At 42.0% G+C, this 144,179-nt stretch overlaps 1 protein-coding gene across 2 annotated transcripts; it reads right to left on the bottom strand.

Annotated features, from left to right (window-relative positions):
- Nucleotides 1-101,743: 101,743 nt before the first annotated feature.
- On the bottom strand, nt 101,744-141,177 carry LOC126092556 (odorant receptor 2a-like). Of its 2 annotated transcripts, none has more exons than XM_049908215.1 (5): nt 140,923-141,177; nt 129,894-129,993; nt 124,238-124,351; nt 115,495-115,650; nt 101,744-102,016 (listed from the first exon to the last, which is right to left on the bottom strand). In XM_049908215.1, exons 1-5 carry the CDS (start codon nt 141,159-141,161, stop codon nt 101,966-101,968), a joined length of 660 nt encoding a protein of 219 aa, XP_049764172.1. In that variant the 5' UTR covers nt 141,162-141,177; the 3' UTR covers nt 101,744-101,965. The 2 variants fall into 2 exon arrangements, with proteins under 2 accessions (XP_049764172.1, XP_049764173.1); XM_049908216.1 differs by having other exon boundaries at nt 124,238-124,342.
- Between the last annotated feature and the right edge of the window lie 3,002 nt (nt 141,178-144,179).

The following is a 144,179-nucleotide window of genomic DNA, read 5'->3' as shown; positions in this document are numbered from 1 at the left end:
AACTGGTAGCAGGTGACCGACCGCCACTCAGGTAAGTCATAATACAGTGAACTGATTTTATGTGACTGTCGGTTGCATGGGATCAGCTTGGTAAGAGGTCAACGAAGGGACGTGGCATGGACAAAGAAAGGAGCTATCGTATATGCACGTACCCATTAGCAGAGTGCGAATGAAGTTGCGTGATTTATTGATTCATCCATCATGACTACAGAGCATGGTGTGCTACTTGCAGCCATTTAATTAATTTAAAATTGCTACACCACGAAGATGACGTGCTACAGACGCGAAATTTAACCGACAGGAAGAAGATGCTGTGATATACAAATGATTAGCTTTTCAGAGCATTCATACAAGGTTGGCACCGGTGGTGACACCTACAATGTGCTGACATGAGGAAAGTTTCCAACCGATTTATCATACACAAACAGCAGTAGACTGGCGTTGCCTGGTGAATCGTTGTTGTGATGCCTCGTGTAAGGAGGAGAAATGCGTACCATCACGTTTCCGACTTTGATAAAGGTCGGATTGTGGCCTATCGCGATTGCAGTTCATCGTATCGCGAAATTCTGCTCGCGTCCGTCGACATCAAATGACCGTTAGCAGAATATGGAACCGGTGGGTTCAGGAGAGTAATACGGAGTGCCGTGTTGGATCCCAACGGCCAAGTATCACAAGGAGTCGAGATGACAGTCATCTTATCTGCATGGGCATCTTATCTGCATGGCTGTAACGGATCGTGCAGCCACGTCTCGATTCCTAGAGTCAACAGATTGGGACGTTTGCAAGACAACAACCATCAGCATGAACAGTTCGACGACGTTTGCAGCAGCGTGGACTATCAGCACGGAGACGATGGCTGCGGTTACCCTTGACGCTGCACCTCAGACAGGAGCGCCTGCGATGGTGTACTCAATGACGAACATGGGTGCACGAATGGCAAAACGTCATTTTTTTTTTGCATGAATCCAGGTTCTGCTTACAGCATCATGATGGTCGCATCCGTGTTTGGCGACATCGCGGTGAACGCACATTGGAAGCGTGTATTCGTCATCGCCATACTAGCGTATCACCCGGCGTGATGGTATGGGGTGCCATTGGTTACACCTCTCGGTCACCTCTTGTTCGCATTGACAGCACTTTGAACAGTGGACGCTACATTTCAGATGTGTTGCGACCCGTGGCTCTACCCTTCATTCGATCCCTGCGAAACCCTACATTTCACCAGGATAATACACGACCGATTGTTTCACGTCCTGTACGGGCCTTTCTGGATACAGAAAATGATCTACTGCTGCCCTGGCCAGAACATTCTCCAGATCTCTCATCAGCTAAACACGTCTGGTTAATGGTGGCCGAGCGACTGGCTCGTCACAATACGCCAGTCACTACTCTTGATGAACTGTGGTATCGTGTTGAAGCTGCATGGGCAGCTGTATCTGTACACGCCATCCAAGTTCTGTTTGATTCAATGCCCAGGCGTATCACGGCCGTTATTACGGTCACATGTGGTTGTTCTGGGTGCTGATTTCTCAGGATCTATGCACCTAAATTGCGTGAAAATGTAATCACATGTCAGTTGTAGTATTATATATCTGTCCAGTGAATACCCTTTTATCATCTGCATTTCTTCTTGGTGTAGAAATTCTAATGGCCAGTAGTGTAGCTGATGAGAACAGTGGCCGTAAGTAGAGGCACCAAAGTTGGGATTCACGCAGGTCAATGATATTCGGCTTAAAACATGCAGTTAATGTACGTAGTAACATCTAAGATATAATACTAACATCTACTGACATATACGTTACCTATACAGTTTTCTATTACACTCTATTGAAACATAAACTAATCCTACATTAACATAAATATAAGACATATGCTCTCGTAGCACAATATGTCGTGCCATACATTATAGGATAAACCACTACTGACATACACGTAAACAATATAATTTATAGTATAATGTTACAAAAAAAAAATACTACCATCGTTGCAGGATCACTTGAAAAAAGCAAAAATTGCGAAACGAGCTTATCGTTAAGAGTTAATAAAGTATCAAGTGCAGCAAAACTGGGTAGAATGCAGTCTGAAGAACTTATAAGAGTACTGCAGGGTAGGTTGTGCTGACCAATAATTATCACTAAAATCAATCGATACGTTGCACCGTTTCCAATTACATTAACATTGATGTTAGCCAATCAGGTCGCTGCGCACACAAATTCAAGCAACCTGCCAGATACAGTGTTGCTAAATGTGCTCTTTGCTTGTTTTCCTCAAAACAAGAGAACGAAACAAAAATGGGACACCGAGCGAGGTGACGCAGTGGTTAGCGCACTGGACTGGCATTCGGCAGGACGACGGTTCAAGACCGCGTCCGGCCATCCTGATTTATGTTTCCCGTGATTTCCCTGAATCTCTTCAGGCAAATAACGGGATGGTTCCATTGAAAGGACACGACCGACGTACTTCCCCATCCTTCTCTAAACCGACCGGACCGATGACCTCGCTGTTTGGTCCCCTGCCCCAAGTCAACCAACCAAAATGGGAACACTGAATGGGAGCAAGGATCTACTTCGCTACCGTCCAATAGTTTCCCTTGGATTTCAGTTAAACAAACGAAGAACACGTTTGGCAACACTAGCTAACTATAATGCTAAGTAAATGGAAAACTCCGCAATGTATCGAATTTTTCTTAACGAGTATTCCTCAGTAACACCCGTCCTGAAAGACCCTTACAAGCTTCCTAACCTTTTTCTGACCAACCTGTTTATAATATGTAGTTCTTCGACCTCATACGCACTGCAGGTCCAACCGAAAGAAACTAATATTTGTGTAGACGATAATCTGATTACGCAAGATGTAATAAGAATAGCTAGAACGTGAGCCTATTAGGTGGTTTAATTTGTGACCAAGGAACTAGGCCGTGTCTAATATCAACGACACTTACAGGACAAAGTACCTTGTTTACTTCTTAGAGACGTTTTTCCATCCTCCTGGATGATATGCCACTATAGGTTCGTAAGATAATGTGATTGCAAAAACAGAACTTCAGCTCTTTCCAGTGTTAGTTTATGGCTCTACCTAGATGCCAAATAGACAAATTAGTCAATTGGTGGTGGAGGTTCTCTTGCACAGATGCCGCGATCACTTGACCTTGACCTTACCCATACTGTTTATTTTGTGTAGTGTGCTATGAATACTATGGTATATACTGCTCCTCCTTTATCAGAGAACATACCGTACGAATCCAAACTACTGTTCAAGTATTGTACCCACAACACAACCTTTCCATCATGTGTACACGCTGAAGTCAAGTTGTCGGTCAAACTTTTGAACCAATTTTATATTATACTTCTGGGTGTGATGTTGGATTCCCTATCAAAATGTGCAACACTGATCTATCTCCATTTCCGAAATGCTCTCTTTGACGTGCCATGGCGCCATAGTGACAGGTGTTAGTTCACCTACTCAAATTAAAAAGTGTCCTGCAGCCGCATAACTATTTATTATACCAAACACCATCCGAAGAAGGTTTGACTCCACTGTTCTCAAATATCAAGTCCCATAGTGTGGAAACTATACGTTCCTTCACTGAAAAATGGCAAGTTTTGCATCCTGCACAACATAGTACTGGTTCAACAGCAAGCAGGATACACCAAGATGCCTTGCTATATGTCTGAATGGGACAGTAGAGAGTATCATCAGCAATGGAGTAGGAGATAGTGGCCTAGGAGGCAAAACCTAATAGCGGGGTAGAAGAACATTTGGTTGATCCGAATCATATTTTACTGCTTCCACTGCACATTATAACTGATGAAGTAGTATGTGGAAGCAGTGGACTAAACGGATAACTGTTTTCAATACCTGCGTAATCAATTCCCAAATCTGTCGGTGCAAAGTTTAAAGAAGGGATATTTGTTACATCAGATTAGGTAAGCTGATGTCTGGTGAGCGTTTTGAAGATGCAATGACGGAAATAAAACAGCAAGCTTGGAGAAGTTTAACAAATGTTGTATACCGTTTGCTTCTCCAGAACAAGCAGCTGATTACATGAAAATAGTGAAAGATATGGTATAGTCTTTTAACAGATAGGATGCAAGGTCTCTCTGAAATTACATTTTATGATATCCCAGACAGACAATTTTGAAGAAAATTTCGCTGACACATCGGAGGAACGTTGTGAACTGTTCCATCAGGAACTTAAAACTCTGGAATGTCGTTATCAAGGTAGGTAGAGAATACACATAATGCCTCACTACTGCTGGTGCATCATATGAAAAGGAAAAGTTATACACAAAGGGGAGGACATCAAGCTCTCATAAATGGGCAAACGTAAATATACGTGATACCTCTATCTGGTAAGTGTCGAGCAGTGTAGTTGATGTAGAGTAATGACATTTTAATGACTGGTGCAATCGCCTGAATGTTCAATGCAAACATGCATTGTGTTGTACATGAGCCGTATGTCAGTGTGTGGAATTGAGTTCCATGTCTGTCACACTTGGGCGGTCAATACAGAGAGGTTAATGCTGTTTGTGGATGACGCTGGAGTTATCGTTCGATGATGTCCCACATGTGATCGACTGGAGACAGATCTGGTGATCGATCGGGCCAAGGCAACTTGTCTGTAGACAGAGAATATTGGATTATAACAGTGGTATGCGGGAGAGCGTTAACGTGTTGGAAAACACCCCCTAGAATGCTGTTGATGAGTGGCAGCACAATAGGTCGAATCACCAGACTGACTTATAGTTTTGCAGTCATGGTGCGTGGGATAACCACGAGAGTGCTCCTGGTGTCATACGAAATCGCACCCCAGACCATAACTCCTGATGTAAGTCAGTTTGCCTAGCATGCAGACTGGTCGGATGCAGGACCTCCGGCCTCCTTCTAACCAAGTGACAACCATCACTGTCATCGAAACAAACCCAGCTTCCATCAAAGAATGTAACAGACCACCACCCTGCCCTCCAATGAGTTCTGCCTTGACACCACTGAAGTCGCAAATGATGATGAATTGAGGTCGGTGAGATGTACGCTTCAGAGCGTCTGCCTCGGAGCTGTCCTTGAAGTAAACGATTTGTAACAGTTCGTTCTGTCACTGTGGTGCCGACAGCTGGTGAAATTGCTGCTGCAGACGCAGTGCGGCCGAGCCATACGCCGAACACAATGGTCTCCCATCTCCGTAGTACCACGCAGCCGTCCGGAGCCTGCTCTTCTTGCAACCATACCTTCCCCTGACCACCGCTGCCAGCAATCATGCACAGTGGCTACACTCCTGAAAAGTCTTTCCGCATTATTACGGCAGAAACATCCAGCTTCTTGTAGCCCTATTACAAGACCTCGTTCAAACTCTGTGAGGTGTTCATAACGGCGTCTTTGTCTCCTTACAGGCATTCTTGACTAACCGTGCACCTACGCCTCCCTGGTGTTTGCCCCGTCCGTCCGTCCGTCTGGAATTGGCACAGGGACCCAAGGACTCGGTTCCGCCTGTGGCCCTCCGTCGCCGTTTTCTTGCGCTCCTCGCCTCATTTTCGGGCTGTGAGACTGTCTACACTGATGGTTCCCTCGTTGATGGTCGCACTGCCTACGCTTTTGCTCACGCTGCCCATGTTGAACAGCGCTCCTTGCCGGCTGGCTGCAGTATTTTTACTGCAGAGCTGGTGGCCATATTGCGCGCTCTTGAGCATATGCGTTCCTGCTCAGGTACGTCCATTGTCATCTGCAGTGACTCTCTGAGCAGCCTCCAGGCCATCGACCGCTGCTATCCCTCTTCTCCTCTGGTATCCTCTATTCAGGAGTCTGTTTCCACCATTACCCGCTCTGGTTGTTCGGTGGTCTCTGTTTGGACGCCAGGTCACGTTGGCATCCCGGGGAACGAACGTGTTGACAGGCTGGCCAAAGGGGCGATCGACGCCCCAGCTTTGGAGACCGGCCTCCCGGCTCGTGATCAGCAGTTAGTGTTGCGCCGTAAGGTGCTTGGGATGTGGGCTGATGAGTGGCGTGGCCTGACATCCCCGAATAAACTGCGGGCTGTTAAGGAGACGACCGATGTGTGGCGCTCCTCCCTGCGGGCTTCTTGCAGGGACATCCTGTGTCGGCTCCGCATCGGCCATACCTACCTGACGCACGGCCATCTTTTGCGTCAGGAGGATCCCCCCCTGTGTCGGTGTGGGTCCCGGCTGACGATCGCCCACATTTTGTTGGAGTGTCCCTGACTGCGCACCCTCCGGCAGTCTTTCAATCTCCCGGGCATTTTGCCTTTGGTTTTATGCGACGATGCCTCCATGGCTGACGACGTTTTAAATTTTATCCGTGGTGGTCCTTTTTATGGTTCCATTTAGGGAGGTCCTGCACCTTTCCCTTTCTGTGTCTCCTGTCCCCGAGTCTCTCATATTTGGTTGCAGATTTTAGTGTGTAGTCGGATGGTTGACTCTTTCCCTTTTTTTGTTCTCGTGGTCAGTCAACCAGTCTCCGGCCATCTTCTTTTCTTCTGTTTCTTTCTGTCTGGTGTTCATCTGTCCTCTTCGTGTCTGTAGTGTTCGTTGCCGCATTTGTGTTCTTTCAGTGCCTGGGGGGGAGTCTCCTTCCCCTTGGGGTTTTACCTGCTCCGCGCATTTATGTCTCGCCTGTTTTTGGAATGGGGGACTGATGACCTTAGCTGTTTAGTTCCCCTTAAACACCCCAACAACCACCCCTCCATCTTGACTAACATCAACTCACGATGTCCGACCCCAAAGGTAAGTAACGCTCACGACCGTTGCAGCGTTTATTTAAACCAAACCCGATTTACGTCCTCTTATGCTACTATCGCGAAATCGGAATGAACATCACCTTTCAGAGGTAGAAACGAGCCTACGAACTTTCATTTATATCGCACAACTCCATCTCGATTTTACGATTTTTTTTCCGTCAATGTATTCAGGACTCAAATAAGTTCCACATTTCACTGAAAAGTTGTTAATTAAACATGAGCTCACATCCGAAACGCAGAACAAACGACAATTTGTGATTAGCTGTAACCATATTTCAGCATAGAAACAGCTCTGGAGTTTAAGGGTAATGAATATGGTTACAAAGTGGATACTACAACTACGATGAGTGCAGCACACAGCAGCGTCCAACAACTGAGGACAGTCATTGCTCACGCCAGAAACCAACGGTTTCAGCTTGGAACGGAGGCTAAAATGTTTCGAATTACCGAATGAAAATATGCGTTTGGTTCAAGCTCACATGAAATTTCGAAACGTAGTTTCAGTGTAAAGAACTCTGTTCTGTGTAGCTGGGACAAACTTTCAAACCCACACAATTCGTCGTTGAAGATTTCCTGAGTTTTGGTTTTAGTGTGTTAAAGATATACGGCGAGGAACGCTGAATACATAGTTCTTGGTAACAGCAAAGTGTGAGGCGCAGGCCCGTGACTAGACAACTGGCATGACTGTCGTTAGAGTGCAGTCCTTGTGTCCCGCGTGGCACTACGAGGGGGCAGTGGGAGGGGTGAGGGGGTGACTGGTTCTTCGGGAAGGCCCTTATTTATTTCCAGGAAAGATAATCCGTACCTATTTCAACAGCAGGCAGTGTGGAACTGGGGGGTCATCCTAGAGACACAGGAAAGAGGAAAAATTCCCGCCCCTGCCGGGAGAGCAGAACCCGAATGGTCCACTCAGAAGGCCTCCCTGGCTCCTACAGGACACTTAAGAGTACGAATGAAGGATGTCACCTCACATATTGGCTTGGAAAACTTCGTGGCAATTTCCTCTAGAATTCTAAACTTGCACTTCCTTACTTAATATTGGAAATGTTCAGACTACTTACGTCTTAGTATAGCAATAGAATATTCACGTTAATGTAATGTTTTATGAGAAGCAATTCATTAAACTAGGTAGTGTATGTTATCTTTTTGATTTATTTCTGAATTTTTTTTCTTAATGGTGACCGATTTGTTCAGAAATTGTGTTAATAATATAAAGCACGCCAATAGGATGGAACAGCGTATTGGGGAAGAGACGGTGTCGGCTTGCAATGGGAAAGCAGCTGCCAGAAGTACTGGGAAGAAGCATAGCAAGCTTTACTTCGGTGACGAGACTGATGGCGACGAGACATGGTGTCCAGACTTGAAAAAGAGAATAGCTCTGTCATCATGTACCAGATTTTAAAATTTGTGTGTGATTGGATTAAAGGGCGATAAGTGGCCAGGTAGTGCAAATGTTGGGACGTTGATTATTTCTTGAGTCCAGTTCTCATCGCGGCTTACAAACATTCCACGAGTGAGAATATAGACGAACTTAAAAGTTTTTGTAGAGAAGCGTAATGATAAACATTGTAGAATCAACAGTCTGATCATTTATTCACGGATTGCGAAAAACACTTTAAGTCAGCTAATTTAGGTGTTTGCTCGAGCTGCTGAAATAACAAGTGCGGAGACAACAGATTAGTGTTCGAGAATAAAGTATTGAATTCAACGTAATTCCTTGTGCTGCCTAACTTATTTGATAAGATCAACACAAGCTACATTTACTTAACAATATAGCAGTGAAAAAGGCAGCAAATAAAATTAGACTCATCTGTTTTTTAAGACTAAGAACTGTTTGCACCGGTGTGCCAGTGGTCTCTGCACAAAACCTGATGCAAAAAGATGAATGCAGGTAAATCTGATCATGCATTTACGCCTCCCCCCTCCCATCGAAATGTTAACAAAAACAAGATGGTAACTAGCAAAGTTAAACTATTGGGGGATTCTTTGTGTTTTACAACTATGAAGAATTGAAGACTGAAAATGATAAACTACACTGTTATCATGACACGTGAGGAGAGGAATGCGTCTACATATCTGGTCAGTGATCGACTGTCCGAGGAAGCAGAAGAGAACATTGTGAGTCATGTAGGCTAGGAAAGACATCATTCTCTTCACAACCGTCGCTTGTGATACGACTCCCTGAAACATCTGTCAAACGAATAATAAGGCTTTGAGTAAATGCAGTAATTATAAACATGCGGAAACGAGTTTCAGATCACCTTACAAACCGTTAATGGGTCATCGAGATACGTCTTAGTTAATCTGAGAATTACATGTTCATTACTGCAACCGCTTCTACTTACAGTCAAAATAAGTAGAATATCAATACTGCCATGTTGCGAAGTACAAATTTAATCGTGAGGCAGGATCGTGACACATTTTTGAGCCTCTGGGAAAGGTACTAGAAGTTACAAATTAATGCTTTGTGTCTCTGGTTGCCTGCATTGTTGGTAGGATTTGTTTCTGAAAACTTCATGAAGAAATATGAAAGTTTCCGTTAAGCAAGGTTTAGTATCAGGTACTCAATATATTAAGATCTTTCCCACCATCTCAACACCCAAAGCATAAACTACTGACGTAACCTACACAGGGCAGGAGGTAGGGAGACATTTTAATGATTTCTGGTTGGTAGACCCCTGAAGTTGAACCATATAGCTTTTCCATGAAATTATTATCTGTCACCTGGCCAGAGTCACACTGGGCACTATAAAGATACATCACCTGCTGCTCTGTCTCTTGAAGAGACGACTTTTATTAATGGCAGCAACTCAGTTGGTTAAAAACGGTCACGACCGTGGATCCGTGGATATATGTAAGGATTAGCAATGAATCACGTAAAAGACACATAATTAAGTTACTTCTTGGTTGTGCAATTTCATTTAATTGTTCATTCTACCCTGTCTGTACCTTCTAGGGACGCAGTTTTACTCTATTTTGTGCCATTTCTTTCTAGTAACAAGTATTCAGCCAATTGTGGTAGGTAATAATGACTGTTTAAGGTTCTTACTTCTTGCAGTGTATTGCTTACCATCAGAGATGTTAATTGTTGGAGAAAAAAGGATCAAAAGTGACCTCAAATGTTTGCAGATCTATAAAAAAGTTCTAACTTCTGTGAAGAAATGGCACATGTATCCTGTCAGCTCTTGACGAGATTTCAGAGTGATGCAAAGACTGGCATCTTGTTTCAAATAGTAAGAAACTTGAAACTGTACTCGTCACAAATCTAAAAAATAATATTCTATGTTTACAACGTCAGTAAGTTATAAATGTATTCAATAAACTTCAAAATAACCGCGTGTAACAATTTGTCACATATGAAATGATCACATAGGCAAATTTACGAATAAAGAAAGCAACAGCTCTCTCTGTCGGCACACTGGGATAAGGTAGTCAGTCTACAACGGAGGCTGCTTACAAATCACTTGTGTGTTTCATCTTAGCATAATGTCAAAGAGTATGTGAAACAATCCATTGAGGAAAAACCGATGATGCTGAACGCATCAAAAGAAGAGCAGTACGAACGTCAAACGATATAACGTGAGTTACATGCCGTCTTTTGCGGCTGTATGTGGTCTCATTTCGACCAGACGCGTTTTGCGTTATTTAAAGCATACGTAACAATTGTGATTTTGTTTGCAATTCGGTTAAAGGAGATCATAAATACTTTGATCTTAAAAGTCTTCTATTGACTTTCTTGGCTGCTACATTCTTTGTATGCTTTACTTCTAGCCATGAGCGTTCGATTTTTAGCACACTACAGGGCGCTAACGAACAATAGAACAGGTAAATTTCTCCGATAATCAAGTCAGTTTCACCGAGGAGGAAGAGAATGCATATTACTTGTTAAGAAAGCTTAATGAAGTATATGAGTAGTGGAGTATGAAAGCAAATGGTTGATGGCGGTATAGGAATAGATCTTGACATGGGTTATGCATCGGTGGTAAAATGCAGTAGACCATATACATATTTTTAAAGGAAACCATATTCGCCGTTGACTGTAGAAATTATTTAGTTCACAATTCCAGTTTCGACTTTTGGGCCATTATCAAGTAGTACTGCAAAAGCTGGTGAAACTAATGCATCACTTATATTTTGTTTCAGTATATATCAGACTTTAAACTTCTCCGACCTGTATACATGCCATCTTCAAAACCAAGCCATCAACATCAAAGGAGTGCGAAACTCAGTCCTGCGTAGAATGATGTAGTTTACGTGAACTGTTATCAATATTAACATCCTCAACATAAATCGGTACAAATCGATGTCCTAACACACTGTCTACATGTGAACTGAGGTCGCTTGCTCGAAAATACAGTCACAAGTTAGACTGCATGTGCACTTATCGGAGATAGTTCATTACAGTGATACCAATATTGTAAGCTTCATATCATAACATTCTCTTACATCTGCTGCGACATGCAGCTTTCTTTATCATCGTGTAGTCCTGAGGTACAAGTAGATAAGACACGGATATTTATTTTATACAGAGTAACAAAAAGTACGTATGTTATCTATTGAAAAGGTCTTACACTGGCTTGGGTACTTACACAGAATATGGCAACAGTAAAATTACGTACTACCTTGTTTGCATATACATTTCACCTGAAAAAAAAACGGAAAGAAAAACTACAGAAGGCACAAAATGTTCGCCTTTGACACAGACAACAGTGCAGCACAACAAATTGAGACAGTACATCAAAAGAGCTCAGAAATACAGGGTATATATTTTTACCAAGCCATAATGTTGGTAATGCAATTATGTAAGATCTCTGTCTATATGTAATAACAAAATTCAAAGTACTCTACATGCTGTCGAGAAAAATGTAAAATTTAGTTACACTGTATTGTAATTCACTCCTAAACTGGATTAGATAAGGCAAGATATATTCTTAAGATAAAAAGAAATTAATTCACAAAAATAAAGTATATGAGAGAACACTTGATTCTCCGGCGTTACTCTGCATAAAAATTACAGTACAGTAGAAAACATAGGGAAGATTTATAAAACATATTACACAGCATTTATGAAGAGCTGGTAAAATAGATCACATCAGATAAGACATTTTAAATAAATTAAAAATGAAAATAAAAAGTGGTAGTTCATACTATTCTTCCACGTTATCTTATAAGATATAAATATTTGCGGACAGTCATTTCGGATGAAGGTGGCAGCAACGAAGCAGTAGAGCACAAAATGGGAAAGGGAAGGTGTCAGTTAAGCAGCTACACTCCGTTATTTGGTACTACAAGACATCAAAAAGAAGAAATTATAGGCAATGGGGCTTAAGAGACGAATTTGTGAAGTAACAAGAAAACACAAAATCGGAAATGAAGTTCTATGTGAACAGATGGGAGTTACCAAAGATGTTGTAGACACAACTAAAAACAAATATCTAACATGGTATGGACATCTTGGAAGAATGCCAGAGAAAAGATGGTCTTCTAAAGTTATTGGACAAATAAACTATTAAATAAATTTGTCAAGGGTTTTAAAAGGTTTAATTAGTTACATGCGACTAGGCCCATAGCTAGGTATTCCTCCCTAGGGAAACACATTATGAGATCAACATAAGCATCACACTCGATGATTCAAGTGATACCTATGTTTAATTAACCATGTTCCGATGTTTATTGTGTGTTTGAAATCCGTGACTTGACTAGGGATTCGTTTCAGCCCTGGATGTGGCGAGATATTCCTGTATTCAATCCTAATATAATTTATCATTATCGTATCATAAGGTCGCAAACTGACCATGAATGTTTACTGTAAGCTTAGTATGCATATACAGGAAATTTTGAATTAAAAATTAGAATACTGGTTGCATTGTAAACACCTGCTTTGAGCAGAGCAGTGGTCACGAGGCAGAGTGCAAACAGAGGCATGTAGACCCACGCCCACACTCTTTTTCCTAGTATTAGGGACAGTGGTAAGAGCGGTGAAGTTTGGGTGGCCAGAGTACCGCAGGTTCTAGGACAGAATTCGTGGGAATTTGAATATTTGATAATCGCGAGCTTGAATATTTAGAAATATTTCGTACTTTTAATAATGCTGCTGGATGTGAACTGTGGTCTTCGAATTCGTAGTGACTTAGAATTTCCATCTCGCTTTCAGTGACAGTATCATATGCAATTACGTGAGCTTTATCGTTATTGAATTGTATTTAGGCAGCTGCGAAATCTTATATCTATTCCAGTGGTATTGTATCGAGATGTGTGACGAATTTCTAAAGTGTTCGCTGCAATAGCATTTATGATTAATAAACTTTAGATTTTGCTGTAAATGGTTACTGAACTTTGCACTAATGCACTTTAAAATTTTCTACTGGTTTCGTGAAGTGATGCACGGTCTTATGCACTCATTTATTGTCTGTAAATGCTGTGCTTCCACTAATAAACACGTTATACGCTACCACTTTGCATATTGTTCAGTTGATTTATTAATTTTATGTGAGGCCGCTCTTCACAAAAGTATTTATGTTGCTAATGGAAATAGACATTCTGGCAACGGACTTGCCGCAGTGGCTACACCGGTTCCCATGAGATCACCAACGTTAATCGCTGTCGGGCGAGGTCGGCACTTGGATTGGTGACCATCCAGGCCTCCATGCGCTGTTGCCATTTTTCTGGGTGCACTCAGCCTCGTGATGCCAATTGAGGAGCTACTCGACCGAATAATAGCGGCTTCGGTCAAGATTACCATCATAACGGCCGGGAGAGCGATGTGCCGACCCCACGCCCCTCCTATTCGCACCCTCCACTGAGGATGACACGGCGGTCAAATGGTCCCGGTAAGCCACTCGTGGCCAGAAGACGGAGTTCTTGGAATAGACATTATGGTTGAATTCTAAGCAACCTGTTTCAGGCAACATTGTCATCCTATTGGATCGTATCTTAATATTCACTCTTGTCTCAATTATTTGTTTACTAAATGCTATAATTAATTTAGCTGATTTTATCTCTATGTTACTGAAAGGTGTAAGACATTTTAACTGTGATAGAATATGGGCTAAAAAGAAATGGAGCACTGTCCTCCTCTAATGACTGAAGTGAATCCACGAAAACGTTTTAGGCCGTGCAGTTACCATACTTATAATGTTGTAACTGTAGCTTCATAACTGAGTCTGCAACAGAAACAAAGGAGATCTGGAGTGGAACGGTCGAATGCAAATTTGAAAACATCTCCTCCAATCGACTGAAATGTTTTAATTTATGTACTACATTTGCTAAGTGGGCGACACAAAGCGACTGGTATATGAGTTAACAAAATCCTTAAAATATACCGATGAACTTTAATAATTGCAGGGACGGGTTCCTCAATGGAAATGGAGGATAAAAGGTCCTGTGAACATGTAGCCGGAAGTGGACGATGTGAGTGCAACGACAACAAATCGTCCCGGAACGCAGTACAGAGCTGCATCACAACCATGTCACAACGTATGTTCAAAGTGGCCTCAATGGAATTGCAGGCGATGGGGATAGCAGCGGTTTTCACGCAAGATACCCATAATCGTACTTTGGCTTACACCATGCTGGCGGGCCACTTGCCTGGGGCTTGTACTAGGGTCCGTCTCAAAATCCGGTCCTCCAGATCTGGTGTACCCACATTCTGCCGCCTCACTGTACGTTCGTCTGTCTTAAAGGACGCATGATCATACAATCGTCCAAAAAGGGCTAGAAATGTTGTGTAATGTAGTTGGTGTTTTTGAGGGTACCCGTTATGGTATAGCCGCACTGCCTCTCAACCGTTTCCGTCTGCTTGACTGTACACAAACACAATTTCACCTTCTTCCCGACACGAATACCGGACCAATCTTATGCTTACAGTACGCTGCGTCAATCACACAGCCCGCAATACACAAGAAACACACAGAAGGTGGTCAGACGAACTGTCATTCGTCAGTTCGATCTACCGTGGCAACGATCCTTTTCCGGACACATGTTCGTAGGACTTTTTCTTCCTCCATTCCCAGTCAGGAATCCGTTCCTGCAACTTGTCGGTTTTATTAATGTTCACTCTGTGTTTACCTTGCTTCTCTTATGACGTCGTCTTTGATGACACTAAACTGTAACTTTTAATCCTTCCTTCTATCTATTAATTTTCTGTGCCTATAAGCCTTGACATTTTCAAGTACGATTTATTTTCATACAGACGACTTACCTCCACAAATCCGAAAGCTTGCAAGCAAATGCTGAAAACGCTAACCGCCAACACAGTGGTAATGGATTTTGTCATCGCTGCCTCTAGTTCGTCGACGCATCTGTAACAATAATGTTTAATTACGTGACAGTCTTACGAAAAACTTACAGTTCCGCAGGGGAAAATAGGCAGCTTGTGAAAAAAATATATATATTAATGTATGTGACTTAGGAAAGTCTCAAGATTTTCATCTCAGCGTTGTTTGACGAGAAGTTTCCAGAAATTCAATAGAGACTGTACTGTCATTATATCTTAGCGTAAGACAACACACAAGCAGTATCTTATCACAATAACACCTTACGTAAGGTGCGGTCGACGTTTGACTATACGTGCCTCAACACATTGTGACATTTGTCAGTTCTCAGTTGTACATTTTCCTTGGGTTTAACTGGTGTTAACCCTAGGACGACAAAGGGGAGGGGGGTTCGTTGAACCCACAATTTTTTTATGTCCTCTGTTTTTGCCCAAGTAACTTTCATACTACATATTCCCTTTGAATTATTGTATGTTGGCTATTTTATGAAACGTCAGTGTCAATATATTTTATAGAAAATTACTGCTTTGAAAGAAAAATAAATAAACTTATTATGGGTCCAACAAACCACGCCCCCTCCCCCCCTTAGGCTTCCATGCTACAGAAAATTTCCCTTAGTAGGATTTCGTATTTCTCATCTCTACAACAATGCAAGTTAGTTTCTTGTTGGTTGGTATTCTTGATATTCACAACAATCGGTTTACTTTCAGAGGAAGTGATTGTTGATGTCAGTCAGCTGTTATTTATCTTGTAAACTTGCAGTGAGTTGGTGCAGTTCCCTACTGTTCACACCCAGACTCAGAAATGACTAAAAGAATACGTGACTCGTCTTTAGAAAGAGTTCTGAATGAAATTTTAGATGAAGATTCTGACCCAGGGAGTGAAAGTAAATATGAAGATGGTGTTATGGAGTGTGATTCAGATCGGGAAAGTGATATGGATGTTAGAGAAGATGAAGATAGCGCAGCTTCAGGCAGTGGCGATCAGGATGTTATTGTGGCCAAGTCTGGAAGAAAGTACGTAACCAAACAGTCTAGAATTCCTCAGAGGTCTGTTGTTAATGTAGTAAGAGAGCAGGCAGGAGTAACTTCAGCTGGTATTTGCCATTCACCTGAAGAAGGCTTGAAGTTACTTCTTACGCCTGACATCATGGATGTTATAGTAAAACATTCAAATGAAGAGGCAGTTAGGCGAAATGTTACTTTGACTAATGAGAAAGAATTGTATGCCTTTATAGGAATCCTGATACTTATGGGGGCAAATAAGGACAATTCTGTCAGTGTACACGATCTTTGGTCAGACCTAATGGGTCGGCCAGTTTACAAGAGTATTATGGCAAGAGAACATTTCAAGGAACTTATTGTAATCATAAGGTTTGATGACAAAAGTACCCACCAGCTAAGAAGGGAAGCAGACAAGTTCACAGCAATCTGTGATGTTTTCAACAAAGTGAATGATAGGTTTCCACTACTGTATAAACCAGGGGTCCACCTCACCATTGATGAGATGCTCAGCTTCTTTAGAGGGCGCTGCCCCTTCAAAGTATTTATGAAGGATAAACCGGGCAAGTATGGCATCCTTATATGCATGATGTCCGATGCAGTTGATAGAGACGTCTTGAATATAGAACCCTATGCAGGTAATGTTCAGAATTTGTCGAAAGAAGAATGGGGTTGAACAGCTGTCGTCAAACGTCTGGTAGCACCTGTGAAAAATACTGCTCGAAATATTACTACAGACATCGGTGGATTTGGCGGAAGAGCTATACCAAGACTACAAACTTACTACAGTAGGAACTCTCCAGTCAAACAGGAAGCATATTCCAGACGTAATGAAGAACACGTCAAATCGAGAACTATATTCATCAATGTTCTTGTTCACAGACCCATCAACAGGTAGGCCTCCAGTAACTTTGGTGTCCTACATAGCAAAAACGAAACGAAGTAAAAACTTACTGACGTTGTCAACAATGCACCAAGATAAAGGCACTGTTGGAGGAGAGATTGATCAAATGGCGAGTATGTACACCTGCAAGAGGGGAACAAAGAGATGGCCTCTATCCGTATTTTACTCTCTCATCAACATTTGTGCTATCGATGCAACCACAATATTCATCCAGCAACATCCAAGATGGAATGAAAAGAAACACAACAAACGGAAACTTTATCTCCTGCAAGCTGGGATGGAACTAGTGAAATTGCAGGTAGAAGAAAGAAGTGCCAATGCAAGAGGGTTATCTAAGTAAATTGATCAATCAATGGAGACTATTCTACAAAAGAACATCAAAGAAGTGACAACAGAAGCACATCAGCCTCCTGCAGGGAAAGGTCGGTGCCATATTTGTGTAAGATAAGCTAAAACAAAGAAACAGAAGCACAACAATCTAAGTAAACCAAAACAGTATTGGGGACAGTGTCACAAACATGTGTGTAACATACATTTAGAAAAATTTGTGAAGTGTGTCTCTTGCCTAGAAGTTGAGGACTCAGAGTAGTCTATTGTATATGAACACATCTGTATTTTGTATTGTAATATGTCAATGTTTTATTCACTCAATCCAATAATTATAACAATTAACAACATTTATAAACCGATGCCTTAGTTAAAATACATAAACCATTTTGAAAGTTGTAATTCTTCATCAGTAAACTTATTTAATACCTGCCCCTTAGGCATCCAAGTTAGAAAAAATGGCTTGAGCGTCCTAGGGTTAACTTCTAGATTCAGGGCCGCGACGTGAGGAAGGCGGGTAAATGACATTAGGGAACACGAAGCAACAGCATGGATGCGAACGCAGTGATTGATCTCTAGAGAAGGCTTCCATCCAACAGTAGCCGCTCCAGCTCCAAAGCTACCTATGACAGGTGGCCTGGCCTACGGGTGACATAAAGCCGACTACTGAGGAAATTCTTGGAAATTACGCACAGTTTCGTTTTTTTGTCTTATTCCTAGCCAAATAGTTTCCTTCCATGTACCCGCGTTTGTGATATATTTTTCTCTTCTCCAAGACATTTCAAACATTTCCAAGTACCATAGGGAAGGAAGAGTAATACACTTTGCACAATGATTGTGTTTTTAAAAATATGTTTCAAGTATGACATATCGTCTTAATGTACTACTCAGTGTGTGGGCGAGCTTGCCTTTACTCAGAAAAGTATTTAAACGCAGTTCGTTGCTGTGTTGTAATCGGTCAAGTGTAAGTGTATCATACAACGCGGAACTGACAGAGATAGTGAACATTACCGAAGTTAACGGAAATATATATTTGAAATGAAAATCAGTATTGAGAAAACAAATCTTATTCATCTAAGAGGAAATAAAACGTGAAGTTGATCCGGCAACGGAAATATTAAAACTTTGGCAGAAATAATAGAAATTAAAACCATGATGGAAATGGTATTTTCTAACAATAGAATAGATTTGTGCTGAAATATGAACAAATAAATGGACTGTAACGTGACAGTGAGGAAGAAAGAACAACGCTGCAAACATCTGAGATGTGGACTTGGCGGAGATTGAGAATATCAGGTGGGATGGGAAGGGCGAAAAATCAGGAGCTAGGTGTACCAAGATGAGTGGGTGAACGGACACAACTACCGACTGTAATAAAGAGAAGAAACGTGACTGGACATGTAAAGAAAGAAGGTGGAGCTTATAAACACGGCTTTAGAAATGTGGAAGAAGAAGAGGGAGGAAGCGACTTCAGACATTGTACGATATGCAGGAATGCATCGCATACATCTGCGTTAAGAAGAAAACGAAGGAATATCTTAAATGAAGATACAAATGAACTGCTAACACAGCAGAAAATGGAAGACGGGGATGTCTCTCGTCATCATAAACCGGAACGTCTCCTACAATTAACACAGTGACATGGAAGACAGAAGGGTTCGCCTGTGAATAGCGAAGTTTACGGGTTAGAGTCTCGGTAGGGGACACAACGTAACTTGCCAGGAGGTTTGAAATCAGTCGACTCCGTGCCACATGGAAACCCGAGGCACATCTATGTGTGACTAGAAATGGAAAAAAGTAATGCGGAACAAGCCGATCAAAAGAGAACTACATAATTTGTTTGAAATGAACATGTACAGTAAACAATCGGAATAAGGGACTGATCTATGAAATTGCCGGCCGGACTGGCCGTGCGGTTCTGGGCGCTACAGTCTGGAGCCGCGTGACCGCTACGGTCGCAGGTTCGAATCCTACCTCGGGCATGGATGTGTGTGATGTCCTTAGGTTAGTTAGGTTTAAGTAGTTCTAAGTTCTAGGGGACTGATGACCACAGCAGTTAAGTCCCATAGTGCTCAGAGCCATTTGAACCATTTTTTTGATCTATGAAAGGATACGGAATAAAAATGTCTAGTAAACTTATGTCCGGAAATGCATGGGTTCCATGCTAGAGACTGTTTATTCAGTCATACGTTGTTAGAGAGAATGCGGTCTAACATGCGTTGTATCATGCAGCCACAGTTAGAGTATGTGTTGAAAATGCTTTCCATGTGCCTCAACGTTCGATTCCCGGCGGGGTCAGGGATTTTCCCTGCCTCGTGATGACTGGCTGTTGTGTGATGTCCTTAGGTTAGATAGGTTTAAGTAGTTCTAAGTTCTAGGGAACTGATGACCTTAAAAGTTAAGTCCCATAGTGCTCAGAGCCATTTGAACCATTTTTTTGCGCCTCAACGCATACATGTACATGACGTAGCATGTTCTGCCTGACACGTTCACATCGGCCAGGCTGCAGTGTCAAAGGCAGAATGAATACGCTGCTCCAGTGTCTCCACATCTGGAATGGGCTATGCATACACGATACTTTCGAGATGGTCCCATAACCAGAAATTGCACGGGTCGAGATCCGGTGAACGAGCTGGCCATGCAATTGGACAACTGGACCCCTCGTCCGATCCATTGACAAGGGAAGACACTATTGAGATGCGTCCGGATGGTGAAGTGGGCTGGAGAACCATCATGTAGCAGCCACATGACCCTTCGAATCATCAATGGCATTTCTTCTAGCAGGGAAGGCAAAGTCACCCGCAAGAAAGGCCGATCGTTCCGGCCTGTTAGGCGATGTAAAAGGAAGACTGGCCCCAAAATTATACCAGCCCACACACTCCGACTGCACTGATGCGGATGACTCGCTGTCACCATGCCACAGGAGTTCTGCATACTATCCCACAGATGAAAGCTGAAGATACCACTCCGCAAATCCCGGCTGCCTGACGAAGAAACCAGTGAAAAACTGCTCCCCGTGTGTAAAGTCTGTCGCTAGTAAGCCTTGCACAAGCTGTGAGTGATAAGGGTAACAATTGTCATGGAGAATGTTCCACACGGTCGTCTGGCTTATCCTGTAGTGGCGGGCCAACTGCCTGGTACTGACACGGCGGTCGCCTTCCACAATGTTAATCATACTTTCCTCCAAGTCAGCTGTCGGAAGATTTCGTGTACGTCCTTCATGATTTCCTGCTTCCTGAAGCGAATCTCAGACAAACGGCGAAACACTGTTGCAAACAATGATGCTGTGATTGTTGCCGGCGAGAAAGGTTTCCTGATTCAACCTTGCTGCCCGCCGACCGTTGCCATTTGTCTTCCCGTAAGTAAACACCACGTCGGTAAACTCTTGATTCGAATACGGAACCACATCCACCACAAGGTGAGTCAGCAAGAGAAGTGAATCGGACTAGTGATGGGGAGCTCGTGAATGAGTCGTTCAAATGAACGCTTCACTCCTGTGAAGTGTGAACTAACCATTCAATTTCAATGAACTGGTACTTCAAACTCTTCACAGATAGCACACTCCACACTTTTTTCTAGTTCACTCACTCTCTTCTCCTCTCCCTCACCCACGTCACTCCTCCTCCCATCACTTCACTCCTCCCTGTCCTGCCTGTCGACGAATCACGCGGTGTTAGTGGGGAACGATAGGTTTAGGACGGGTGGGGGTGGTGAGGGGTGAGGAGAAGGCAGCGTCAGCTGCTACCTGCTGTGCTGACATCATTACCCGTGACTATTTGTGCAGTTAAACTTCGCGTCTACGCAACGAGTTCTCGTTGCGTCTACGGGTAGCCTACCGTTGGCAGCGCTTGAAGACAAATGAATATTAAAGATAGAAACGAAAAGGCTATCTGTGTGAGCACGCACAGCAAACATGAAAATAAAAGGTTTGTAATAACACTGAAAGAGGGATTTTACCTGAAATCGTACCAATGACTACAGGTGACAGTTTACGTTTTGAGTCTAGTGGGTTATTATTGTCAACAAAAATAATGTCTACAGGAAAACTTCTGAATAATTACTTAACGTAGGTATACAGACTTTGTGACAGTGTTAAACATACTCATTCTATTTTGGATTAAATTTTAAACGGAACATAAAATTGGACTGCATTTCGTTGGTAGCCCTATTTTTCAGTTCATGAATACAATAAATAATGTTTCATTTGGCAGATAAAGACTTTTTTGGGCGCTTCAAGAGAAAATGTCGAGCAAGATTAAATGTAGTACCTTCTTTATATGTGACAGCCTTCTCTGTTTATCTTTCCTTTGTCCCCCTTTATTTTCTTTATTGTCATTTTGAAACCTGTATACAGGCAGGCCTGCATCAGCATACTACGCTGCTCTTTGGCCGCAGAGAAACAGAAAAGATAGAAATGATGACAATTTGAGAAAAAGATGGTGGACATATAAACGGAGCCAAACACTTTTTAAAATACAAGGTGCCGTTCACGGGCGTAGAGTCCAAGATAAAATTGTTCAGACACTTGGACACAGACAGAAACGCCCTTTGTCCCCTTCGACCATGCTCTATTTAAGATAACTCAGACGCTGTAAGAGCGTAAAACGTTGCGTGCACATTACTCCATAGTTCCGCCATCTGTTGGTAAAATTGTGAAGTATTACGAAGCTTTATTGTACGAGCAAGGCGAAGCGAGCGTAGCAGCGGCTGAGCGGCGAACTGGGCAACTTCGCTAGGCTTCCGTACCTCACGAATGAACTGCTTCATTTGAACGCTTCACGGCAAAGAGTGAAATGAATGAAGTAGTTCACGGGAATGAACGAGTTCGACCCACCTCTAAATCGGACATAACATTACCAATTACTATGGGAGGGGAGAGTGCTACGACATGACGTATGAGGAATAGTACCACCCTCTAGGAGGAAACCATGCATACTGTAAGTGTGGCTGCATAGTACGGCGCGTATTAGATCGCAGTCTCTGTAACAAAGCATGATTGAAGAAATTGTCTCTGAGATGGACACTACGTATTTCTGGACAGAATTCATTAGGACATTTTTGTTCCTTATACTCTCATCGATCAATCCGTAGAGTTTGTAGACGGCGGAAAAAAATCACCCTGTATAATATTGTCATCGTGAGTACTGGCACATGTCTAGAAAAAATACATAAGCTGCTGGCAATAGTTAATTATCTCACATACGTCATATCATTTTTCCAAAGTGTATAAACTATAGCAAATGCAGCATATAGTTACACAATAATTCGCTGATGATGGCGAACGTTCTTCACTAAGCTCTTATAAAACTTAGAGAACTCTTCACTTGCACCATTTGCACTTTCGTAGATCGGTGCACTGTCATGCAGCTCTTCATCAGCTTGAGTTTTAGTCTTGTTGAGGAAATAAGTCGCTTTAGAGTGCCTTTCCGTGTATGAGAATATTCTGGAACGGTGATGTTTCCCACTGATTGGATTTTACCTTTGTGCTGGCGTACATAGTCGCATACGAGCAAAATTTACATTCAAGAGTTCCAGTCATAGTATTAACAAAGTATATGTCCATCAGGCCACTACCCTCGACTGCGACCAAAAGGGCAACGCACTGGACGACGTAGATTATTTCGTAATTGGGAGACGCCAGCCCGTTCCCGGGCGCCAGCATGTAAAACATGGGTCGCCGGTACACCTCAGTGATGTTCCCGTGCGTCACATAATGTCGTTCCAGCATCGGTATCATCATCCACGTCGGTAATGACAGAACCGGCGCCGCCTGAAACACCCAGCAGACACCAATGTTGTACTTTAACAAGCACTAGGACCACGGTTGCGTCACTTAATTCTTTCTTAATCGCTATTTTGTGTTATTGCCTAGACTTCTGAGTCTCTATGACTTTGTATAGGATAAGTTAGCAACCAGTTGCACAAAAGAAATATTTATTTCCTTAATCGGTATCGGAACTGGTCGCAAATAATGCGATAGTTGTAAGCTTCTGAAGAAGGGCACTAGGTGCCCGAAACCTGTTAAGCAAACACATACATTTTTGTGCAGATGGTTGCTGATTATTTCGCAAATACAGATACAGTTGCTGGATATGGATTAAATGATTAATGGTAAAATAACAAACGAGGTAATCGACAATTACACGTAAGTTTATTTTTTACTGGGAATCTTAAAAGAGAAAAGTCTAGATTCACTTAGAACTACGGGCGGGCCAGTTCTGACACCACTGCTACCGCCGTTATAGTAATCTCATATCTCGTATCGCTTCATGTTTACTTTTGTGTTTGTTCCACGATTCAGAACTCACTCTTATGAAGTAGCAGTTCTTCAGCAGTGGAGGTGAGGGAGACCCGGATGAAACACGTCTGGAAGTGTACACAAGAATCGCACAGCCAGTGTTTCTTCCATGAAATACGGTGTCAGTAGTGGATTATAGCTGCATAAACAGTGCTTGAAACATACAGATTTACTATGACCGAGCATCTAAGAATAAAAGAGGACATCGTAAATGCCATAAATGAGATATTTAGCTCATTATTCTGAGGACTAGCCGCTGCAGGTTTCATCTGAGGAACAATGTCACTTCCTGTAGTTTCAGATTCTTCATCGGAAGATGATGTTACACCACCATGATTTGCTAAATACTGATGAAGAAGGTATGCATGCTTATATGTTTGTTTCATTAGCTTTTAACTAAGTGATGCGTAGACACATTTTCAACTGCAACAGCTACGTTCATTCGTCGGTGCATTTTATAACTGTACTAAATATGGCGTGAACGTAGTCCACCAAATGACTCGCAAATACTGACAAAGCACCATCCAGACATTCGCCTTGTCACACGTGTTAAAACTCACTGGATTTGCCTGGGATAAATATCTGGGTATTACACAAAGCGCTAAACGAGAAAATGATGAAACGCAGGGACTTCATATTGCAGCTGGAACTTCCTGAGAAACACACTGCGCCCAGGAAGACTAGTAACTGCACCACTCCCGAAGATATAGCTGGGAACCAAGGAAAGCGAACGCGTCTCCTTGTAAAGTCTATCTGCACTGGATAATTTTTAAAGTGTCAAATGTGTAAGAAAACTGCGTGCAATAAATGAACACCAAAAGACTACGAGTCGTGTTTTTTAAGTAAGTACCGTTTAGAAATAAAAAAAAAAAACGTGCTAAGATATCTCAATAATTTTATTTTTACATGAAAACCTATACCTTAATCTACTTTTCTACATAATTTACGTCAATATTGAGGCACTTGTCATAACGTTGTACCAGTTTTTGAATACCCTCCTCATAGAAGTCTGCCGCCTGACTTGTTAACCACTGCATCACCACTGTTTTGACTGACCGCCCAGGCGTTTCTTCAAGTGCACGTTAAGATGGTAGTCACTGGGCGCTAGATCTGGGATGTACAGACGATGATCTAGAGTTTCCCACCGATAAGATGTGATGAGATCTTTGGTCTGATTCGCCACATGCGGACGGGCATGTATTGCAGCAAAACGGTTCCCTTGCTCAACTTCCATGGACTGTTGCTTTGATTCTGGTGTCACGTAGGCCACCCATGTTTCTTCGCCAGTAACAGTTTGGCTTAAGAAATCATCATCACCGTTGTTGTGGTACCGCTCAAGGACAGTCAATGCACTGTCTAAACGTTTGCTTTTGTGCACATCCGTCAACATTTTCGATACCCAACGCGCGCACAACTTTCGGTAATTCAAGTGCTCGGTCACAATGCCATACAAAAAAATACGAGAAACATTAGGAAAGACGTCCCGCAAGGAGGAAATCGTAAAGCGTCTGTTTTCTCTCACCTTATTGTCCACTTCCTGCACCAAACTTTCATTAACGACCGAAGGACGCCCACTCCGTTGTTCATCATGCACATTTGTGCGACCGTCTTTAAATGCTCTCACCCACTTTCTTACCATTCCATCACTCACAATGTTTTCTCCGTAAACTTCACAGATATCACGATGAATATCGATCGCTTTTAGGCCTTTAGCACTAAAAAATTTTATAACAGCCCGTACTTCACAGTCGGCGGGAGTCACGATTATCGGAGGCTTCTTAAACACTCAGTACACAACGTAAACAAGGGAGAATCAGACTGTAATGGCGTCAGTGCGTAGATTAAGGTACAGGCTTTCATGCAAAAATAAAACTCTTAAGATATCTTAACACGTCTTTTTTAAATTTCAAAACGGTACTTAATTTAAAAAAAAAAAAAACACGCCTCGTATTATCTGCATTTATTACGTGAAGCTAGCCAGTATAGGCAGCCAGAAAATGTGTATAAGTTTCGTTAATAATAATTCATAACTTGAAAAAAGCTACTTTATTTCTGTTGATTTTATAATAAAAGATCCACCATAGCAGAGAATAGATTCATTAGTGGCCATAATAACCCAAGGACACAGAATAATAAAAAGAAGATACATCTGGGTCGTAATTGACCCAGCTGTGGTTCCAGGTGTGACCAAATATCAACGGTTCTAGTATTAATACGTTGTGGCATTATGGGATTAAGGAAAAGCTAAACAGTGGTTAGCTTCATGTCTTGCAAGTAGGAAGCAGAAAGATGTCCTGTTTTGTCAACAGACAGGGTTCAAATGGTTCAAATGGCTCTGGGCACTATGGGACTTAAACTTAACATCTTAGGTCATCAGTCCCATAGAACTTAGAACTACTTAAACCTAACTAACCTAAGGACATCACACATATCCATGCCCGAGGCAGGATTCGAACCTGCGACCGTAGCAGTCCCGCTGTTCCGGACTGCAGCGCCTATAACCGCACGGCCACCGCGGCCGGCAACAGACAGGGAAGAGATTTGATTCTGACTAGGGCATGCAATGTGGTGCTTGCAACAGGCTCTGCATTGGAGCCGTTGCTTTTCTAATATGTATTAATCACCCTATCTGCCACTATAGACGACAGATTCTCTGGGAAACGACGCAAGCGTTGTAATGTAGCTAATGTATTTGAAGAGGTAGTTCGTAACATCAGCATGTGACATTCAGAGAACAGATTAATACTTAAGGTCAACAAAACGCAATGCGTACCGTTTCTGACACAGAACTCCAGTTAAAGTGAAATTTTACTTTCCCAGAGTGGTCAAACAGTCAGTGAACCCGACTACTTTAAATTCTTAGGATTGAGGGTAGACGAAGATTTCTTGGATGTACCACCTTCAAGAACTTCTGAAGTACCTGAAAGCCAGAGTCTTCACTATAATAATGATCTCTAGTGTCTCTGACGCTGAAATACGATTGTAGTTTATTTTATCTGCTTCCTATGGTATTATATTTTGGGGCACCTCTGTGCACATCTCAAAAATGTATTCCTAGTGCAAAAAGAGTCGTTCAGGCAGATCTGTCGCGTCAGTTACGAAACTTCACATAGGCCGTCGTACATGTGTCTCGAACTCTGAACCTGCCATCTTTACAAATACACTAAAGAGTCGAAGAAATTGGTCCACGTGCCTGATATCGTGTAGGGCCCCGGTGAGCCCGCAGAAGTGCCGCAATACGACGTGGCATGGACTCGACCAATGTCTCAAGTAGTGACACCATGAATCGTGCAGGGCTGTCCATAAATCCGTAAGAGTAAGAGGGGGTGGAGATCTCAGCTGAACAGGAAGTCGCAAGGCATCCCAGATATGCTCATAAATGTTCGTGTCTGGAGAGTTTGGTGGCCAGCGGAAGTGTTTAAACTCAGAAGAATGTTCCTGGAGCCACTCTCTAGCAATTCTAAACGTGTGGGGCGCCGCATTGTCTTGCTGGAATTGCTCAAGTCCGTCGGAATACACAATGGACGCAATGGACACAATGGACGCAGGTGATCAGACAGGACGCTTACGTACGTATCACCTGTCAGAGTCGTATCTAGGCATATCAGGGGTCCCATTCCACTCCAACTGAACACGCTCCACACCATTACAGAGCCTCCACCAGCCTGAACACTCCCCTGCTCATATACAGGGTCCATTGATTCATGAGATTGTCTCCTTACCTGTACACGTCCATCCGCTCGATACAATGTGAAACTAGACTCGTTCGACCAGGCTTGCAGTCATCAACAGTCCAATGTCAGTGCCGAAGGGCCCAGGCGAGGCGTGAAGTTTTGTCTCGTGCAGTCATCAAGGAAACACGAGTGGTTCTTCGGCACCAAAACCCACATTGATGATGTTTCGTTGAGTGGATCGCACGCTGAGACTTGTTGATGGCCCAGCATCGAAATCTGCAGCAATTTGCGGATGGGTTGCACTTCTGACACGTCGAACGATTCTCTTAGTCGTCGTTTGTCCCTTTCTTGCAAGATCTTTTTTCGGCCGTAGCGATGTCAGAGAGTTGATGTTTTATCGGATTCCTGATATTCATGATACACACGTGAAATGGTCGCACGGAAAAATCCCCACCATCACTACATCGGAGATGCTGTGTCCCATCGCTCGTGCGCCGACTGCAACACCACGTTCAAAATCACTTAGGTCTTGATAACCTACCATTGTAGCGACAGTAACCAATCCAACAACTGTGCCGTACACTTGTTGTCTTATATAGCCGTTGCAGACCGCAGCGCCGTATTCTGCCTGTTTACATGTCTCAGTATATGAATAAGCATGCCTATAACAATTTCTTTGGCGCTTCAGTGTACCATACGTGCAAGAACAAAGAGGTGAGACTAAGAGTGGAAGACCAGGAAGAAAGTGCTCGGATTAAAAAGAGTGAAGACAATCTTTCGCCCCTACTGTTCAATCTATACACCTAAGAAGCAATGACTTAAATGAATGAAAGCTTCAAGAGAAGGGTAAAATTCAGGATGAGAGAATATCAATGATAAGACTCACAGATGACTTTGCTATCACATTACTATCCTAATCGAAATTGAAGAAGAACTGCACGATCTGTTGAATGTAATAAACTGTCTATGGATTGAGAACCTGTGAGAAAAACACAAATGTAATGGGAAATAACAGAAAGGAGAATAGCAATATACGTGACGTCAGAATTGATGATTCCAAAGTGCGAAGTAGCCGAAGTCACCTTGGACGCAAAAAAGGCCATGACGAACGAAGCAACGTGGAGCTAGAAAGCAGACCAGCACAGAGCAAGCAGGCGTTTCTGGTCAAGAGAAGACTACCGGTGTCAAACTTAGTCCTTAATGCGAGAAGAAATTTCTGAAAATGTACGTTTGGAGCACAGCATTGTATGGTGGTGAATCATGGACAGTAGGAAACCCGAACGGAAGAGAATCAAAGCGTTTAAGATGTGGTCCTACAGAAGAATGTTTAATATCATGTGGCCTGATAAGATAAGGACTGAGGAGGTTCTCCGTAGACTCTGACAAGAAGAAGGGTAGGATGATGGAACAGTGTTAAGGTATCAGGCAATAACCTCTATGGTACAGAAGGAATGGGTAAAGAGGGGACCAACAGTAGGGAAATACAGAGTTTAGTAAACATCCAGCAAATAACGAAAGATGTAGTGTGCAGAGAAGAGGGACTCGTGGTGAGTCACTTCAAGCCAGTCAGGAGACAGATGACCCAAAAAATTTCATCTTTGAACTTTTTACAGAGGGGTGTGCACTAATCAGTATGTACCATTTTCAACAGCTATCCAGCAACGAACAGAAAAAAGTGTGATAAACCTTAAGTATTCAAATCTAATGTGAAAGATTTCCCTGTGGCTCGGTTTCTCCTCGCCAAAGTTGAGAACATTTGTCTGCAGTATGTTATTTATTCATATATTCTCTCACAATATTGTTGTGCCTTATCATTTCATTAATGTCTCTTCTTCATTTCTGAATATTCGGCAACTGTATTGCGTAAATAATAAGGGAAGAATATGCAGAGGTCGATAATTATTATTTTTCTTGATTCATGTACAGGAGTGTAATCCAAGATATAAACAAAAGAAGTAATTAATAGAAGGAATAAGACAGTAATTAGGCAGTAGTTAAGACAGTATGTGCATATTTAATCTGCTTTCTTAGTAATGCTATCTTAGCAATCAGAGATTTTCGTGGAAAATGGTTAGAAGTATAATTGTGCAACTGTATTTATTTAATGTAAATAAAAAGTTGTCATCTGCTTCAGTTTATGGATGTATGTGTAATAGCACTAAAAAGTAACTACCAAAGTAAAGACAACCAATAGCAATTATCGCAAAGTGTCAGATGAATTCTGCTTATTCTGAAGCCATAGTGGAACTATAATAGTAATGCGCATGTTACCTTCATATTTAGATTTAGATTCAAGAAATTACTCTGTTGAAATGGCTGAATACAATTTCAGCGAAGTCTGTAATAGTAAAAGGAAATACACCGCGATGTGAAACTTATAAAAGAAATAAAACATTTTTCCTGTATCCAGCCGTTAAATTTTTGAGTAAAAGATCGCCATTCGTTATATCCCAGGTAGCGACACAGCTTGGTCCAGAAAATAGTAGCTCTCAGAGTTACATCACATTAAAGCGCCAATTGGTTTTGGTAATTGCGGTTAAGAAAGAAATCTGACCTGCCAGGCGAGAGATAGCATTTCTGCCCTCCGGTGGTATTTGCTTCGGATGCCACTGCCGTCTTCTAGAAACCGTTTCGTCGAATCCACCAAGATGGAAATTAACTCCTCAAGCCTAGTACGCTCGAACATGGAGAACACGGCCTGCAAACGCAAGGAAAAAGAAAAACAGGTACTTGTATCTTTTGTGTGACTGGAATTCACTTGGAAGATATTGGCGTAATAGTGACTCATATTCTTTCATGTCCGCTTAAACCACTGGACACCATATAACCCGGTTTTAAAGTGATTTATTTGTCCGCATTTATCAATTATCTGATATCAGTAAGAAAGTGAATTTTGTATGAGAGTTCTTTAGAGACGGAAATGCAAATTTGATACAATTTATTTGGGGGAAAATTTGCGAACTGTATTTAACATTTAAAAGCGTATTTATTTTACAGAACGCCTTATGTGAGCGTAATTTTCCAGGAGAAATTGTAATTTATGAACCTTATCAGGAAACGCCAACATCAGTTGCTAAGTCTCATTTCAGAAAAAAGCACGCTAACCCAATGTATTAACCCGGCAGAACAAAAGAATTCCGACTGCCGATTACTCAAAAACTTCTAGTAATTTTATCAATACATATCCACAGTATCGGAGCAGAACCAGTACTAAAGAGTGCTGAATTGTTTCAGAATCTTCCCAACCCCTCCTTTTCATCCTCCCCCTCCTGTCTAGCACAGTTGTCTTACGTATAAAGTGGTGGGCCTTCTTCCATTGGCTTAGAGGAACCGGTGCAGCCTGCATGGTTGCCAGAAATCCAGCACCGGTTATCAGTATAATTTTTTACATTCTTTATGGAATTAGGATCACTTATATTCGCTACATATTTTCCAAGGCCTTTTTCCTTACCACTATAGTTTATTATCCTTATCACTGTACACACTGTACTCGCATTCGGGAGGACGAAGGTTCAATCCCGCGTCCAACGGGATGGTTCATTTGAAAGGGAGCGGCGGACTTTCTTCCCCGTCCTTCCCTAATCCGATGACACCGATGACCTCGCTGTCTGGTATTCTCCTCGAAACAACCCAATCCCTTATCACTATAATTTATTTCACAACTTGGGTGCCTTGAGTATTTAAGTAGGATCTAATTTATGACCCAAGATGGTTGCCAGGTATTTTCCCAAGATAGCTTTTTCTTAATTAGTATAACCCATGACACAAGATGGCATCCAAGACGGTGGAATTACGAAGTCATTATGAAACATGGCTACGTCCCTGAAATGTTTCATAAATCCATCCCTATTACGTTATGGACATATCCCAGTATAAGACAAATGGAACTTTGAAAAACTCCAAGTAAAATAGCTTATATGTTGCATGTTCTATTTATTTAGGGATGTTTCTGGACCCCACCAAACATGTAAGTAGCAATAAAACATTACATACATTAGTCGGCGACAGTGTCCAAGTGTATCATTACAAAAAATTCCTGTGAGCTGGCTTGTTTGACATTTGTATATTGCTTAGTCAATTTATTTAAAACATTTTGCAACATTTTGGTGAAATGTAACGTGTTGCACCTTCTAAGGGTAAGTGTGTAGTTTTTTTTTTAAGCAAAACACGCCGCCCGCTGTGGCAGAGTGGTTCTAGGCGCTTCAGTCCGGAACCGCGCTGCTGCTACCGTCGCAGGTTCGAATCCTGCCTCGGGCATGGTTGTGTGTGATGTCCTTGGGTGAGTTAGGTTCAAATGGTTCAAATGGCTCTGAGCACTATGGGATTTAACTTCTGAGGTCATCAGTCCCCTATAACTTAGCAATACTTAAACCTAACTAACCTACGGACATCACACACATCCATGCCCGAGGCAGGATTCGAACCTGAGACCGTAGCGGTCGCGCGGTTCCAGACTGTAGCGCCTAGAACCGCTCGGCCACCCCGGCCGGTGGTTTGTTAGGTTTAAGTAGTTCTAAGTCTAGGGGACTGATGACCTCAGACTTTAAGACCCATAGTGCTCACAGCCATTTGAACCATTCTAAGCAAAGTACCGTCATGGTGTTTAATATTTGCACTGTGGGGCTATTTTTTAAACAATGTATATTTGTAGTCTCAAGTACCAAGTTCAACAATCATCGCAGGCAATTTTACGCAGTCGTGGTAGACGCACACCAGCATCCAGACCCTCATCTGCAGCAGCGGCAGCGAGCCCAATCTCAGGCCTAGCCCCACGCAACCTGCCGTAGCGCTCTGTCCTTATTTGTCGTCTGGCTGCGATACACAGACTGGACAGTGCCTAGCCTGTCTCATCTCTCAATCTCTTCTCCACCCCCTGTGCCAGGAGAACAACATTGTTGCATCTGTACATGAAGGGAGCATCTCACACGGCGTGATAGGGCGCAGAATATTACATTGTTTCTCTTGCGCGAAAAGTATTTCTAAAAATTTTGATTTTCTATCATTAAGGCTGGGGGCTCAGTTCATTTGAGCCGTTTTTAGGTCATACATTGATGAATATGGAACATCACAAACAGTCACAAACAGCTAGTTTTTGTGAGCCATCACACTATCAGCCTGGGAGAGCTACCAACAGTAAAGTGCTGTGCTCTTCTCTGAGTCATCTTGTCTTGTTACAGTGTGTATGTGCCTAAAGAGAATGGGTTCTATGTATGGGTTCGTTTAAATACAGTACAGTACATAGCGTATGCTTACATAAGCTTAGACATTACAACTGCTGATCACCTGGCATTAACGTGTCCTTGATATCTTTTCTGCGCGAAAGCAGAGCGAAATGTTTAGGGCTGTCAGTGTTATATAATACTAGCTGGGGTACCCGGCTCCGGTCACGAGGTTGATATGAGATTTTGTGGTAGTTGGAATAACAGGATAAACTTGAAACATAAGAGGTAAGAAATATTGAAATGCACAAATGTTTCGAATTTCCTACTGGAGATAAAGCTACGTACAGTTGACCGTGAGAGAAATAGGTGCCTTTTGGGTTGAGTCGCAATATGTTAAAGTTTGACCTTCCGCTTTGTTAACTGTAAAACTGTAGGTAATTTGATTGGAAAATGCCGTCTTTCAAATCGCAATGGCAGTTCAGTGTATCCATCGTATTTTCCAGCCATAATTTCGGCTTCGATGGTGTTGTTCGATAGCTGTCGCAGGTTAGAATCCTGCCTCGGGCATGGATGTGTGTGATGTGCTTAGGTTAGTCAGCTTTAACTAGTTCTAAGTTCTATGGGACTGATGACCTCAGATGTTAAGTCCCACAGTGCTCAGAGCCATTTGAACCATTAATATTGGACCCATCTACCAGTCGAAACACACAGCATATTTAAGAAGGAAATCGCAACTAGCACCGGAAGACTGATATCTTAGGAACAAATCTATAGCTTACATTTTCTCCTGAAAAAGGAACTTTGGCTACTTCCATCATACACCTCCATCCCTGCTCCGTTTGGTGGAAAGATGAATGTTGTGATACCTGCTTATCACCTGTAACCTCTCACTGCAGTCATTTTGCGAGACGTTGGTGAGAGAAAGTAATATGTTGCCTGAAATGTACACACACGGATATTTTTCAACATTAAACCTTGCTAGTCCTTGCACTGGTCTTCTTGTAGCAACTGACGCTGGAAATTGTTGAGTATCCACAAAAAGACTGCGTGCAGGTAAATAAATAAATAAAATCGGTCGAGAAAGAGTTTTCAAGCCACTTCTTTTCTGGATAGATTACATTTCCTTGAGATTTCTATGTGTCAGTCGTATGCTTTTTCTGTATTACGTTTAATTTAGACATTCCACTTTAGGTCGCTTTGAATGGTTACTTCGAAGTATTTTACGATTTTTATTATTTTTCCAGTGATTTACCACTAATAGTGTAATCACATAGTACTGGGTTTCTTTGCCTGTTTGTGTACGGTGTATTTTATTTACTTGGGTCCAGGTGCAGCTCCTAGTCCCTGAACCGACCGCCGAGCCTGTACAGGTGTTCCTCGACAATTCACTGGAGTCTTCTGGCGCTGCTATCTTCTGCTCTTTATAGAGCACTGCGTCACCTTCGGTCAGTCCAATGGAGCTTCCAAAATGATCCACTGTGTCATTTATATTGCTGCAACTCTTGCGTGGGTCACGCAATATCAGTCAGCCAAGTGATGCCATTTTATCTGTAGTAATGTCGATATAATTGATGAGTATTTATTTTTTACTGCTGTAGAACAAGTAAGTTATGACTGTGGCGCCATTTATGTTTTGTACTCGAAATATTATGTATTTTGATAAATAACATAACAGAGAATTTTGTTCTAACATAATATCGAATTATTTTCGTTAGTGGTCAGGGATCTGTAATCATACATGCATATTACACAAAGCAATTTGTATGTGTTCTATACGTATACCATTACTCTCTATCCGAAAATAATAACTTACTGTAGGTATCTAGCAGTGCATCTGTGTTAAAGGAGTATTTATACCGTGTCGGCTATATTGCATACTTTTACAGAAAAGCTATATGTACCGCAATGTCCCAATCTGTTTGCAATGTTTTCAGTGGTTGTGTTCCCATGTAGTAAACATACGTCTGACTAGCAAGGTGCCCCCATTACAAAACCCGTGCTGTGTCGATTTCTGAAAGGCAGAACCAAATGTTGAAATGTTCAAATGTGTGTGAAATCGTATGGGACTTAACTGCTAAGGTCATCAGTCCCTAAGTTTACACACTACTTAACCTAAATTAACCTAAGGACAAACACACACACCCATGCCCGAGGCCGGCCGCGGTGGTCTCGCGGTTCTAGGCGCGCAGTCCGGAGCCGCGCGACTGCTACGGTCGCAGATTCGAATCCTGCCTCGGGCATGGATGTGTGTGATGTCCTTAGGTTAGTTAGGTTTAAGTAGTTCTAAGTTCTAGGGGACTGATGACCGCAGCTGTTAAGTCCCATAGTGCTCAGAGCCATTCGAACCATGCCCGAGGAAGGACTCGAACCTCCGCCGGGATCAGCCGTGCAGTCCATGACTGCAGCGTCCTAGACCGCTCGGCTAATCCCGCGCGGCAAGGCAGAACCATGTACTGCACTGTATAGCAGTATAAAAAAGAAAATAGGTAGTTAACATTTTTTCTTTGCGAGAGTCGGAGTAAGCTATTCGCTAGTTTATTATGCGTTGCCGCAATGCCACTGATTCCTTTGGCTATATAGGCAGTACTGTCTCCTTTTTAAGAAAAGGATTACACTGGCATAGACTTTTTGAAACGTCTGGCACTTGTGATTGCTATATAGCTCTCATACAACATAAAGCAATACTATTGTAATCCACAAAGGGATATTCTAACACATAACCCTACGGAGTTCAAACCAATATTTTACCATTTATGAGGTGCCTGTTCTTTCAGACATGCCTGAAAGAAAAGACATCAATTTGATCCTGCAGCCACTATGAATCAAAACATTAAGAAATTAATGACATTACCTGCCAATGGACACTGATTTAAATCAATGGGAAGAGTGAAAATTAGTGCCAGTCTGGGATCTGAAGCCGGGTCTGCTGCTTACTAGGCGGATGCCCTGACCACTGCACCATCCAGACACAGTGGTCATCACAACTGCGTGGAATATCATAGCATGCCTCCTGTTAGACTCAAATTCTCAGCTTATCCACACACAACTGGTGTACCAATCCGCGACCATTATCCTCATTACTCACGGCATTTCGCCAGTGTCCATAAGAGTTCGAGAATGCTGTGCATCTGCTCTGAAGTGATCACTGGCCGTCATTGCCTGTTGCCTGTTCTTTTTTACATGTGTGTGTGTGTGTTGGAGGTTTACGGGCGCTAAACATCGTGGTCATCAGCGCCCAAATGCATAAAAACAGGAACACATGCAGTGAAGGGACTAAGACGAACAGCGAACAAGGAGAACGGCTAAAAGACACAGACCTGACGCAGTTCCAAATCCTCACATACGGAGGCAAAACAAGAGGAGAAGGAACACACTAAAAAGGAAAGGAAAGACGAGGAAAAGATAACAGAAACTGAAGGGAAACAAGGAGGTAATCGTGACTGGCTGACCTCTTTTCTAAAACCTGGGTAAGCCAGTCACCCAGCAGCACATTAAAACCCTCTCCCTAAAATCCGAGGCAACAAATTGGACAGGACACAAAACCGTAAGACCTTAACCACAGTCGTTGCGTCGTCTTGCAAAATAGAGGGCAAATCCGGTGGCAAAGAAACCACCGCCCACTGGTCAAAGAATAAAAGACAGTCACGTAAAATGTGGCGGACAGTAATCTGGACGCCACAAGCACTGCAGATTGGGGGGTCCTCCCGCCGGAGTAAAAAACCATGCGTTAAGGGACTGTGCCCGATGCGGAGGCGAGTGAGGAGAACCTCATCCCGCCTGCATGACTGGTAGGACGTACGCCATGGCCGCGTGGTGGCCTTGACCAGACGCAGCTTATTGTCACCGACTGCCAGCCACTCCTCTTCCCATTGATGCATTACACGAAAACGCAGGAGGGAGGCAACGGCATGGAGGGGGACGGCACATTCAACAACGTGAGGGAGGGAACATGCATCTTTGGCAGCCACATCCGCCTGTTCGTTTCCCCTAATACCCACGTGCCCCGGCAGCCAGCGGAAGGAAACCTCCTTCCCCTGCCGTTCCAGGTGGAGTAGTGCATCATGGATGTTCTGGACGACCGTATCCGCTGGGTACAAGTGTTGCATGGTCTGAAGGGCACTTAGCGAGTCAGAACAGATGAGGAACTTAAAACTGGGAACACATCTCATCTGCTCCAATGCCCGCAAGATCGCAAACAATTCGGCATCAAAGATGGTAAACGCCGCAGGAAGCCGTAACTTGACGACTCGATCAGGGAAAACAACAGCACAACCAACAGAGTCCCCCCTGTTTAGAGCTATCCGTAAATACTGGTACATGGTCGGGATGCTGGTTTAAAATATCATAAAAGGAGGTAAAAACAAAAGCAGGAGTGCAGCTCCTCCGGTACTCCGATAAGTCTAAAAGGACACTGGGCCTCTGGAGCAAACAGGGAGGCAGGCGAGTAAAACCTTGTCGTTGGGGGGCCACACGCTCCACACCAAGGGACTCTTTTGTACATGTCAGAAAGAACAGACACCAGTTTGACCTTGGAGTCACTATGAACATTATGTATTTTGATAAATAATAATATAGGCAGTTGTGTCCGCCCCCGGTAGCTGAGTCGTCAGCGCGACATAATGTCAATCATAAGGGCCCGGGTTCGATTCCCGGCTGGGTCACGAGATTTTTCTCCGCTCAGGGACTGGGTGTTGTGTTGTCCTAATCATCAGCATATCATCCCCATCGACGCGCAAGTCACCGAAGTGGCGTCAGAACGAAAGACTTGCAGCCGGCGAACGGTCTACCCGACGGGAGGCCCTAGTCACACGACATTTGCATTTATTTACAGACAGTTGTGTTCTAACACATGATCGATTTCTTTTATTCATGATCAGAGATTTGTAATCATAGATTCATATTACGAGAAGCAATGGGTGTATGTTTCGTACAGATATCAATATTCTCCACTACAAAACATCTACTTATTTGGGAAATTTAGGGGCGTAAATGTGTTAAAGTGACTCTCATATTTTAGTTTGACAGCTATATTACATCCTTGCCAGTAAAGCGATACATAATGGAAAGCCCCAATTTGTTTGAAACATCTTCGATACACTGATAGCATATAGGATACATCGACCGACTAGCAAAGTGCCCCATACAAAACGCAGGCTCTCTTTGTTTCGGGGTCACAGATTCGTGTACTGGACTCTATAGCACATTAAAAAGGAAATTGGGTACTATAGCATGCCTTTTCTTATGAGATTAAGCCATTCACCACTTTATTATGTACAAAGTAATAGCACTCTGACACTGATTCTTTACTTGTAGAGATAGTAATGACTCCGTTTTTAAGAAAGACGTTATGACGACTTTCTTTTTTTTAAATAATGCATTTATCATTTCTCTATAGATTTCATACAACGTGCAGCAATATAGATGTAATTTTTGGTGGGTGCTGTATTGTACTACATAATACTGCAGTGTTCAAACGAACATTTTACTGCGAGCACAGTTGTTTTTCTTCACAATTTTTGCTGTAACATAGTGATGTATCGAGGAAACTGTCACGTCTCTTTGTTTATCTGTGACAGGAATAGTATCGGAATTCCTGCAAGAACCTGTTGCATGTATAGATTTTGTCCCAAAATTCATTGTTTCTCGTTAGAAATCCATGATTTCGAGTCCGAACGAATGATAATTTTTTTCTTTAGCACATGTTTCTGACATCTTAATAGTTTGTTGCAATCACGTTCTGTGATATAGGTTTGCAAAACACGGAGGAAATATCTAGAACCATATATTTGTGAAAGTATTGATATGTGGTGCAATTTCTGTGTTATGACTAGTGCTTACATTAAAGCTCAACAGCTTCTGCTGCAAATTCCGATTTCTTCTTGTGTATACTGCATTTCTAAATATCTGTATAAATCAGTGTAACGTCACTGAAGTAGGCATTATAAATAATTGTGACATGTGGTGTAGCAACGAATTATATATATGATATAAGTCCTTGTGTGATATAGAATCAGATATTTTCCATGGTATGCATCCTGCTGCAGTCTTGAGTCGTTCCTGGATTAGTGTGAGTTACACTTTGTGTATGGCATGCTTTTCAAAGTCTTATCATCAGATGATATGGAACTGTGTAGTACAGCATCAAATGAGTTTTTTGTATGTGGCCAGATAGCGGTAATCATATCGTAGTATATGATAGGCAATGTAATCCTGTATAAATAACATCCGCACACACAGGGGAAAGAGTGTACTGGGAGACACTGAGTAGAACCATGTAAAAATATTTTCGTGACCCCTCCTATATAGGGCAGATATTTTCAAAAAAGAAGATGAAGATGAGGATGAAGAAGAAGAAGAAGAAGAAGAAGAAGAAGAAGGAGAAGGAGAAGAAGTACTCCTGTAAACTCTTTGTAGATGCTCTGGGTGTCTCGGACAATCAGAATAACTGTCAGATGCGACAGAAGCCAAGGTAGCATAATGAATACGAAAACAAATATTCTGATACAAAATATTTACGAGTTAATTATTGCATGTACATTTACGCACTGAATATGGAAGAAATGGGGAATACGTGATATTTGCATTCGCAGTAGATTGTTACAAATCGGTGTAATTGCAGAAAATGTTGTACCTGATAGTGTTTGTTTCATTTGGGAAAATACGAAAAATGTGATTATAAACCTGCAATACTATTTTGTTCTGTTTAAAAAAGGATGTTTATACTGTGTTATAATGTGGTGCACTGAAAATTGTGCATCTTGTTAATCCACAGGTTTGAAGAAGAAAAGCACCGTAATGTATTAGTGCTCCCACAAGTAACGTTATTCTGCAAGTCTTAAGAAGAAAAAAAATCAATTTATCACATAGAGTTAAGGTGGTACCTATTACAGACATTAATCCTTTAAGTGCAGTTGTCATGAAGGCAAACTACAAGGAGCCACTTTAAAAAGAACAGGTCATTGTCAATGAGCAAAAAATGTTTACGTGCTACTTTGAACATAATATATGGAAAAATTCAGGTACGAATGGAGAATAAAAGTATTTGAGTTTACTGTAAATAACTAATGGAAAGTGGTCGTGTAAGGGTGTATTTGCAAAAAATTGTGGTGTTGAGCGCATTTACTGCTTTAGGGTGTATGCGAAAAACTCTGCTTGTAAAGCTACATTTCCACTTGGAACAGCTTAAAAAAGGCAGAAAATGAAAAGCAGCATCAAAATTCCTGTTTGCTCTCAATTACTGACGGTCCTTCCTGGCAACCGGAATAAAATAATAATTGGATCCCTTTACCAACGTCCAAATTCAGATGATACAATTACTTAAAAGTTCAAAGAAAACTTAAATCTAATTTCAGTCACGTATCCGACTCTTACAATTAGACTTGGCGGTCACTTCAATTTGCCCTCGATATGATTGCGAAAATACGTGTTCAAATCCGGAGGTACGCATAAAATATCATCCGAAACTGCAGTAAACACATTCCCTGAAAATTATTTCGAGCAGTTATTTCATGAGGCCACTCGAATAGTAAACGTATGTGAAAACACACTTGACCTCTTAGCAAGAAATAATGCTAAGCTAATAACGAGCATCGAAACGGATGCAGGGATTAGTGAACACGGGGTTGTCGTAGCGAGACTGAATACCTTAACTCCCAACTCCTCCAAAAATATACGAAAAATACACCTATACAAAAAAACAAATAAAACTTCCCTTGATCTCTTCCTGAGATACAGTCTCCGCACCTACCGAATCAACAATGTAAGTGTAGACCAGATGTGGCTTGAATTCAGAGAAATAGTATCGCAAAAGATTGAGAGATTCATACCAAATAATTTAACGAACGACGGAGCTGATCCCCCTTGGCAAGCAAAACACGTCAGAACACTGTTGTGGAAACAACAACAAAAAAACATGCCAATTTTAAACAGAAGCAAAATCTACAAGACTAACGATCATTCAGAGAAGCTCGAAATTTAGCGCGAACGTCAATGCGAGATGCTTATAATAGTTTCCACGACGAAACTTTGTCTCTAAGCCTGGCAGAGAATCCAAAGACGTTCTGGTCGTATGTAGTGCTATTGGCAAGATGCAATCAATATATTCTCTGCGCGATAGCAGTGAAAATACTATCGATGACACTGCTGGTAAAGCAGAGTTTGTAAACACAGCCTTCCGAAATTCCTTCACCAAAGAACTGGAATGAATAATAGCCGTCAACATGAGTAATTTAGAAGTAGATTTCCTGGGAGTAATGAAGCAACTTAAATCACTTAATACACTACTGGTCATTAAAATTGCTGCACCAAGAAGAAATACAGATGATAAAAGGGTATTCATTGGACAAATATATTATACTAGAACTGACACGTGATTGCATTTTCACACAATTTCGGTGCATAGATCCTGAGAAATCAGTACCAAAAACAACCACCTCTGGTCGTTGATACGCCTGGGCATTGAGTCAAACACAGCTTGGATGGCGTGTACAGGTACAGCTGCCAATGCAGCTTCAACACGATACCACAGTTCATCAAGAGTAGTGACTGGCGTATTGCGAGGAGCCAGTTGCTCGGCCACCAATGACCAGACGTTATCAGTTGGTGAGAGATCTGGAGAAAGTGCTGGCCAGGGCAGCAGTCGATCATTTTCTGTATCCACAAAGGCCCGTACAGGACCTGCAACATGCGGTCGTGCATTATCCTGCTGAAATGTAGGGTTTCGCAGGGTTCGAATGATGAGTAGAGCCACGGGTTGTAACACATCTGAAATGTAACGTCCACTGTTCAAAGTGCCATCAATGCGAACAAGAGGTGACCGAGACGTGTAACCAATGGTACCCCATACCACCACGCCGGATGATACGCCAGTATGGCGATGACGAATACACGCTTCTAATGTGCGTTCACCTCGATGTCACCAGACACGGATGCGACCATCATTATGCTGTAAACAGAACCTGGATTCATCCCGAGTAATGACGTTTTGCCATTGGTCGTTGAGTACACCATATCAAGCGCTCCTGTCTGTGATGCAGCGTCAAGGGTAACCGCAGCCGTGGTCTCTGAGCTGATGGTCCATGCTGCTGCAAACGTCGTCGAACTGTTCGTGAGATGGTTGTTGTCTTGTAAACGTCCCCATCAGTTGACTCAGGGATCGAGACGTGGCTGCACGATCCGTTACAGCCATGCGGATAAGATGCCTGTCATCTCGACTGCTAGGGATACGATGCCGCTGGGATCCAGCTCGGCGTTCCGTATTACCCTCCTGAACCCACCGATTCCATTTTCTGCTAACAGTCATTGGATCTCGACCGACGCAAGAGCAATGTCGCTATACGATAAACCGCAATCGCGATAGGCTACATTCCGACCTTTATCAAAGTCGTGAACGTGATGGTATGCATTTCTCCTCCTTACACGAGGCATCACAATAACGTTTCACCAGGCAACGCCGGGCAACTGCAATTTGTGTATGAGAAATTGGTTGGAAACTTTCCTCATGTCAGCACGTTGTAGGTGTTGCTACCGGCGCCAACCTTGTGTGAATGTTCTGAAAAGCTAATCATTTACATATCACAGCATCTTCCTCCTGCAGGTTAAATTTCATGTCTGTAGTACGTCATCTTCGTGGTGTAGCAATTTTAATGGCCAGTAGTGTAGAAACAAGCCTTCCGGTCCAGACTCTTTACCAGTTAGGTTCCTTTATGAGTATGTTGATGCACTAGCTGCATACTTAATAATTACATACAACTGCTTGAACGACAAAAGATCAGCACCCGAAGAATTGAAAGTTGCACATGTCACACCAGTATTCAAGAAAGATAACAGGAGTAGTCCATTAAATCTCAGGCCCATGTCACAAACGTCGATAAGCAGCAGAATTTATGATCATATATTGTGTTTGAACATTATGAATTACCTGAAAGAGAACGGTCTACTGACACACACTCAACACGGATTTAGAAAACATCATTCTTGTGAAACACAACTATCTCTTTACTCATACGAAGTGTTGAGTGCTGTTGACAAGGGATTTCAAATTGATTCCGTATTTCTAGATTTCCAAAATTCTTTTGACGCTGTATCTCGCAAGCGGCTTGTAATCAAAATGCTTGCTTATGGATCTTCTCAGTTATTCAACTGGGTTCGTGATTCCCTATCAGAGAGGCACAGCTCGTTAACTGACGGAAGGTCATCATGTAAAAGAGGAGTTATTTCTGCCGTTTCCCAAGATAGTGTTTTAGTTTCTCTGCTGTTCTTTATCTTTACAAACTATTTAGGAGGCAGTCTGAGCAGTCATCTAAGGTTGTTTGCAAATGATGCTGTCGTTTATCGTGTATTAAAGTCATCAGAAAATCGAAACTAATAGCAAAATGATTTAGAAGAGAGATTTGTATGGGGCGAAAATTGGCAATTATCCCTAAATAATGAAAAGTGTCATTCACTTGAGTGCTAAAAGGAATCCGTTAAACTTCGGTTGCACGACAAATCACTCAAATCTAAAGGCTTTAAATTCAACTAAATACCCATGAATGAAAATTAAGAGCAACTTAAATTGGAAAGAATACATAGAAAATGTTGTGGGGAAGGCGAACCAAAGATCGTGGTTTTAGAAGATGCAGTAGAGCTATTAAGGAGACTGCCTACACTGCGCCTGTCCGTATTCTTTTAAAGTACTACTACGCGGTCTGGGATCCTTACGAGATACGATTAACAGAGTACATCGAGAAAGTTGAAAGGAGGATAGCATGTTTTGCATTATCGAGAAACAGGGGAGAGACTGTCACGGACATGATATGGGATTGAGGGTGGACGTTATTAAAACAAAGTCATTTCTCTTTGTGGCGGGATCTTCTTACGAAATTTCAATCACCAATTTTCTCCTCCGAATGAAAAAATATTTTGTTGACGCCGACCTACTTAGGGAGTAGCGATCATCATAGTAAAATAAGGGAAATCAGAGGTTGCACGATAAGATACAGGTGTTCGTTTTTTCCGCGCACTATTCAAAAGTGGAATAATTGAGAATTATTGTGAATTTGGTTCGATGAACCCTCTGCCAGGCACTTAGTTGTGATTTGCAGCGTATCTGTGTACATGTAGATCACATAAACTAAAGTGTATTGGTGTGTGTCACAATACAGACATGTTTTATTACCAGAATACTTAAAAATGTGAGAAATCTACTACAGATACTGCATACAGTATGACTGCCAGTGTTTGCTACTAGATAAACTACTTCTAACAGCAACAAACACGCCACCACCTGCTTTGTTAGGTCCTTCGCAAAAATTTAGGCTGTAATTATTTCCGGCGTTTGGCAACTTTCAGTGGCTATAAGGATTTGAGCATCAGTGCTTTCTATTAGCGCTTGGAACTCTGGTACTTTCTCAACACAGCTACGGCAATTTATGTTATACTGATGGTTTCTAGATCTACGTTCAGCATGTGTCCGACCTGCACCCCTGAAGCTCTTTTTGTGTTTCCCCGAGACACTCTAACGTGTTAAACCGCTAAGTCAACACCACACAACACCTGGTACCCTCCTCCCGCGTGTAACGGACTCCTGTGCTGTTTAGCGGAACCCGAAACCCCACGACCCTGCGGCGGAAATTGACACTTTAGGACGTGATAGACATGGCAAATAACTAAACATTATTGATAATCTCCATAGTCACAAAGCCTACAGCACAGTCATCAAAATGTTGTATAATAACGTATATGTGCCTGAAGGATGTAGCTGTGTATTTTAAAGGTGATACATGGCAGATCAACATTCTGTATTGATAATACTTAATATGATGACTGTGATTACAAAATAGTTCCAACCATGATTTAAGTGTCGAAACGTAAAATTTTCAGACATGGGTCTCTACTGTATCAGCGTTTGTCGACATAAACGATCATCTACAAGGTTAGAAACACCATTTTGTTTCTTGCAGACTGCTATTGTTAAGACATTTAGAACCCTACCGTACGGTTCCAAATTGTGTGATACCATGGGCTTTGCAATGTAGGAATAGCACACCAAAGGCAGGTTGTTTACTCCGCTAATTTAGTAATGCTTCGCGGCTGCAGTGTGATGTATACTATGGAATGTGTCCAGTTCTGTACCACACAAGCACTGCATAACATAGGAATTATGTTGTTCGTTGTTTTCATTCTTCTTTATTAATATTACCTTGTTTTAGAGATACACTTAGAAAAATCAGTATACAGAGAAAGTGATTGGAATTTGGAACAAAAGATGTAGGGTTTTAATGTCAATGTGATGGAGATGTTGTGACACAGGTGTTCTTTAATAGACAAAACATTCTAATCTGTACATAAAATTACATAGTGCAGGAGTCAAGCAAATAATGTAAACAGCAGCTGTCATTTAAGATTACACTACAATATGAGAGAGGGATGACATTATATATATATATATATATATATATATATATATATATATATATATATATATATATATATATATATATATAAGACACTAAAAATTTTCTGCTCTGGCGGAGAAAGAAGAAGAAAAAATTGTAATTTTTTCCATTTGAACTCTGATTTCTCTATTTCTATTACTGTATTATGACAGAAGGGATCACAAAATTATTTTCACGTTGTTTTACTGATTGTCATGAAATGACAACCTTCCCCCTGTATGCACAGATGTTAATTATATATGAGTAAATCCACAGCTATGATTACAAATCTCTGATTGCAAATGAAGTAATTCATGTGACCCTTGTATCAAAATAAACGATGTTGTTTTAATGTATGATTTCTCTGTACTCCATTGTAAAGATGGGTTAAAACTGACATCAAAGTCATCCATACATTATAGGCTCCACATGCTATGGCAGCCTCTGATGTTAAAGAGTTGTTTGGCATTACATCTTATACTTACTTCAAGTGTTTTATGCATTTGCCTCGGTGCATCTCACATTAAAAGGACACTTTAATACATATACACCACTAACTTTCCTACCTGAGTAAGTGTTTCAATGTGCTGAGTGACATTACGTATCCACAAAACACATGCATGTTGATTGTCTTACAAAAAGGCCTGATATATGTCTTCCTGACTACAGAAAATGGATTTAAACACGCGGCACTAGACATTTTCCACACAACAAACGGTATTGTTTATAGCACACCTCATGCCAGATGCTTCTATTATGACATTAACTGCTGAACAGAGTTCTGCAATGTTCAACATTGCTGAAGTTGTGCAAATTTCATTTTTCCAAAAAAAAAAAGAATATACGTATTCTGCTTACCTATTGTTTTAAATATTTAACGGGTGTTTTATGAAGTACCCTAACTAAAGAACACAGTGTTAACAGTCTGCACACGACATATACATCCTTCCGCAGGTTAAAAACACCGTCATTCCCTACACAGTACTGTTGTTAATACAGTTAGACCTGTACCACACAGTTCTGTGTTAAGGCAGCAGCAGGATGTCAACCATGGAAACCCAACCGATACCATCTCCACACAAGCGCTTTGTCCCATATCAAATGCGAAATCCGTTACCTACAACATATGCCAGAAGCTTTTACAATTTCTTCATTAATATTACAGTGATTTACAGATACACTTAAAAATGCAGTATACAGAATGAGTGCTCTATATTCACAGTAGAAGATCTTGAGATTTAGAGTAATTACTAATCATAACATGGGAGTTACACCACATATTAATATGTTAATAAATATATTGTGCTGAAAATTTCCTCCATATTCTGTAACAGTATGAGACAGAAATTGATAGCAGTAAACTATATTAAGATATCAGAATTATGTGTTAAAAACGTCTTATCACCTAAGACTTAACAACAGTGGCTTTGTACCGAACGGAATGTATTTTGTGTCAAAATCGATTTGTATAAGAATTTCTTTTAGGATATCCGATAGTATTCTTGCTTACAATCCGCAAACAGAACTGCGGCAATTTATTCAGTATATCGCTATGTTACGGAAGAAATTGTAAGAAACTAAGCAAGACTTGTAAAAGTAAGGCAACGTAACGTCTTTCTTAAAAATGCAGTCATTACTATCTGTACAAGCAAAGGAATAAGTGGCAGGATGGGAACACTCCATACACAATGAAGTAGTGAGTGACTCACTTCGATTCTTGTAGGGAAAAAGCGTGCTAACTACCTGTTTTCTTTTATAATATGCTACATAGTCCAGCACACAATTCTGTGACCCAGAAATGGGAGTCCTGCGCTTGACAGTCAAAACATTCCTGTTTCGTATCACAGTCATGGAAAACGTGGCAAATAGATTGGAACTTTGCAGTGTTTATCGCTTTACTGTGCAAGGATGCCATTTAACTGACACGCTACAATCAAAAAGTCACTTCAATTCAGATACACCGATACATTTCTTCAGTAAGTAGGTGTTTTAGAGTAGAGAGGTTCGTACATTCACAAAACGTACACAGCTTGCTTATTGCAATAAGCACGTATGGCTACAGGTCATTGACCACTAACAAAAACATTCTACGTTACGTTAGAATAAAATTGTGAGTATTATTTTTTGTTAAAATACATATCATTTCGAATACAAAACACGCATGCTGGTACTGTCGTAACTATTTCGTTCTATAGCTGTAATAAAAAACTACTCATGTATCATGTATTGACACTACTACAGGTAAAATTGCATTACGTGATTGACTGGATCTGCCTGACCTAAGAAGCAGTTACAGCAATACAAATGAACCACTGAATAATTTGGGCAGTTCCATGAGGCTGATTTTGCATGATGCGATTGTCTATGAGAATAGGAAGGTAACGACACAGGAAGACTAAAGCAAATTGCCAGAAGAAGACCCGGAGATAATCGATAATTGATACTAAGACTTGAGGTAAGTATAATATATTACACATAAATAGGCCAAGGCATCCAGTGCTATATGATTTTACTGTCGGGGTAAATCGCTGTAAATAATAATATTAGTAGTCGTAAAACATTCAGATCGATCTGAAATAGATTGTGGGAAAAGAGTATCCACACTCAGAAGAATCTTAAGGAGGCGTACAATATCCACAAAAGATGTGGCTTGCAAAACACTTGTTCGACCGGTTTTATTTGAGAATTGCTCATCAGTCTTAGTCACTTACCAATTGACGTCAATAAAAGAAGTGGGCTCTATCCAGGGCAGAGTGGCATGCTTGCAGTCATTACAGGGATACTCAACAATCTCCAAAGGCAGCCACTAGAAGAATGGCAATGCATTTCACGGAGTCGTTTACTACTGAAAAATATGAGAGAGCGTGCATTCTGGTAACAAATATTTTCTTTCCACATACATCTTAGAAAATAACTGTTACAAGAAAATAGAGTTTAAACGGAGATTTACTAACGATCAACCTTTCGCCATGAGTGGAGTACTGATGAGAGTTAAACAATGTAAGCAGCAGAAATTCGATCTTCAGAATTAACTGTTCTTACTTTTGATCAGGCATTGTATGCACAATTTCGGTCACGCAGCCCTCTACAAGCAACTAAGAGAGAAGTGAGTTCGTGTGTGAACACTGCCCAAGTGACATGAGGTATGCACTACCTTATCCAAAAACCTGAATAATAAAATTGTAGTTGTATTACATGTGAAAAAATCTCTCTCTGCATCTGTGTATACAAAGAAGAGGTGAAGCGACAACTGCTATGGGCTTTACTGTGTTTAAACCAAGCGTAGACAATGCAAGAATTGCCTTTATTCACGTGCACGCTACAAGAAGACATGATAACTCATGGAACACACAATGCAGAGCAGTTGTCATTAGTTCACTGCATCATAGCTGCACCCAGAACACAGCAGTGCATCGTATGCAAAGCAGCTGCAGGGGAGCATTGCCACCATCTGGCTCCCTTTTGTCGCCACGGATGTGAATGTGGGAAGTAGTATACTGCAGCATAATTGCGTAAAAAATGCCTGCAATAACTATTAAAGATGAAATGTATGCCCATTAGCGTATACTGGTTAAAAATGAAGCTCAGAATCACCAAAGTGCAAATGTTACGGAGCAGGCGTGTACTTTGTTTAAAAAAGATGTCTAAAATCCACCAAAATTTGTTAAATAAAAGGTCAAGCTATAAACAACTGTTGGACAAGCTATGTGACTTGGATTTCCTCAATTTTAAACATAGCGCAGTGTTGGCAGAGCCACAAGTAACGTGTGTTTAACGCATTTTTGGTATATATATGTCTGGAGGGGTACAGGAACTTAAGTAAACCACGCAACATGTGGGGTGTCTTAACTCGATTTTTTTTATTTCAATCCGTGTTACGCTGGTTTAATAAGTCAATTTTATATGTAAGGCAAATTGTGTAGAAGGAAGGGTGAGAGGGGCGGTGGGGGAGGAAATTAGCAAAGATATTGTAACAACGCAGTATAGGCCAGTACTGGCTATGCCCCACTACCATAGACTTCTGTTGTAAAATTTGTCCCTAGTAAAAAAATTATAGTAAAATGTCTTAAATCAAGTGTACTCCCATATCTGTTATTATTGTTGTGTTCATTCTGAAGACTGGTTTGTAGCAGCACTTCATGCTAGGTATCCTGCGGAAGTCTCCACATGTCAAAAGCAACCATCATACATCTGAAACTGTTTTCTGTATTGAAGCTTAGGTCCCTCTCCACAATTTTTATATCCCTCTCTGCCCCAGCCCTGTTCCACATTATACCAAACTGACAATTCGTTGAAATTTCAGAAACTATCCTATCACTCAGTCCCTTCTTTTAGTCGAGTTATACAACAATTTTCTTTTCTTCCCAGTTCAATTCACTACCTCCTCATTAGTTATGCGACCTACCCACCTAATCTTTGGCATTCTTCTACGAGTATAACACAACATTCGAAGATATTCTACTCTATTCCATCCGAACGTGTTACAGTCCACGTTTCACTTCCATGTAGGGCTGTAGTCCAGATAAATACCTTCAGAAAATGTTTTCTAACACGTACATCAATATCAGATGCTAACAAATTACTCTTATTCGGAATTGGTTTTCTTGCTATTGCTAGACTGCATTTTATATCATGTCCACTTTGACTATCATATTATTTTACTGCCAAACACCAAAACTCATCTGCTACTTTTGGTTTCTCATTTCCTAAACTTATTTCTTCGGCATCGCCTGATTGAGTTATATTACACCCCATTACCCTTGCCTTACTTTCATTGACGTTCAGCTTATAGTAACCTTTCAGAACCTTATCCATTCAGTTCGTCTGTTCTTCAAAATCCCTTGCAGTCTCTGACAGTATTACAACGTCAGCAGCGAACCTAAAAATTTCGATTTCTTCTCAATGAACTCAAATTCTCTTCTTTTCCGTTACTGTTTGTACAATGCAGAGATTAAATAAAATGGGAGATAGCGACAAATATGTTTCATTCCAATCTCAACCATGACTTCTTTTTCACATCCTTCGACACTTATCATTGTAATTGGGTTTCTGAACAAGCTGTAAATTTGCTTTCGCTCGCTGTTTTTTAGTCCTGCTACCTTCAGAAATCCAGAGAGGGTATTTCAGTCAACAGTGTCAAATGTTTCTCTAAATCAACAAATGCTAAAAACTTGCCTCGCGATTTCGAACATTTATCGAGGTCCGAAACCGATCTTGTCTGATGTCAAATTCTACCAGTTTTTCTATTTTTCTGTAAATACTTCTTGTCGAAATTTGCAACCATGACTTATTAATCTGATAATTCTGTAGTATTCACACCTGTCACTAACCGCCTTCACTGGAATTGAGTTATTCCTGAAATCTGAAGGTATTTCGTCTGCCACAGAGATCTCTCAAACAAGATAGAATAATTTTTTATGACTGGCTCTCCCTAGCATCTCGGTAATTCCGAGAGAATGTCTTCTATTGCGGAGGCCTTGGTTCCATGTATATCTTTCAGTAGTCTGTCAAATTTTCCTCGCCGTATCACATTTCCCACTTGATCTTCAGCCACTACAACTATTCTTTCAATAGCATTGTCCTCACATTGTTTCCCTTATACAGTCCCTCAATATTTTTCTACAATGTTTGATCTTTCCCTCCTTGGCTTGCCTTCTGAGGCCTTGCTGATACTGTTTTTCCCAAAGGTTTCTTTAAATTTCTTGTAGGTTGCTTATGTCTTTCCCATAGTTACACATGCTTCTACAGTCTTGCATTTGTCCTCTAGCGAAGTCTGATTTGCCATTTTATACTTAATGTCGATATTTGTAGTCGTCTATATCCCTTGTCGCCTATTTGATTCGTTGCATTTTTATATTTACTCATTTTATCAATTAAATCAAAATTTACTTTATTTCCAGGGATTTCTACTAGGCCTTGCCTTTTTACCTATGTTGTCCTCTGCTACCTTCACTATATCGTTTCTCAAAGTTACCTATTTTTCTGGTATTGTATTTCTTTCACCCCCTTTCAGTTCAAAGTTGCCCGATGCTACCTGTGAAACTGTGAACAACCTCTGGTCCCTTCAATTTATCAAATTCCCACCCGCTTAATTTCCTTACTTTTTTCAGTTTCTTCTGTTTCAGTCTGCAGTTCATAACCAATACATAATGATTAGAGTCTACCTCTGCAACTGGAAATGCCTTACAGTTTAAAATCTGGTTTATAATCTTCTCTCGCAACGCTATGGGACCAAACTGTAGCTCTCCGTTATCTGTAGGTCCCTAAGTTTCTTTTCGCGATTCTTAAACCAAGCGTTAGCGATGTTCAATATATGCACTGAGCAAAAGTCTAGCAGGCAGCCTCGGTTTTCATTCCGTCCCACCAGACCATGTTGTACTAGTTTTCATTCTCCTTCTTTCATCCCCCTGATCTATAGTCACCCATGAAAAATAAAATTTTCGTCTTTGGTAAGCCTTAGTTAACCATAATTTTGGTTATCTCATGATACATTTTTCAATCCTTCCATAATTTGCCGAGACAATCGAGATATCGACCTGTACGATTTTGATGGATGTTGGCTTCACGTCTGTTTTGGCTATGATAATGTGTTCACTACGCTGTTCATAGTAGCTTATCCGCATTTCTTTTTTAACGTTCTGTACCTCAGTCTCTAAAAACAGAACCTTCAGAGGATAGCTTTGCCATCTGTCTAGCTGTCTGACTGTTCGAAACCCTTATTGTCAGGAAAAGATGGACGTACCGAGTTTATGTTACATATTAAGTTCTACGGTCCGTAGGCGAAGCAAATAAATCAAGCTTGAAAGTCAGTGCAGAAAAAAGAAACACCCAATTCTGTCACCTAATTTGATACTCGCAGATCACTCATCAAAACTTGCAGGTTCCATAGTTGACCTACAATCATAAAATTTTCCGAGAAGCCAGATTTCACACTAAACCAAAGGAAGAATAGGAAAACTATTAATTTGGTGTCACACAATTATTTTGGTCATTTGTTATCCGACTGTGTCTGTATCTCCGTCTTTTTAAGATTCGGGTCACATAAATATCATCTAGCTCTTTGTTGGCGTAAAAAAATTTGAGCTTCTGCGTCGGCGCAATAAAAAGGAACGACCATTTATCTAATATATTTTGATATTCTGTAGGGGTCGTCGTTTATCTATAGGCTACGTTCTGGTTTTTCTATGTTATTCTGTTTGCTTGGCTTCTGGAATGGACAGGGTTTTAATATCGACATGGAAATGATTATTTTGTATGTGTGCGCGTTGTACAGATAAACTGTGCTGTATCAACAACACAATAAGTACATTACCTCTGGCACTGGAAAAACAGAAGCAAGCGACAAGAACGGGGTAACATATGCCTAATAGTGTTCTGTAAGCCAGAGCATCGTGAAGCAGGACGGTCTGTTCGGCCCTTATTTGCTGCTACCGTGTGGCGTGAAGTTCTGTGTGGGATCCCGATGGATACACTCCTACACTCCTTTGCATTCACTGGGTCAGCTCATATTCTGATCTAAGAGCAGGCTTACGGAGCCACATCGAGGTGATCCCGCATCCCCGACAGAGCTATTAAAGGAGCGCACCCTCCCCTACGTAAAATTAATTTGCTGGAAGTTTTCCTGTCTTGATTTACCAAGTTTTACAATATAGTAACTAGATATAACAATAACGAAACCACTTTGAAATATATTAATTTAGCGCACTATATATACGTTTCTAGTAAATAAATTAAAAACTGTATAGATTTTCAATAAAATTTAAAGAAAAATAAAGTTTGTATCTTAGTGTTTATGGTAGATAGTGTTCAATGGTTTTAATATGTCGTACAATAAAGAACAAATTTTATTTGCTCCTCATATATTACTAATTGGAAACAGAATAAAATGGGCTATAATTCTGAACTGAAAATATATCCCTTTTCATGGATAATTTTTATTGTAATTTTACGTGACGTTTACTTGATTTCAGCAAATTCATTGATTGTCATTTAAATCAGATATAGCAGCTATGTAATTATCCATCAACAAAGTAGCTTAAATTTCCGGTCTTTCTTCACAAGTACTTGACTTCATGTAGATTTTTATCGTTATCAATTTGATGAAACTGCTTTCACATAAGTGCTACCGTCACAGTTTTTGTGATACATTTCTTCAAAACTGTATTTTGATATTTCGAAAGTATCACTTAATCCTTAGTTTCAAAAACCATCACAATATCCAAGTAAGAAGCTGTATAATTGGGTATCATCAGCTTGGAACTTGAATTCAGCTATTTTGTCATTTATCTTCATTGTATGAAGCACTCTGCTCTACCTGGAACCAAAATCTTCCCATCGTCAAGATAACCTGAGTGCGGTAAAAGCACTGGTTGGAGGGGCAATGAAATTACATACCTCCTCCACCTGTTTTGCTTGCTCCCTCCGCCTTCTCGTCTCGCTCCAGTCCACTGTCGGCAGAAATCGGTAAAAACTGAAAGCCTTCGGTCAAATACACTCACATTGTCTTCAGCACATGCTCGCTTACCTTTGAGACCCTGAAGTGCCGTAGGGAAGCAGCAGGCGCGAAATCCACTGTTGAACACGAGGGGGCTCTGCAGGCAGTAGCTGCGTGAACCAAGCGCATTGTTACTCGCATGTTGGCAGTTGACGTCCGGTAGGTAGTAGACATATTTTTGTGAAATAACGCTGCAGAAATGAAACTGTGCAATAGGTAGTATTTACAGACACCGAAGGAGGGGGAGGGGAATTGGAGGAGGGGGGGGGGAGGATTCTTTTCAAAGGCAAAAGATGTTAATTCTTAAACTGCCTTTCTCCCATGTCACTACAGTTCAGGTTTCGCGCCCTGTCAGTGTGTGCGTCCTTGAAAAGGGATATCGCGCATGCATGCGGTATGTCTCCACTTACAAATAGGTAACTTGACAGGAATTCTTCTCAAGGGTCATCGACGAAGCAAATGATCCAGACCTATTACATATCATCATCATGTTCCATACAGTGGCTTAAGGAACGTAGAGATTTTTAGAAAAATGAAAGTTTCCGTAAGCGTAGTGTGTGGACTCACCTTCACCCACCAGGTGGTGCTCGCGACGGAGAGGAAGAAGACCTCCCGATAGGTCTCTGCATTGTACGGCGGGTCCACCAGCAGCAACAGCGCTGACGGGATGAAGAGGAGGAGACCCATGGTGACTACCAAGACTACCCTCAGAGCCCTGAGCCCAAGGGGCGGGCTACCAGGCATCTGCAACATGCCCAGCCACTCCAGCGCCGAAGCCACAGGGCCCACCAGGAGCCGCGCTTCCTGTGCTGTGGTCGTCATCTGCTAAAGGAGGCCTCTGTGCAAACACAAGAGAACTAACCCAATGGTTTTCCCTATAAATTCTGAAAAAGCATAATTGAAATATCCGATATGGTCACTTACAGACATAATTTACATAGAATGAAATTTTCACTCTACAACGGAGTGTGCGCTGATATGAAACTTCCTGGCAGATGAAAACTGTGTGCCGGACCGAGACTCGAACTCGGGACCTTTGCCTTTCGCGGGCAAGTGCTCTACCAACTGAGCTACCCAAGCACGACTGACGTCCCGTCCTCACAGCTTTACTTCTGCCAGTGCCTCGTCTCCTGCCTTCCAAACTTTACAGAAGCTCTCCTGCGAACCTTGCAGAACTAGCACTCCTGAAAGAAAGGATATTGCGGAGATATGGCTTAGCCACAGCCTGGGGGATGTTTCTAGAATGAAATTTTCACTCTACAGCGGAGTGTGCGCTGATATGAAACTTCCTGGCAGATTAAAACTGTATGCCGGACCGAGACTCGAACTCGGGAACTTTGCCTTTCGCGGGCAAGTGCTCTACCAATTGAGCTGCCCAAGCACGACTGACGCTCCGTCCTCACAGCTTTACTTCTGCCAGTACCTCCTCTCCTACCTTCCAAACTTCACATAAGCTCTCCTGCGAACCTTGCAGAACTAGCACTCCTGAAAGAAAGGATATTGCGGAGACATGGCTTAGCCACAGCCTGGGGGATGTTTCTAGAATGAAATTTTCACTCTACAGCGGAGTGTGCGCTGATATGAGGTGACGGATATTCTGCGGGGTATCATCGTCGTTCATACACAGTGGTTTAACAACATGACCCGTTATCTTCAACAGGTGCTACCTGAGACGTTATATCTACGGTCCGGTGCGCTTTTTGCTCTGACTGGGCTCCTTAACCACTTCCATAATCTCAGTTCTTCAAGCTGTGGAGTTCTGCTGTTGCGCCCGTAGCGTTATCAGCAGACTGAGCTAGCACCCACTGAAGCAATTAATGAGGTTTTCCGTCATATTCGTCTCTAAAGACTCTCTTATAATACTATCCCAGGATCGGGGCTCTGTGCCACTACCCGCATTTCGTAATAGTTCATGGAAAGATTGAGTTACAGACAGTGCTCGGCAATGGCTGATATACACTACTGGCCATTAAAATTTCTACACCAAGAAGAAATACAGATGATAAAAGGGCATTCATTGAACAAATATATTATACCAGAACTGACATGTGATTACATTTTCACGCAATTTGAGTGCATAAATCCTGAGAAATCAGTACCCAGAACAACCACCACTGGCCGTAATAACGGCCTTGATATGACTGGGCATTGAGTCAAACAGAGCTTGGATGGCGTGTGTAGGTACAGCTGCCCATGCAGCTTCAAGACGATACCACAGTTCATTACGAGTAGCGACTGGCGTATCGTGACGAGCCAGTTGAGAGATCGGGAGAATGTGCTGGCCATGGCAGCAGTCGAACATTTTCTGTAACCAGAAAGGCCCGTACAGGATCTACAACATGCCGTCGTGCATTATCCTGCTGAAATGTAGGGTTTCGCAGGGATCGACTGAAGGGTAGTGCCACGGGTCGTAACACATCTGAAATGTAACGTCCACTTTTCAAAGTGCCGTCAATGCGAATAAGAGGTGACCGAGACGTGTAACCAGTGGCATCCCATACCATCACGCCGGGTGATACGCCAGTATGGCGATTACGAATACAAGCTTCCAATGGGCCTTCACCGCGATGTCGCCAAACACGGATGCGAACATCATGACACTGTAAACAGAACAGCCAGCTGGAGTGGCCGTGCGGTTCTATGCGCTACGGTCTGGAGCCGAACGACTGCTCCGATCGCAGGTTCGAATCCTGCCTCGGGCATGGATGTGTGTGATGTCCTTCGGTTAGTTAGGTTTAATTAGTTCTAAGTTCTAGGCGACTGATGACCTCAGAAGTTAAGTCGCATAGTGCTCAGAGCCATTTGAACCATTTTTTTTGTAAACAGAACCTGGATTCATCTGAAAAAATGACGTTTTGCCATTCGTGCACCCAGGTTCGTCGTTGAGTACACCATCGCAGGCGCACCTGTCTGTGATGCAGCGTCAAGGGTAACAGAGCCATGGTCTCCGAGCTGATAGTCCTTGCTGCTGCAAACGTCGCCGAACTGTTCGTGCAGATGGTTGTTGTCTTGCAAACGTCCCCATCTGTTGACTCAGGGATCGAGACGTGGCCGCACGATTCGTTACAGCCATGCGGATAATATGCCTGTCATATCGACTGCTAGTGGTACGAGCCCGTTGGGATCCAGCACGGCGTTCCGTATTACCATCCTGAAGCCACCGATTCCATATCCTGTCGGTTAAATTTCGCGTCTGTAGCACGTCATCTTCGTGGTGTAGCAATTTTAATGGCCAGTAGTGTAGCTTGCCTGTCTTAGTCGGGTGTGCCTCTGACCTTCAATGCATGTGATGTCCACTGTCCTAGTTGTGTATCCAACGAGTGACATGCCATATTTGCGACATATATAGCAAATTCCTGCGTTTCTTAGTCCCAGGTCATCTTTCACAGTTCCTAGTAGTCCTGTTCTGTGGTAGGTTGACAGAACACACTTTTCGGGTCATAACTCCTTAGAATCTTGTCGATTTCGACAGAAATAGATCCTGTGTATGGCAGGTACATCACAGTATTTGCTTCATCGTACTCTTCTTCTAAATCGAGTAGTCGCTGCTAGTGTGTGGTGAAGATAGCAAGTGACGATGCCGAAATACTATTCGTGAACGACGCTGATATCCGGCAGAATACGTGGAACCTAAGGATATCAACAGAGAGTTCGGGTAAGCCTGAAAAATTACAACAGAGAACCCAAAGCGCGCTCCCACCAATAAGATGGGGAGGTGTGGGGGAGGGCGTGAAATTACCTGGCTTATCAAACCTGGTGCCGCAACGGGGCTCGAACACGGAATCTTGACATTCGCTCGCAGTGGCGTTAGTGACGAAGCCATTCAGGCACTACTCACAACCCGCCGTTTCAGCTTTGACGTTGCTATTACCTCTTTCGTTTATAAGGGCTGGTCACGTGTCATGCCTGGATAGTTCAGTCGCTAAGAGCAGTCCACAGGAAAGGCAAGGTTTCGGGCTTGTCCCGGCTCATCACACAGTTTAATCCGGAATAAAATTTTAAATCGGCGGAACCTCTTCTCAAGAGAGATACCTTCACTCAGGAAACTCAGGGTATCTTGAAATTTAGAAAACAACATGGCACAATAATGATGCTCTGGCAATATTTTCATACTGTATGATGGGGTAAATGTTTGTTAGCTTGAACGAAACCTTGAGCCTACAAATGTTACCACTGTGCCCACGCAAATGGCCTTATTTTTACTGAATGTGTCTGTGTAGGAGCTGCAATTGGATCTTAATGCAGTGGAAAAGACGGCAGAGCTCTGTAAGTTGTACTAACCTGGCGTCTTCGGCCCAAGTAGTTCGTCTGAGCGTAGTGACAGGCTTCTCAATCAGGTGCTGTGGTCTGATATGAATTGCTAATTTATGGATATACAGGCTTAGGCAGATGGGTAAGTGAAACAGCCATAATTTTACATGGGATGCCAGTAATTTGTTCACGATGTGTGTTTTGGTTAAAACAAAAGAAAACCACGATCACAATGTTGTGTGCTTACATGGAACAACGGTTACTTACATTCAGGTAACTTTGATAAGTAATTCTTAATATATTCATCGAAGAGAGAAATTTTAGCCTTGTCTTTGATTGATACGTAGTGTTGAAGTTGTATGTTTTAGTGCACAAGCCATACCGCAGTAGTCGATCAGGACGTGGCATGCTCCGCTGGTTCCACGTCAGCTAAAAGTGGAGTTCACCGAACTGCGTAGCCGTTTGTAAGTCTATACGCATCAGTTTACCACCATTTCCACTACCGGTCTACACTTTTGTGTGACGTCAGGTGCTTGCTGTGCCATGTAAGATTCTGTGGATAACAAAGCAATTATGGCTGAAAGAGACAGAAATGTAATAACTGGTATTGTGACATGGTTTCAAGATTACCAGATTGCCTCTGCCACTGGCTCACGCTTGTTGTGGAATCTCTCTACTGACGACATACAGAACATTGGTGCAGGTGTGTGACGCACCAACGTGGCAACAGGAGATGCCCAGTGGTTCCCTATTATATAGATCGGTCAGTCCAGTTATCAGTTGTAGGGACATATCACGTTGCTTGACAAGCAGTGATATGCGTTGGCAGCGTCAGGTTTGTAATCCTTCGGCTCTGAGCTTTCCTTTCGTGTTCAATCGGATTTATGTGTGAGGATAGAGCTGCTCGCTTTACATACGTAGTGTCCTTACGTTGTATTTGTTTGTCCACAAAACCATCGTTACTTCCTGGCAGATTAAAACTGTGTGCCGGACCGAGACTCGAACTCGGGACCTTTGCCTTTCGCGGGCAAGTGCTCTACAGACTGAGCTATCCAAGCACGACTCACGCCCCGTCCTCACAGCTTTAATTCCACCAGCTGTGAGGACGGGGCGTGAGTCATGCTTGGGTAGCTCAGTCGGTAGACCACTTGCCCGCCAAAGGCAAAGGTCCCGAGTTCGAGTCTCGGTCCGGCACACAGTTTTAATCTGCCAGGAAGTTTCATATCAGCGCACACTCAGCTGTAGAGTGAAAATTTCATTCTAAAACCATCGTTGTGAGGTCGAACATTATCATTCAGCAGGTGCAACTCAGATGCATCACGAAAAGGCCTCTCTTATTATTGCAGGCTAAATACTCTTGCAGCCCTTAACTGTTACAGTGCCCCTAGGAAACACCTGCAGTGATTAAAACTGTGTGCCGCATCGGCACTCGAACGTGGCTGGTTTGGATAAGTGCTCTAACGACTTGATTATCTAATAATGTCTCACCAGCCGACCTCACAGCTCTAATTGCGCCAGTGCCTCTCTCTTACCTTCCAAACTTTACAGGAGTTTCCCGCATACTAGCGCTGCTGAAAGAAAAGGTGTAGCGAAGAAACGGTTTGGCACAATAGCCTGCTAGTACTGTGGAGCAGACCCTGAGCTGTGCTTGGATAGTTAAGTCGGCACAGCGCTTGCCCGCGAATGGAAAAAGTCCCACATTCGAGCCTCGCACGATGTACAGTTTCAGTTTGCCAGAAAGATCCAGATCAGTGCCACTCCCCCCGCAGAGTGGAAATTGATTCTGGAGTTATGTCATGCTCTGCGAAACGGTAGACTTTATTGCTGAATTTCAACGATGAAATATTCTCCGGATATCGGCTGAGATATAGAGAGGTCTGAAGTGGCCCAGTGCACCGTCAAAGATAGGCACATACTGAATTCTGAGCAAAGACGCTGCGTCGTGCTAATGTGTTCAGGGAAGAAGTGGGAAGTACGACTAAACGACAGTCGTGTCATCCGATACAGCCGCTCCCCACTGCCCTCTCCATGGAGCGCCCTGTTGACGCAACTTCGGCTGAAAGCGGTGTAGAATGGTCAGGTACGACCATGAGTCGACGACTAGACACCCCTCCACCCCCGTACTGTCTCAACCACTCTCTTCCGGAGGCACGCTTCTAGTCCGTCCAATGCTCCTTCTACTTAGGAGGCTGCAGTCTATTACCCATAACACTTCTCACGCGAAGGGAACCTGACACTTCATCTGAAGATGACGAGTGGAAAACTAATTGAAACGTTCGTTCAAAATGACTGATAGTTATTTCATCACATGTAATGATGTACGTGCCCTATACGCCGTCACAAACGAGAATAGGTAATGATTTACATCAGCTCGAAACTTCACGCGGACTTCAATGTGAAACGACATTAACTGTTTACACAACGAAACTTTGTCTCGAAATTTTGTAGAAATTATAAAAGATTCTGGCTGCATGTGACACAATCAATATCGTTACAGCGCAATATCAACGGTAATGTTAGCTATAACAGGGACACTAAAATAGAGTTATTGAACACGGTTTTCCGAAACTGGCTCACAAAAGAAAACGCAGTAAATACTCCTGAATTTAAATAAAGAACAGCTGCCAAAATGAGTAATTTAGAAGTGGCTACACTCAGTGTAGTGGGCTTCTTACAGAGTATGTAGATGAAATTGCGCCATTTCAAGCAACCATACGCAACCACTCTCTCGATGAAATATCGGTCCCTGAAGCTGAAACGTGGAACGTAGTGAATTTGGCAATGTATACTAGTTCGAATGCCATGAATTACCTCGAAGAAAATGATCTATTGACAGATAACCAGCAATATTTTGGAAGGTATAATTCTTCTAAAAGACCGAGCGAGGTGGCGCAGTGGTTAGCACACTGGACTCTGATTCGAAAGGACGACGGTTCAATCCCGCGTCCGGCCATACTGATTTAGGTTTTCCTTGATTTCCCTAAATCTCTTCAGGCAAATGCCGGGATGGTTCCTTTGAAAAGGGCACGGCCGACTTCGTTCCCTAATCTGATGAGACCGATGACCTCGCAGTTTGGTCTCCTTTCCCAACACACACCAACTCTTCTAAAAGACAACTGTCCTTTCATTCACACATGACTACTATCACACGAGCTCTCACGTTGATTCCATATTTCTAGATTTTCGGAAGGATTTTGACACCGTTCCTCACAAGCGTCTTCTAATCAAATTGCGTGTGTGCTGGGTATCGTGTCAGTTATGCAGCTGCATTCGTTGTTTGCTGTCTGAAATATTACCGTTCGCAGTAACTGACTGGGAGTAACTAGTGAAGCGGAAGTGACACTCGTATCTGGGGTTCGCCAATGAAGTGTTAGAGGCCCTCTGCTGTTGTCCATCTTTACGAGTTAGGGGGCAATCTGAGCTGCCCTCTCAGGGTGTTTAACAAATCATTCTGTTATTTATCGCTTAGTTAAGGCATTAGAAGTTCAAAACAAATTGCTAAACTATTTACACAAGTTATAAATGGTTCAAATGGCTCAGAGCACTATGGGACTTAACTTCTAAGGTCATCAGTCCCCTAGAACTTAGAACTACTTAAACCTAACTAACCTCAGGACATCACACACATCCATGCCCGAGGCAGGATTTGAACCAGCGACCGTAGCGGTCGCGCGGTTCCAGACTGTAGTGCCTAGAACCGCTCGGCCACCCCGGCCTGCTACACAAGTTATTTATATGGTGCGAAATGTGGTAACTGACCACAAACAGTAGAAAGTATGAAGTCCTTAAATTTAAGTGTTGTGATTCAACTAAGGAGCTAGGGATTACAGCTGCGAACAACATAAAACGGGCCTTCACATGGAAAATGTAGAGGGAAGCGAGACTATGTTTTATTTGCAGAACCCTTACTAGATGCAGCAGCCCTACTAAAGGGACTGCCTACACTACGCCCGTGCGTCCTATTCTGCAGTTTGGGAACCTAACAGACAAGGCTGAAAAGGAGAACATCGAAAAAGTTGACAGAGTGTCACCTAGTTTTTAACGCCGAGATATATTTGTCGCGGGTATAAAAAGCCAGTTACAGAGGCAGTCATTAAAACAAATATCTTTTCGTTGCTGAAAATCTTTTCAATAAAATTCAAACAGAAAATTTCTTCTCTTGAGTGCGAAAATTGCAACTTGCGATGGGAGAAATTACCATTATAAAATGTTCAAATGTGTGTGAATTCCTGAGGGACCAAACTACTGAGGTCATCGGTCCCTAGACTTACACACTACTTAAACTAACTTATGCTAAGAGCAACACACACACCCATGCCCGAGGGAGGACTCGAACCTCCAGCGGGAGGGGCAGCGCAATCCGTGACGTGGCGCCTCAAAACGCGCGACCACTCACCGAATGGATTATGCACACGTCAACAATTTGTAACAGATGCCTTTTGAAACTGATAGACCTGTTACAGTTTCGTCACACAAGCAGATTACGACATCGCACGCCATTTTCCATCACGAGCAGATAAGCAAGTTTCATCACTGTAAAGACTTTGAAAGCAATCCGAATAATTTACTTCAATCTTTTTAAATGACTTTACCAAAAATTTGTTACTTTGAATAAATGTGGTCCATAGTAATTAAATTGAAATACATGTGAGACGTGAGAGACACGCTCAAACATGCTTCAGCTCGATAAAGACAAGGCAATAATTACCAATCAAACTCAAACTTTGGCTTGTAATTTCCAACGGATGTTATTTACCAATTACATGATAATAGCAAACTGATGTTCCCCCAGAATAACGTACAGGGCTATTACAATTGAATTTAAACTTTCAAAACGCTGTAGAAATAACACTACTGGTCAGAATGACGTCAAATTGCGCCGGAATATTACCGGAGAAGTGGGGAAAACGCATGACAGAGCAAAAAAAAAAGTGTGTGTGAAAATTGATCAATATGTCGCTGTATGTGTCAAATACAATACGTAAATGAAAACACCTGTCTTGCGGACGACCCATTGAAGTTGGTATAAACGTGCCGGATACACAGCTTTTCCTCCTTTCGCGTCTGCGACGTTCGCCATGACTGTCTCAATGCAGGAGCGCGCTGTGCTTGTAAAGCTGTATGACAAGAATAATGAGTGTGCACACGTCGTTCTGCAGAAGTTACAGACACTAAAGGATTTGAAAAAAAGGCGTTGGTGGTCCGATGGCTGCCGTGGGTCTGGAGAAAATGATTCGGAAGATCGAAAAGACGGGTTCTTTTGGTGTGCAACCTGGTAGAGGGAGGAAACGAATTGAGTCAACGTCAGTGGAAGTAGAAGCCACATCAATGCAGGAGGAGACGAGTGGTGGTGTGCAAACGTGTAGTGCACGGAGAATTGCCCGAACATTGGACATACCCGTGGCCAAAGTGCGTAAAATCCTACAAAACATCCTTCTTCATTCAAAATTACGCATGTGCGCGAGTTGCTTCCTTTTGACCTCCCAGCAAGAGAGACCTCTTTGCTCTAGAATTTCTTGCTCGTATGGAAGTGGATATTGACTGGCCGTGGAAGATTTTGTGGACAGACGAAGCCCACTTTCATCTAATAGGATATGTCAACACACACGGACAACGGAAAATTCACACGCAAATCAACCAGTACCACTTCATCCTGAAAAGGTCACTGTGTGATCCTGGTTTACGGCCTAATATCTCATAGGGCCACATTTTTCCGAAGAGACAGGTGCTTTCTGTCCTGTTACCTGTACCGTCACTGGTAAGCGCTAAGAGGGTCTTTTGCACAAACAGGTCATTCCAGCTGTACAACAGCATGAATGTGTGGATGGGATCATTTTTATGCAAGATGGCGCACCTCTGCACATTGTAAATCCAGTTAAGCAGCTGCGGAAGCGCCATTTAGAAATGATAGAATTATCAGCCGCCACAGCCTGGTCGTCCCGATCACCTGATCTTAATCCTTGTGACGTCTGGCTGTGGGGCTAACTGAAAGATGTTTTGTTGAGTGTTCCGATTGCAAACTTAGATACATTGAACACACGTATTGCGCAACACATTCTGAACGTGAACCCGGAAACACTTCGATCAGTTGTGGAGCATGCTGCTTCTTGATTTCAACTTGTCGCAAGAAACGGTGAACAGCATATCGAACATACGTTGCGCCAGTCAAACGGAAATTAATAATCCGATTTGATTTTGATTGATGCCTTTTATTAAAAACCGCTGTGATTGATACTTTCTATGCAGTTTTTGACCTCAGGACAATTAAAAACCGATTTTTCCCATCCGATGTGATATGACCTTCCCGTGGTGGATGGGCTTACGTAACTAAGAGTACCACACCTGTACACCCATGCACAGTTATTAGTACAGTTTGTTTAATATCAACCGTACACCTTAGGCTTTGTTGTATGATTCATTTGTAGTCGACCACTATTAAATTATGATGTTTAAAACGCCATCTTTTGCTACATTTAGTAACTACTTATTTTTCTTGTGTCATACGTTTTGCCCCTTCTCCGATAATATTCCGTTGCAATTCGACGACATTCTGATCAGTGGTCTTATTTCTACAACGGTTTGAAGGTTTAGTTATAATTACTCTGTACATAATTGCCCCAGTATCTGAAACATCACTAAACAGACGAAATGCCTACGGGCGTCAAAGACCACCCCAAACAATGAATAATTTTAAAACCCTCTTCACATAAATATTAAGAACCGTAAAAACAATAAATTGTCTACTGAGAGAAACTCCCACAGAAGCAGGACACCTTTTAAGATAAAACAGCAGAAACAACTAAAGTTTCCCTCTCTGAATACGTTATTTAAACCCTGTACAATGAAAGGCATCTTTAAAGTATTACAAAATTTCAGTGACAAGTAATGGCACATCAGCGGTGCGCGGAAACTACAACTCAGAATGAAATCTGAAAGGAGCGGTGCAGAAGGAAAGACGGACGCCTCGGCATCACCAGTGACAAATAATAAAATACTCCAAGTTGGCCGAAGAACTGAAGTCTGCTGATAAACATTAGGACCGCCCTATCGGTTACAAAGCACTAGCTGCTTCCATGGCGTCGGCCCCCAGTTAAACAACCAGCTACAACGGATGACGCGCACTGCTGATTATACCACTGAAACAACAACATAAAACCACACAGCAGTTGGGCAGTATACAGAGCAACACAATCCTTAAAACATCAGAAAAATTTCAAAACAGGAATACAATTACACTTTGCAGCCAAATTAAATCTGTTGCAATCACTGTCTGACGACAGTTCGCACTACCATTACAGAGGAACCGCCATACATAAACATTCACCATGAGAACACTGCAGGATGTGTAGAAACCAGAACACATACTCTGTCTTATAGTCCCAAATAATAATTACGTAGAAGAAGAAAAACAATGTCACAAATCTCTTAATTTTACAAAACTATGCCACTGTAGGTGGATTACACTTAATAGCAAATAGTAGAAAGAAGTGCTAGAAAATCAAACCTGGGGTTATTTAGGAGTGGACAGACACCCACATAAGTATACACTCCTTGCAATTATATCAAGTGCGTCCAAAACAGGCATCCACTGTTCAATACGTTGTGCACCAGTGGTCAACACGAAACTGAGAACATGGGCGTCCGAAGACTGGGAGAGCCGTTAACTGCAAACAGCACGAAATTCAACATACATATACACAGCAGGTCTGTAAGTACCTGAATAATTTCCAGAGTCTGATTCTGTAGCGTATTCGCTTGCAGGCTGATACACTGCAGAGCCACTTTCACAGGTTTATGTCGTTTAGCAGCATAGACGAGACCATCGCTCTCTCACTAGATGCAGTACACACTCCCCTACCGCACGCACGTCTCCGTCCGCAGCCCCACTGCTCATGTGACAGAAAGAGGCAGAGCATGCGCTAAGAGCGACCTCCGACAACAAGACTGCACACCGGGGCGCCAACAAACCGACCGAAACGAGCCCTCTCCCGATTTTTTTTTTCTTCATAGCTCTGCAGCCTACAGAAAAATTAAAAAAAAACAGAATGAGGAGATATGAGAACAATAACAGCAGGTAATAAAACGGTGACTGTTAAAAACTGAAACATGGAGAAAAATGGGAAGGAAATAGAAGAACAAACACTCGGTGATGCTGATTAAAACACATAGTAAACAAACATGCACAATTAAAAAGCACAGCGACGCACTGGTTTCTGTTTGCACGAGATAAAAAACACAACTAGCGACAGTATAGTGGCTGTTCGCAACACTGACAGGCGACACACAACTCTGAACACTCACATAAAAGAGCACTGTACAGGTGACACGCTGGCAGACTGGGGGGGGGGGGGGGGGAGAGGAGGGGAAAAGGGAAAAGGGGAGATCCGATGGAGGGAGGGGACATAGAAAAAAAGGGGGGCTGGGTGGACACGAGAAGGAGTGGGAAAGGCAGTGGAGGGGAGAACAAAAAAGGACTTGGGGAGAGAGAAGGGAGGCAGGGAGAGGGTAGGCAGGGAAAAAATAGGATGGTAGGGGGGGGGGGAAGAGGGAGCCTGGGAAAAGGACAGAGGAAGGGAGGGGGAGGTGAGAAACAGAGTTGATAGGAGGGATAAATGGAGAGAGAGAGGGCATCATCTGGGAGGGGGAGTCGACGAAAGCCACCTTGGGAAAGGATATGAAGGATGTGGAGATGAAGGGTAGGGGGGACACAATGGTGAAGGTGCAGCAGAGGGCGGGAGTTGGAGAGGAGAGGAGCAACCAAGGGATGAGGAGGATCAAGGTGGTGGGAGGTGTAGAAGATGTGGCTATGTCCAAAGAAAAGGAGCAGATGGGGGAAAGGAATCAGGTCATAGAGGATCTGCGTGAGGGATTGGAGGCATATACGGAAGGCGAGGCAGAGTGCATAGTGCTTGAGGATCTGGAGGGACTTATAGAAATTAGGGGGGGGTGGGGGCTGCAGCACAACAGAGGATGGGACAGGTAAAGGATTTGTAGGTGTGGAGGATGGTAGTGGGGTTCAAACCCCATGTCCAGCCAGAGAGGAGTTTGAGGAGTTGGAGGCGGTTGTGGGCTTTGGACTGGATAGAGCAGAGATGAGGGATCCAGGTGAGGTGACAGTCAATGGTGAGGCCAAGGTAGGTGAGGGTGGGAGAGAGGCAGACAGTATGGGAGCAGATGGTAAGAGAGAAATCAAGGAGCCGGAAGGAGCGAATGGTACGACCTATGATGATTGTCTGCCCTCTCCTCGCAGCGACATGCACTTAAATAGCCAAAAAGCGACCAAAGAGGAAAACCGCGGCCACGCGATACACCGTCGATCGCAGAGATCTTAAATGAAAAAAGGTATCAAAACGTGTTTTCATTGTTAGCCGTATTATTTGCCTAACACTACCATTTCTCAACTTTGCCTCTTTTGGTGTTGTTTTCTTTGAAATGTAACTGTACGTATCTTTTGGGTGATGTGCTTCGGCATACCTGTCTTCAATAACGAAGTAAAAGAATTTTACTTTGTATTTTTATTTTGTGTTTGGTGAATGTCCGCAAACTGTGGAGTCCGCCATTAGGTTTTATGGCACTTGCTAATAGTAGGGAAGTAGGATATTTGTCACTGATTGAAGTTCTAGAGACACACAGAGATTTTTAAATCTAACAGCTGGTTAATGACAGGAAGATGTGTTTACGTTACGGAGCACCTCATGTTGTAGCATTGCTGAAGACGTCAGATCGTTTACTTATTTTTGCAGGTACCTTTGGACAGTATTACCTTGTTTTACAACAGTATTAGTTGGATTTCGTTATATATATATATATAATTTTTGTGGCTTTGTTTTCTAGTTGCAGTAACTTTGATAACCAAACTGGTTTCCTCCGAAGTAAGTATATGTTGCATTAGTACGGTTCATAATTAAATACAGTATTTCGGAACATGCACTATAAGAATTCCATATTTTGAATCTCTTCAAATCCGGTTTCGTTACTTATTCCATGAAAATAATAAATAATCCGCCACTTGAATCAGCGAAGGATATATTCCCCATTGTATCAATAAGCGACAATCGTACAAGGATGTTAAGTTACTTTAGTTCACGAAGATTCTCTCTGCTACATTGTGAAAATTTCTGTTATTTTAATGACTGTCCGAACACCCCCGATCTGGTACATCAGATACCCACCGCCATAGCTTCAAGCTTGCAGGTGGTGTGCAACTGAAAATGTATGTCCGTCATTTACCAAACTAGCAAAAACGTTCAACAGATGAAACACCAGCTGCTAATGATTTTCTTTCGTTAAATGCGCGTCTCTCTACGGTTTCGGTATACACAGTGTCGCCCTTGACGACGTTCTTTAATGATGAGTACGCCAACGTACCATCACGTAGATTAAATGGGCAGATATTGTGAGCACAGGATGTCAAATTCACAGAAATAAATGTAGAAACAGCGAATTTTCTGTTGAATTTGATGATTACATATGCTTGTACACGTGCTGTGTGTGGGTGTGTGTGTTTCTATGTTTCTAAAACGGTATTGCTAAACCCTGATCGGAGATGGAAGTTCTGCGAAGCGATAGAGAACGGTGGTAAATGTTGAATTCTTAACATCTGATTTCCTCTCGATGGGCTGTAAACAGATTGATTAATATGAAATGCCGGCCGCGGTGGCCGAGCGGTTCTGGGCGCTTGAGTCCGGAACCGCGCGACTGCTGCGGTCGCAGGTTCGAATCTTGACTCGGACATGGATGTGTGTGATGTCCTTAGGTTAGTTAGGTTTAAGTAGTTCTAAGTTCTAGGGGACTGTGGACCCCAGATGTTAAGTCCCATAGTGCTCAGAGCCATTTGAACCATTAACATGAAATGTCATTCATTCCGATCCCTGAACGCTATTTATTTTTAGAGGCACCGGCCCATACCAGAGTTATACGGTATTTCCAAAGTAATTTAGGAATTCAAAAGCTGATTGATTAGGCACACAATTTTAAAATAGTTCCAGCGGAAGGTTCGGCCGCAAATTATAGATCTAATATTCTGGTTCCAATGTTTTTGAATGTGTATAAATACGCATTTACTATCAAATAGCTTCCATTATGTGTCCAGAACGCTACCCTAGGGATGTAATACAACACTATTCACGTATTTGCAAATTATACGTGAATCTTCTTAGAATCCTATGTAGCCATTAAGTTGCGCATGAAATGTATCGATAAAATTTCCTCGTGTTATAATCTTCACAATGTGAGATGATTATACAGTAGCGTCATTAGTAATGTTTCATCTGTATTTCCGTACCTTACATAGATTCTGAGGATGATCAGCACTGGGCCCGCATCTCGTGGTCGTGCGGTAGCGTTTTCGCTTCCCACGCCCGGGTTCCCGGGTTCGATTCCCGGCGGGGTCAGGGATTTTCTCTGCCTCGTGATGGCTGGGTGTTATTTGCTGTCCTTAGGTTAGTTAGGTTTAAGTAGTTCTAAGTTCTATGGGACTGATGATCATAGATGTTAAGTCCCATAGTGCTCAGAGCCATTTGAACAATTTGAACAGCACTGACTGAATCCTGCAAATCGTATGTTAAACTTGCGGTCACAGACTAGCATAAAGAAGCCACTCACATTTCTTGGAGCGCCGTATCTGTTATCGTGACCATTTTATAATCTCATTCTTGCTCCAAGATTTGTGTTGCCTGGATTACAATTTCTCGTTTTGATAAGACTAGTTCCTCATGAGACTGGAGGCCTCCAGTTTCCGCAGGACGCCACTAAACAATCATTTGACGCTGCACCATTCATTCATGCTTCTTCGATCGAAAATCAAATGAGTATCTTGTACAAAACCACTGTTGTACGTGTAAAACAATTATCTTCTACGTTTCCAACTGATTTTTTAGTGTACTGAAACAGGCCTGTATGAGAAAATTGTCTGTTATCGGTCACTGTATCGTCAGACCATACTTTATGAGAGGTATATTCTGCGTTACCCATCAAGGTAATAAATACTACATTTAACGTGTCTTATTTCTTGACTCATGGAGATGTCCCCCCCCCCCTCCGCCCACCCCCCAGCCAACCTCTCCAAGAATAAATATTCTTTCTATCACTAAGCTGTTTTGTGCCCTCTTCTCGCACTTAAAACAAATGACTTTCACTAATTAGCAGGGACTGCTGCTTTCAAAACTATGCACCCTATTGTTATCATTTACCACTTGTATTACATTGTTTATTGTTGGCAGATCAATTGCTGAGGAAAAATGCATGCGATCTAAACGGCACAGCTCTTTTCATAAAATCGTCGCATTTCCTAACGTACGTGACTATCGACTGCTCGTCTTCTTCAGAGTACAAGTGTTCTGTTTATCCTTCAGCCCGCGTGGTACATTTGAGAGAGAAACTGCGGAAAACTCTTACGTTATTTTTGCAGTGTGCCATATCGGTACGATATATTTTCACAGAGCCCGTCCGCCAACAACTGAGAAAAGTACTATATGGCCTAAATATCATCCCTGGCCACGCGCCTCGTTCCATCCTCGTAATATTGTGGGCGCCAGAACCGGTATCAGGTATCGGGGGGAAACTGTCCACCATGAAAGTGATGGCTGGTCCTTTCCTCAGTCCACCTGAATGTGTTGTGGTCGTGGCTCCCTATGCCGATTTAAGGGCGAATAATTTTCCCACGATGGTAGATGTTTTCCATCAACTTTGAAACCTCGAGATACAGTTTGGGATAGGTAAAATCAGATGAAAGAGTGGGCCCATAATTCATGCATCATTTGTCCTTTGAATGATCACATTCCTTTACAGCGCACATGCTAGCACCAAGTAAAATACAGAATCACCAAATATGTCTGAACATAAGAGGTTGTTAAATGACAATAAAAGTCTTTAAATTCTAACCGCAGATTGACATGACTAAACTTATAGTTCTTGCTAGCCCTATATATTAGTGCCAGAAGCAAATAAAAAACAAACAAAAAATAATTCATAATAAAACCCATCTTAAAAAATAAGTAAGTAAAAGGTAACTCTTAAACAGTCACAGTTATTTGGTTGCCGGCCGCGATGGTCGTGCGGTTTTAGGCGCTCCAGTCCGGAGCCGCGCTGCTGCTATGGTCGCAGGTTCGAATCCTGCCTCAGGCATGGATGTGTGTGATGTCCTTAGGTTAGTTAGGTTTAATTAGTTCTAAGTTCTAGGGGACTGATGACCACAGCAGTTGAGTCCCATAGTGCTCAGAGCCATTTGTTCTTTGGTTAATAGTTAGTAATATAGAATAAACACCCAAGCGTGGCGTATCTGACACGTTTTCTTACATCCATAGAACGGATGCAATGACAAATTGAGCTCAAGCAAAGAATAGTGAGTTATAATTAATAACAGAAATCTAAGGAGGTGGTAATCATCATAGAAATTACATTAAAATTTTCCTCAGCACACCAAATATATACGCAAATTTTTGAACAGGCAAGGGAACTACTACAAAATTTAATTACAACGTTGCTCACATATAGGCCTTTACGTTCCACTACATCAATAGCGGACTCACCGCAAACACATCCGCGGGGAGGGGGGGGGGGCGGGCGCAGGTGTAGGGGCGAAACAGCAACATGCCCTTGCGGCCGGCATCCGACCAATTGTCGGGCTTGCGCTTCAAGGGGCTAAGGGCTGCTGCTAATAGACACGACACAGGTGAGATATACGTAAACAGAAATACAAACTACATGAACAACAATGGCCACTTTCTTCAGACATCACTGTTATAAGCCCAAAAATCTATCACAAATTGAAGTACCAAATATACTCCCAAAAAACTGCCCAAAGAAAACAGTTCTTAAATCACTGGTAAGGGAGTATAAAAATATGACGTATAACATATTCCCAAACAAGTTACGTAAGCTTTACGCCGATATTGCACAGCCAATCTGGCCGTTGCGCTCGCAAATTCAAGTGGCGCGCCATATGGAAATAGTGTCGGTTGTACTTAAATGCGTACATGATAGCACGCGAGACAGTTCAGCGTTTGGCTCGGGTTCGATCCTTACTACGGCGTCATATGCTAGTTTTGCATCGCTCTCTTATTCGATTTTAGGAAATCAAAGAAAGGAGTCATATGGCGACACCGTCTCTGACAGGCCGCTTCAGTTCGCACGTGAAACAGCCTGACTGGCTAACTTTTCTGCTAAATAATTCGAAAACGGCGCAACATACCGAATTTTTTGCTCAACAGTTATTTCTCAGGATAACATACATTGCAACACCTTTACAACCTTTTCACTGTTTCTGACCTTCCTGTATATCTTGGCGTAACGCTCCAAAGCGATTTGAAAAGGAACTAGCACGTATGGCAGGTAGTAGGGATGGAGAAATGTCAACTTCGGTTTATTGGAAGAATTCCAGAAAAGTATAGCTCATCTATAAAACAGTCCACTTACAGAATACTTTGCGACTCATTCTTTAGTCCTCCTCGAATGTTTGGTATCACCACCACGTCGAATCGAAGGAAGACTTCGAAGCAATTCAGAGGCAGGCTGCTAGATTCGTTACCGGTAGTACACTGTACAATCCGCCAGGCAGTGTATAACGGCTTGCGGAGTATGCATACAGATGCAGAAGAGATCCCATTCGCTAAGAGTTACTGTGATCGTTGGGAGACTCTAACAGAAATTTATTAATTACGTTTCCAAAGTGCTTGCTGACAGGTATGAATATTACCGGCTTCAAAATTCGTGGTTGCAAAATATTGAAACTAATGATTTACAGAAGAATTTAAAACTTATAGACGTGGATAAAGAACAGATTGAGTTTCGGAGAAATATAGGGACATGCAAGGCAACACAGACCCTACGACTTAACCTTAGAAGATAGATTGAAGAAAGGTAAGCCTACGTTTACAGTATTTGTAGATATACCGTAAGAGAAAGTGTTGAGTGGGATACACTCGTTGAAAACCTGAAGGTGGCCGAAAAAAAAATACAGAGAGTGAAATATTATTTACATCCTGCACAAGAACCAGACTGCAGTTGTAAGAGTCGAATGACCTGAAAGGGAAGCAATGCTTGAGAAGGGAGTGAGACAGGGTAGTAGCTTGTCTTAAATCTCATTGGTCCGTAGAATGAGCAAGTTGTAAAGAAAAACAAGGAGAAATTTTGGAAACGAATTATTTTCCAGGTCAAAGAAATGAAAGATTTGTGATTTGCTGATGACATTGCCCTCGTCAGAGATGGCAAAGGACTAGGAAGAGCAGCTGAACGAAACAGATAGGTCATGAAAAGAGACTACAACACGAACACGAACAAAAATAAAACAAGGTTAATATAATGTAACCGAATTAACTCCGGTGAGGCTGAAGTAATTACACTCATGCTTATAAATTAAGGATAATTGCAGAATGTGGTGCCACTCAACGTGGCACTACACAAAACTGGCGCTAAAAGCATAGGCACATAGGGAACACACACGACACAGATCTGTAAGTCCACAGTATTGGTGATAAGTTGAGAAAACCGTCCCGAAACGCATGTGCTAAAAAACGCCACTGTTTCTTGTGCATGTACCCCGACAACAATATGGGATGTGATCACCATGCACACGTACACAGACCGCACAACTGGTTGGCATACTCTGGATCAGGTGGTCGAGCAGCTGCTGGAGTGTAGCCTCCCATTCTTGCACCAGTGGCTGTCGGAGCTCCTGAAGTGTCCTACGGGATTGAAGACGTTGTAAGTAGGCTGTTCAGGTTTTTACGTCACCTAGAGCTCTGTATGAAAATCACTGGCTGTGCTCTGTGCAGTCTGTGGCTGGTTTGCATTGTCGAAATAGTCGCTATTGCAGTGTTGGGCAGTTGGCTATTAACAGCGCGTAGCGTTGCGTCTGAAGTTATTCTGTCTCCCTTGATAATAATTATTTTGGTTCCCATATTGTCGGTTTCTCTGATTGTCTCTGTGATAGTCATTACCGCGGAGAGGTGATCTTTCCCTGTAATTATTACTACTCTGCCAACGGTTGTCATACGGGTGGTGTCTGTTTTGATCACAAATTACGTTGTAAGAATAGCCTTGTCATGTCCAGTTATTATTTCTTTCATCGCGGAATTGTGACGGATGTAACCTGTAATTGTTGTGTTCCTGTTTCCGCATCCCACGATTGTCAGTGTTAATTTCCAATTCTTGTAACAGTCCCTGAAAGGCTTCAGTGTCGTCTTTGCAACGTCCTGCCAAATAATACGTCGCAAAAGTTCAGGCAATTTCATTAAACAAATGCGGATGAGTTCTGAGGGGCTGTATGGGTTTAAGAGGTACTGATTCTTGTGCAACATGTCTTCAAAATATTTACAAGACTGGAAAATTCAGATTGTTCGAAATGTTTCATCATTATGATGTCATGTTTTACTCGGTCTCGTGTAGCTTGAAACCAATATGCTGAGGGGAAGTCATGATAAAATTCTTCTTCACTGTGACAATCGTGAATGACCAATCGCATTCTTACAGCTGGTTCATTCTCTAAATAGCCACACATAAATTCTAATCTGTGCTCCAATGACCAGTTGGGAAGAAAACAATGAGAGAATTGATGAATCCATGCTTGTGGATGAATGTCGTTGCCAGAATTCTTAAATGTTTTGAATTTACGTGTAGTAAGGAACAGCTTATAGTCAAAATCATCATGTCGGTAAGTCGCATATCGGTCATTGTTACTTCTTTTCGGCGGTTCCATCTCAAAATTCGGTGTACCTTGCCAATTTCTTTCATAATTTTCGAAGTGCCCTGTGTTATTATTTTGTGACTGTTCCGTATTTCTATGTCCCTCTTCCTGTATTGGAGCGCGAGAGTCCTCTGAAATATGTAATTCTTCTATTATTTGTGCCAACTGATCTTGTACTTCCCGGATTTCTCTTTTGTACTGTGTATTGATTTGATTTTGATTTTGTTTGAATTTTCTAATTTTTTCATACTCTTCTGTGTCAGTGAAGGCTACGGGTCTTGTGTCATTCATATCATCATCTACCTTTGTAGATAAGTTAGTGAACTGATCCGAAAGTTCGGCTCCTTTCTCCGATAGTGAACTTATTTCCTCAGTGTATTTTTCTAAACCAAGTTTCAGTGTGTCCATTGGTGTTGAAATTGTATCTACTGTGTCCTTTAAGTTTTCCTGAGTTTTTGCAAGTTGCGTAACCGAATCGGTAGATGCAACTGAGTCAATTTTAGCTTGCAAGGTGTCGTGATTTTCATGAACAATAGTTTTCAGTTCCTTTACGGCTGCTTCGTGATCCTGTACTGCATTATCATGACGCGAAAAAATAGGTTGGAAATGCTCACAAATTTGTGTTTTTACGTCATTACAGACTTTTTGACACTTCTATTCGATTTAAAGTAACTCAGCAGTCAGACCTTCACGTGTTTGTTCAAGCGTGGTGTCTAATATTTGAAGCTGTTGCTCTGTTTGTCTCTGGTGTTGTACCATTGTGTCTAACTTTCGAAGATTTTGTTCCATTGTGTCTAACTGTTGCTGTGTTTGTCTCTGATTTTGTTTCATTTGTTGCATTAATTGCAATAATAATGTATTAGTGTCTGGAATCTGTTCTTCTATGCTTTTCGGCAGTGCATTTGCACCGACAACATTCACATTTTGACAAGCAGAAAATGTGTTTTGACTTATTTGAGAAAACGGTGATGACCCAAAACCTGAATCTGCAGTATTTGCAATATTGTGTCCTGTCATTTCGGATTCCTGAGGCGATCTGTTGCCGATCGATCGATCGATAATGCTTTCCTGTTCACTAATTGTTTCACTGTCTACACCATTATTTGCCACCGGCTCCATTTCCCTATGCACAATTACCAAATTACTACGTTGAATGTCTGTTAATTCATTACACGGTGGTTCTGATGAACTACAATCGTCGTCACTATCATTTCTCAGTTTACTTTGGAGCCTAGTGTTACGCTTTTCACACGCCATAATTATCACGTATTTCACACGATAAATGGAAAAGCACAATTTGAAGAGCAAAAACAAGAAAACACATTAGCATAGCACTGAACATAATATGTCGTTAATTGCAAGCGCAGCTGCGAAATACTTGGTGCAAATCTACATGCATGCCACAACTGTTTTACCGTACAACAATGAAAAACTACAACTACAAAGGAAATTCTCCCTATAATTACGTGCTAGCAATAAACAGTGGCTACACTAATTACACAAACTACAAGAAAAAATCGGAAGATTCCAGTGAGGTATCCTCGGCTAAGGGTCGACATATGAAACGTCCCCTTAGAAAATTTAATGAATGATTGTGCTGATAAACATCTTACGTTATTTGATTTTCAAACAGCTGAGCAAAACTGAACGTACTCAGACATTTCTCTCTTTAAGACTGGATGTCATGAACTGATATATATATATATCATGACTTTTGAACACTATTAAGGTAAATACATTGTTTGTTCTTTATCAAAATCTTTCGTTTGCTAACCATGCCTATCAGTAGTTAGTGACTTCATTAGTTAGAATCTTTTATTTAGCTGGCAGTACTGGCGCTCGCTGTATTGCAGTACGAGTAATGAAGATTTTTGTGAGGTAAGTGATTCATGAAAGGTATGGGTTACTGTTAGTCAGGGCCTTTCTTTTGTAGTGATTTTTGAAAGTCAGATTGCGTTGCGCTAAAAATATTGTTTGTCAGTTTAGTGTAGATCAGAATAAGTAAAGAGAGAAATGTCTGAGTACGTTCAGTTTTGCTTAGCTGTTTGAAAATCAAATAATGTAAGAGGTTTATCAGCACAGTAATTCATAATTTTTTTCTAATTGGACGTTTCAACGTGCACCGATACATCGACCGAGAGCATCCGAGACGTGCTCCTGGAGAACAGGCAGGAACTGGTGCAAAATGACGTCCCGATACACCTGACCTGTTACAGTTCCTCTCTCAAAGAGATGCACGTGTGTACGTCCACCAATCATAATCCCACCACACACGATCAAACGACCTCCCTACAGGTTCCTTTCAAGGATATGAAGGGGTTGGTACCTGGTTCCTGGTTCACGCCAGATGAAAACCCGGCGATAATCACTCGTATCCATGAGTTTTGTTATTCCTACGTTGCTATATAATTTCTCTTAACTCTTCTATCGAGGGTGGTTCTGTGTCTACTACATCATCACCTCCATCCACATCTTGTTCATCTTCTGGTTCTTCTGTAGCCCCTCCATTTCTCTCTTCAGTCACGATATGTCTGAATGACAGTAACACTTCGGTTTTGAAAAAATAAATGTTAGTCGTTAGTTATTTTTTAACGTGTGTGCCAGATTTCATGATTGTCTTCCCGTGGGAATGTAGTAAAATTAATTTTAGTTTACTTTGTTTTGTGAAGAAGAAAATAAATAAATTGCAGTCATAGCTGAGATAGTAAATGTTGATACGAAATGAAATGTAAAAAATCGATTTGAAGTTACATTATCTACAGCACCTAGTGATTGGTCTGTCGGACTTTGGACATTTTACTAATCTGTAATGCAATCCTTAAACGTAACAAAATAAAATAATGCTATCAAATCATTATTACTTTTTATTTATTAAGAGTAAATTTATTACATTATTTGAATTAAAATCTTAAATTTAAATTCACATATGCCTTTCCCATGTTAACTGTGAAAATATTTGAACATAAACCGTAACAACACATGCTCCAAAAAACTCTTCAACGTGAAAGATGTTATGGTGATCCAATAACAGTCTTATCTGAGTCTAATATTGTGTATTACAGTTATCTTTTAAATGAAAAACCTGGTTTACCCAAACAATAATGGCAGACTTTTTATGTAACAACACGTTCTTTTCCAATGCGGTCTGTGTGGGTTTTCATAGGTCTTCACCTTATAGTCTACATATTCGTCCAGTGGCAGTTGTGGGATGTATTTTATGAATTTTTTATTACAGTCAATTTATCTGATCTTTTTGGTTACGAAAATGAAAGATGTTGGCCTACCAGGTTGTATGAATAAATGGTTTACTGCTCCTTTTTCATTTTCTGACAGCACACAGACCATCCACCATTTGTTGTTATAGGCACAAGTAACAAGTGCTGAAATCTGTTCAAAAGCATGCAGTGTCTGGACTCAATTAAACATCGTGAATATCAGGATCCTTAAAATCAGAAATAATTTTTGATTTACCTTTGTCCCAGCTCTGAGAAATAAATATGTTATACTTCTGAGTCTCTGTGAGTGCAATGGCTTTATAAAATATTTTAGCGAGACACCTTCTTTTTGCTGCATTCCCGTCATTTTAACATAGAAAAAACAGCAGCACCCCTCTTAAAAAATCTGGAAGTAAGTAAATATCTGATGGTGCTGGGCTTTCACACTTGATTAACACTAATATTAAGAAAACCACGTCGAATTTTATTTTAGTTGCATTTACTAAGCCACTAATTTAATTCTAGATGATAACACAGTGAAAAAATGTGTCACTGTCTTGATTTAAAATGCTTAATTGCCCAGTAAAACGTTTAGCTGCACACGTTGTAATACGGCTAGTTCAATATTCCACTTCGTTAGCTGTGCTTGGTACTTTGAGTTATACATGCATGCAGAAACCTGTCCTCCCGCCCTCACCAATGTTTTGCTAATTTTGTCTCAACATTTCATCTCTTCAGCAGTGAACTGCTGTCGGTACTAATGAATGTTTTTGCTTTGTTATATACAGGTGATATATATTTTTTCCTGTTGTTCTATAAATTTGAAAAACAACCACCATAAATTAGAGGTTATATATATGTAATGGAAAGGGTATAGCGTCCCTCATATCATTTACGTTAGTTATTACATAGTGTGGTTCAGCACAATTTTAAAATGATAAAGCGAAGTATGCCTAATTAGTACGCAATAATTTCATTTTGTCTATAGTTTTCTGAACGAGCTATCATACTCAGGTGCAGTTATAGTTTAGTTGGCAATGCACATAGCAGTAAAACCAAATTTATTTCTGTACATTACCTATGGAATCCTATCATGAAATATGGCACACAAATTAACAAACAATGTTTGATCCACGTACATTTATTTCTTTTTCAAAACAAACAAAAATCCGATTTTTTAGTTTTCAGAATTTAAAAAAGTTTGGTATGAGAAAACGTAGGTTTTTAATGAGTTAGGTCAAGCAGCACGTATTTGCAAAGATCATAGCAAATGAATAAAATGGTCTACATTTCAAGTCTGTTCGTCAAATAATTTTGAGATATGGTCATGTTATGATTTGGTAAGATGCAAAAATCGCACATCTTCAGAAACGGAATGTCCACAAAATCTTTAATTTTGGATTTCATCATATTGAGAGTAAGAAAAAATTACAAAGTTGCAAAATTCTAAAGCTTCATGTTAATTTTTTTACTGGTTGATTTCACATAGAACAGCCTGAAAGAAGAATTTTCGAACATCCAATATATATTCATGTGTTATTGAGTCTTTTTCTGAAGGTATTTTTGTTGAGTGTAGCCTTAGATGGAAAACAAGAAAACAGAAGTTTTTTAAATAATGTGCTATAGATGAAGTTTGAAAATTAGGAGGCTGAATAGTGACTAATGAGGAGATGTCCTGTTTCGAACAAGGTACGAAAGAAATATATGGCACAGCTTGACTAAACGTTTATTGGTTGATATTAAAATCACTGAAGCATGAAGGAATTACCGGTTTGGTAATGGAATACAGTAAGCAGGCTCAAATAGCTATTACCTTATTGTAAACGACGCTTTTAATCCGAATGCAGTGTGTACACACAAAAGCTTTAGTTTAATGCAGCACAATTAACATGTTTACGTTGCATATTTTATTCTGTTCACAAACAGCTATCTCTGGTCATCTTTTCTTGCAATCAGATAATGTCTTCAGCTTAAACACGTGCTTTTAGTACTGGCAAGTCCTTCGGCTGGATCCCAGTATTTACTTTAAAATTTCATCTGCGAATAACATCACCGACGTACATGTTAGGTATGGTAGGAGACAAAGTATAGCTTAATCGCTTCCTTACTGTGAAGTTACACGACAATTTCTTTTAATCAACAGAAGTGACTCATACGTGAGAAATATCGCATTTTTTCTTATCGTTTGCGCCAGATTCATTCAGTCGTTTCACATTAGGTATGGAAATCTCTTAAATAAACCGTTACAAGACAATGTCCACCGTACCGAACGTCAAAGGCTCTCGAGCAGTTTTTGTTCGTACCCAGCAGTTCCCTTGGCCTCGCGCCAAGTAGCGTCGTCTGTGACAGTTTGTTTTTCGACAAGCAGAAGAAGCGGACCCATCCCAGTTTTTCTCTTTCTCTCAGCAACCGGCATCCGTGTGTTTACTCAGCGTGTAAGTAAAAATATTTGCCTCACGACTATGGCATGATTTGCCCATAGGGTGAACGTTCGTTGCGCAGCCGTAGTCTTACGCTAAACTCGAAACTGAAGGTCGAGACACGAAAGATTGTAAACGAAAATTGGCACTGATATCTAGAAATTTCATAACTTCCTTCAGTTAGACACTGTACCTAATAAATCATGATTATTGAAATCACTGGTCTTTCGACTATGCGTTTCTTCCAACGTATGCTACAGTATTGATCTTGTAAACGACCAGCTGGCAGTACTTCGTTAATATGAACCAGGTATACAGTTGCTGGCAGTACTTCGTTAATATGAACCAGGTATACAGTTCTTTTCTCACCTGTTATTTCCAGTACTTCTTCAGTTAGGACTTTAAACTGCACATATAATACAAAGACACTTTGAAATTTCAATTTCTTCACCGGTTTTCAGGATAGAAATTATCTCAGGATCGATAGTTATTATATTCGCGTATTAGTTAATATTCAGTAATAATTAGCGATCTTTATTTGATACCATTTATTACTCCTGCACACGAAGTCTGTCGCAAGACTTCCAAAAGACATTATGTTAATTCGTAAGGGAATATTTCACAGTAATTAGCGATCTGGACATTAAGTTTTACTGAAGGCGAAGTGCGTCCCATTAGTTCTAAAATATTGTACGTTAACCTTTACTCCGCAGCCTTTGCTGAAATCGAAGTGTCACTTTCCTACAATTTTGGGCTTTAGACGTCAAGTTATATCCTTATATTCCTTGGGCTAGTTTCAGTTCTTGAACATAGTAGAAGTCTTTTATTATAATAACTCGACAACATGATTCTTCTTTTTAGTCATCTGGTGTAACCATCTTTCGTTGCTATCAGATTTATTTCAATGCTTTTTCTGCTGTGTTTTTCTCAGATTTGATATACAGGTGACAATTTTCCTTTCTGCTGCTCGTCGTTACTTTCGTCTTTGTTTCTGTGCTTAAGCAGTCGCTCATACAAGTCAGTAGTTTCTCTTTGTGTATATCACGTGGTCGATGTGTTCTTGACCCCTGGTATTGAAGATTGTTCTCCGTGGGCTTTTAGTTCAATGTTGTTATTTGTTTCACTTCCATGATGGCAAAATCGACATGCATTATGAAACCGCGTTCAACAGTAATTAACAATTTTTGGACTTGGTTTTGAATATCTGAAGCCTATGGATACTTATGTTGAAAGCCCTGCAATTAAGTAATTGGAAAACAAAATATAATTAACTTCCACTGTGATGACGATGGTAAAATATATTATTGTTTGTTTTTGACACTGTTGAAGAAATGATGCCGCAGGGCTAAAGTTAATCATTTATAGAAAACTTGAAAATACAAATTAGAAAGGACATTAATCAAAGTTTACATTTCTAATATATTTTTACTAACAAGGGCGATATTATGCGATAAAGTCAGTAACTGGCAGTCGTATTTATATCGCAAATGAGTGTTACCTAGTGTGTTTACGCCTCCGCAATCGCATATTTTAACGTGTGCCAGGTTTCACTACCAGTTTCGACACATCCCTTATGTAACAGCACCTCGGTGCTCTCTACTGCAGGTTAACATTGCGGTGTGTTAGAATACATCGACGTCTGAAAATCTGGTATTGAACCCGTAATCAAATAGGTGTTTGCCCTTTACGACGCTATGCACAACACCTGTGGAAGCTTGTAGGGGAAGGGCAGCTGTAACCTCCACCCTGAGGTTTGGCCATTTCCTTGGGTAACGTGCAATCGATCTAGAAACTACTAAATCACAAGATCTACAGTGACACTATTCTCGTAACTACCTGATGTTTTTGATTCCCGTTTGACAAAATGAAGACACCTTAGTAATCAATAATTAGAAAAGTTGCCAAGGGGTTGCTGTGCCCAGCTGGGTAGTGCAGAATGGCCAGATGGACGGAAGGCACTAAATAAATCGAAATAATCAGTTTTAGCCTTGGAAAAATGTATTGTAAGCAAAAAGAACCTATTTTCTGTATAAAATACACTTTGGTGTTAAAAAGGTAGTTACGTAATATAGTTATCGGTTTTTTGTGAAGAAAAAATTCATTAACAGTATAGAGAAAAAGTAAAATTACTGATTCAAAAATTTTGTGCTCAGATAAGGCACATATAATCATTTTAGTTCTCACCAACAGCCACACACTGATTGTTACCCAATGCCCATTTTGGGCATTTGACTTCACACTCAGTGTTGGAAAGTTTTTCTGGAAGCCAGAAATACCTTACTTTCAGGACATTCTGCTCTTTCGACCAGTTCAGATGCTGTACATTGCAGATCGTAAACTGTCATAATATAAAGTCTTGCGTCCAACAACATGTGATGGTCGTAAATTTACAGTTTACGTCGTATTTATTAATTCACTTTCTTGCCTACCTATTCAGTACAATTTTGCAGTTGTTTTTAGACCCTCTCCCAGATGAGCTAGATACTTGAAATTTTACGAATAGCTCGGAATTGGCTGATAACTCAATATTACCTGGCTCTTTTGTTTCTTGTCAGTCCGTTTCGTAGGTTTGAGGGTGAAAACGGTGGTTAAAGTCTGACATATCGGCTGCACTGCAGGACTAACCCTTTGTGCCGATAGTATCAGAATGCCTTCCAGGCATTATGTGAGTGCCCTGGTACGGCTGAACGGGAGAAGGGGGAAGAAGAGATGCATATTGCTTTCTTGTAAGTCTTTTACGGTCCAAATTTTGCATTTCTTTCTTGTCAGTCTTCTTTGGTACAAATTTTGCAATTGATTTTACGCTAACTTGTTAAAGACTTGTAATTTTAGGAATAGCTGAGAAATGGACGAACATGCTAAACTAACTAAGTTTCTAGTCTTGTGTGTGATGGAGGGTACTTTGTTTACCACTATCATTTCCCAATCTAGAAACATGAAATTTCAACATAGATGGATGAGAATGCAATGTTAACTCCCTTTCTTGTTTGGTGTATAGTGGAGTGTTACTTTGCCGGCCGGAGTGGCCGAGCGGTTAAAGGCGCTACAGTATGGAACCGCACTGCTGCTACGGTCGCAGGTTCGAATCCTGCCTCGGGCATGGATGTGTGTGATGTCCTTAGGTTATTTAGGTTTAAGTAGTTCTAAGTTCTAGGGGACTGATGACCATAGCAGTTAAGTCCCATAGTGCTCAGAGCCTTTGAACCATCTGAGTGTTACTTTGCGTACCAATGGAGTTGTCCTTTTCCCTGTTCCAGCTAAGAATTGTTGATGGGAAGAACCATTGTTGGTAAGTCTCCATGTGAGCCCAAATCTCTGTAATTTCTACCTCCACAGTCTTTTTGCGAGATATATGTAGGAAGAAGCAATATATTGGTTGAGTCCGGCGAAGAGAAAATGAAATAAACCAGACATTCACCACATGTCTCTGTTGTAAGCTCATCTATACGTTTGAAATCAACTGAAAGATTTCAGTAGTTAAGAATAAAAGTCCAAAGTAATTATTTACATAAAAACGAATTTTTGATGTACCTATAGCACAGTTTTAAATTGAAGAAAAGTATAAAATAATTTCCCTTCACCGTGTACAGATCCATAATTACATAGAGGTTCTCCTGAAAATTTGTGACCGTGAATTTTTAATAGCTCTGAAAATACCTGTAAGATTTTAAATGAAAAATATGAGGCACGCTGCAGATAATAGTAAGGAAATGAACTATTTGTGCATGAGTTATGCATTGCATATGACCCATGTTTTCTGTTCTAAATCTTACAACTGTTTTGACAGCGATTAAAGATTCACACTCAGAAATTTTCAGGACTGTCTGTATAGGGTTAGGCATCTATATGGGGCTGGGACAAATTGTTATACACCTTTTAGTCAGATTTAAAAAGTTGTAAATTAAAAATTCATTCTTATTCATTGAATTATCTTATACTGAAGTAAAAACGAACTGAAAGCCTCGAAATAACTTCTTGTTTTCAGTAGCACTTAGATTCTTCTTAAAAATTCACTGTCCTCTTCAACGTATTCTTTGAAACTCGATAGGTGGTTTAAGCAGTTTTGAAAGCCATGTCATCGTTCACTGGCCGGCCAGTGTGGCCGAGCGGTTCTAGGCGCTACAGTGTGGAACCGGGGGACCGCTACGGTCGCAGATTCGAATCCTGCCTCGGGCATGGATGTATGTGATGTCCTTAGGTTAGTTAGCCGGCCGGAGTGGCCGTGCGGTTCTAGGCGCTACAGTCTGGAACCTCGTGACCGCTACGGTCGCAGGTTCGAATCCTGCCTCGGGCATGGATGTGTGTGATGTCCTTAGGTTAGTTAGGTTTAAGTAGTTCTAAGTTCTATGAGAATGATGACCACAGCAGTTAAGTCCCATAGTGCTCAGAGCCATTTGAACCATTTGAACCTTAGGTTAGTTAGGTTTAAGTAGTTCTAAGTTCTAGGGGACTGATTACCTCAGATGTTAAGTTCCATAGTGTTCAGAGCCATTTCAACCATTTGAACCATCGTTCACTGCTTCTGCTGCTGCCTACATGTCACATGTGTCCCGTGATTGACTCTCTCCTTTGCGTTGACCTGTGTACACCATAATTCCACGGAGAAAATATATTATTATTATGTAATAATAATTACTATTATTATTGGTGAATTATTATATTTATTTGTAATAATTTTTTATGATGCTTCATCCCTTGTTCTAGCGACATTCTGTATTTGTTTACATAAATAACAGAAAAACATGAGAAGAGAAGGATTAGTTCAGGCGCGTTATACTGGCCAATGGCTTGCCGTCGTGCCCACCTAGACACCGTTCCACAGAAGTCGGTAGCTGGCGATGGCCTCTGAATCAGCAGTCGTTGTCATGGGAATTTATAGCTATGTAACAACTGTTTCAACACAATTATGTTGGAGAAACCTAATTGTTGTGTAAATTTGTAATAATTACGTTTCAACTAGTACTTACCTTAGACCAGAAGGTCTCAAAACCAAACATAACGTGGACGTTGCAGCGCGATTGCAGCACTGTACACACTCACAAATTCAAATTGCCGTAACACCCGCATGCCGTTATGGACGCCGTTCGCTTACTGCTTTAGGCGCCTACTTAACTAAGCTATGGACATTTATTTTGTTTATTCGACAACCTCAAGCATTTAGTCACTTCAGTAACAGTGGTGACATTAAATTAACTGAATGTGATACATGTGCAGCATGTGAGCTTTCAAAAAAGATGAAATGGTGTGGTGTGATGAGTGAGGTGGTGTGTGGCCCTCAACTACGTACCCTCCGATTCAGAGTTGCAATATTAAATGTTTTGGCTTGTTTCGTTGTCTAGGGGCTGGGATACGTAGTTGCGGCATTACAGACCAAATACTGCTGAGTCTACAGTATACGATAAGAATTCACATATGAATCGAATGGTCGAAGTTTCTATCACTCGGCAATGGCGAATTTTGAATGTATCATAGACGTTTATAAATGAGAGATTGCAATTAAATAAAATCTGCAGGTACTATCTTAACGATTTTAAAGGATGAATACGATATTAGAAGTACTTTTGAAAATGTGGTATATTTCTGCAAAACACTTATTGGTGTCGATGGTCCAGTAATTAAGTAAAATATAAGTTGAATAACAGGGAAATAATAAATTCCTACTTCACGTAATTAGTTAGGAACAACAACATAGCTCATGAGATATTCACTTCCAAATGCGTACTACGTTTTCACTGCAGAAGCCACGGAAGTCTCACAAGTACACCAATCGGCGCTACGAAATGTTTCTATCTCTCGCGATGACGCGAAAACAGTTCAACAATCTCCAAGTCTTTCCCGCGACTCTGCGTCCCTTGCCGTACTGTCCAGCACCTCCCATGTCCTGTGTCGTCCTGTCACAACTCCTCGTGTTCCGTGCGACTGTCCCTCGCGCCGCACCGTTCCAAACTGCCCCTCCATTCACTTCGGTAGTTGCCTCCTTTAGTAACGAGCGCTGTGATTGGCTAGAGCGCTCCCTCCATGTCTCCAAGCCAATGTACACTCACAAACGTATTGAAACACTTACGAAATACTGGATTTACATTTAAATAACTGGAAATTAAATAAATATTGCTACAGCTTGACCATAAAAACGGTCTAACACTCGTTATTAAATACATAAACAAATGACTTAAACGTATATTAAAGGAATAGGAAGCAAAAGGTAGGCCAGTAGCCTAATGTCTCTGTGCTTTCTAAAATACAGTAAATATTTAACCAATTTCTTCATTAATAGTATATATCGGATATAAACACAGACATAGATGAATAAATACATTTATAAGCATGCTGCTACCGTTTTTCGTGTAACTGTGGAGTACTTAAGGCCTAACGTGATTGATAGTAATCGGCCAATTTGACCTCCAACAACGCATGTACTATTCAAGTTACATGCCTGTAATTGATACCCAATTTAGGTTTACACTAATAGCTTTCTAAAGACATGTCGATCGACGAAATCGGATAAAGCGTTTGGATTTTGGAAATTCGTTGCTGGATGTTACTTGTACGTATAATTTACCATTAGATACTAAACATTAAACTAATAAAGATATTGAAAATCTGGGTACACCATCAGAATCGACGTGCAAATAATGGTAAGGTACATGTTTCTTTTTGAGGTATCATGATTCATCTGGCTACTATTAATTTCTCTACAAACTGTGAAATGTCTGCCATTAAGGTTTTACCAATCCACCATCTTTGGCACTTCCGGCGTGTCTCCCTCATCAACACAGCATCACCATGGAATTCCCAGCCGCTTTATAATATAATATTGTGTTGATCTATTTATCCTTTAGATGTAAGAAACTGGATTCCCTGTTGTAAGAAGTTTCAGAAACCTATATAGGGTGATACTCCAGGAGATCCTCAATGCTGCCATCTACTTTGCGGGCTTTTACTAAAGGAGCCATTCAGATTAGAAAAATTATTTTGTGATAAGTGGAGAGAATAATGGTTCAAAAACTTTTAGCTTTAGGAGACATCACAGAGATGATGTCAAGAACTCAGTGAGTCTAATTGTAACTACCAATATGAATTTAGTATCATTTCCTCGCATGTCATTATCAGTGCCATGAATTTTACTCTGTAACATGTTTAATACGTTCTGGACCGTTACTGAAAAGATATTGATTATCAAACTCAGTAGAAGAACGTAACTTGCACACATTTTCATCACTGGCAATGTAAATTTCTCCTAGGATATGGACATAGACAGCATTTAGTTTCACTGTTTTCTGTGCAATAAACGTCATGGAGAATTAAACTTGCATACTTTGAAATTTCGTGTATAATTCAGCCTTTCATGTTCACTAATGAGATACTACCGTTTCATTTCATTTGTTCGAAATCTTAAGGATTCCAATTTTTCTTTACTCTTGTGATTTTATTGTCCTCTTTCATAGGTTTCCAAACGCTGCTGCTCCTATGGTTTCGTCATTAATGCTAGCGTTACTTATATGTCATTTAGTAGACACCATATACAGGGTGAGTCACCTAACGTTACCGCTGGATATATTTCGTAAACCACATCAAATACTGACGAATCGATTCCACAGACCGAACGTGAGGAGAGGGGCTAGTGTAGTTGGTTAATACAAACCATAAAAATATGCACGGAAGTATGTTTTTTAACACAAACCTACGTTTTTTTAAATGGAACTCCGTTAGTTTTGTTAGCACATCTGAACATATAAACAAATACGTAATCAGTGCCGTTTGTTGCATTGTAAAATGTTAATTACATCCGGAGATATTGTAACCTAAAGTTGACGCTTGAGTACCACTCCTCCGCTGTTCGATCGTGTGTACCGGCGAGCACCGAATTACGTAGGGATCCAAAGGGAACGGTGATGGACCTTAGGTACAGAAGAGACTGGAACAGCACATTACGTCCACATGCTAACACCTTTTTATTGGTTTTTTTCACTGACGCACATGTACATTACCATGAGGGGTGAGGTACACGTACACACGTGGTTTCCGTTTTCAATTACGGAGTGGAATAGAGTGTGTCACGACATGTCAGGCCAGTAGATGTTCAATGTGGTGGCCATCATTTGCTGCACACAACTGCTATCTCTGGCGTAATGAATGTCGTACACGCCGCAGTACATTAGGTGTAATGCCGCCGCAGGCTGCCACAATAATTTGTTTCATATCCTCTGGGGTTGTAGGCACATAACTGTACACATTCTCTTTTAACGTACCCCACAGAAAGAAGTCCAGAGGTGTACGATCAAGAGAACGGGCTGGCCAATTTATGCGTTGTCCACGTCCTATGAAACGCCCGTCGAACGTGTACCTCACCCCTCATGGTAATGTACATGTGCGTCAGTGAAGAAGACCAATAAAAAGGTGTTAGCATGTGGACGTAGTGTGCTGTTCCAGTCTCTTCTGTACCTAAGGGCCATCACCGTTCCCTTTGGATCCCTACGTAATTCGGTGCTCTCCAATACACACGTTCGAACAGTGGAGGAGTGGTACTCAAGCGTCAACTTTAGGTTACAATATCTCCGGATGTAATTAACATTTTACAATGCAACAAACGGCACTGATTACGTATTTGTTTATATGTTCAGATGTGCTAACAAAACTAACGTGGTTCCATTTATAAAAACGTAGATTTGTGTTAAAAAACACACTTCCGTGCATTTTTTTTTTATGGTTTGTATTAACCAATTACACTAGCCCCTCTCCTCACGTTGGGTCTGTGGAATCGATTCGTCAGTATTTGATGTGGTTTACGAAATATATCCAACGGTAATGTTAGGTGACTCACTCTGTATTATTTGTGTGTAAAAGTCAAGAATCTATTGACTTGAGGGCCTCTGTGGTTTCTCCAAGGGTATTCTAAAGCCGCTAAGTTCATAATAATTTTCACTGTCAGTACTATGTACTGTAACCGTTTCTTCGATTTTCAGTTCAAATGGCTCTGAGCACTATGGGACTTAACATCGGAGGTCATCAGTCCGGTAGAACTTAGAACTACTTAAACCCAACTAACGTAAGGACATCACACACATCCATGCCCGATGCAGGATTCGAACCTGTGACCGTAGCAGTCGCGTGGCTCCGGACTGAAGCGCCTAGAACCGCTCGGTCACCGAGACCAGCGATTTTAGGTACACTAATGACTAAAGATGTGGACGCTGCTCTCCTTGTTGATCCTCCTTGGCCATTACACTATAACAACTACAGAATTCTCACCTTTTGTTTTATATACGTTAAAGATGTTTTTGTCATCGAGATTTCCTTTATCGGAAATATTCTGCTAAACACCATTTTTACAGCTGATCCTTAGAAACAAATGATTAGAGTTACATCATGTATTAGCATTTGTCTAAGTTATTTGCTGGAGCACTAGAATGTGATAGAGATGCTATAAAAATACTGGGTCACCAATACAGGCAATGCAGTTTCTAGCCATCAGTTTATAAGTTTAGTGCAGTATTGCCCATAGTACCCTTCTCATGAAGTCACTTCTTGGGTTTGCCTACATGCAGGTGGCGGTGAGTTTACTGGCAGCACGGGAGTTGGTGCAAGTGTGATCGTGAGCGCCACGCACATAGATACACAATTACCACACACTCGCAAATATTTTACTCTCACAACTACAGATCACTATGAAAATGAAACATGCAATCAGTTTTTTCCCCAAGGTCCGCCATTTCTTTCCCAGTTTCGGTATGCCGCTTTGAACAAAAACGTGGATGTTTGTTTTATGACTCACTGACGAACATTCGATTTATCTACCAAAGTTGAGTAGCATTTGAAGAAACAAAAAGAAAACTATTATTTACAAAAATTGTTAAAGACTTTTTCCTATGACAGTAAAAAACTCATGTGGCCGGCTCAAACCAAACAGATGTTCTTTCTCTGTACCCACTTGGCCCAAGACACAAAGTATCTTCAAAATAAGTGCCACAGTGATATTTCCATGTTACACACACACACACACACACACACACACACACACACACACACACCGTCACTCATAATATCAAACCCAGATTTAGGTTTTCCGTGATTTCCCTTCGGTCCAGGCAAATGCCGGGATGGTTCCTCTGAAAGGGCACGGCCGACTTTCTTCCCCGTCCTTCCCTAATCCGATGAGACCGATGACCTCGCTGTCTGGTCTCCTTCCCCAAAACAACCCAACCCAACTCATAATATCCATGAAAGATTATAGGGAAAGAATTAGAGTCTGATGCACTACTACGACTGCTAGGAGTAGTAATGTCATAGCACAAGGATCATAGGACAATAAAAAAAACTTCAGCCACCTGCTTGTTTTGTTTTTGAAGTTTTTCAGATACACTTCACCACACGAAGTACCGTTTAAGGTGCAAGAAAGCAATTCATCATTTTATACTCTAGATAAAAGTTTAATTCATGTTATTGACGCGTTAAAATATTTCTTTATTATTTTTTTCAGTGGTGTTATGTTCCACTTGTAATGCGCTGCTTCGTTCTCCATGGTATGGAGAGGCGGGCTACAGATTGGTGTAGCAGCTGTCTTAATAGGGGAGGTGGACAGTAGCAGAAATGATCCTGAACACCTAAATAGTGTTATCAGAAGCTTTCCTTAACTTACAGCTTTTCCAGGCATTGCGAAGAAACTTTACAGAAGAACAAACAGCGATAATACGATACTGCAGTGCTGGTGTTATTCTGATGACGATGCACTGCGGCGACCACAGACGTTACTAAACACATCAGATGAATTCGCAATTGCGAATAATCATTACCAGCAGCTGTAGAATGGAATGATGACAATGGAAATTTATGCCAGACCGGAACTCGGACCCGAATACCCCGCTTATGGCTAACGGTTACCTTACCATTTGGCTAACCATGCTCATGTATGGTTGACGACATATGGAAGTTTGGGTCTGGCCGTAAGTTGTGCATGGATAGCCAAAAGGTGAGGCGACCGCTCGTGGTAAGTGGGAAATCCGGTTTAGAGACCCGGGGTGGCACAAATTTTCATTGTCATCATTATATTTGAAACATCCCCTTTGAAAAATTAATGAATTACTCTGCTCATAAACCTCTACGTTATTTGATTTCCAAACAGCTCAGCAAACGTGAACGTACTCAGACAATACTCTCTTTACTTATTCTGATCAACACTGAACTGACACGCAGTATTTTTCGCATAACGCAATCTGACTTTCGATAATCCCTACAAAAGAATGGCCCTGACTAACAATAACCTATACCTTTCATGAATCACTTACCTCTCAAAAATCTTCTTTACTCGAACTACTGCAATACATCGAGCGCCAATACTGCCAGCAAAATAAAAGATTCTGGCTACTGAAGGCACTAAGTACTGATAGCCATAGTCAGCAAATGAAAGATTTTGATAGAGAACAAACAATGTATTTACCTTAATAATGTTCCAAAGTCGTAATATATATCAGTTCATGATATCCAGTGTTACAAATTGACTCTTTCTGGCGGACACACGTCCAGATCGTCCGCTCTTAAAATTCTGCCATCTCTCCACTACTGCTGGCGGCTCACCTCCAACTGCCCAACGCTACGCGCTGTTCACATCCAACCGCCCAATACTACAATAGCGAATATTCCAACAATGAGTCCTACTAGCCACAGACTACACACAGCACAGCCAGTGACTTTCATACAGAGCGCTACGTGATGTTACCAACATAAAAACCTAAACAGCCTACTTACATATTCTACAGCTGATGGTAGTGATTATTCGCAATAATTCATCTTATGTGTAAACAGCAATAAAATCCAGCTATTACAAAAAGCAAACTAAGGGCGTTGTGCAGCGTGAGGCTCCCGTTACTAATACACGAGCAAACTGTCAAAGGACGACATGGACTGAAGAGTGTCGAGGAGAGCGACTGAGGCTGGGCCGTGTAGCTGCCAACGGCTATCCTGTTTCGTGGAGGATCCAGTGGCGCGGTGGGTGCGCCTCACTGGATGCGCTGGCTCCCTGCGTGGGCGCCTCGGCATCTCTCAGAAACGTGCATTTCCATTGGCACTTGTGAGACGGTGGTGAGAGTGGTATCGACCCTTGATACCATAGCATCAACTAACGAACTATTTTTCAGAGGTTTTCAATAATACTTCATGTCAATAAGTACCACTGAAGGAGGGAAGGTGGTGATGTATTATGCTCTACATCAGTAAAGAAAAGAAGTTATAGTTTTTACTGCTGGCTTACAATATTTCTCTTTGTCCAACCCATTGGCATCATCATTATCATCATCATCATCATCATCATCATCATTTAAGACTGATTATGCCTTTCAGCGTTCAATCGGGAGCATAACCCCCCTTATACAGTTCCTCCATGATCCCCTATTCAGTGCTAACATTGGTGCCTCTTCTGATGTTATACCTATTACTTCGAAATCATTCTTAACTGAATCCAGGTACCCTCTCCTCGGTCTGCCCCGACTCCTCCTACCCTCTACTGCTGAGTCCATGAGTCTCTTGGGTAACCTTGCATCTCCCATGCGTGTAACATGACCCCACCATCTAAGCCTGTTCGCCCTGACTGCTACATCTATAGAGTTCATTCCCAGTTTTTCTTTGATTTCCTCATTGCGGACACCCTCCTGCCATTGTTCCCACCTACTAGTACCTGCAATCATCCTAGCTACTTTCATATCCGTAGCCTCAACCTTGTTGATAAGGGAACCTGAATCCACCCAGCTTTCACTCCCATACAACAAAGTTGGTCGAAAGATTGAACGGTGCACAGATAACTTAGTCTTGGTACTGACTTCCTTCTTGCAGAAGAGAGTAGATCGTAGCTGAGCGCTCACTGCATTAGCTTTGCTACACCTCGCTTCCAGTTCTTTCACTATGTTGCCATCCTGTGAGAATATGCATCCTAAGTACTTGAAACCGTCCACCTGTCCTAACTTTGTTCCTCCTATTTGGCACTCAATCCGTTTATATTTCTTTCCCACTGACATTACTTTCGTTTTGGAGATGCTAATCTTCGTACCATAGACCTTACATTTCTGATCTACCTTTGAAATATTACTTTGCAAACTTTCAATCGAATCTGCCATCACAAATAAGTCATCCCATTGGCAATCACATTAAAATTTACAAAGTTGTGTATATGCAAGTGGAATTGCTGTTACTATTTTTTTCCATTCACTCTGCTGTCACGTTATTGTTACATATTGCTAGGCACTGTCAGTTCATTTTTACAGCAACTGTTTTGCAGTTTTGTTTGTGGGTACTGGGAGAGAAAGCTTTGCATCCTACGCTGTCCTTTTCCAGCGAAGGAGCAATCGGTAAATATCATTCTGACGTCCACTCCTCCTTGTGGTTTTGGGAAATCTGGATCTAAGTTAGGCTGTGGCCCACTGCTGTTGTGTGTACTTGGCCGATACTGGTGTGTCTGCTAGAAAGAGGACACTGCTTCCGACATGCCACCTCCTGCAGCTAAATAGACTACAGCGATGTGGCTTACCTGTGCTCTTAAAGGCTGGACGTCTCAGCACCACTTGGCTACCGTGGGAAGTTCATCTCTGTTACCGCTCAAAAAATTTAGTTTACCTGATCACACTGTATGAAGCTACTTAGTGCAGGGTATCGACGGACCGACCAATCTACTGCTTCTTCCCAGTGCCAAGCTCGTGACAGTAAAATGTGTATTATACACCACTGGCCATTAAAATTGCTACACCAAGAAGAAATGCAGATGATAAACGGGTATTCATTGGACACATACATTATACTAGAAATGACACGTGATTACATTTACAAGCAATTTGGTTGCATAGATCCTGAGAAATCAGTACCCACAACAACCACCTCTGGCCGTAATAACGGCCTTAATACGCCTGGGCATTGAGTCCAACAGAGCTTGGATGGCGTTTACAGGTACAGCTGCCCATGCAGCTTCAACACGATACCACAGTTCATCAAGAGTAGTGACTGGTGTATGGTGACGAGCCAGTTGCTCGGCCACCATTGACCAGACGTTTTCAGTTGGTAAGAGATCTGGAGAAGGTGCTGGTCACGGCAGCAGTCGAATATTTTCTGTATCCAGAAAGGCCCGTACAGGACCTGCAACATGCGGTCGTGCGCTATCCTGCTGAAATGTATGGTTTCGCAGGGATCGAATGAAGGGTAGAGCCACGGGTCGTAACACATCTGAAATGTAACGTCCACTGTTCAGAGTGCCGTCGATGCAAACAAGAGGTTGTAAGTAGGCTGTTTATGTTTTCTTTATGTAAGTAGGCTGTATAGGTTCTTATATTGGTAACGCCGCCGCCACGTAGCGCTCTCTGTATGAAAACACTGGCTGTGCTGTGTGCAGTCTGTGGCTAGTTTGCGTTGTTGTCTGCCATTGTAGTGTTGGGCAGCGGCAGCTGGATGTGAACAGCGCGTAGTGTTGCGCAGTTGGAGGTGAGCCGCCAGCAGTGGTGGATGTGAGGAGAGAGATGGCGGAGTTTTGAAATTACATATATTATGACTTATGATGACTATTGCCGGCCGAAGTGGCCGTGCGGTTAAAGGCGCTCCAGTCTGGAACCGCAAGACCGCTACGGTCGCAGGTTCAAATCCTGCCTCGGGCATGGATGTTTGTGATGTCCTTAGGTTAGTTAGGTTTCACTAGTTCTAAGTTCTAGGGGACTAATGACCTCAGCAGTTGAGTCCCATAGTGCTCAGAGCCATTTGAACCATTTTGATGACTATTAAGGTAAATACATTGTTTGTTCTCTACAAAAATCTTTCATTTGCTAACTATATCTATCAGTAGTTAGTGCCTTCAGTAGTTTGAATCTTTTATTAAGCTGGTATTAAGCTGGCAGTAGTGGCGCTCGCTGTATTGCAGTAGTTCCAGTAACGAAGATTTTTGTGAGGTAAGTGATTTGTGAAAGGTATAGGTTAATGTTAGTCAGGGCCATTCTTTTGTAGGGATTTTTGATTTATATGTATATGAATAATGAATAGAAGTTAGGGACTCTTGACTTGTGAAAAAGTATGTTGGAAACCAAGAATCGTACTTTAAGAGTTATGAAATGTGTGTAAATGCGTGAATGTATCACAATGCCGGCGAAAATTTTTTGGACACTGTTATATTCATAAGATTTTGCTTCTACACATTTGCAACACAAATTCTTGACCTGTGAAATATTTTTATATGAGACTGTCACTGTAGCGGAAACTGCTGTCGTAAATATTTCCGTAAGAAAGTTGGGTGACCACCTGCACGTAATGCGTTTTGGGCCCAGCTGAGTGGTAGTCGTCTGACAAAAGAAAGCCATTAGGTGAAAAAAAAGGGAGGCCATTATCCTCGCAATTGACATTCCTTTAGAGATAACATTGCAAATGCGACACCCTCATTACTTGGAAAGATACTTACATCTGCACACCTGATTATGACAAGCGTCTTTCTACGAGAGTTGAGAGAATTTCTACTAACTTATGAAATGTCACATGACTACTGAATGATATTGTTATGCTTTGGTTTGCGTAATTGCTTATTTCATTTAATATCTGGTTTCCAGCTGTGTTGCAGCATTAGTTTTATAAAATAAACTTCGATGCATTTGCTAATGTGAACACTTTCTGTCAACAGATCTATTAAATAATTATTTTATGATCCACATTCTTCGAAAAAGGAGCTCTTGGAATGGAAAGAACAATAAGAAGGGACTAGTAACAGTAACCGTATACATAATATTCTTTTCAAGTACTTGGTAATATTTTTTTTACAATAAGTTGTTGTGGTGCACCACTTTAATTACATAGACATTAAGATGTGAATATACATTTCCCTTATCTGCATTGTTGTTTTTACTGTAATATTTTTTCTGCTTGAGCTATGTCATGTTTAGGTATAAGTTGCTGCTGTTTGCCAGGCATAGTGTTATTGAATTTGACTTTGTATTATTCTGTTAAGCCAGTTTTACTAATGATTTATTTTTATTGTTTGCTGCACATTGCCTTATATTAGTTGTAATATTACAATTGCTTTGCTAATTTCTTAATGCTGCTTGCTTCGCAAATCTGCGTTTTTTTCATTGCTGTTTATGTTTTATGTGATGCTGCATTGCCTTGTCCCTTGGTATATATATCTGAGCTCAGTAGATTTAAGTTACCTTAAGAGGGGTAGACTATATAAGAAACTAACTATGATGACTTGGAAGAAGTGTATTGAGAAGCTATATGAAAATGGTTTGGGCAAAAAAAAAAAAAAAAAAAGATACTGTACAGTGGAGAAAACCTATTTTTGACAGAGGGTGTGAACAGAATACAGAAAGCAGGCTTAGATAGGACTTTTGGGAATAATGAAGAACGAAGGGAGATCTCCATGCAAAATACTGCAGTAAAACAAACCCTGTCCTTTCCTTTTGTGTTATCCCACTATGTGTTTGTGTACCCTTGTGTATTTGTTTTCTTCCTGTCTCTGTGTAGGTTCATAGAATTTTTTCTTCTTTTAATATTAAGCTACATTCACTATGATGAGGAATACTGTTACCCTCAAATATAATTGGCATTAATAATATGTTATTTACCTTGTAAAGATGTTTAGACATTATTTATTCTGTTTTGTTTTAATGCTCATGTGCGAAGTTGATGTTTCGAAAGTTATTCTGATCTTTTGTGTATGTACTCATGTCATAATTCCTGTAACACTGATGTGTATGTTTATTTCTATTCTGTTGTAAAGCCTGTACTACAAATGTTATCTGTATTGTTATGTTCTTTAATGATGTATTTTGTACCTTTGTTATTGTATTCTTCTGCTATAAAATTGTAATTGACAGTCGTTCATAAAATTATGTAACTTGTAAGCATTCATTTCACTGCACACATTTCTGTTGGTCATAGTATATGGACAATATGTGAGAAGTAGGGACTGTTAGTGTTTGCACGTGTGTTAATAATTCAGCAAGGGACTGGATAACAGCATTGCTGGTTCTAAGGACAATTCCAAAAACTTTGTGAGTGCACAAGTGGTGGTTATGGACTTGCTATATTAACTGCAAGACTCTTCAATGGTGATTGTGCACCCGCACAGTCACAACAGATGGCTGCTGGCCATCTCTACAAGGACTACAGTGGGTCTGCACCTCTGGTGGCCCACCAATACCATACTCTCTACCAGGACTACACTGGGTCTGCTCTGTGATGACCTACCTACCAATCTTCTTCAAAACGTCGAATGACTCTGCTGTGGGTTTGCTCCATTGTGGCCCATTACCTGTCAGCATGTCAAGAGTCAGCACTGTCTTTCCATTGGAAGGACAACACTACTTCTTCAAGACTGCATGGACATCCACTAGTTCCGTGTGCATTGTCTTTTACTGCTCAGACTTTGAGATGAATGATCAGGACTGTCTTTATGGACTGTGAGAAAATTTTAGCTTTTGACCAACATTGTATAAATAAGTGTGTGCATTTGATATCTATGTTATTGTAATTATGAAAAATTTTTTCAAATCGTTATTGGCCACTGCCCAAAAATATTTTGTAAAATTTTTTGTGGGGAGCGTGGGGGCTATGTAAGTAGGCTGTTTATGTTTTCTTTATGTAAGTAGGCTGTTTAGGTTCTTATATTGGTAACGCCGCCGCCACGTAGCGCTCTCTGTATGAAAATCACTGGCTGTGCTGTGTGCAGTCTGTGGCTAGTTTGCATTGTTGTCTGCCATTGTAGTGTTGGGAAGCGGCAGCTGGATGTGAACAGCGCGTAGCGTTGCGCAGTTGGAGGTGAGCCGCCAGCAGTGGTGGATGTGAGGAGAGAGATGGCGGAGTTTTGAAATTACATATATTATGACTTGTGATGACTATTAAGGTAAATACATTGTTTGTTCTCTACAAAAATCTTTCATTTGCTAACTATATCTATCAGTAGTTAGTGCCTTCAGTAGTTTGAATCTTTTATTTAGCTGGCAGTAGTGGCGCTCGCTGTATTCCAGTAGTTCCAGTAACCAAGATTTTTGTGAGGTAAGTGATTTGTGAAAGGTATAGGTTAATGTTAGTCAGGGCCATTCTTTTGTAGGGATTTTTGAAAGTCATATTGCGTTGCGCTAAATAATATTGTGTGTCAGGTTAAGCACAGTCTTGTATAATTTGTTCTAAAGGGGACGTTTCAAGGTGACCGAGACGTGTAATCAATGGCACTCCACACCATCACGCCGGGTGATACGCCAGTATTTCGATGACGAATACACGCTTCCAGTGTGCGTTCACCGCGATGTCGCCAAACACGGATGCGACCATCATGATGCTGTAAAGAGAACCTGGATTCATCCGAAAAAATGACGTTTCGCCATTCGTGCACCCAGGTTCGTCGTTGAGTACACTATCGGAGGCACTCTTGTCTGTGATGCAGCGTCAGCGATAACCGCTTCCACGGTCTCCAAGCCGCAGGAGGCATCACAACAGCGTTTCACTAGGCAACGCCGGTCAACTGCTGTTTGTTTATGAGAAATCGGTTGGAAACTTTCCTCATGTCAGCACGTTGTAGGTGTCGCCACCGGCGCCAACGTTGTGTGTATGCTCTGAAAAGCTAATCATTTGCATATCAGAGCATCTTCTTCCTGTCGGTTAAATTTCGCGTCCGTAGCACGTCATCTTCGTGGTGTAGCAATTTTAATGGCCAGTAGTGTGTACACAAAGACGCATAAGTTTGTTATCCTTTCAACGATTTTTAGTAAATTTTGTGAGATTTCTCGTCTATTGTCTTGGCAATATCATGTAGTTGTCTCCTCCCATTTAATTTTTGAAAGGATGGAAGATGAGCAGGAGGAATAATCAGGGACGGAGTATTGGAGGAGACTGGTGCTGGGAGCTATCTGCTGATTCTGCTGATTTTGAGCAGAGATAAGTTTTAGCAATGGACGGAAGTGTGATCCATAATCTCAGCATCTGGCGTCTGATAAGTTAGGAATGTGCAGCCTGAATTGCTCACTACATTCCAGTTCGGATTTGGTAGCTTTAATCTTGTATCTGTGACCTGCATGGATATTGACATCGTGGTGCTACAGTCTTCAAGCATTCTTCCCTTCATAAGGTTCCTCTCACATCACTAGTCTCACTTGTTGTTAACCTAATTCACAGTTCAGTTAATCTTGCTCCTTTGATACCTTTTCATTAACTTTTATCGAACTTAAGAGGAAATAAAATTCTGTTAAACACACATTTCACTTTCAGTTTAAGATCTTTATCTTTCCCTACACCTTTCCTGGCTAGGTCGCCCCCTGAAAGAATAAATATAAACTTGTATATCTGCTTTTGTTTTGCGGAGTTGGTGTTGTCATTTGCTTATAGTGGCCAGATTGGACTATAAGATATTGATATTTCACATTCAGCAATATCAATTAGATTGATCACTTACCGTATAGGTCGTTATATACTAAGGTGACAAAAGTTATGGGATACCTCCTAATATCGTGTCAGACGTGCTCTCGCCCCTCGTAATGCAGAAACTCCACTTGGCAAGGACTCAACAAGTCGTTGGAAGTCTCCGGCAGAAATACAGCTGTCCATAATTACGAAAGTGTTGCCACTTAAAGATTTTGTGCACGAGCTGACCTGTCGATTATGTCCCATAAATGTTCGATGAGATTCACGTAGGACCATCTGGGTGGCCAAATCATTCATTCGAACTGCCTAGTATGTTCGTCAACAATCGCGAACAATTATGGTCTGGTGACATTATTGTTTGGAATCATGAAATCCATGATTCTAAAAGGTGTCGAAGTAACCGAACATAACCATTTACAGTAAACGACCGGTTCAGTTGGACCACAGGACCCAGTTCGTTCCATGTAAACATAAGACACACTATTATCGAATGCGCAGCTCGTGGTCTCATGGTCGCGTTCTCGCTTCCCGAGCACGGGGTCCCGGGTTCGATTCCAAGCGGGGTCAGGGATATTCACCTGCCTCGAGATGACTGGGTGTTTGTGTTGTCCTCATCATTTTATCATCATTCATGAAAGTGGCGAGATTGGGCTGAGCAAAGGTTGGGAATTTGTACGGGCGCTACTAACCGCGCAGTTGAGCGTCCCACAAACCAAAAATCATCATCATCATCACTATTATCGAGCCACTATTAGCTTGCACGTAGCCTTGCTGGCAGTTTGGGGCCATCGTTTCGCGAGGTCTGTGGAGCATTAACTCTTATCAACTGAATCTGGGACTCATCCGATCTTTCCAAGGTTTTTCAGGCTCCTAGAGTCAAACCAATATGCTCACGAGCCCAGGAGAGGCGCTACAGGCGATGTAGTGCTGTTAGCAAAGGCCGGCCGGGGTGACCGAGCGGTTCTAGGCACTACAGTCTGGAACCGCGCAACCGCTATGGTCGCAGGTTCGAATCCTGCCTCGGGCATGAGTATTTGTCATGTTCTCAAGTTAGTTAAGTTTAAGTAGTTCTAAGTTTTAGGGGACTGATGACCTTAGAAGTTACGTCCCATAGTGCTCAGAGCCATTTGATTTTTTTGTTAGCAAAGGCACTTGCAACGGTCGTCTGCTGACATAGCCCATTAAGGCCAAATTTCGCCTCACTATCCAAAAAGATAAATTCGTCGTACATCCCACGTTGGTATCTGTGGTTGTTTTGACGCAGTGTTTGTTCTCTGTTATCACTGACAACTCTACGCAAACGCGGCTGCTGTCGGTCGTTAAGTGAAGACCGCCGAGAATTGCATTGGCTATAACGATACGTGGTACCTGAAATCTGATATTCTCGGCACACTCTTAACACAGTGAATTCCTCATTTCAGAAATGGAATGTCCGATGCGTCTAGCTCCAAGTACCATTCCGCGTTCCAGGTTTGTTAATTCCCGTTGTGAGGCCGTAATCACGTCGCAGATTCTTTCAAATGATTACCTGTACAGAAATGCTCTTCCAGTACACTGACCTTTAATACTTTGTGTGCGCGATATTACCACCATCTGCATCTGTGCATATCGGTATTCCATGACTCGTCATCTCAGTGTAGATGAGTCCCATTGTGTCTGTAGTACAACAAAGACCAGTCACCATGTCACAATGCTAACATGACTCACAGACAGCTGAATTACGTGTCACCATCGTCATGATTATTGATTGTTGACTGATCTGAATACACTGATATAAAGCTTACCTGTTGATGCTAGAGTTCATATGATGCTATCTTCCTGTATAACTGTCTTTTGTGTAAGGGTTTTGTACCACTAATTCTTTCAAAAGGCTGAACTATTGTATTTATTGACTGCTGTGTTGAAGAATATGTGTCAACTTAATGCTCTTTTCCCATTAAATGGAAAATTTGACTTGGGATGGATAACGCATTTATCATGTGATGTTTCTTGTTCCAGTTTTACTGTCCGTTTGTCTGTGAAAATACATCGAAACACTGGGAAACAATGGTTAACCAAATGGGCATCAACACACTGCAGAAAGAACATAGAGAAATCACAATTCCAGCACTCAATGAAAGCACTGGCATTTGGACTGAGCGCAATGTCTGCAGATGTTAAAATCATCAATTTGTTAGTCGAGTTAGAACTGGAAACCTGTTTCATAATGTGCTTGGAAACAATAGCTGCTATTTTTTCTCTCAACTGCTACCTTATGTGCACCGTGTGCGTGTGTGTGTGTGTGTGTGTGTGTGTGTGTGTGTGCGTGTGTGTGTGTGTGTGTGTGTGTGAGGGAGGGAGAGAGAGAGAGAGAGAGAGAGAGAGAGAGAGAGAGAGGGAGGGGGGAGAGAGTGTGTGTAGGAGGGGGAGAGGTAGAGAGGGACTTCTTTCTTTTACTTTTTATATTTCTTCGCATGCAAGTAGTACATTATGCTGGCAACATACATGAGAAAAACTGATGCTACACATAGAATTAAAATGAAGTCAGTCTTGGAATGGCTAAGTGAAGTGTAATTATGCATTTTCTGAGGGATATTTTGGGTGATCGGTAATGTAGTAATAGTGACAATGAGCAAGCTGAGTTCATTTATACTCATCTGCCTGGGACTATTCTGTCAGAGCCTGCAAGAATAGCTAAGATTTTGTTACAGTTAAAAGGTGTCGTGATCTCGAAATCTTCAGCTTGAATATCCTTTACTGTAAGCTCAGCATCATGTTGAATATAGTGTACGATGTATTAATTACCTGAAAAAAAATGCATTAGTGTAGGGGTAAAAGAAATTAGTTACGTACGGAAGTACATAAAATATGACAAATATTTTTAGAGTGTCAACATAGTGATAAAATATTATAAAACTTGTTTTAAACAAAACTACCATGGACTCACAACAAAATGGAAAGTTTCTACAGTAATTAAAGATCTCCCATTATCTAAATTTTGCGTTTTCTCGGTGTAGTTGCTTCACGCCGAAGACCACATACCATGATGTTGCAAGTTTTCGATTTTATTGCATTCAGTTTAAATACATTTTTCGAAAACATTTTGTGCTGAAAAGCAGAAATTAAGAAAACAGACTATCCATTGCATTCAATAAATGATACTGCACAAAAAATAGGTAATTTGAACTACAGACTGAAATTTTCACTCTGCAGCGGAATGTGCGCTGATATGAAACTTCCTGACAGATTAAAACTGTGTGCCGCACCAAGACTCGAACTCGGGACCTTTGCCTTTTGCACGCAAGTGCTCTACCAACTGAGCTACCCAAGCACGAATCACGACCCCTCCTCACAGCTTCAATTCTGTCTGTACCTCGTCTCCTACCTTCCAAACTTCACAGAAGCTCTCCTTGCGAACCTTGCAGAACTAGCACTCCTGGATGAAGGGATGTTGTGGAGACATGGCTTAGCCAGAGCCTGGGGGATGTTTCCAGGATGAAATTTTCACTCTGTAGTGGAGTTTTTGGGTAGCTCAGTCGCTGGAGCACTTGCCCGCGAAAGGCGAAGGTCCCGATTTCGTGTCTCGGTCCGGCACACAGTTTCAGTCTGTAAGAAAGTTTCAGTACGAACTCTTCCTGAGACATCTCCAGAGCCCACAGTTTTTGGTAACTTATAATGTTCGACATCAAACACATGCACAAAACTTCGGATGGTGTTTGCGGTATTTTCTGAGCACTCTCAACTAAGGATCTCGTGTTTGCTGTAGGCTCGTTTTATAGTAATCTAATTATGACTTATCCAAATTATCAACCACATTACCTTTATTTTTGTAAAAATACCTCCAAACAATTTGTAATGTACAATCATCAAACAGCGCAGCACAAAATGCAGAGTAATGTAACCACCGTCACACTGTACAGGTTTGATACGTCATTTCTGTCAGTTCAAATGGCTCTGAGCACTATGGGACTTAACATCTATGGTCATCAGTCCCCATTTCTGTCAGTGCGCAGCTCAGTTTGCAGTAAGTGAATAACTGTTCCCTTATAGGTACTGTTCAAATGTTGGCCACCATGATAACGGCTAAGTGTATAGAACCAGCTGATATTTGTTTTATAGACATAAGGCCGAGGTCCAAGGCTTAATTCTCTGCCTGATACTGGAGACATCATCAGGGTCTCTAGTGTAGTTACAGACTCGATCAAGCTCAGCAAGCCAAACTGCAGTCGAAGACGAAACGTTAGTCACAGAAATATGCCTTACACGACTCTTATGCCCACAAAAGAAATCATCATCATTTTCTTTGAGACTTTGTCCCACTGAAACGTGGGGTCGGCCTTGTTACTATGGATTTGGTGATGTTAGTGACTGAGGGTGGCCGGATGCCCTTGCTATCGCCACCCCATGACACGCAGGATGGAATCAGTGTACCCCAGCTGTCTGCAACTAGTGTAAGCCATGAAATAGTGCTAACGTTTGCAAATATCTACGAGTCGTGTAACTGAGGAGGAACGTGGGGACCAGCCCAATATTCACCTAGTGGGATGTGGAAAACCGCCTAAAAATCACATTTAGGCTGGCCAGCACACCGGCCCTCGACGTTAATCCGTCGGATGGATTCGATCCGGAGGCGGCGATCCTACTCGAGTCTAGAAAGCAGGACATTAGCGCCCTCGGCTGACATGGCGGCCCTGTGCCCATAAAATAAATATCAGGAATAATGAAAATAGTGGCCGTGAAAGCTTGTGTTCTAGAAAGAAACCGTTAACATGAAATTCAAACCGCCAGAAAACAGACCTGAGACAAAATGGAGCAGTACTGAATGCAATCGTGAGGGTATAGAACGTTGCGGGCATCACTGTTGTCAGCAGAAAGTACTGGGAATGAGTGGAACATGTTTGTTTGCAAACAAGAAACACAGGGTACACTGTCGATATTTGTACTGCAGTGTAGATATTATCAGTCAAATACAGACACAGCGGTAATGGATGTAATAAATGAAAGGAAACGCGTTCACTTTGATACGAAAACACTCAGTAAATTTACCAGATACACATACGAAATTTTGTTTGTGGTTCATCCCGTACAAATACGCCTTCTCTGACATATTTGTAATCCGCGTAGACGAGATGAGACTATACAGCTTCTCACAGATTTAGCCTTGTTGCTGGTGTTAATATCATTCCTTTTGCAAAAATAGAATGAATTACTTCTTCGATGTTGCCGCTTCGATGTGGGTTCTCGCATTATCCACATTTAAAGCAACACACAAACAGTTAATAAAAAATAGAAATCACTATGCTTCATATTATCCACGGTGAGGCAGCTTCATCGACGTGGTAATATCTTCTACTTTATGCACAATAAAAGAGATATTGTGGGGTATCAATACAAGCCAGCTGTTGAACAGATGTAATAAAGAGCCACTGGAGAGGTGAGTCATGTCTCACAGCTGCAGATGTGATGCGTGTCAACCGATCGAGGACAGATTCCAGATTTATTAAGCAAGCTTGCCGTAAACCAGGGCTTCCCAGCCTTTTCAGCTGGCGGACTCCTTCTTCTGTCGAAAATACATGGCGGACTCCTAGTCAGTCAAGAGCACAGTAACTTTAAATTTCAGAGCGAAACCCATGGGAACTGAAAGCTTCTTAATGCAAGTGCCATGTTCCCAGTGATCAATGACCCTCCCCCCCCCCCCCCCCCCGGCAGTATCAATAGTCTTTGGTTTAGAGATGAATGAAAACAACTTGAGATTAACGATCCAATTCGAATTCCCACTGTATCCAGACACTTACTAGTGGATTTACTCCCTTTGTTCAACACACTATAGCCTGATAAAAATTACTTGGTTATTGACATTTCACACGTTGGAGCTGCCTTCCTCCAAGAACAATCAACGTCACGTCCAAACTGTTCGCTGTTGACAAGCTGCCGCTTGTGGTCTGTTCACTTCTACTGTTCGGCTACTATTGTGTAAAGAGGATGCATATTTCGTAACAGTCGTGTGTGTATGTGTGTGTGTGTGTGTGTGTGTGTGTGTGTGTGTGTGGTTTTTCGTGAAATCCGAAGAAAAATGTTCAAATGTATGTAAAGTCTATGGCACTTAACTGCTGAGGTCATCAGTCTCTAGTCTTATACACTATTAACCTAAGTTTAACTTCCGCTAAGGACAACACACACACACACACACACACACACACACACACACACACACACACATGCCCGAGGCAAGACTCGGCCGCGCAATCCACGACATGGCGCCCTAGACTACGCGGCTGTGAAGAAAAGAGGCAGACCGATGATTCGGGATAGAAACACATCACGAAAGAAAAGAGGCCAAGGAATTGCCTTTAAAGGAGTATTGTGACTTCTGTTGTGCAATGTGTGGGAATACATTCTCCCAGTTTACGTGTGTTTCCAAAACCGGATTTCCTAAGCCGATCTCCCAGTTCCTTGGTTGGTCAGGTAAACACTTCAAAATCTATTCTGGAAATCTGCTTTTATAAAGCCGTTTTCCAGTTCCACAATCGATTTTCGTGCCCATGTAAACAGCCATATTTTTAACTGAGAGGGCGGAATATATAATAAAGAAAAGAAATTAGCTTTAGAGTTCATTTTCATTTTCGTAACAAAAATATCAATACCAACAGAATTCAATTAATAATTATTTTGTAAATGACAGAAGACAGAAACAAAATACCTACAGAGCTATAGTTCAGGTAGGTTCACTGAGCATCTACGAAGAAAAATCTACATCTAAATGGATACTCAGCAAATCACATTTATGTGCCTGGCAGAGGGTTCATCGAAGAACCTTTACAATTCTCTATTATTCCAATCTCGTATAGCGATCGTATATCTTACCGTACGAGCTCTGATTTCCCTTATTTTATCTTGGTGATCGTTCCTCCCTATGTAAGTCGGTGTCAACAAAATATTTTCGCATTCGGAGGAGAACGTTGGTGCTTGGAATTTCGTGAGAAGATTCCGTCGCAACGAAAAACGCCTTTCTTTTAATGACGTCCATCCCAAATCCTGTATCATTCCTGTGACACTCTCTCCCGCATTTCGCGATAATACAAAACGTGCTGCCTTTCTTTGAACGTTTTCGATGTACTCCGTCAGTCCTATCTGGTAAGGATACAACACCGCGCAACAGTATTCTAAAAGAGGACGGACATGCGTTGTGTAGGCATAATTCTTTAGTAGGTCTGTTACATTTTCTAAGTGTCCTGCCAATAAAACGCAGCCTTTGGTTAGACTTCGCCACAACATTTTCTATGTGTTCCTTCTAGTTTAAGTTGTTCGTAATTGTAATACCTAGGTATTAGTTGAATTTACAGATTTAGATTAGACTGATTTATCGTGTAACCGAAGTTTAGCGCGTTCCTTTTAGCACTCATATGGATGCCTCACACTTTTCATTATTTAAGGTCAACTGCCACTTTTCCCACCATTACGATATTTCTTCTAAATCGTTTTTCAGTTTGTTTTGATCTTCCGATGACTTTATTAGTCGATAAACGACAGCGTCATCTGCAAACAACCGAAGACGGTTGCTCAGATTGTCTCCCAAATCGTTTATATAGATAAGGAACAGCAAAGGCCCTATAACACTACCTTAGGGAACGCCAGAAACCACTTCTTTTTTACTCGATGACTTTCCATCAATTACTACGAACTGTGACCTCTCTGACAGGAAATCACAGATCCAGTCACATCACTGAGACGGTATTCCATAAGCACGCAATTTCACTACGAGCCGCTTATGTGGTACAGTGTCAAAAGCCTTACGGAAATACAGAAATACGATCTGAAATCCCTTGTCAATAGCACTCAGCACTTCGTGTGAATAAAGAGCTAGTTGTGTTTCAGAAGAACGATGTTTTCTAAACCCATGTTGACTGTGAGTCAATAGACAGTTTTCTTCGAGGTATTTCATTACGTTCGAACACAATATATGTTCCAAAATCCTGCTGCATATCTACGTTAACGATATGGGCCTGTAATTTAGTGGATTACTCTTACTACCTTTCTTGAAAATTGGAATGACCTGTGCAACTTTCCAGTCTTGGGGTACGGATCTTTCGTCGAGCGAACGGTTGTGTATGATGCATCAGCATACTCCGAAAGGAACCTTATTGGTATACGGTCTGGACCAGAAGACTTCCTTTTATTAAGTGATTTGAGTTGCTTCACTGCTCCGAGGATATTTACTTCTACGTTACTCATGTTGGCAGCTGTTCTCGATTCTAATTCTGGAATATTCGCTTCGTCTTCTTTTGTGAAGGCATTTCGGAAGGCTGTGTTTAGTAACTTTGCTTTGGCAGCAGTGTCTTCGATAGTACCTCCATTGCTATCATGTAGAGAAGGCATTGATTGTTTCTTGTCGCTAAAATACTTCACATATAACCAGAATCTCTTTGGATTTTCTGACAAAGTTTCGTTGTGGAAACTGTTATAAGCATCTCACATTGAAGTCGGCGTTAAATTTCAGGTTTCTGTAAAAGTTCGCCAATCTTGGGTATATTGCGTCTGTTTGAATTTGGCATGTTTGTTTCGTTGTTTCTGCAACAGTCTTCTAACTCGTTTTGTGTACCAAGGGGGATCAGCTCCGCCGTTTGTTAATTTATTTGCTATAAATCTCTCAATTGCTGCCGATACTATTTCTTTGAATTTAAGCCACATCTGGTCTACACTTATATTATTACTTTGGAATGAGTGGAGATTGTCTCTCAGGAAGGCGTCAAGTTAATTTTTATGTGTTTTTTTTAATAGATATATTTTCGAGGATTTGGGGAGTAAAATATCCAGTCTTGCTACGACAGCCCTGTGTTCACTAATCCCTGAATCGGTTTTGATGCTCGTTATTAACTCAGGATTATTTGTCGCTAAGAGGTCGAGCGTGTTTTTACAACCATATACTATTCGTGTGGGCTCATGAACTAACTGCTCGAATTAATTTTCAGATAATGCGTTTAGCACAATTTCGGATGTAATTTTATGCGTACCTCCGGATTTAAACACGCAATTTCGCCAACATATCGAGGGTAAGTTAAAGTCACCACCAACTATCATCGTATGAGTCGGGTATGTGTTTGAAATCAAACTCAAGTTTTCTTTGAACCTTTCATCAACTGTATCATCTGAATTACGAGGTCGGTAAAAGGATCCCATTATTATTTTATTCCGGTTGCCAACAACGACCTCTGCCCATACTAACTCACAGGAAGTATGTACTTCAATTTCGCGATAAGTTAAACTACTTCTGACAGCAACAAACACGCCTCCGCCAACCGTGTTTAGCCTATGCTTTCTTCTTTACTGTAGATGAGTCTGTAGGAATAATAATGGAATCCTGATCTGATGGTTGAGGGTGCCTCTGCTGACACAATTTTGAAAAGTTGGGTTCAATTCTGGAAAACTGGAGACGGATGTCTGGTTCCGCATCTAGACAGTATCGGTACTTAGTTATGTGGGCAGCGTAGATCGAGAATCCAGATTCACACATGTATGTTGTGGCAAACGGAAGAAGTACACGTTTTGCCGTTTTGACAAGGGGGTACTATTTCTTGTTATCCAAACGGATCCAAAAGTGTGAGTAACAGTCAATGTCAAAAGTTGATTTCAAGGTAGGGTCTGTGGCAATTTCTATCAACATCTCATATTGATTTGATGATAGAATTTTCGGCTTTTTGGATACAGTGAATGGGTTGACCACCCATTCGTATTTCTGCAGCTTCTCATCATCAGCTGTTGGGAAATAATGCTCCAACAATGACATCAAGCTTCGGAAATGTTCCAGAATTTGATGAAACAAATTCTTCCCAAACGCCAATGTTTTATTTTTCAAAAACTCCTTGAGAAGAGGAAAACACTCGACCTCCCCTCCTCGACACCCTCCGCCCAAAAATTGATCTTCCTCTTGAATACTTGAACTTTGTCGATAGCAGTGACCTTTGTTTCACTTTGCCCTCGGAGTGAAATATTCATTTCGTTCATTTTGGTGGAAATATCTGACAAATGGGCAGGTATACACTGCCAATTTTCGTCATTAATAAGGTCTGCTAATTTGGTGTTATGCTCCAAAAGGAAAGCTAAGACTTCCAATCTTAAATCGTACAGCCGAGAGAGTGCGTTCCCACGTGAGAGCCACCTTACTTCTGTGTGGAGAAGCAGGGAACGATGACGGCTTCCCATACCTTCACACAGTATTGTGAAAAGTCTTGACGTCAACGGCCTTGATTTTATGTAGTTAATGATTTGAATGGATTCGTCTAAAACTTTCTTGAACGAAACAGGCGTTTGTTTCGTAGGCAAAGCGTGTCTGTGGAGAGCACAAATGACTACTGCTGCAATTCTTGGAGTTTTCTTTTATTTTCGTTATTGCTCCGACTGTAGGTCCCGTCATAGATTTTGCACCATCTGTGCACAAATGTAAGCAATTAGACCATGAAACTTCGTTAGTCCTTAAAAAATCATCCAATAGACGGAATATTTCAGCATCTGTTGTGTTGGCAGGTAGTGGTCTGCACAATAAGAGGTCCTCCTCAAAACATCCAGAATATTCATAACGGACAAAAGCCAATAAAATCGCTAATCCTGCAACATCAGTGGATTCATCTATCTGCAGAAAAAATGAATTGTGTTGGATGCGAGAAACAAGAGTGTCTTTCACGACATTTGACATGTCAACAATGCGTCTCTTGAGAGTATTATTTGATAATGGCACCGAAGATACAAGCTTTACTGCCTTTTCCTCTAGCATGCAAGAAACAATATCATTAACACACAGTTTTATGAGATTTTCTGCAATGATATGAGCTTTGCCTGTTTTTGCCACTCGATAAGAACCCAGAAAGAAGTTTTTAATGAATTTTCATTAATTGTTTTTGCATGAGTTTTCAAGCAATGCTGAGAAGCAGCTAGTTCAGCACTCTTCCTTTTGAAAAAATCGATGTCTTCAGCTTGGAAATCCGGGTGAGTACCTTAAAAATGACGGCGCAATTTAACTGGAACCAGTGAACTGTTCAGAAGGACTCGCGCACAAATTACACACTGAGCTTTACCCTCCTTTGTCTCCATAAAGTCCATTTCTAAATAGGTTTCGTTGTACTTACGCTACTTGGTTATTCCACTTCCACAGGATATTGCAACCATTGGAGTACTTCCAGCGTTTTCACATCCGGCTGTGGAGCTTCTTGTGATTGTTCGTCCTTTCGTCGACCTCCCTCCTCATCCATTTCCACTGAAATCTTCCCTTGTTGTGAAGGCGATGGAGAAACTGCACCCTTCTTCAATGATCCTGACTTCAGCCACCGATCCATATTAGAAGTAATAAACTGGTCAAAAATCGACTGATGAAATAGGTAGTGCACTGACAAAGCAAGTTTAACATTTAATTACGCCTGGGGCCGCATATGTGCCAGCGAGCGCTGTGATTGGTCGACGAAGCTCGCTCCGCGCATGCGTAAAAGGTTTCTGCGCATCTGGCGCTATGAGCGGACGCACAAGCGACCCCCGTATTGTTGCGAAACAGTCGATCAGAGAAGCCGTATTCTCCGGAACTAAACTGTGTATGCGTTCTCACTTAGGAACCGCAAAGGCTGCTTGGGAATACGACCTGAAGTAAAAATGGTTCAAATGGCTCTGAGCACTATGGGACTTAACATCTATGGTCATCAGTCCCCTAGAACTTAGAACTACTTAAACCTAACTAACCTAAGGACAGCACACAACACCCAGCCATCACGAGGCAGAGAAAATCCCTGACCCCGCCGAGAATCGAACCCGGGAACCCGGGTGTGGGAAGCGAGAACGCTACCGCACGACCACGAGATGCGGGCCCTAAAGTAAAAGTACACATGTTTTTCACATGAAAAAAATGTTATGAATTTAATTTTTACATTTTTATTCAATAATTTTACTCATTATTTTACACGATTTGGTTAAAGGTGGCCGCGGGCCCTCGAGAAAGAGCCGGCGGACCCCTGCCCTGCCGTAAACCATTTGTGAGTTTCAGTTACGCGAAGTAATACTTGCTCTGTTTTCTAACCTATCTCAATGAAATCTAGTAACTACTATTCAATTAACAGTTACTTCATCCTCTGTGAATTTCAGTATTGTAACCAACTTACCGCCAAAGTTACGAGAAAGTCCCTAAATCTCTATGTTATCGACTGCAATTTAATCTGATCTTTTCATCAAGAGAACCACAAATAGTTCACGGGGAGTGTGAGCATTTAAACAAACCAGTTGAAATTACTTCTCAGAGATATATTTATTACTTTTGGTAATAACACGTCTTTGTCTCAGGAGAGTTATTATTTTACTTTTCACATATTATGTTTGAAAGGTCAGATGAAAAACCAGGTCTGTTGCCTTTTTTAGAAATTGAGTTGTTGGTACAAATCGATTCAGACTGATCATACGCATCCCTTGACAGGGGAAACTGGGAAACTTTCAGGAGAGTCCAGAGATATTAGCGTTCAATGACTTTTTATGAGGGGGAAGAACCAGGTGACTCAAGGGAAAGAAGTAAGCTAGTCAGCGGTAACTCATACGGCCACAAAGGAAGATCGGAAATAAGGTGGCTATCTGCACACGCATTGGAAAAAAGAGGGTAGCCTAACAAAGATTGTAACCAATGACTTTTAGTTTAAGCCACAGCTTTTGATGCATTCGTGCAATATCCATCTTCTAGCAACAGACAATCCTTTTTCTACGTTTATCAAGATTGCAAATGAAGTGAGGACATCCTTTTTCAGTTCATCACACATTCCTTGGGCGAGGACATTGATCAGCTCTACACTACGTGTCCCAGGAGGAATGATCAATAGTCGGGGATATAACAGGAACGACCATTAGAAGCAAAAACGTCTAGTAAACATGGGCTCTGACATGCTAAACAGAACAGCTATGGGCACGTCTTTAATAGAAGAGATACGTTTAACGCAACGAATATGAAGAAATGCTCGTAGCTAGTAAGTATGCGTTTTAGATTCCATGTTTCCTCGACAGTTTTGCTGTCATATCCATGAATGAAGACTGCTCCTCCTGAGAGATCCTGTACATTTTGCTGGTGGTCAAAATAAAAACTTCACAGTCTTCGCCTTCATTTATTACGTAACTCTCAATCAAATTAGCGGCTTGAATAAGATAAAATGGCATTCTCTACGGGTTAAAGTACTATAAAAATGTTGGGTTATCTAACGGAAAGGCGCTGATGGCAACTCCAGAAGATTTCGAGGAAATGATCGAAGCATCCAGATGCAATCCATCTTCTTTGACTGCGGTTTTCATCAAGAAATGGGAAATACTTCTGGAGTAAATGTTGCGAAACATTCTTTCACAAACCCAGCCTATTAAGATCATCTGAATCAAGCCACTGCAGTATGCTGAAAAGTCAAATGACTTATCGCGAAGGAATGTAAACTGGCGTCATACAGACGCCTTGACAATGTGAACCAATGTATAACCTGTTTGATCTGCCAATACCTGCTTGTTATGGTATATTTAACTTCAGAATTTCTTTCTTTATTCTGGATCTCCTTCCAATTTCCAGACTAAAATATAAAGATTTGCGAAGTATCATTAGGTTTTTCCAACCTAGTGATGTGAAGCTGCGACACAACTAAATGTACGTGATATGAGTACTATCGCTGTATTATCACAACTAGACAGTGTATTATGCGATTATTGCATGATTCGAACATTGAGATCACTGTTTCCCGAGTTTCACTAAAACTGACTTATCTGATTCCATCCCCTGACCCTTCATTTCACAATACACACAATTTCATTTATTTATTTATTTTCTGAAATGTCTGAGAAAGACATTTACACTACTGGTCATTAAAATTGCTACACCACGAAGATGACGTGCTACAGACGCAAAATTTAACCGACAGGAAGAAGATGCTGTGATATGCAAATGATTAGCTTTTCAGAGCAAGGTTGGTGCCATTGCCGACACCTACAACGTGCTGACATGAGGAAAGTTTCAAACCGTTTTTTTGTACACAAACAGCAGTTGTTCGGCGTTGCCTGGTGAAACGTTGTTGTGATGCCTCGTGTAAGGAGGAGAAATGCGTACCATCACATTTCCGACTTTGATAAAGGTCGGATTGTAGCTTATCGCGATTGCGGTTTATCGTATCGCGACATTGCTGCTCGCGTTGGTCGAGATCCAATGACTGTTAGCAGAATACGGAATCGGTGGGTTCAGGAGGGTAATACGGAACGCCGTACTGAATCCCAACGGCCTCGTATCACAGCATCTTATCCGCATGGTTGTAACGGATCGTGCAGCCACGTCTCGATCCCTGAGCCAACATATGGGGGGACGTTTGCAAGACAACAACCATCTTCACCAATAGTTCGACGACGTTTGCAGCAGCATGGACTATCAGCTAGTAGACCATGGCTTCGGTTGCCCTTGACGCTGCATCACAGACAGGAGTGCCTGCGATAGTGTACTCAACGACGAAGCAGGATGCACGAATGGCAAAACGTCATTTTTTCGGATGAATCCAGGTTCTGTTTAGAGCATCATGATGGTCGCATCCGTGTTTGGCGACATCGCGGTGAACGCACATTGGAAGCTTGTATTCGTCATCGAAATACTGGCGTATCACCCAGCGTGATCGTATGGGGTGCCATTGGTGACACGTCTGGTCACCTCTTGTTCGCATTGACGGCACTTTGAACAGTGGACGTAACATTTCAGATGTGTTACGAACCGTGGCTCTACCTTTCATTCGATTCCTGAGAAACCCTACATTTGAGCAGGATAATGCACGACGGCATGTTGCGTGTCCTGTACGGGCCTTTCTGGATACAGATAATGTTCGACTGCTGCCCTGGTCAGCACATTCTCCAGATCTCTCACCAACTGAAAACGTCTGGTCAATGGTCGCCGACCACCTGGCTCGTCAGAAGACGCCAGTCACTACTCTTGGTGAACTGTTGTATCGTGTTGAAGCTGCATGGGTAGTTGTACCTGTACACGCCATCCAAGCTCTGTTTGACTCAATGCCCAGGCGTATCAGGCCGTTATTACGGCCGGAGTTGGTTGTTCTGTGTACTGATTTCTCGTTATCTATGCACCCAAATTGCGTGCAAATGTAATCACATGTGAGTTCTAGTATAATATATTTGTCCAATGAATACCCGTTTCTCATCTGCATTTCTCCTTGGTGTAGCAATTTTAATGGCCAGTAATGTATGAGAGGGCTATGTGTGTGGAACCGGGCTAAATGATAATGTAATGATTTATAGTGTGTGTGTGTGCCTGTGTATGTGTATGTTTGTGTGTGTGTCTGTCTGTGTAGGAGCGTCGGAGCAAATTGCTAGTACGATGTGTCTGAATCACTTCGACAGGGGATGTCTGATTTCTGCATTCAACCAGTATAGAGGTCTAAATTTCAATTTGAGGCGATTCTTAATTTCAGCTCTGTCCATTTTGACACAAAGTAATGATGTCTGGTAATTGGTAGACTAGCTAGAGTGCTGGAAGTAAGATAATCTGATTGGCTATAGTTTTCCCTAGACAATCAGAAGTGATCAGAAGTGAGAGAGCTGGCGCGTGTTTCGTTCAATGCACGGGCGTTTGCATGTGACTGGAAGGAGGTTCTAAACGATATTAGGAGCTATTCCACGATTTTTGTGTCATCAGTGTGTATTAGTGTCTCCAGAACTGATTTCAAAAATGGTTCAAATGGCTCTGAGCACTATGGGACTTAACTTCTGAGGTCATCAGTCCCCTAGGGCTTAGAACTACTCAAACTTAACTAACCTAAGGACATCACACACAGTCATGCCCGAGGCAGGACTGGAATCTGCGACCGCAGAGGTCGCGCGGTTCCAGATCGTAGCGCCTAGAACTGCTCGGACACCCCGGCCGGCAGAACTGATTTCGTCTCTTTCAGTAGTTACACGTGAAATCAAAACGTTAGGTATTCGCGCTCTGGTGACACGTACGAAAGAGTTAATTTATCGCCATAGCCTTGCAACTGAGCAAGATTACAATTCGCGCGACGTGAGGGGCAATTCGCTGAAGGAGAACATACCGAAAGGTGAGTGGAAAAACTTTACGGAACAGGGAAAGCGCCAGCCGCAAAATGAATCGCGACCTGAACTGTTTCCATAATAAGTCAGAGATGTTACTAGATATGTAGAAAATTATGTGCCTTGTAATGATCGCAGACTAAAAAGCTGCGTGAGTAGACCAGTCACCTACCATACGAGTATTTGAATCTCGACTGCAATCCTGAAATGATTACCTGTATGAACATGTTGCTGGAGAGCGTGAACAACTTGCCCACACGTATGATGAGCGGCCGCGACGTCTGCTGCATCATGATCATGAGCGACCTCTTGAACGGAGGGTCAGCGTCTGGCCAGCCACAGCCGAACGCCGAGTGTGGCAGGCGCTCGCTCTGCAACACGACACACATACATACACACACACACCCAAGGACACACACACACACACACACACACACACACGCACACACACACACACACATGTTTAATTTGCAATTTACAATCAAGCGCCTGACATAGGATTCATCGAACTACCTTCAAGGTGTTCTTCTACCGTTCCACTGTAGAACATCGCGAGGGAAAAACGAACACTTAAATCTTTCCGCGCAAACTCTGATTTCTCTCGTTCTCATTCACATGAACATGGGCATCAACAAAATACTTGCACACTCTGAGGAGGAAGTTTGTTATTTCATGAGAAGATCGCGTCGCAACGATAACTCTCATTCTTTCAATGATTGCCACACCATTTTGTGTATCATATCCTTGAAACTTTCTCCCCTGTTTCGCTATACTATAAAATGAGCTGCACTTCTTTGGACTTTTCCGATGTCCATCGTCAATCCTATCTGGTAAGGATCCTGTACCGCAACAGTACTCTGGAAAAGAACGGACAAACGTAGTACAAGCAGGCTCTTTAGTAGACCTGTTGCATTTTCTAAGTGTTCTGCCAATAGATCGCGGTCTATCGTTAGCTTTACCCGCAACATTATCTGTCTGATCGTATCAACTGAAGTTATTCGAAATTTTAAGTATTCCGTTCTAAAATTTGCAGCCCTTAGAGTTGTCTGATTTATCATCTAACCTAAATTTAGCATATTCCTTTTAGAACTCATGTTGACGTCTTACTTTTCATTATTTAGTGTCAACTGTCACTCTTCGCAGCATACCGATATCTTGTCTAAAGCATTTTGCAGTTGGTTCTGGTAATCTGCTGACTTTACAAGACGACGGTTAGTATCAGCATCATCTGCCAGCATCCTAAATGGTCTACTCAGATTATGTACTCAATCTTTTGTACAAATCAGGAACATCGGGGGGCCTATAACGGTTCCTTGAGGAACGCCACACATTACTTTTGTTTTACGCGGTCGCAGGGAATGGCAATTGAATCTCAATGTAGACAAGTGTAATGTGCTGCGAATACATAGAAAGAAAGATCCTCTATCATTTAGCTACAATATAGCAGGTCAGCAACTGGAAGCAGTTAATTCCATAAATTATATGGGAGTAGGCATTAGGAGTGATTTAAAGTGGAATGACCATATTAAAATAATCGTCAGTAAAGCAGATGCCAGACTGAGATTCATTGGAAGAATCCTAAGGAAATGAAATCCGAAAACAAAGGAAGTAGGTTACAGTACACTTGTTTGCCCACTGCTTGAAACTGTTCACTGGTGTGGGATCCGTACCAGATAGGGTTGGTAGAAGAGACAGAGAAGATCCGATGGAGAGCAGCGCGCTTCGTTACAGGATAATTTAGTAATCGCGAAAGCGTTACGGAGATGATAGATAAACTCCAGCGGAAGACTCTGCAAGAGAGACGCTCAGTAGCTCGGTACGGGTTTTGTCGAAGTTTCGAGAACATACCTTCACCGAGGAGTCAAGCAGTATATTGCTCCCTCCTACGTATATCTCGCGAAGAGACCATGAGGATAAAATCAGAGAGATTAGAGCCCACACAGAAGCATACCGACAATCTTTCTTTCCACGAACAATACGAGACTGGAATAGAAGGGAGAATCGATGTACTCAAGGTACCCTCCGCCGCACACCGTCAGGTGGCTTGCGAAGTATGGATGTAGATGTAGATGTAGATGTAGATCTTTCACCATTCTGAGAGGAAATCACTAATCCAGTTACATAACTGAGACGATACTCCAAGGGCAAGCAATTTGATTAGATGTCACTCTCCTGACATTAGTACTCATTACTTCGTGAATGTAAATTGCATTTCACAAGAGCGATATTTTTTTGATTCACATTGACTGTCTGTCAACAAGTGGTTTTATTTGAGATAACTCATAATGTCATATGTTCCAAAACCCGACTGCAAACCGATATTAGCGATGTGGGTCTATAATTCAGCAGATTACTCGTATTTCCTTTTTTTGATACGGGTGTGACTTGTGCAGTTTAGGTACGGTTCGTTCTACCGCCAAGCGATAGCATGTGACTGCTGAGGATTGAGCAATTATATCAGCATACTCTGAAAGGAACATGACTGGTATACAATCTGAACCGGAAGCCTTGTCTGTGTTAACTGATCTAAGCTGCTTAGCCACACCGCGGATATCTACTTCTAAGTTACTCATTCTTGCAGCTGGTCTTGATTAGAATTCTGGAATACTTACTACGCCTACTTTGCTGAATGAATTTCGAAAAACTTCTTTTGGTAACTGAGCTTTAGAGGAGTAATCATCGGTGACATCACCATTGTTATTGCGCAGTGAAGGTGTTGATTGTGTCTTTCCGCTGTTATACTTTAACATGCGACCAGAAACCCTTTGGATTTCCTACCAGATTTCGAGACAGTTTTTCGTTATGGACAGAGAGAGTTTCGTTGTGAAAAAGTATCTCGCATCGAAGTTCGCGCTAAATTTCGTGCTTCTGTGAAACTTCGCCGATACTTGGGGCTTTGGGTTCTTTTAAATTTGGCATGCCTTTTTCGTTGCTTCTGCAACAGTGTTGCGGACCGTTTTGTGAACCATTTCTTATTAATTTATTTGGTATACGTCTCTTAACTGTTGTCGCTACTACTTCTTTGATTTTAAAACATATGCGGTCTACGTTTACATAATCCGTCTGGAAGGAGTGGAGACTGTCTCTTAGGGAGGCGTCAAGCAAAATTTTATCTGCACATTTAAATAGATATATTTTGTGTTTGTTTTTGGCGGGTTTTGATGTTACGTTATTTAGGCTCACTACAGCAACCTTGTCGTCACTAATCCATGTATGCATCATGATGCTCCCTATTTGCTCAGGATTATTTGCTGCTAAGACGTCAAGTACTTTTTCGCAATATTCACACGTCGAATGGATTCCTGAACTAATATTTTCTAAGAATGCAGTCAGAACGATTTCGGACGACGTTTTATGCCAACCACCGACTTTAAGTATGTACTATCGCCAATACATCGAGGGTAGACTGAAGTCATCACCAGCTATTGTTGTATGAGTGGAGTGCCTGTTTGAAATGGGATTCAAGTTTTCAATTTGGCTTCAGGTAAGGTAAAGATACCAGAAAGGCAGTTCTCATGTTGCACTTGATAATGGAAGCAAGTTTGACGAACTATCAAGACGCACTCGTAGCATTCGTCGACTAGAAAAAGCGTTCGATAATTTAAAATGGAGTAAAATATTCGAAATTCAGAGAAAAATAGTAATAAGCTATAGGGAAAGATTGTAACATAGAGTATATACCTTAAGCAAAAGGATTGGAAGGCAAAATACGAAGTGCTCGGATTAAAAAGGTTGTAAGACAGGGATGCAGTCTTTCGTTCCTGCTGTTTGAGGTATATATCGAAGTAGCAATGACGGAAATGAAAGAAACGTTCAGTGTTTGATTAAAATTCAGGCCGAAGGGTATCAATTATAAGATTCGCTGATGATATTGCTGTCCTCAGTTAATGTGAAGAAGGGTTACAGGCTCTGTTGGACGTAATCAACAGTCTAATGAATGCAGAATATTGTCAGAGAGTAAATCGGAAAAAGACAGTTGTAATTAGATGTAGCAGAAATGAGAGAAAATTGGGGATCATGAAATAGACCAAGATAAGGAGTTCTGCTACCTTGACGGCAAAATTGTCCATGACGGACAAAGCAAGGAGGACATAAAAAGCTGACTAGCGCAGGCAAACAGAGCATTCCTGGCCAAAAGAAGTCTACTGGTGCCAAACATTGTCCGTAATTTGAGGAAGAAATTCCTGAGATTGTGCATGTGGAGCACAATATTGTTTGCTAGTAAATCAAGGACAGTGGGAAAAACAGAACAGAAGAGAACCGAAGCGCTAGTAATATGGTGCTACAGAGGAATATTGAATATAAGGTGGTCTAATTAGACAGGGAATGGAAATCCTCCATAGAATCAGCGAAGAAACAAACATATGAAAAACTCTCACAAGAAGAAGGGTCAGAATGATACGAGATGTGTTAAGTCATCAGCGAATAACATCCATGGTAATAGACGGAACTGTAGAGAGTAAAAACTGTAGGGGAAACAGAGATTTGTACATCCAACAAGTAATTGAGGACTTTGGGTGCAAGTGATACTGTGAGATGAAAAGAAGATGCCCAAGAAAGAAAATCGCGGCGGTCGCGTCAATCCAGTCAGAAGACTCATGATTCAAAATAAATAAATAAATAAAAACACACCTCACTTGTCGTAAAACAGATACAGGTATACAATTTCTTCTCAATATGTCAGCGATACATCAGGTAACGGTTTGTAATAACCAATGTTTCGGAACATTTTGAAATGAAAAAGTTGTTTTTCAACGGTAATATACAGCTATTAGGCTATGAGAATGTTTTGTATAGTGCGTGAAGAGTGTACGTCAGGAATAAATCTAAAAATTGTTAATAATTCAGTACGTATAAAGGTGTGCATAATGTTGTGCAGTCATACAGTACATCACTTACACTTGACGAATGGTATTTTTAAATCAACTGCTATTTATGTGGAGAAAGTACTACGCTGACTTCAGTCTTTCACGTACGTAAAGGCTTGGACGCCATAACTTGGCATGAACTAAAATTATTTAAAGAATTATGACTGGTCGAGCTGGGAATGTACCTAACTACGTGAGGGCAGCACCATTGCACACGATAACGATTCAGCTTTCTGGAGACAGTGGCTTGACTGTGAGCATTAACCTATGGAGGAGATGGGATCGAATCGCCATTCAGGAAGGATGCCATGCCGTTGCTTTGAACAGTTCGGTAAAGTCTTCTTAGGAAAGGAACAGTAAGCGCAGATCACAAAGTGGAGATATTAATGTCCGATTTATGTGATTTTTCTCCGAGTTTTTAACAGGTAAGTTGAAAATTGGCTTTTTAATAAAAGTTGTAAAACCACTGGCGTATTAAAAATATTTTACTTACAGACACAAGCCCGCCGAGAATTAACTTTGTAATATTCTGACAGATATTGTGGTGTCACCGACAGACACCACACTTGCTAGGTGGTAGCGTTTAAATCGGCCGCGGTCCGTTAGTATACGTCGGACCCGCGTGTCGCCACTGTCAGTGACTGCAGACCGAGCGCCGCCACACGGCAGGTCTAGAGAGACTTCCTAGCACTCGTCCCAGTTGTACAACCGACTTTGCTAGCGGTAGTTCACTGACAAAATACGCTCTCATTTGCCGAGACGATAGTTAGCATAGCCTTCAGCTACGTCATTTGCTACGACCTGGCAAGGCGCCATTACCAGTTCCTATTGATACTGTGAATAATGTACCGTCAAGAGCGACGTTCACTATTAATGGATTAAAGTTAAGTATTCCACCAGCTACGTCCGTCTTTTCTAAATTCTAATTTCCTTGTCCTGTTCCAGACCTCACGCCAGCCTGCGTGAGCTAAAACGCGTGCCTTTCGGCTTCCTCTAGTAACACAGTGTTGGCTCTCCTGCCAACCACAACAGATATACCTAGTCACTAAACACAGTGTGAAAATTTGACAGTTATCAGGTTTATTTTTGTTATGGTTTGCAATCGGAATTTCATTGATTCGCTATGGCTGCTGACTTTTAGGAAGAGTGTGCAGTTTGAGTGAACTAAATTGATAAAGTTAATATTTACAGCAGACTCTGTGCGTTAAAATCTTATACATGCGGCTTAGTACAGACTTGGTGGGTGTGTTAGTGAATTTTCGATACGAAGATACATCATCATTTATTTTCAAAGAGCTTTCGTCATTTATTTCTGAACTTCGACCTGAAGTGTAGAAGGAACTCGATTAAATCTCCGTCCGGTCATCCAGACTGAGATTTTCGGGGATTTCCATAATTCACTAAAGGTAAATGCCTGGATGGTTTATATCTGCTTGTGCTCGGTCTCTAATGACCTCGATGTCGACGGGATGTTAAATATTAGTTTTTCCGTGATATTTTAATGCCTTTGTTGTTAAGAATAACTCTGAAATACATTCTGACGTGCGAGCGTGTCCGAAGGAACAGGCACTGCGGTGACGGCAGCGGTTATGGAATATTTGAACATATTCGCACTTGCGAACACTAACAACCGTCAGCTGTATAAGAGAATGATGACAATCAAAATTTATGCCCGCCCGAGACTGAAACGCGTATTTCACTCTTTGGTTATCTGTTCACGACCCTCGGCTAGAGCGAAACTTCCATGTTCTTCGTTTCTGCCTGACAGTCTGCTCTCGTAGACATATTATGTAATTCCCATACAGGGGAGGACATTTTTAATTGGTATGATATAGTAGAGCCTGTGTCGTTAAGAAGAAGGATGTTCGAACCTGCTTGCTTGTGCCGGAGCAGGACTAGAAGTTGGGTTTTCCTCTTATTAAACCTACATAGGCCATTTTGAGTTGTTGCTGTTTCAATACATCCAAGTCCGAACAACGAAGCTATTTGGTACTTTGTTACCACTCTTCCCGAATGGTTGTTAAGTGATATCTTAATTTCCCGACTGTATGAAGGGTTTAATGGTCCCATATCAAGTGAAAATATACATCTGCAACAAGGGATAATGATCAAGTTATTTGTGACAAAAATAATCTGTAAACTGGTGTAAAGTAATTGTAAATGCTATATGTAATTGACAAATAGTGGTTGTTAAAACGTGTACATACAAGTAGCGTACGGTTAAAAGCATTATACATAAGTTACATGTAACGAAGTTCTGAGGTAATATCAGGTAGTTCTGGTTTCAAAATGTTCAAATGTGTGTCAAATCTTATGGGACTTAACTGATAAGGTTATCAGTCCCTAAGCTTCTACACTACTTAACCTAAATTATCCTAAGGACAAACACACAAACCCATGCCCGAGGGAGGACTCGATCCTCCGTCGGGACCAGCCGCACAGTCCATGACTGCAGCGCCTTAGACCGATCGGCTAATCCCGCGCGGCAGTTATGGTTTTACGCTACTTTACCTTATCTGTAAAATTACTTCTGCAAAACAAGGAAGGTTAAGAATCATTTAACACGGCTTTTGTTCATAAAGTCTGTTAAAAGTATTATTCATTGCGTTACTAATTTAAGTGTTGTATTACGACGGTATAAGTACGTTACTGAACAGAAAATATTGCTAAATACAATCACAAAAATTTAAAAAATTATTTTTCTCAACGATAACGTCTCTGACACTAGCAAAACTCATGACGGTACTGAAGTTTCTGGGTGTCTAACGGCCAAAAAACGACGTTACCAACCGGTAAAGAGAAATATGAGGGTTCTCAGTTTCACCCTTATACCCAATTATACCTAAACTTCCCCTCCTAAAAGCAGCACTTATTTAACCACGCGTACGCTCTGGTAGAGGTCACAATTTTGAACCCTTTTCATAATTTACTTCTTGTTGTGATGTTCTGGTTATGTTTCTTATCGAAACTTGAAACACTGTTCTATTGTTCTATCACATTGTCCGAACCCGGATTCCATCTTGAAAAAAGTCAGTTCACCATCCTACTCAAGCTTCCATGCGCTCCGCAAGCACAAACCATTGTACACTGATGACTAATGGGCTCGCATAGCTAATTAAAGTACCAAACACAATCCGAAGCAGCTTTGACGGTGCCGTTCTCACCTTTCGAGGTCTCACAGTGCGAAAACCATATATTATGGCGCAAGAATCCCTCCCTAGAAAAATTACGTATAGGTGTCCTGCACAGCATACTAAATATTGCCAGTGTACTTTCGTGCATCCTGCACAGTGCTGTATATTCCTCGGACGTACACCTGGCGCCGCTCCCAGCGCTTTCACTTGATTGTCCGGATACCTTTGGCCACATGCAGTTGCTTTCACGCTTTTTACAGCACGTCACAACTGTGGAAAGAGTGAGATGACAGACTGTAAAGATTGTGAGTGATTGGTTTGCCGCGCGGGAAGTGGCCGGGTAGTGCAAGCGTTGGAACTTGGATTATTTTGCGAGTCCAGTTAACATCGTGACAATCCACAGATGAGAGCATGGAGCTGCTAAAGCCTTTATAGGGAAGTCTCAAATACACATTGCAGAACTAACAGTTTGATCGTTTAGTCACGGATTGCGAGTGACATTTTGAGTCAGTTTTTGTGTATTTCGCCGCCTGCTACAGGTACTGAGGTAATTGCTGGTGATACAGTAAAGTTACGTTTTAGTGAAATTACTACTGAATTTCAAAGTAATCACTTGTGTCATCTAGCTCAGTTGATAAAATCAGCCCCAGGTGCATTCTCTTAATTATACTGTAGTCTGCAAGTAACTTTATAATCTTGCATTAAAAAAAAAATACCAACTGTTTTGCAGTGGTGGGCAACCGGTCCTTATATAACAGTTCATAGAACAAAATGAATTCAGCTAAATCCGATCGTGCATTTGTGTTTCCTTTCCAAGATACGTTTGTTAAACAGGGCAGTAGCTATCAAATGCTATAGGTAATGCACTGCATACTACAACGATGAAGAACTGAAGAGTTAAAATGATAAGCCACATTGTGATCATTATACGTGCCGAAATTGACCTTTCCACATACCTGGTCAGTGACTACTTGCCCGAGGAAGCAGAAGAGGCCATTGTGCGCCAAGTAGACTAGGAAACCAACCGTCCTCTTCACAACCGATCCTCGTGATGCAGCTCCCTGGAACATCTGTCAAACGAATGCAAACTATGGAAAAACGAGTTCGAAATAAAGTTACAAACAGTTCGCGACGATATGTTTTATTTAATTTAACAACAACGCGTTTTTAATTGCATTGCCTTTGGTTACAGACAAAATACATCAAATATCCTAAATGAGGCACATGAAATTCTTTATGATATTTTGGCGCACGTATCAGAAGTTATTGACTAATACACTGACGGAAGAAAATCACAATACCAACAACGGTTGTGTGACAGAAGCGAAAGTTGGTGGTTGTGTTTCTACATCTGAAACACGCTGTGTATTCAAATTTGAGGCCATTGACTAAGATTCGCGCTAGTAGCGCAACGAAGATGATGTAAATCATGTTTCCTTTCAACACACGCTGTAGCGGTCGTAATCATGAAGGCAAAGGAAGGAACACTGGATTTAACGTCCCACTGACTTGTACTATAACCAAGAGGGAACAAGACTGGAGGACCAAGAACTAAGTGCTCGCGTTAGAAAGGGTGCAAGAGAGGGATGCGGCCTTTCATGCCTAGTGTTCAATTTATACATGGAAGGAACAATGATGGAAGTAAGAGAAAACTTCAAGAATAGGATTAAAATGTTGGGTGAAAAAATATCAATGATAAGATTCGCTGATGACATTTCTATCCTCATCGAAAGTGAAGACGAATTACAAAATCTGTTGAGTGGAATTAACAGTCTAAGAAATAAAGAACACTGATTGAGAGTAAAGTGGAAAAAGGCAATAGTAATGGGAAGTACCAGAAATGAGAAAGGCGAGAAACTTAACATTGTAATTGGTGATCATGAAGCAGAGAAAGTTAAAGTATTCTGCTACTTTGGAAGCAAAGTAACGCATGTCGGACGAAGCAAGGAGAACATAAAAAGCAGACTAGCACAATTTCTGGCTAAGAGAGGTTTACTCGAATTGAATTTATCCTCAGATTGAGGAAAGGAATAAATTTATAACAATGTGCGTTTGGAGAGCAGCATTGTATGGTAGTGAATCATGGATGGTGGGAAATCGGAACAGAGGACAGTCTAAGCGTTTGGTATGTGGTGCTACAGAAGAAGGGTGAAAATTAGGTGAATCATAAGATAATAATTACAGTGGAAAGCAAAATGTTAAAAGCACTGATACGAAGATGGGACAGGATGCTAGGATATATGTTAAGACGTCTTGGAATAACCTCTATGGTACTAAGGCGATGTATAGAGGGTAATAACTCTAGGTAAATACAGAGACTTGAATACATTCTACAAATAATTATGGACGTAGGGTGCATGTCCTACTGCGAGATGAAGACGTTATCACAGGAGAGGAACTAGTGGCGGGCTGCCTCCAACTACACAGAAGATAGATGAACCAAAACAATTAATAAATAAAAATAAAAGAAGATATTGTTCAAATGTTCGTTTTTTTAAGCTAGGATGATTTTCAAACCTGTTTGCGTGCAGAATGGATTGCAAAAAGTAAGTGGTTCTTTTGATAACGATCTACTGTATGCAGATAATGAAAATATTGACCTAGGTCCAGACTTGTCACAATTAAGCTCGGAGTAAGCATGTTGTGTCAGTTGCTGAACAAAGCAAAGCAATACATTAGGATATTAATTTAGCGACTTGTCAGGGTTGCATACAGATTTGAATCATTTTAAGACAATCCAGTAAGTCAGTCCTAAGATATGCCTGTCACTAGCATCAAAAGTGAATTTCAAAGAATTGCCATTTGCAGATATTTACGTAAAAAATGATATGGAAGTTAGAGTCAGTGTAACTCCATCGATCAAGTTAACTATGCTGAGTTATTAGGACGCAACTTTCTGACAAGTGTGTACAAATTTTGGCTAACAGTATTGCACCATATAAATCTTGGACGCTCTTTAATTTTCAGACAGTTATCTGCATTTGTATAACTGCTAATGTCACTTCATCTAATATTATAATGGAAAGAATGTTCAGCGTTATGTATGCAGCAAAAACACAAGTTAGAAATAGAATGAAATCAAAAATAGTTAGTGCATTCCAAACTCTAAGTTACGTAGCCATACTATGTCTACTAAAGAAAAGTTTGGAAGATTTAACAGCTCGGTTCATTGAACTACTTTAAACCGTAATACTGAAGAAGATGAGAGTGATTTGCAATCGAAGCTACTCATCAGAATATACCATGCGTAATTTTGGTATAATGATTCATGAACCATTTCATGTTATAAGTTCTTGAATTAATAAATATGATAATAACATGTCACTGTATTTGAATTTAATAACTGTTTTATCTTCTACACCATATTTTAATCTCCGTGGGTTCAGTTCCACCTGGACTAGAGAAGTTTTTCTTTGAAGAAAAAAGTACCTCGGCATGTCCAATCTTTCATTTCTGAATGTGAGTGTGCTGGAGTGTGTGTTTCCGGTTACAGAATAACCAGCACGCTTCCAGTCTGTTATTTGTGATTGTGAGTGCGCTGGAGCGTGTGTTTCCGGTTACTGAATAACCAGCACGCTTCTGAACTTATTCCCGAACTGTCACTGTCGAGTCACATGACAGTTTAGCCTAGAATTACAAAATTAAGATAACTGAATGAAAACTGCGCTGTTTTGGCTATTTTCATTGATATTAATATGACAATACTTTGGTTCCTTTTTTGTTCAATAATTGGCTGAAGACGAATGGGAACACCTCGTAAACACCGACGCGAGCTATATCGTTATTTAACTGTGTTTAGGCAGAGGTGAACTCTGATATTTGCTGCAATTTTATTGTTTCAAATTGCGTGACAGATTTATTAGGTGTTGTGGAAACTAACTTTGAGATTTACAGCTCGTTTCGAGAAGTGAGGCGTGGCTTCATAATACAATTTTGTATAAGTTATTTTTCGTAACTGTTTTAGTTAACCTATTTCGTCTCTTGTTACAGTAATGTACCTCAGTTTGTGGAAAACGGGACCCTTTTACGACCATTATGTTGTCCATTTCTTTGTCTGTCTGTCTGTCTGTCCGACTGTTAGTAATCTCTTTCCTCAGGGATGGGTAGACGTCTCAAGTGGAAATTTATGTCGCTTACTAAGCTCTACAGTCCATTCGCGGTGTAAAAAATATAAGTTTGTAATTCAATGCAATCAAAAGATACGACCATTTATATAATAAATTTTGATACTTACAAACTCACTCATCAATATCTACAGGGTACTTCCCGTTGACCTAGAGTGAAGTTTGCCAAGAAGCAAGGTTTCACAGTACAAGTAAAGGATAAAATCCAAAAATTGTTAATTTATAATTATACCACAGGAAAAACATATTTTGGTCCTTTTTTTTACCTATAAGTCAATCTCTCCGTCTGGTAAGACCCCTTTTCTCAGTCACAGGTTATCATGTTAAGTTCAATTTTATGTCAAATACTAAGGTGTACGGCTCATTCGCGGTGTAAGCTTCTAAGCCAATGCAGTCGAAAGATACGGCCATTTATGTCACAGATTTTTGTACTCAAAAACTCACACCAAACCCTTTAGGATACTTCCCTATGACCAATAATCATGAAATTTGGCAAGAAGCTAGGATTAACAGTAAGAGAAAAGGAAAAAAATACAAAAATTGATAATTTGTAACTACATCAGACGAGAAAAAATTTCTTTTTCATTTTTGTAGGACTGTCTGTGTCACTTTGCTAAGACCAATTTTCCTCAGCAACGAGATGTATCAAGTTCAAATTTATGTCAGATGGTAAGGTCTGCTATCACTAGGCGGTGTAATAAATTTAAGCTTCTAAATCAATGCCGTCGTAAGATACGCAGTTTATGTAACATATTGTGATAGAAACTCACTCATTAAAACCTATACGGTACTTCCCAGTGACCTAGAATCATGAAATTTGACAAGAAGCAACGTATCACAGTACAAATAAAGAAACAGTCCAAGAGTGTAAATTTGTAATTATATCAGCAAACAAAAAATTTTTTGTAGTTTGTTGTACGACAGTGTGTAAGTCCCCTTTCTCAAAGACGGGTAGAGTCATATATTAAGGTCTACGGCCCCCTGGCGTTGTAAAACTGTGATCTATCTAAGTCACTGCAGTCAAAAGATACGGCAATTTACGTCGCATATTCTGATACTCGTAAACTCATTCATCAAAACCTATAGAGTACTTCTGATGATCAAAAAACATGAAATCTGGGAAGAATCAAAGTTTTACTTTATAATATAATTTCAAAAGTCCGAAAACTGGAAAATTCTAATTACATTGCACGGAAAAATATGTTGTCATTTATTGTCAATCTGTCTGTCTGTTAGTCTGTTGAGCCCCCTTTTTCTCAAGAATGATAGACATATTAAGTTGAAACTGACGTCACATTCTATGGTCTGTAGTCAGCAAAATTTGTTAAGCTGCTACAGTCAGTGCTACGAAAAGGTAACGGCCATATGTCACATATTTTAACACTCGTAAACTCATTCCTCAAAACCTACAAGGTACTTCCCGTCGACCTAGAATCATTAGATTAGCCTGCCAGCAAGGTTTCACACTACAACGAAAGGAAAAAGTTCGAAAATTGTGAATTTTGTAACTATATTAAAGGAAGAAGAATTTTTTTGGATATTTTTATTCAACTGTCAGTCCATCCCTCCCTCTCATAAACCCCCTTTCTCCTCAGGAACTTTTAGGTACGCGTATATCAAGTTGAAATTTAGTTCACATACTGAGGTCCATAATCTTTTAGTGATGTAAAAACGTTAAGCTTCTAAGTTCACAATCAAAAGATATGGCACTATATGTCAAACATTTTGATGCTGGCGCACTCACTCATTAAAATCTATAGAGCACTTCCCCTTGACGTGGTATCACAAAATTTCGCAAGAAAGAAGGTTTCACAGGAAAAAAAATCAGAAAAAGGTTAATTTGTAATTATATCACACGAAAGAAATATTTCTTTTATCATCTGTTATCACACTTCAAACTTGAAATTAAAACATTGTTGAAAGACTTGGAATCCCTGGGGACCGATATCCTGCCAGTATCAATGTCGATGACGGGAAAAATCATCGAAATCTTCGATTCCCGTAATGGATTCAGTTTCAACGAAATACTCAGTGCCCGAGTACCATTCGCAGCTGCCCAATTTTTTGCTACGAAAATATTTCAGGAATCTTGCCGTGTTAGGATATAGGCTCAAAGGAACGACACAGGCTCACCCCGCATAGACGTCAATGAGGCACGTAAAAGTTTGAGGCCGTACTTTGCCCACATTTGCTAGCACGTTTTATCCAGTAATAATTAAGAGTGACTCCTTCAGGGATTGTGTAACAAAATTGTTAAGTTACGTTGCAAGATTGAGGTAAAACAAAGACAACTTGATGTGAAATGGTCGTATGGGTATTTTAAGCACTCCTCAACATGATTCAAATTTTGAACCTCTGTATTCTGAGTTAACGAAATCTGCAAACAGTCTATATTTTGTCTCTCCTGTGACATCTACTTTACTAATTTTACAGTGGTTACAAGTCTTACCATTTTCAAATACTATTGCTTACCGAGTAACCTGCTTACCTCCACAAATCCGAAAGCATGCAAACAAATGACAACAGTGCTAAGCACCAGCACAATCGTGATAGATTTACTCATCGCTGCCTCCAGCTCGCCGGTGCATCTGTAACAGTAATATTTCATTCCATGAGAGTTCACAATGCTCCAGAATGACTTTAGATGCTAGAGGGAGTAATAAACAGCTTATATATATATATATATATATATATATATATATATATATATATATATATACTCCTGGAAATGGAAAAAAGAACACATTGACACCGGTGTGTCAGACCCACCATACTTGCTCCGGACACTGCGAGAGGGCTGTACAAGCAATGATCACACGCACGGCACAGCGGACACACCAGGAACCGCGGTGTTGGCCGTCGAATGGCGCTAGCTGCGCAGCATTTGTGCACCGCCGCCGTCAGTGTCAGCCAGTTTGCCGTGGCATACGGAGCTCCATCGCAGTCTTTAACACTGGTAGCATGCCGCGACAGCGTGGACGTGAACCGTATGTGCAGTTGACGGACTTTGAGCGAGGGCGTATAGTGGGCATGCGGGAGGCCGGGTGGATGTACCGCCGAATTGCTCAACACGTGGGGCGTGAGGTCTCCACAGTACATCGATGTTGTCGCCAGTGGTCGGCGGAAGGTGCACGTGCCCGTCGACCTGGGACCGGACCGCAGCGACGCACGGATGCACGCCAAGACCGTAGGATCCTACGCAGTGCCGTAGGGGACCGCACCGCCACTTCCCAGCAAATTAGGGACACTGTTGCTCCTGGGGTATCGGCGAGGACCATTCGCAACCGTCTCCATGAAGCTGGGCTACGGTCCCGCACACCGTTAGGCCGTCTTCCGCTCACGCCCCAACATCGTGCAGCCCGCCTCCAGTGGTGTCGCGACAGGCGTGAATGGAGGGACGAATGGAGACGTGTCGTCTTCAGCGATGAGAGTCGCTTCTGCCTTGGTGCCAATGATGGTCGTATGCGTGTTTGGCGCCGTGCAGGTGAGCACCACAATCAGGACTGCATACGACCGAGGCACACAGGGCCAACACCCGGCTTCATGGTGTGGGGAGCGATCTCCTACACTTGCCGTACACCACTGGTGATCGTCGAGGGGACACTGAATAGTGCACGGTACATCCAAACCGTCATCGAACCCATCGTTCTACCATTCCTAGACCGGCAAGGGAACTTGCTGTTCCAACAGGACAATGCACGTCCGCATGTATCCCGTGCCACCCAACGTGCTCTAGAAGGTGTAAGTCAACTACCCTCGCCAGCAAGATCTCCGGATCTGTCCCCCATTGAGCATGTTTGGGACTGGATGAAGCATCGTCTCACGCGGTCTGCACGTCCAGCACGAACGCTGGTCCAACTGAGGCGCCAGGTGGAAATGGCATGGCAAGCCGTTCCACGGGACTACATCCAGCATCTCTACGATCGTCTCCATGGGAGAATAGCAGCCTGCATTGCTGCGAAAGGTGGATATACACTGTACTAGTGCCGACATTGTGCATGCTCTGTTGCCTGTGTCTATGTGCCTGTGGTTCTGTCAGTGTGATCATGTGATGTATCTGACCCCAGGAATGTGTCAATAAAGTTTCCCCTTCCTGGGACAATGAATTCACGGTGTTCTTATTTCAATTTCCAGGAGTGTATATTCAGATTTCGCGCGTCACATAACAGTCGCGCTAGTAGTGGCGCTATGAGGGTGCAACCAGGTTTCATTTAAATACACGCTGTAACGGTGGTGAGCGTTTGTTACCTTCGAGACTGAACGTGGTGTGTTGATGTTAGTCAAGAATACATTTAAGGTGGCAAAAAAGGCATTATCAACACCTCACTGAGTTTGAACGAGATCGTGTAATAGGGCTACGAGAAGCTTTGGATGTTCCTTATGTGACACTGCAGAAGGACTTGGTAGGAATGCAGGCACTGTACATGATTGCTGGCAGCGGTGGTCACAAGAATGCTCGGTTCCAAGAAGACAAGGCTCCAGACGGCCAGGTGGCACAACTGAGAGGGAAGGCCTTTATGTTCGGCGTATTGCTCTGGCGTGTCGAACTGCAGCCATTTCTGCAGCTGTTCGCACCAAAGCGACACAACGAACTGATACGAGTCCGTTACTTCAAGGACAGGTCCGAGTCGGACACCCTGCAGTGAGCATTCCACTCACACCAAAACGACGCCATTTACGGTTTCAACGTTGTCAAGCGAGAATTCACTGGAGGGCAGAGTGGAGGTAGTTCATGTTTCTGATGAAAGCTGGTTCTGCTTTGGTGCCAGTTATAGCCGTGTGTTGGTTAGAAGCAGGCCGGTTGAGGCCCTGCAACCAAGCTGTGTGCTAGGCACACAGGACCTACACCTGGAGCTACGGTCAGGTGTGCAACTTCGCATGATGCAGGAGCACTCTCATTATTTCACGCATCCCGACTGAAAAACTGTACGTTAATCTGGTGATTCAACCTATTATGTTGCCATTCACGAACAGCATTACAGCGTGTACTTCCAAACAGGGTAACTCTCGATCACATACCGTTGTCATAACACAACATGCTTCACAGTGTGTCGACATGTGCCTTGTCTGGCTCGATCACCGTACCTGTTTCCAGTCGAGCACATATGGGACATCATCAGGCGCTAATTATAACGTTACCCAGAAACCGTGGGTTTACCGTCCGTGTATTGAGAAGCTAGTACAACACTGGAACTCCGCCGGCCGATGTGGCCGTGCGGTTCTCGGCGCTTCAGTCTGGAGCCGCGTGACCTCTTCGGTCACAGGTTCGAATCCTGCCTCGGGCATGGATGTGTGTGATGTCCTTAGGTTAATTAGTTTAAGTAGTTCTAGGTTCTAGGGGACTGATGACCTTAGATGTTAAGTCCCATAGTGCTCAGAGCCATTTGAACTGGAACTCCACCAGACGAAGTGACATCCGGCACCTGTACAACACAATGCATCTACGGTTACATCCTTGTATTCAGAATTCTGGCGGTTATGACGGTTATTAATGTATCAGCATTACATATTTGCAACGGCTTATCTCGATCTTATATTGACCTGTGATCTTCCAATCATTTAAATTTGCTATAATCCTATATAAAATGTATTCCTGGCAGTTCATTACTCTACATTAATTAATTTTTGGTGTTGCAATGTAGTTTCGTCGGCTAGTTGCCATTTTTACGGCCGGGAGAGTTGTGCTGACCACATGCCCCCAAATATCGGCATCCAGTGACGGTTAGCTGTGGATGACACGGGGGCCGGTCGGTACCGTTGGGCCTTCCAAGGACTGTTCGGACATAGTATCTTTAGCTGTCATTGTATCTCGACGTTGAAAACGACGCGAGATACCAGTAGCACGCAGGGTTCCTGATCGCTGGATAGTCAACCAAGGATAGCTGCCTGGCCATCAGCATATCTAGTACTGGTAACCTCAGTGAATGAGTAATGCTGGGTCCGTGGCGATGGTGAAGCTTTTATTAGCAGTGCACTTTGTTCAGCGAAGTCAGTCAGTGCCCGAGGGTGGTTACTGCTCAGGTGGCAGTAAGAGCCCACTACACTCCTGGAAATGGAAAAAAGAACACATTGACACCGGTGTGTCAGACCCACCATACTTGCTCCGGACACTGCGAGAGGGCTGTACAAGCAATGATCACACCCACGGCACAGCGGACACACCAGGAACCGCGGTGTTGGCCGTCGAATGGCGCTAGCTGCGCAGCATTTGTGCACCGCCGCCGTCAGTGTCAGCCAGTTTGCCGTGGCATACGGAGCTCCATCGCAGTCTTTAACACTGGTAGCATGCCGCGACAGCGTGGACGTGAACCGTATGTGCAGTTGACGGACTTTGAGCGAGGGCGTATAGTGGGCATGCGGGAGGCCGGGTGGACGTACCGCCGAATTGCTCAACACGTGGGGCGTGAGGTCTCCACGGTACATCGATGTTGTCGCCAGTGGTCGGCGGAAGGTGCACGTGCCCGTCGACCTGGGACCGGACCGCAGCGACGCACGGATCCACGCCAAGACCGTAGGATCCTACGCAGTGCCGTAGGGGACCGCACCGCCACTTCCCAGCAAATTAGGGACACTGTTGCTCCTGGGGTATCGGCGAGGACCATTCGCAACCGTCTCCATGAAGCTGGGCTACGGTCCCGCACACCGTTAGGCCGTCTTCCGCTCGCGCCCCAACATCGTGCAGCCCGCCTCCAGTGGTGTCGCGACAGGCGTGAATGGAGGGACGAATGGAGACGTGTCGTCTTCAGCGATGAGAGTCGCTTCTGCCTTGGTGCCAATGATGGTCGTATGCGTGTTTGGCGCCGTGCAGGTGAGCGCCACAATCAGGACTGCATACGACCGAGGCACACAGGGCCAACACCCGGCATCATGGTGTGGGGAGCGATCTCCTACACTGGCCGTACACCACTGGTGATCGTCGAGGGGACACTGAATAGTGCACGGGACATCCAATCCGTCATCGAACCCATCGTTCTACCATTCCTAGACCGGCAAGGGAACTTGCTGTTCCAACAGGACAATGCACGTCCGCATGTATCCCGTGCCACCCAACGTGCTCTAGAAGGTGAAAGTCAACTACCCTCGCCAGCAAGATCTCCGGATCTGTCCCCCATTGAGCATGTTTGGGACTGGATGAAGCGTCGTCTCACGCGGTCTGCACGTCCAGCAATAACGCTTGTCCTACTGAGGCGCCAGGTGGAAATGGCATGGCAAGCCGTTCCACAGGACTACATCCAGCATCTCTACGATCGTCTCCATGGGAGAATAGCAGCCTGCATTGCTGCGAAAGGTGGATATACACTGTACTAGTGCCGACATTGTGCATGCTCTGTTGCCTGTGTCTATGTGCCTGTGGTTCTGTCAGTGTGATCATGTGATGTATCTGACCCCAGGAATGTGTCAATAAAGTTTCCCCTTCCTGGGACAATGAATTTACGGTGTTCTTATTTCAATTTCCAGGAGTGTACATAGCTGGCAGCAACCAACCAGGCAGCGTTGCTGACGTAGATGGTGTCAGCACCAAACCGAAGCTGAGAGGCTGTTAGTGGCGAGTGTTGTCAGCAGCCCAGGAGATGACTAGCAGGCTATGCATGGCCCAGATCCAACCCAGGATCTCCAGAGACGATGGAAGGCTAGGCGCTTGTGGACGCTGAATGGTCCCACTGAAGAGGTCCCAGACCTTGAGCAATGGGCTAACTGGTGCTATATAGCCCATGTCTGTGTCTGGTTGTAGGTGCTGACCGTGGAGGCTGCCAGCTGGCATGGAAACGGGATCGGTTCCAAGTCAGGTGTCGAAGTCAGGAATGATGTTGAAGTACATGAAATCGTCAATGGTAGTCTAGTCACGTCAGAAGCCCAGTCTGACGTCAGGGCAGGACTGGCGTAACTTCAAGCTACGAAAGAAAAGCAGAGCAGCTGATCTTACACTCACCTTGAGGGCCAGCTATACTGCCATAATCAGCACTGTTGTGATTAGAAGCAGAGCCAGTTGTCACGTACACCTGGAAAGCACTGTCTTAGGTACTGGCGTGGACGAATCTGGCACGTTGTAGGGCAGCATTTGGAGTGCAGGATGCTAAACTAACTGTGTTACAGAGCACTGGACGTTTATAACTGGCCACCCATTTGGCCGACTGTCGTAACCCGCTCTAGTCGATCATAAAATATGTCACGATAACATCATACTTATGGTGCAGGCGACATTTGTCGGTATTCGCCTGCACACATGCGACATTTTTCAAAATGGTTCAAATGCCTCTAAGCACTATGGGACTTAATATCTGAGGTCATCAGTCCCCTAGACTAACCTAAAGACATCACACACATCCATGCCCGAGGCAGGATTCGAACCTGCGACGGCAGCAGCAGCGCAGTCCGGACTGAAGCGCCTAGAACCGATCGGCCACAGCGGCCGGCGCGACATTTTTCTGTTCTCACCTGCTCCCTGCATTTGGTGGTAATTGCTAAGATCAAGACAAACAGGTGAGGAAAGGAGGTAAATAATAATGTAAAGGACGCAGGAAGAGTACGGAAGTGTAGCTCTGAAAACTGTGATGCATGGGAAAACCTAGAGAGGGCGTTCAACCGACAGTGGATGGTAAATGTCACCTGCTGTAGGTATGTCTAGCCTGTGGAGCATATAAAGCTGACCATTAAGCAAATTCTAGGTAATGATTCATAATTTTGCGTGTGTGGCCTTAAAATCAAATTCTTTGTCGAACATCTTTCGTCTGTTCATATATGCTTCTCTTCGTCAAGAAATAGGAAATAAAAGTATCACAGAAGTGGGAAGAGTTGCACTTCGTGAGTGTAACTTCTTGGGAGGTTAAACCAGTATGTCTTACCGAGATTCGAGCATAGAAATGTTGCCTTTCGCGGGTAAATGTCCATGTCTTCCGCAATACAATGTCGATTGAAGAAGAATTGAAGTGTTTGAAGATTGCCTTCACCTAAGAAGGTAAGTAAATTCAGAATGGTTGAAATGGCTCTGAGCACTATGGTACTTAACATCTGAGGTCATCAGTCCCCTAGAACTTAGAACTACTTAAACCTAACTAACTTAAGGACATCACACACATCCATGCCCGAGGCAGGATTCGAACCTGGGACCGTAGTGGTAGCGCGGTTCCAGACTGAAGTGCCTAGAACTGCTCGGCCACACCGGCCGGCTAAGTAAATTCGATTCGTTATATTTTAGTTTGTTAGCTAACTTGATCTGAGAATATGAGCGAGAAAAAAGTGCAGGTGATAGTGCAGATCATTGGAGCTTAAGGAAGGCGGTACGGAATGAAAATAAGTGCGAGGGAAACAAATATAATGCCATTAAGAAGGAGTATAAGATAAAGTTAATTATGAATAGAGAAATATTAGAACATGTGCAAAGTAGAATAGAAGGCAGATAAAAGTGCTGTCCAAAAATGAAAATCGGGATAGAAATGGCGAAAGGGGAATTTGACTTTTCTGCAGATATATGGACAAATATTTTGTGTTTAAACGTGTGCAATGAGGAGAAACGGCTATGCAGGAGGCATTTCAGATGTGTGGTCGGCAAATGAGGAGGTGCTGAGAAGAGTACGAGATCAGAAGGAAAGAAGAAAGATAAGAGTTTAACGTCCCGTCGACCGTCATAATATTAGAGATGGAGCAAAAGATTGGATTAAAGAAGGATGGGCAAGAAAATTGGCAGTGATCTTTCTACGGAACCTTCCCGGCATTTGCCTGAAGGAATTTAGGAGGTTCACTGACTACTTAAATCAGGATGGTCGCACGCGTATTTGAAATGTCGTCCTGTCGAATGCAAGTCCAGTATGGTAATCACTGTCCCATTCGGCTCGGTGCGAGGGCGGAGAAATCCATTTGACTGGACATATAAAGAAAAGAGTGCGGAAGAGATTTCAGATCTTGGGCGATTTCAGGAGGCCGCACGAACAACCGTATTGGAAAGGAAGCATTGGCCCATCGGGATGGGGATGCGGAACACTGTCTAACATGGGACAAACGTCAAGGTGGTGATGCCTCTAATCTTCACAAACCTGAATTCTTTTCCGATCAACATTGTATCCTGGAAGACATAAACATTTACCCGCAAAAGGCAACGTTTCCGTCTTCGAATCTCGGTAGAACGTACCAGTCTAGACTGCCACGAAGTTTCAAATCAGTGCACACTCCACTGCAGGGTGGTTATTCTGGAAACAATCGCTTGAGCTGTAGTCATTCCTCCGCAGTGCCCTTTCTTCCATGCGTGTTAGTTGCACAAGGCAAGCAAGAACTTCTGTGAATTTTGGCTAATAGAAGGAATGTATTGGAGGAAGTAATGTTACACGGGCGGTCGTAAAAGCGTGAGGATAGCTCAGTCGGTAGAGCACTGCCATCGAAAAGAAAAAGGCTCGTGGTTCGAGTTTCGGTAGGACACACAGTTTTAATCAGGGACAAAGTTTCACATCAGCACAAATTCCGCTGCAGGGTGAAAATTCATTAAGAAGAAATACCAGTTTTTTACGACAGACAGAGCAAAATGAGACTCACAGAGGGATGAGGAGGAATAGAAAAGTAATTTTAATAAGGAACGGACTGCGTATACGTTTGTTTATAGGACGGTATGAACTTTTTCTAATGTAAGTGCAAGCAAAGTCTGTAAGAGAGCTATACAATCTGAGAAGAATTTTATGTATGTCGACGATCGTGGCCTAACACTCTAATCGTGGTTACTGGATACGTCGTAAATGAGAAATCTTGTTCTTCTTCCTCTCGTTAGCGTTTACCCCGTTGTAGATACGGACGCCGCTATAATGAAGTTTTGGCAGTTTTTAATTTATTTACCTTTGCTGCCGGATGTTCTTCCTACCGCTACAGTCGTGAGTTATCTGAGAGAGGGAAGTCGTGTGCATCCCCTGTCTGCGAATTGTGTGAACTTTGTTGCGTGTGTGTGTGTGTGTGTGTGTGTGTGTGTGTGTGTGTGTGATCGTATTGTAACTGTTTATCTATCGAATTTCATGAGGCGCAAAGTGGAGCCATGCGTAAACGAGTGTGGGAAACACAAACTAGGACTGTTGATAGTTTTTAAAATATCTGGAATCCGATATATCGATATTTAAAAATATCACTACCGGCCTTCAAAATACCGAAAATAGCATCGATATATCAATTATCGACAGTACAAATATCGATGTACCTGCCAATAATAATATCGGCTGCACATTTGCAAATATACTGCCAATTTTGTAGCTGTATATTTAAATACTGGTTTATTATTAGGTATTCTGTAGATCAGCAAGCTAGCAGCCTCCCTATCCCCTTCAGAGCAAGAACTGAAAGGTAAACAATGCACGTTCGCGCTTGGCGATAACCACTTTGCTAACAATGGCAACTTCGTGTAAGTGGCACAATAAAAGCTGTCCGATTGGTCCGCCGTTCGGTTTCGCCACGTATCGGATTTGTCCGGAACGCTTCATGTCGATTTTCCTATTTTTTCATTTCTGCCAAAGCCAGTGGTATAGCAGTTGCACTGTGAAAATTGTGTGGTGATCTAACTGTTGCAGTGTCTGTTGGTAGAGCCGAGCGCCAATTGCTTCACCATTTTCACTCACGCGTCGCCGCCCACCGGAAAGACCAATCTTGTCAATTAGATTTATGTTCATCATTTCCAGAAGCTGTTTTTTGAAGAATGCCGATGTGACGAAATAGTCCGCTAGCTGCGTTAAAAATTTTTTTTAGCGCCAGTGGTATGATATCTCTTCACATCGGAAATCTTGTTATTTCATACACACCGCCACCCCGCATTTCAATCGGACTTCTTTTTCTTTTGTGCAACATGTCCTTGCTCCACACAGTCAAAGTGAAACAAATGATGTGATGAAAGCTCAAAAAGTAATAAGGCTACTCCACACAGCGAGACTAAAATGATGTTGTACCACAGTTTCAAAAGAACAACTTTAGATATCCAGAATTAGATTTTCACAGTGGAGCGGAGTGTGCGGTGTGCGCTAATATGGAAATTCCTGGCAGCTTAATATTGTGTGCCGGACCGAGACTCAAACTCGGGGCCTTTGCCTTTCGCGGGAAAGTGATCTATCATCCGAAAACAAAGGAAGTAGGTTACAGTACGCTTGTTCGCCCACTGCTTGAATACTGCTCAGCAGTGTGGGATCCGAACCAGATAGGGTTGATAGAAGAGATAGAGAAGATCCAACGGAGAGCAGCGCGCTTCGTTACAGGATCATTTAGTAATCGCGAAAGCGTTACGGAGATGATAGATAAACTCTAGTGGAAGACTCTGCAGGAGAGACGCTCAGTAACTCGGTACGGGCTTTTGTCAAAGTTTCGAGAACATACCTTCACCGAAGAGTCAAGCAGTATATTGCTCCCTCCTACGTATATCTCGCGAAGAGACCATGAGGATAAAACCAGAGAGATTAGAGCCCACACAGAGGCATACCGACAATCCTTCTTTCCACGAACAATACGAGACTGGAATAGAAGGGAGAACCGATAGAGGTACTGAAGGTACCCTCCGCCACACACCGTCAGGTGGCTCGTGGAGTATGGATGTAGATGTAGATGTAGATGAGCTACCCAAGCACGACTCACGGCCCGTCCTCACGGCTTCAGTTCTGCCAGCACCTCGTCTCCTACCTTCCAAACTTTACAGAAGCTTCCAGAATGATATTTTCACTCTGCAGCGGAGTGTGCGCTGATATTAAACTTCCTGGCAGATTAAACTGTGTGCCGGACCGAGACTTGAACTCGGGACCTTTGGCTTTCGCGGGCAAGTGCTCTACCAGCTAAGATACCGAAGCACGACTCACGCCCGGTCCTCACACTTTGGAAGATAGGAGACGAGATACTGGCAGAAGCAGAGCTGTGACAACCGGGCGTGAGTCGTGCTTCGGTATCTCAGATGGTAGAGCACTTGCCCGCGAAAGGCAAAGGTCCCGAGTTCGAGTCTCGGTCGGGCACACAGTTTTAATCTGCCAGGAAGTTTACAGAAGCTCTCCTGCGAACCTAGCAGTACTAGCACTCCTGGAAGAAAGGATATTGCGGAGACCTGGCTTAGCCACAGCCTAGGGGATGTTTCCAGAATGAGATTTTCACTCTGCAGCGGAGTGTGCGCTGATATGAAACTTTGTGGCAGATTAATACTGTGTGCTAGACCGAGACTCGAACTCGGGATTTTGCCTTTCACTGGCAAGTGTTGTGCCATCTAACTTCAGATATTTACCGAAAACTGTGAAAAAATATGATATATAGCCATTTTGATATCGATAGATCGGTGGAAAAGCATATTGCCGGTATATATCAATATTATAGGGAAAAAATATCGATGCATAGGTGTTTTATCAACAGCCCTAACTCAGACTGGCCAGTTCACCGGCCACGGTCGATAATCACCCTTATGGATTCTATGCTGGTCTCCCTGATCTTCCTGTCTCCCATCTAGCGCACTGCATGTCACGCTGTATGTGTTAGGTACCTATAGGCAGACGTATGGTAAAAATATTCAAAGAAGTGTACGCACTTACATCATGATCCTCTGATGATGGCGAATATTCTTCACTAGGCTCTTGTAGAGTTCTCGACATGCGTCGCTTGTATTATCATAGAGAGGTGTACTGCTATGCAGCTCGTCTTCTACTATTATTTTATTCTCGTTGTAGAAATAAATTCCTTTAGAAGGCTCTCTGTCTGTACCAGAATATTCCAGAATGGTCTTGTTTCCCGTCGACTGGCTTTCCATTCGTGCTGCCGCTGTCAATCGCATACGAGCGATATTTGCATTCAGGACATCCAGCTCGGCGGCTAGCAGCAGCAAAACGTGAGAAAAGTATATGTCCATCAAGACACTAGTTTGGACAACGATCAGGGCAGAGACTACTTGGAGGACGTACCCTATTTCGTAATTCGGTGACGCCTGCCCGTCCCCAGGCGTCAGCATGTACAGCGCGGGGCGCCGGTAGAGCTCGGTGACGTTCCCAGTCGTCACATAACGCCGTTCCAGCATCGGCTGTGCTATCCACGCCGGTAACACCAGGACTGGAGCAGCCTGGAACAAGCAGGAGACATCCATATTGCGCTTTAATAGGTTATGGCGCTATAGGATTAGGGAAAATGTTCAGCAATGGTTCGCTTTAAATCTGGGAGGTGGGAAGCAGAGAGGTGCCTTCCAGTGTCAACAAAGATTGCAAAGATTTGTGTCAGACTGAAATACAAAGTGTCGCGCGGCATATTGTTCTCCTATGAATCCGTTAGTTTTCTTAATAAACAAGGAGCGTTTAGCAAGTAATGCAATACATTTTTTTTTCTTGGCCAGTTTCGGTTGAAAAAAATGCGGAATTTGAAACTTCCTGGCAGATAATTATTGGTTTGTTGCTGTTTCTAACGTCTTGCCGTCATTAAATTCCGGAAACGTAAGGTTAAAACTGTGTGCCGGACCGAGACTCGAACTCGGGAACTCTGCGTTTCGTGGGAAAGTGCTCTACCATCTGAGCTACCCAAGAACGACTCACGCCCCATCCTCACAGTTTTACTTCTGGCAGTACCTCGTCTCCTACATTCCAAACCTTACAGAAGCTCTCCTGCTAACCTTGCAGAACTAGCACTCCTGAAGGAAAGGATATTGCGGAGTCCTGGCTTAGCCACAGCATGGGGGATGTTTCCAGAATAAGATTTTCACTCTGCACTTGCCCGCGAAAGGCAAAGGACCCGAGTTCGAGACTTGATCCGGCACACAGTTTTAATCTGCCAGAAGGTTTTAACACAGCGCACACTCCGCTGCAGAGTGAAAATATCATTCTGAATCCGGAATTCGTTGCAGTGCATTGTGGAACACTCCTGCTTCCGTCCCTAAAATGTCTTGAATAATTTGAAAATGGCGTCTCTACCGGAGGTGCGTTCCAAGCAGAGAGCTGTCGTTGAGTTTCTTTCGGCGGAAAACCAGAGCATCGCAGATATTCACAGGCGCTTGCAGAATATCTGCGTAGACCTGGCAGTAAGTAAAAGCACCGCGAGTCGCAGGACAAGGCGACTGGCATCATCCCAACGATGTCGCACAAACTTGTCCCATCTCCCGGGTGCCCACCGCCAGCACACGGCTGTCAGTTCAAAATGGTTCTACTGGCTCTGAGCACTTTGGGACTTAACTTCTGAGGTCATCAGTCCCCTAGAACTTAGAACTACTTAAACCTAACTAACCTAAGAACATCACACACATCCATGTCCGAGGCAGGATTCGAACCTGCGACCGTAGCGGTCGCTCGGTGCCAGACTGTAGCGCCTAGAACCGCTCGGCCACCTCGGCCGACACGGCTGTCGGTCCTGCAATGTTGAGATGTACGGACAGACGAGCAGCGAAGGACCGTCTGTGCGGGGTTGCTTGCGCGCTACCAAACTGATGGTGAGTAGTTTACGTTGAATATCATCACACGAGATGAAACTTGGGTTTTTCACTTCGCACCGTAAACAAAACGTCAATCCATGAAGTGACGCCTCAGCACCTCTCACCGAAGAAAAAATTCAAAGTCGCATCTTCAGCCAGTAAAGTTAAGACGAGAGTCTTCTAGGACTTTGAAGAGGTTATTCTGCTTGGTGTCTTCCACCACGGTGCAACCAAATAGTGTATTGCCCTACCCACAGGAAATTGAAGAAAAGACATCAACGCAAAAGAATTTTGACAGATGTGGAGATAAAGAAAAGACTACATGAATGCAGAAAAACAGTTCGGGAAGAAAAGACAGTGCCTGTAGCCCAAATTTTTAAGCAGGAATTTCGAGATTTGAAAGGTAAAGGATTATTATCGAGGACATCGAAAAAGTGCAAAGCAGGGTAGCTCGTTTCGTGTTGTTGTTCTATATGGGTGAGAGTCACTGATATGATACATAAGTTGGGGTGGCAGTCAGTGAAAGATAGGCAGTTTTCTTTGCGGCGAGATCTATTTACAAAATTTCAATCACCAACTTTATCTTCCAAATGCGTAAGTATTTTGTAGACATACACCTTCCTAGGGAGAAATGATCATCATAATAAAATAAGAGAAATCAGAGTTCGAACGTAAATATTAAGGTGCTCCTTTTTCCCGCGCGCCATTCGAGAGTGGAATGGTAGGGAAAATGGTTCGATGAAAACCCTCTTCCAGGCACTTAAGTGTGAATTTCACAGTAACCATGTAGAAGTAGATGTAGCTGTAGATGATATGGAGATTGTGAAACATGGCACAGTGACTGCAAGTTACGACATCAGTTTTCAGTACCCTTTATAACCTTTAATACTTTTCATGGAAAATTTCAAGCAGTCCGTCATACTACAAGAAACGACACAATCTTAGACCATAAAAGACACTGCATTAACTGACAGCACACACGGTTTTGCGTGATTGCGACACGGAATAAGATCTAACCTGCCAGAGGAGGGATAGCATGGCGGTCTTCTTACGGTAGTTGCTACGGATGCCGACGCCGCCATCAGGAAACCGCTTCGCCGAATTCAGCAAGAGGGACACTAGCTTCTCCAGTCTGGAACTCTCCAGCATGAAGAATGTGCCCTGCCAACATACGACACAAGAATTACATTTGTGTGACTGTATATGTGTGCGGACCACACACTTCAGGCTTTTCAGGACATACAATCTGGTTTTAAAATGATTTATTTGTTAGCTTTTATCAGTTAACTGTTTCAGTAAGAAAGTGAGTTTATTGCGAAAACTATTCAAAGATATAAAAGCAGTTTCAGAGCTTCTCTTTGTAAGATAGTCAGGGAAATATATTTACCATTTACATGTGTATTT

This window comes from Schistocerca cancellata, chromosome 7 (assembly GCF_023864275.1).
Source record: "Schistocerca cancellata isolate TAMUIC-IGC-003103 chromosome 7, iqSchCanc2.1, whole genome shotgun sequence".
NCBI classification, from domain to species: domain Eukaryota; kingdom Metazoa; phylum Arthropoda; class Insecta; order Orthoptera; family Acrididae; genus Schistocerca; species Schistocerca cancellata.
This window is presented reverse-complemented; position numbering and strand designations above follow the sequence as displayed.

Bases quoted from the DNA above. Each gene is read 5' to 3' on its own strand.
- LOC126092556 (XM_049908215.1), bottom strand. From the start codon at position 141,161: ATGCGATTGACAGCGGCAGCACGAATGGAAAGCCAGTCGACGGGAAAC. The intron at 129,994-140,922 runs GTAAGTGCGTAC...TTACTGTTACAG, and splicing joins CATCATCAGAGGATCATGAT to ATGCACCGGCGAGCTGGAGG. The intron at 102,017-115,494 runs GTAATCATTTCA...ATTTTTTTTCAG, and splicing joins CCAGCAACATGTTCATACAG to GTAATTAATACATCGTACAC.